Source organism: Pelodiscus sinensis, chromosome 13, assembly GCF_052426305.1.
Source record: "Pelodiscus sinensis isolate ZL-2025 chromosome 13, ASM5242630v1, whole genome shotgun sequence".
NCBI lineage: Eukaryota > Metazoa > Chordata > Testudines > Trionychidae > Pelodiscus > Pelodiscus sinensis.
In genome coordinates, this window is record NC_143064.1 from 47,017,266 (window position 1) to 47,125,733 (window position 108,468).

General features: G+C 56.5%; 1 protein-coding gene across 3 annotated transcripts; it reads left to right on the plus strand.

Annotated features, from left to right (window-relative positions):
• The first annotated feature begins 16,230 nt into the window (after positions 1–16,230).
• Positions 16,231–59,757, plus strand: LOC102454448 (Krueppel-like factor 5). 3 transcript variants are annotated; one of them, XM_075896664.2, is made up of 5 exons: positions 16,233–16,590; positions 40,276–40,320; positions 43,474–44,368; positions 47,352–47,411; positions 53,756–59,757. In XM_075896664.2, the coding sequence occupies exons 1-5, from the start codon at positions 16,423–16,425 to the stop codon at positions 53,932–53,934; spliced, it is 1,347 nt and encodes a 448-aa protein (XP_075752779.2). In that variant the 5' UTR covers positions 16,233–16,422; the 3' UTR covers positions 53,935–59,757. The 3 variants fall into 3 exon arrangements, with proteins under 3 accessions (XP_075752780.2, XP_075752779.2, XP_075752781.2); XM_075896665.2 differs by lacking the exon at positions 40,276–40,320 and having other exon boundaries at positions 16,231–16,590; XM_075896666.2 differs by lacking the exons at positions 16,233–16,590; positions 40,276–40,320 and adding an exon at positions 40,869–41,848.
• The last annotated feature ends 48,711 nt before the right edge of the window (positions 59,758–108,468 follow it).

Below are 108,468 nucleotides of genomic sequence, written 5' to 3' on the forward strand. Positions count from 1 at the left end.
CAGGATGGCTGGGCAGCCCCGGAGGCTCCTCCCTGCCACCGTCCCCGTCCCACGGCTCTGGGAGGGGTGGTCATCACGGGCGGGGGATGCAGCCGCACCCCCAGGTGGTACGTGGGGCTCCGCTCCTGGTTCCAAACCCGGGTCCTCGCTGGTAGCCTTGCTCCCAGAACTCGATAGCCCAGATTTGGCCCTCTTACCCCGTCTGTGTCCCCCTTCCCAGAGTCACAGCCCTGCTCCTGGCCCCAGCTCTGGGGGAGGGGAATGTGGACAGGGATCGGGGGGGCAGCTCCCCACTATAAAACGTTTCCAGCACCTCTGATTGCCATCGCTTTTACTCACTTACCCCTCCCTGAATTCCTCCCAAGCAAGATGCCCCGAGGAGTGAAATTTGGGTGGCTTGCGCTTTCTTACCGATGGGAGGCCAACAGTGGAACACGCTGCTGTATCTCTGCCAAGCAAACTTTGAACCTTCGACCACCAGGGCCCGGATTTCCTCTTGCACAGGAGCTGAGAGTCAAGCAGGTTCCAGCAGGAGACAGAGGTGCCTAGTGGTTAGAGTACAGGCCTGGGACACAGGATTGGGGGGGGGGGAATAATTCGGCAGAGCGCAGATTGTCTGACAAGTTTTTGGACTGCACCAAAGGCAACTTTGAAATCCCAAAGGTGGAGAAAGCGGCCAGGGGCGAGGCTGTTCTAGATTGGCTTTTGACAAGCCAGGAGGAGCTGGTTGAGAATTTGAAAGTGAAAGGCAGCGTAATGAGCGAGTGCCTGATTTCAAGGAATTGTAGGGGGGAGAACGTCAGAATACAGATAAAGGATTTCAGGAGGGCAGACTTTAGCAAACTCAGGGAGTTGTAGTTGCACTCTCCCAGGAAGCAAGTCCAAGGGGGAAAGTGGGTTGGGCGAGATGGCAGATTTGCAACGAGACATTTTGAAGGGCCCAAGAGCATAGGAAAGATAGGGATATTGGCAAGAGACCACCTGGCTTCACCAGGAGATATTCCACCAGCTGAAACTCAAAAAAGATCCTACAAAAAGCCATGGGCTTAAACTGCAGCAAGGGAGGTTCAGGTTACACATTAGGAAAAACTTCCTGCCTGGCAGGGTGGTTAAACCCTGGAATAAGTTGCCTGGGGAGGTTGTGGAATCTCCATCGCTGGAGATATTTCAGAGCAAGTTGGACACACACCTGTCAGGGATGGTCTACGGTGCTCGGTGCTGCCGTGTGGGCAGGGGACTGGACTCGATGGCCTCTTGAGGTCCCTGCCAGTTCTATGAAAAAGTGGAAGTTAGATCAGGTTATGATGGATGAATATAAAAACCAACCCAAGTATGTAGGGACAAAAGGAGAAGAGTCCAGGCACAAAACAAAAAGACGGCGCCATACAAGACAACAAGAAAACCTTCGGCAGCCGCACTAGAAGCAAGAGGAAGAGCAACATTGGCGCAGATCCATTAGTGTTGACTTCTGCTCCGTGCGTGCGTGCGTGCGTGCGTGCGTGCGTGTGTGTGTGTGTGTGTGTGAGAGAGATTTCACTACCCAGATTAGCAGCGATCAGGTGTGTGTGTGTGTGTGTGTGTGTGTGTGTGTGATTTCACTACCCAGATTAGCAGCGATCAGAGGTGTGAATGCCAGTGAACATGAGAGCAGATCCAAGGCTAAGATAAGGAAGGAGCAAGTTAAAAATTACTCAGACAGGCTGGATGTCTTCAAGGCCCCAAGCCTCTTTAAGCACATCCTAGAGCAGGCTCGTGAGCCGCATGCAGTTCTTCCCCCTTAAATTGCAGCTCGCGAAGCCTCCCCCAGGGCTCACGAAACCTCCCCTGCACCCCTAAAAAGTCCCTCTGGCCCCCGGTTCCCTGTATTCACCGTCCGGCGCGGTGAAGCAAAATGGCTCTGACAAGATGGCACTAGCCAACGGGAGTCTGATGTGGCCAAAAAGCCACCCAGAGTTTTAGTTAAAGGGGCAGCGTCTTTTTTTTTTCTATTTGCTCGACCAAACGCAGCTGGGGCTGTGGGGTTTTTTTTGCTCAACACCTTTTTTCCCTCGGTCCTTTGCGCTATATCCCCAACTATTTGGCTCTTTGCCTTTAACGGGTTGGCCACCCCTGTCCTAGAGCCTCAAGGAGCTGACTAAGGTGATTGGAGCCATCAACAGTTAACTTCCAAAAGTTACGGAAGAGAGTCCCAAGGACTAAAAGATGGCAAACACCATCCCAGCCTCCAAAACGGGGAGTAAGGAACAACACGGGGAATTACAGACCTTAATTTCAGTCCTCAGAAAGACAAGGGGACAAATACGTAATCACTTAAACACCTAGGGTGCGTCTAGACTGGCAAGATTTTGCGCAAAAGCAGGTGCTTTTGCACAAAAACTTGCCAGCTGTCTACACTGGCTGCTTGAATTTGTGCAAGAGCACTGACTGAGTAATGTACAAAATCAGTGCTTCTTGCGCAAATACTTTCACGCTTCCGCTCGGGGAAAAAGCCCTCTTGTGCAAGGGGGCCAGTGTAGACAGGGAAGAACTGTTTTGCGGAAAAAAGCCCCGATGGCTAACGTGGCGATCGGGGCTTTCTTGCACAAAATCGCATCTAGACTGGCCACGGATGCTTTTGCGCAAAAGCACGTTTTTGCGCAAAAGCATCCGTACCAATCTAGACGCACTTTTGCGGAAATACTTTTAACGGAAAAACTTTTCTGTTAAAGGTATTTCCGCAAAATCATGCCAGTCTGGATGCAGCCCTAGAAGATCAGAAGGTGAGAAGTAACAGCATGGACTTGCCAGGAGCAAATCGCGTCCAGCCAACCCAATGGCTGTCTTTGGCAGGGAACAAGCCAGAGGCTGTGTGCGGAGAGAACCCGTAACCGGCCGTGTTGAGGCTGGGGATTTCAGAGCTGCTTAAGGGAATTAGCTGCCCAGATACCACTGAAATATCAATGAGATTTAAGTGTCTAACTCCCTTGGGCCTGTTGTGAACCCTACAGGACACTTCCAGGCCTGGGGGTGGGATGCGGGCGCTGGGTCTCGTGGCTGCAGGGGGATGAGATGAGCAGGGGGGGGGGGGCTAAGGCAGCTCCCTGCTTGTCCTGTCCCTGCAGACTGTGCTGCGCCCCGGAAGCGGCCGGCAGCAGGATCGGCTCCTGGGGGAGAGGGCTCCGCGCCCTGCCTTGGACACTAGCTCCATGCTCCCACTGCCTGGGAACCTGCTTTGGGCGCAGCATGGAGAGGACCAGGAGAGACCAGGAGCATGCGGGGCCAGGAGAGACAGGAAGCTGCCTTAGCCCCCCGCCCCTGCACTGCTGACCGGGAGCCGCTCAAGGTAAGCCCCTCCTGCCCCAGCCCTGCCCCCCCCCAAAGCCGGAGCCCCCTCCTGCCCCAGCCCTGCCCCCCCCAAAGCCAGAGCCCCCTCCTGCCCCAGCCCTGCCCCCCAGACCCAGAGCCCCCTCCTGCCCCAGCCCTGCCCCCCCAAAGCCAGAGCCCCCTTCTGCCCCAGCCCTGCTCCACCAGAGCCAGACCCCCCTCCTGCTCTCAGCCCCACCCCGGAGCCCGTGCGCCAGTCACATTCTTTTGGGTCAAGGCAGCAACAATTTTCTTCAACTGGGTCCAGAGAGAAAAACGGTTTGAAAGCGGCCGGCCTGGGCCATCTGCTCTGGGCTCCGGCGTCTCTTCCCGACAGGCCTCCCGCCTGGGCTGACAGCTCCAGCAACGGAGAATCCCCACTTTCCTCGGCCGTCTGGTCCAGCCTTCCCGCTGGAGCCCTCCCTGGCCCTCCCCCGGGCGGCCCACCCGCTTCCGACAGGCGTCGATTGTACCCGCACGCCTCTGCCGTGGTCTTAATCCCTGTGCGGGGCCCACGCCCTCGCCCCTCCGTGACGGCTCATTCCTGGCAGCCTCCCGCTAGAGTCCAGGGGGGCAGGTTTGCTCCCCCGGGCCGGTGGGCCGATTGGCTGGAAGGTGGCCAGGGACAGTCGCGACCGAGGGGTCTCCTTTGTGACTGGTGCGAGGTACAGTCGTTTCCCGGGGTACAGAGACAGTTCCTGCCCACAGTTTGCCAAGGGGACGCTGACTCATGCAGCCTTGCGCAGGAACCAGGCTCAGTCAGTGTTCAGGGCCCGGAGAAGACTGATTGTGGGTGGGGAAAAGGTGAGCGTGGTGCTTACAAAAGCAAGTGACTAATAGCAATGGGAAAAGCCGGGTTTGTTGAATCCTTGCTCAGAAAGTTTCCCCGGGTGGTTCTGTCTGTGCACCCCAGTCCTGACATACAATCGGAATCTGTCCTGACTTGGTGCCACCCGCTCTACCTAGCCCAGGCCCCCGAATCGGCTCGCCCTAGCAGCCAGGGCATGTCCAGCCTGGCGGGCAGTAGAATTGTGTTCTGTCGGTCCTAGAACAGCCGCTGCCCGGAGGCTGTACCGCAGAACTGCTGCTTTTGTGGACAGAAATCCTCCAGTCTGAAATAAACGGAACCTAATTTACCTGCCACTGAATCAGGTTCCAGCCAAGGCCTTGTCCTCTTGTGACAGGTGGAATTTTGAGACGTTGAGAGAAACATGGCACCAACATTTCTACAAAGTTCCCAACCAACCAAGATCCCCTTCTGCTCCTTCCCGCCCCCCCCCCAATGGCTAAGATCTAATCTACATGGAATATGTCATGTGCCACCCACCTTCTGGTCTCATTAGAGTGGGTTAAATTCATGTCGTAGGTTAGATTTAAAAAAAGATGTGGAGAGGGTCCAGAGAAGAGCAACAAGAATGATGAAAGGTCGAGAGAACATGAGCTGTGAGGGACGGCTGAAAGAACTGGGCTTGTTTAGTTTGGAAAGGAGAAGACCGAGGGAGATACGAGAGCGGTTTTCAGGGATCTAAAAGGGTGTCACAAGGAGGAGGGAGACAAATTGTTCTCTGAGGACAGGCCAAGAAGTAATGGGCTTAAATTTGCAGATAAGTTTGCAGATGATACCAAACTGGGTGGGGTTGCAACTTCTTTGGAGGATAGGGACATAATTCAAAATGACCTTAGCAAGTTAGAGAAATGGTCAGAGGTAAACAGGATGAGGTTTAATAAAGAGAAATGCAAAGTGCTCCACTTAGGAAGGAACAATCAGTTCCATACATACAAGATGGGAAGCGACTGTCTAGGAAGGAGCATGGCGGAAAGGGATCTAGGGGTCATAGTGGACCACAAGTTGAATATGAGTCAACAGTGTGATGCTGTTGCAAAAAAAGCAAATATGATTCTAGGTTGTATCAACAGGTGTGTTGTAAGCAAAACTCGTGAAGTCATTCTGCCGCTCTACTCTGCACTAGTTAGGCCTCAGCTGGAGTACTGTGTCCAGTTCTGGGCGCCACATTTCAAGAAAGATGTGGAGAAATTGGAAAGGGTACAGAGAAGAGCGTCAAGAATGATTAAAGGTCTAGAGAACATGACCTATGAAGCCAGGCTTCATGAACTGGGCTTGTTTAGTTTGGAAAAAAGAAGATTAAGGGGGGACATGATAGCGGTTTTCAAATATCTAAAAGGGTGTCACAAGGAGGAAGGCGAAAATTTGTTCCTCTTGGTTTCTGAGGACAGGACAAGGAGTAATGGGCTTAAAGTGCAGCAGGGGAGGTTTAGATTGGACATTAGGGAAAAATTCCTAACTGTCAGGGTGGTCAAATATTGGAATAAATTGCCAAGGGAGGTGGTGGAATCTCCCTCTCTGGAGATATTTAAGAACAGGTTAGATAGACATCTGTCAGGGATGGTGTAGACGGAGCTTGGTCCTGCCTTGAGGGCGGGGGGCTGGACTCGATGACCTCTCGAGGTCCCTTCCAGTCCTATTATTCTATGATTCTATGATTCTAAATTGCAGCAAGGGGGGGTTAGGTTGGACGTTAGGAAAAACGATATGGTGAAACACTGGAATCAGTTGCCTAGGGAGGTTGTGGAATCTCCATCCCTGGAGATATTGAAGAGCAGGTTGGACAGACACCTGTCAGGGACGATTCTGTGATTCTAAAAACCCTTGCCCATGTAGTCCAGGTCTTGCGGCCTACTCTAAACATGGGCTTTGTACTGGTAGAACTAGTTCAGGTAAGGGTGGGAGTTGTTTTAAAATCAACTTGTCTGATGATAGTGGTGCTTGAGAGCCGAATCCCCAAGGTGGTTTTGGGTCACACAACAGCATCCCTAGCAGGGGGACGTGGTGGGATCCAATAGAGAAGCAGCCTAGGAGGTCTGGCTCGTCCATGCGTAGGGCTGGCTGCTGATGGTGAAGGGGGCGGCCCGGCCGGGGGGCCGTCAAGTGGCTGCTTTGCAAAGAATCGTTTCCATGAGAAACCCGCGGGGCGGGCACGCCGCTCGCAGGAGGCGATGGGCGAAAGAGCAACCAGCACATTCCAGCGGCATGAGGCAGGTTTGGGATTAACCGTTCGCCCGCCAGGGAGCCGGGTGGGGGCAATGCAGGGGCTTTGCAGGCGGCCGGCTCAGCCATTTCCCCTGCGCGGCTGCTGGTTTCTCCCCATCCATGCTTGCCTGAGCCTGTCCCTGTATTTTCCTGCCGGGCACAGACGCCCTGATACACTCGCTGCCTTTTGCTGTCTCGGGCTCTTCGTGAGATCCTCTGGCACTGACCCGAACGGGGGAGCCTGTGAGGTCAGAGGCAGCTGGTGGACAGATCCCTTCTGAGCTGGAGGTCGTAGCCTAGAGATCAGCTGTTTGTCAGCTCAGCGCGCTAGTCTGGACGCTCCTGCGCCGACCTGAAAGCCCTTTATCGACCTCCCCCTTATGCCTCGTAGGATGAGGTTTACCGGGGAGGTCGATAAAGGGCTTTCATGTCGGCCGGGGAGCGTCCAGACTGCCCCGATCTGCCGACAAACAGCTGATCGGCAGAGCGGGGCAGCCATTTAAATTTAAATGAAGCCGCGATTATTTAAATCGCGGCTTCATTTCCCTTTGCCGAACAAACAAATCTACATGGCTCCATCGACGGAGTCATGTAGTCTAGATGTACCCCGAGTGTCTCCCTCCTCCCCCCGGTTTTGAATTGCCGTGGGTCACCAAGTCTTCCTGAACTGTCAAAGTGGGTCCCAGTGTGGAAAAGGTCGGGAACCGCTGGTCTAGTGGTTAGAGCAGGGGGCCAGGGATCCAGACACCTGGGTGCTGTAGCCCTCACTGGCCCGCTGGGAGTCACGTCCCCTCTTCACACCTTCGCTTTCCTTCCCTGGACTGGGGGGTTGTAAATATTCACCTGGGAAGCTGCTTACATAGGGAGCAGGCAGGAGGGGGTCCCTGACTTTCACTGGTCCCGCAGCTCCTCCGCACCATGTCATCGTTGAAAACGGGACGAAGGGACTTAGGCGCAGTCCTCCCAGGGGATTTAGGTGCCTTGGATTTTTAGGTACTTAAGTACCGTGCAGGCTCAGGGCTGTAAGCACCTGGGACCTTTGACACTTTTGCCCCAAGTCCCAGGGGCTCTCCGGGGAGGGGGCTGTGTGGTTTGGGGGCAGTGTGGCAGACAAGGGGTTACCCAGGGAGCTGTGAGTTTGGTCCTCTCCTAAGCTGGAGGCGTTCGGTGTCTTGGGGAGCTAACGACTGTTGCGTCTCCTGGATCCCAGCCACTCGGCAGAGCCATTGCCAGCAGCGCCTGTTGCAACAAGGCCGGCAAGGCTCTCGGTGCTGGCCAGCCTGGGAGGTGGGGGTGCATCCAGCTAGCCAGCCACAACCCCCCACTGCGTCTGCACAGCCATGCGGGGCTTGTCTGTCCCATGTGAGAGTCCACGGCCACACGGCTTGTCTGTCCCATGTGTGATCCACCGCCTGACCCCACAGGGACTCGAGTGGCTGGGTTAGACAGGGGTGGGGAACCTCAGCCCCGGGGGCTGGATGTGGCCCCTGGCTTGTCTGGATCTGGCCCCGGAGGTTCAGGGGCCCCCCAGCAATGGGGAACCTGTGTTGGTGCTCCAGCCCCCCCCAACTGACCCACCACGGGGCTGGGGCACCCACAATCTATTAGGCTGGGCCCTAGGCTCCGGGCCACGAGGGGAATGTGGGGAGGGTCTGTCTCCGCTGTCGGGGACCACGTCAGTGACGTTTTTCCCCTTCTCTCTTGTGTGCGGCCCCCGGCTGATTTTCCTGTGGATTGGTGGCCCCCAACCCCCACAAAGGCTCCCCGCCCCGTGTCAGGCCAACAACCAGTGCTGAGCTAAAAGGGGTGCGTGCTGGAGAATCCACCAGTGCCCACGGGGAATTAGTCTCACGCTTACACCCCCCAAGTTACACCTCATTACCTCCCGTCTGCCATGACTCTGCGTTGCTGGGTCGCATTGCACTGGCAGCGTTTCAGGGAAGGGGCGGAGTCTCTTCGTGTGCTTGTGCAGCGCCTGGCGTAACCGCTTGCGGGCCAAGGCTCACGCTCAGAGTCCCTTGCTCAGGCTGTTGCATCCTGCTTCTGCACCTCTTCCAGCCCCCAGGATTTCACCCAAACTACAGGCGGGCCTTTGCCGCCGCAGGGACTTCGCGGGGGCTCAGGGTCTTCTGTGCCCGCCAAAGCCCAGCCAAGAGCTGATTGGCCTCCACTGGGGATCTGCACAGGAGCTTTTGCTTGCAGACCTCCCTCTCTGCTGTCTGCGGCCGGAGCTCCTGGCGGGTTCCTGGCTTTGCTTCCCTTCCACCCTGACCCCCTCCGTCCTGCGGCTCCCGATTGCACAAGGCAGCGCAGGTGTGCGGGTTTACATTCCCTCCTCTTTCAAAGCGAATCCGAGTGATCGGACTGGTTTGGTGACTGGAGGGAGCGGGGAGAAGCGTGTTCCTTTGGAGGGATCCAAAAAAGGATTTGGTGACTGCAAATTTCAGGGACGGGGGAAGAGCTGGCTTTGTATTGCTGTGGCAGAGGTGGTGCGGGGGTGGAGGTTGGCTCTGTTTTGTTTTGTAAGCGTTAGGAACCCTGGCACCCTAGTGGGGATGAAATACAAGCCCTAGGGTGAAATTCTCCCCCAGCAGAAGGCCGGAAAAGGGCTCTGAACTATGTTCCCTTGCATTTTTCGCATGTGTGCAGAATACATTTTGTTCTGTGCACCGAGGCATGTGCGGACGTGCACCACCAGGAGAAACTCACTCTGACGCCTCTGGATGCTCTGCTAATCAGCTGGGCTGCACGTGAATCACTCTTGGGTGGCCGCTTACATCTCACGGAAGCCCCAAATCAGTCGCAGAGGGACCAGAGGTTGTCATGTCCCCTGGTGTAAATCCAGGACCTCTCATCTGAGCACCATGGGAGCATGGCAGCTTCACACGATAGATGGTGGTGTTGCATGTGCCCATAGATGAGGGTTTGGGGGCGCAGGCTGGGTGCCCCTCTTGAACACAGCACCTCAAGGGTGGGTGCAGAACACACCCCTATGTGTATGCAGAGTTGTGACACCCTCGTCATCAGAGATGGGGCCCAAACCAGAACTGCAAGAGCCATGGGTGGCGGGTAAAGGTCCATTTGGGGAAGACAGCTACTCCCCTCTCCCCCCACCGTCTGCACAAAGCCACGCCCCTTCCGCCAAAAGCCACACCCCTTCTGCCCAAAGCCACACCCCTTCCCTGAGACCACGCCCCTTCACAACCTTCCGGACAACCCAACCCCCCAGCCAAGCCCCGCCCAAACCTAGCCGAAGGCCTTCCCAGGCAGCTGGGCAGCACAGGCCTTCCCTTGCCTACATGACTTGCCGCCCATGGCAAGAACTCCTTGAAAACTATGACGCACACGGGATATTCCAGCTGCACCCGAGCGAAGATGCTCAGGAAACCTGTATAGGTCAGAAGCAGATATCTGTGTGTCTCCCGGGAGAGTCCCCTCTGTTGCCTGTGGCGTGTGCGTGTGTATGTGTGTGTGTGTGTGTTTCCTTACTCAAACAACCGGGTTCACTAACTGTACACAACATACCAGACCCGGCCACACGCAGCCAGCTCCTCACACTGGTTTGGGGCTGCTCCTGGCACGCATGGGTTGCGCCCAGAAAGCTCATGCTGCCCTCTACATGTTTTGTTTGTCTCTAAGGTGCTGTGCGTTGTTTTTCTCTGACTCCAGTTTGCTGAATAAGTCCGTGTCCTAATATTAAGGAGACACTGACGGGCAGAGACAAAACATTGCCTAAACCCTGTTATTACCAGAAGTGTCTTCAGGACTCTTTTTATAGCTACAAAAACATTTAGAAGAACTGAAGGCGATGAAATGGTAAAGAAGGAGAAAGTGAGCATGGCTAATCTACTTCCCCCGTCCATGATACGTGACATGCACATGGATAAACCATCCTGGCTAAGACGTATCGATGGACCTAACCTCCACGAATGCGTTTAGTTCATATTTGAACATAGTTAAAATCCTGGTCTTCACCACATCCTCTGGCAAGGAGTTCCACAGGTTGACTGTGCGCTGCATGAAGAAAAACTTCCTTTTGTAGGTGTTAAACCTGCTACCTCTTCATTTAATTTGGTGACCCCCTAGTTTTGATGTGATGGGAACGAGAAAATAACTTTTCCTTATTCACTTTCCACGCCAGTCATGATTTTGTAGACCCCCATCATATCCCCCCTTGTCTCCTCTTTCTTAAACTGAAAAGTCCCAGTCTTTTTCATCTCTCTTCATATGGCACTCGTTCCAAACCCATAATCATTTTGTTGCCCTTTTCTGAGCCTCCACCGCATACACCCGTGATCTAAAATTCTGGAGCCTTTCTGTACCCGGTTTGCACTGAAGACGGGACTTTACCAGCACTGCACTATGCCTGGTGAAATACAGGAAAGGACTGTTAGTGATTGCTGAACACGGACATTGTCCTCGGAGCGGTGGGAGACACACAGATAAAGGGCTTACAGAACAACACCTCCAAGGATCTCCGTAATCTTGGCTTAAATCGATCAGGGCTTCCTCTGGAGAGGCCCAATCTGCCTGTGGCTGCAAAGGTGCAGTGTAAACTCAGCCGCACAGCTCGCTCCTAGAGCCAAGGCCACTTCCTTACAATGGACTTGATGCAGATAAGAACTGTGCAGATTGCTTTGTGGTGAGCTGAAATCAAAAGCTTCGTCTGCTGGGAAATCATTGACAAGGATCAGCCGGCCCTAGAGCAGGCCAGAGTCTGGCTGAGCGAGGGGTCTTGCGGAACCCCGAGTAGGGGCCCCCCCGGGAATGCAAGGGGCCTCAGCTGGAGTCTGGTGTCTGGGCACCACATTTCAGGAAAAATGGGGAGAAATTGACAAGGGTCCAGAGAAGAGCAACAAAAACGATTCAAGGTCTAGAAAACATGAGCCAGGAGGGAAGACGGAAAGAACTGGGCTTGTTTAGTTTGGAAAAGAGAAAGCTTAGAAGGGACATGAGAGCAGTTTTCAAGGACCTAAAAGGGGGTCACAAGGAGGAGGGAGAAAAATTGTTCCCTCTGGCCTCTGAGGATAGAACAAGAAGCAATGGGCTTAAACTGCAGCAGGGGAGGTTTAGGTTGGACATCAGGAAAAACTTCCTGCCTGTCGGGGTGGTTAAACACTGGAATCAGTTGCCTAGGGAGGTTGTGGAATCTCCATCGCTGGAGATATCGAAGAGCAGGTGAGGAGATATTTAGGAGACATGGAAGAGTAGGTTAGACAGACACCTGTCAGGGATGGTCTAGACCAGGGGTCTCCAACCTTTTTAAGCACGAGATCACTTTTTGAATTTAAGTGCAATCCAAAATCTACTTCAAACCTAAATCCCCTGGCCCCGCCTCCTTTGTGCCCCTTCTCTGAGGCCCCGCCCCTGCTCACTCCATCCTCCCTCCCCCATCCTCCCTCGCTCTCACCAGGCTGGGGCAGTGGGTTGAGGTGCAGGCTCTGCTCTTGGATTAGGGAACGTGGAGCGCGAGAGGGGCTCTGAGCTGAGCTTGGGCAGGCAGTTGGAATGCTGGAGGGGGTCTAGGTGCAGGCGCTGGGAGTGTTTTTGGATGTAGGGGGGCTGGGGCAGGGGCGTGGGGTGCAGGAGGGGGTTCAGGATGTGGGTTCTGACTGGGCCTGGCCTACCTCAGGTGGCTCCTGGGTGGTGATGCAGTGGGGCTAAGGCAGGCTCACCCCCGCCCTGGCCCTGCGCCACTCCCAAAAGCAGCCAGCAAAGTCCATCCCAAGCCCTATTGTGCCCCTCTCTGCTCTGTGGGGATAGGACACAGGGTGGGAGAAAGGGCACCTTGACATCAGCCCCCCTCCATTCCCGGGGCTGGGGGAGGCAGCTCCAAGGCAAAGGGCAGGAGATGCGCAGCAGCAAGGGGAGGGGCAGCTCAAATGCCGGCACTTGACAGCCTCTTGGCCAAACCAATCAGGATCCCCTGTCAGAGGCTCCAAGATCTACCGGTAGATCCCGATCGACTGGATGGTGACCGCTGATCTAGACGGTGCTTGGCCCCGCCATGGGGGCAGGGGACTGGACTCGACGACCTCTCGAGGTCCCTTCCTGTTCTAGGGTTCCAGGCTTCTATGACAGTCACCCCTTGTATTATTAGAAACAGCAGAGATTTGAAAGCTTTGAGCTGATTATGCTGTGGGTTTATCCGTGTGCATTTCAGGTATCATGGACAGGGGAAATAGACTAGCCACGCTCACGGTCTCCTTCTCGTCCATTTCATCGCCTTCGGTTCTTCTAAATGTTTTTGTAGCTATAAAAAGAGACCTGAAGACACTTCTGGTAATAACAGGGTTTAGGCAATGTTTTGTTTCTGCCCGCCAGCGTCTCCTTAATATTAGGACAGTGACTTATTCAGCAAACTGGAGTCAGAGAAAAACAACGCACAGTCCTGCAGCACTTTAGAGACGAACAAGACATGTAGAGGGCAGCATGAGCTTTCTGGGCGCATCCCTCTTCTTCAGATGACCAGAGTTTAAGGGGTCCAGTTTTCAAAGACATAGCACAGAGCGGGGATGGGGAGGGGGAGAAGAGGAAAAAGAAGAAAAGAAAAAGGGAGGAAAATTGTCAATTGGAGTGTCCCTGCTACATGAAGCTGATAAGAACACTTAGTACCCACTTTAAGTATCTGTTGTTTGGTTCGTTATGTCATTGGGATGTGGGATGTAGCGCACAGTTTTTCCAGTTATAGATGAAGACGGCTGCCCCTCGGAGACTTGTGGATTCAGAGACGTTCTTTGAGAGCGTACGTTACCCTGCTGAGTGTCCTGCAGTCCAAAGTCTTGCCTCTGCGCTCTGCTATTTGTTTTGCATGCATGTTAGGTGTTCTGACGAATGCCTGGGGCGCTAATAAGGACGGACAGGTGGCTTGCATGTTTTTGGAAACCTTTACTGTCTGTGTTTGCGTTAAAGGCCGGCTCTTGTGAGGCACTGGATGCTCTCCATCCCCACTGATGCTTTGGCTGGCCGCAGGGAAGTGATTCTAGTCTGGGATCAGCCGGATGCGAAGTAGCAAGAGTCGTTTTCTTCCCTCCCTAAGTCTGACTGCAGAAAACAGAGCTGTAGGGACTTGGCTCCCCTACTGAAATAGCTTGGCCAGATCCTTCACGGGTGTCACATGAGTATTTCCAATGAATTGTGTTGATTTATGCAGGTCAAAGTAGCCAGAATGGATTCAGGAGTCTGCTCCAGAAATTTTGAGGCCATTTGTAAGTTGCAAGCGCATTGCAACACTGTGCCCAGGGGGATATTTACCGGGAACTGGAGGCGTAATTTCCATCCTGGGCAGCTGTCCCCCTGCTAACGCAGAACCATGACAATTGCGATCGCTCCACACGTTCTGATGGTGAGGGATGACTGAGCCGCAAAGGTTTGGAGAGGCGGCCCCGAGGAATGCGCGTGAAAATCTTCCGTTGTGGGTCTGCAAAGCCAGGGACCTTCTGAGATCAGGACGTCCTCTTTCCTGTGCTTCCTGCTTCCAGAGAGCTGGAAACAGAGACCAGCCTTGGCCTGGTGGGTGGTTTGGCTGCTCCTGCTTCTGCAGGGAGATGCAGCAAAATAGGAAGGAGACAGGCAGAGGCCAGCAGTTTAATTCTCACTCTACCAGACCTGGTTGCCTTAGATCCGCCCTGGTTAGGGTTGCCTGGTGTCCGGTATTGACCCGGACAGTCCAGTATTTTCACCTCCTGGCCGGTAAAAAAATTCAGGAAATACCGGACACCTAAAATGTCCAGTACTTTCTGATTTTTTCCCGGGCAGGAGGCAAAAATCCTAGGCTGTCTGGCTCAATACAGAGGCAGCCTGGCAACCCTAGTGTGTACCAGGTTCTGCAGGGGAGCTGCCCGGCCTGGCACAGGGAGGCAAGATGCGAGGCGGCTGCCAGCAACCTGTTAGGGCCAAAAAGTTTCACTACGCGTTTCTTAAAGGGGCCACGCTGGTTTTTTTTTTTTTTTTTTGCTTAACAACTCTTGGAGTCCTTTTTTTTTGGAGGGAGGGGGATATTTTTTCTGAAACCATCTGGCAACCCTAGCCATGGTGTCTCTGTGAATAGAACAAGGCTGTGAGGCCCAGAACTGGTTGAACAGCTCAGGGGGAAAAGAACCATTTTAATTTGCAACTTTTCACTTTCTTGAAAAAAAGTTTTTTAAAAAAGTTTTTTAAAAATGAAATGTAGTGAAGCAACATAAAAAAAAACTTGTTTAAGAATCACTTTGTTTTGATTTGTTTCCTTTTGACTTTGAGTTTTCTCTCCTCTGTCTTTCTCACTCTTTTGCTCCATTTTCTAGTGGAAAGGTAAGACATTCCCCCACCTTCCTCCACTGGAAACAGTTTGAAAGTACAAGAAAGTGTCTCCCAGCCTCATGCTCACTTGTAAAACTTTCCCTCTTTTTTCCAGTAGAGAAAAGCAGGGAAGAGGAAACAAACCTGGAAGTCAGATTTTCCCCAGTAGTTAAAAAAAAAAATCAAATCTTTTTGTAGGCTTTCATAGAATTAAGGCCAGAAGGAGACATTGTGTTCATCTAGTCTGACCCCCCTGGACAATCTACAGAACCTCACTCACCCACTCCAGTAATAGATGCTCATTTTAAGAGCAAGTTAGATAGACATCAATCAAGGATGGTCTAGACGGTGCTGGATCCCACCATGAGGGCAGAGGACTGGACTCGATGACCGCTCGAGGTCCCTTCCAGTTCTAGTGTTCTAGGATTCTAGGATTAAAAGTGCTGTCATCTGGGTGGAAAGCGGGTAAATGTTGCATTTTATTAATATCACCAGAACGGACTTAAATGGGGCCTGCGTGTTCTATAGTCTTGCCTTAATCTTTGTATTCATGCCTGTCCGTGTGAAAGAAGCTATTTGCATATATATTTGCATATATAGTTGCATGCGTATGCAACCACACTTCAGTTGCGGCCCTCGACATGTGCTGTGAACAATTTCTCCCTCCTCCTTGTGATACCCTCTTAGATACTTGAAAACCGCTCTCGTGTCCCCTCTCCGTCTTCTCCTTTCCAAACTAAACAAGCCCAGTTCTTTCAGTCGCCCCTCCCAGGTTGTGTTTTCTCAACCTTTAATCATTTTTGTTGCTTTTCTCTGCGCCTTCGCTAATTTCTCTCCCATCTTTCCTGAAATGCGATGCCCAGAACTGGACACAATACTCCAACTGAGGCCTATTCAGCACAGAGCAGAGCGGAAGAATGACTTCTCGTGGCTTGCTCACCGCACTCCTGTTCATGAAGTTTGCTTTGTTTGGGTAAGAGTGTCCCAATGCCGCACTGACAGGAGGGGTGTCGAACTGGGGGGAGTGCCCAGACCCTGACAGGGGACAATGCAACACCCCTACACCCATGTCACGCAGGGCTTCTCTGCGGTACAAAGGGACTGCTGTGCTCCTGGTATCGCTACACTGGCAAACCCCGGGGAGATGCAGCTTGTGCTGGCAAAACGTTTTTTTGCTGGTGGAGTTCACGGCCGTTCCGTGGCTGAAAAAAAGGACGTTTTTGTGGCTCCTGCTGCATCCACCCAAAGGCTCTTTGCTGGTGTAAAACGGTTGTGAAAAGCCCCGACCGACAGGCACAAGTGTGCCGTGGAGTCTCGCGAAAGCACGTCTGTAAGTTTCTCCCCCCTTGTCTCTTGCTCCCTCGCTGGGTAGACCTGCTCCAGGTAACATGGCTGGTGCAAAGAGCTACAGGCAGGCAGACTGTCCTCCCTGTATCTTCTGTTGCCTTAAGGAGACGTCAGCCAGCTTATTGGCCAGAGCTGCGTTAGCTCCAGTCCCGATTGGCTCAGCCAGCCTGTCACTGAAGTTTGCCAGGTTAGTGTGCCTCCTACTTCAGGACAGGTAAGACTTTTCTGTAACAGATCAGACTTCTTAAGGCTACAGTGCACCTGGATGCCTGAGGATTAGCAAGGGGCTTGCTTCCGAGTTCCGGAATCCCTCCCAGCTTTGCCCAAACCCTGTTTTCTTTTCTTTTTTAGACTTTGGTTTATAACACACTAAGAAGTGGGGGGGCTAGGGGGCGGCAGGAGGGATGAGCAGCAGTGGGCTGGTCCTGAGCACCCCAAATCTTGAAGAAAGTACGGTGTTTGCACAATTAAAACCCGTCAAAATGTCCAGGGAGTCTGCAGAAGACGCCTCGGTCTTTGAAGACATCAAACCTGCTATAAGGATCTTGGAAAACCAGCAGGACCTGGCGCAGGTAAGCGAAACACTAAGCCGCTCTCCTCACACCTCCGTATCCTGATTGACGTGGAAGAATGAGCCGCTGGCTGGTCGGTTTTCATTATTTGGCGTGGGTTTTTTTTTTTAAACGGGTTTTATAAACGGTCAGAGAAAATGCAGCTCAAATACTTCCAAGAAAGACAGTCCGTCCCCAGAAATTGCAGCTTGCAAAACTAGCCTCTCAGGGGGAAACAAAAGGCCGGATCCTCCGTGGGTACAAATCGGCGTGGCTCTGTTGAAGTCCCTGGAACTGCCCTGATATTTACCAGAGGAGGATCTGGCCCTTCAGTGTATAATTCCGAAAATTCCCCTTCTGCGAATGCTAGGCTGGAAAGATTTTCAAGGCATGTCCTTTCGTGCGCAAGACTCCCTCGGTCGCGGGAGGAGAAAGACACGGAGCTGATTTTTAAAGGGGAGAAAATTGCTGTTGGATTTTGGTTTGTTTTTGCTGTTTAATTTAGAAAATGCCCCCCCCCCCCCCCCAGATTATTAACATTTGAAGGGCGGATTTTAGACTGGGAAACAAATGGCTTGTGGACAATCCCTGGAACGGCGTCCAGTCGTGTGCTGCGTGATAGGTAGAAGCCAGTGGGGAGACATTTCAGTTCAAAGGGAGTTGGTTGAAGTTTGATTTGATCATGGAGGGGCAGTAAGCGAGTCCTGTTTGTAAACCAGAAATGGGCCGGGCTCTTCCTGTCATCCGGCTCCTATGTTTCAAATCACGCTGGCGCAGACAAGAATGGAATTCTCTTTGAAATTCCCCAGCCCGACTGCTTCTCTCTGTGAACAGCAAAGCCAAAGATAAAGCAGTGGATAAGCTGCCTGGAAATCCACCCCCAGTTCTCCTCCCGAGCGCCACAAGCCAAGGGCCCAGACACAGAGAAAACTGGTGAAAAACTCTGTGCGCAGTGATCCCGTGCACGCTGATTGTGAGGCCGGTTGTGAAACACAATCACGGGCACGCCGGGGAACCATTTTACAACGGGTTGTGTTGCCGCCTGGCTCTTTCGGGATGAAATGAAGGGTTCCCGGGGGCAGTATTTTCTTCAGTTGTCTTTGAGGCAGGTTAGCGGCATGTTCTCTTCCCCCCACCCAACCCAAGTGAAATGAGCGAGAGTTTTGGAACGCGCCTTCCAGGAGTTCCGGGAAAGCGCTGAAACCCAGCGGGGCAAATCTCCCCTGGTGTAACCCCCCCCCACCCCCCGCGATGTCCTAAGGGTTCTGCTCAGGGTCATGTTGTCCCCGAAGAATGAGCCTCAGGAGAAGGTGAAGGGAACTCTGGGATCTGAAGGACTTTGGCTCATGGTTTTGAGGCGTGGACGGGTCACTTCTTGGTGCTGGGTCTCTAAGGGATTTGCCCCCGTTCCCTGCAGCAGCCTGCCTGGCTGCTCCCCGAAGTGGCGCAGAAAGCGGCGGGGTCGGCGTTGCTCTGCGTCGCGCTAAGCGGGCTAATGATTAACCCTGGAGCGCGCCCTCCCAGCGCCATCTTGTCGCGGGCGCTGGGAACGAGAACATGTCGATGTGCTGCAGCCGGGGCGGGAGGGGGGCCGGCGGGCTGGGACTGGATTCGGGGGGCGATTGGGGTTCTTTGAGGAGAGGGCGGGCTGCCTTGACTTTGCGTGGGCAGAGCGGGGAGACCTGCCCAATAAACTAACATGGGGACCAGTGAACCCCCAAGAGGTTTGGATTCTCCCCACGGGGTCGGGCCGGAGTTCTGGCTGGTACCTGCCAACCCAGGGTCCCTGGCGTCAGAAAAGAGCAGCACAGGAATTTACTTGGAGCGGATGCCCTCACAGCCACCGCCCACGTTGTGTGTTCCACTGCTGGCCCCTGCACTGTGCCTGGGACCCCTCTCCTGTCGGGGGGAGGGGCAGGCAGCCCCCCCATCCCTCGGGGGTGTGCCAAGCAGCCAGCAACCCAACCCCTCCTCCCCTCGTCTTTGTAACAGGGAGACAATTCAGTGGGCCCGGGGGGAAGCCCGGTGCCACCAGCGTGTGCCAATGAGCGGGGGACCAGACAGAAACGGGGGGTGTCGGTGGCGCCGTCTAGACCCAGCGCAGCTGGGAACACAGGATGGGAGGGCAGCCGGGGGGGCTGCTGATGCGAGTCCCTCTAAGGGCTGGGTTACGTAACAGCCGAGGACTCAGCAATGCCCAGGCCGGCCTGCGGTCCCCTCTGGCAGCAGGGTCGGGCTGGGGGGAGCTGCGCCGTGTCCCCTCCAGCAGTGGGGCCAGAGGGGACCCAGCCAGCTGCTCCGCTGTCCCACGCCGGCAATGGGACCGGTGGGCAAGGGCGACCTCCCTCCGCAACAGGACGAGCGGGGAGGTGGGGGGGGCTGGCTCCCCCTCTGGCCTAGCTCTGCCCAGGCGCGGCCCGGCCTCACGCACTGCTCTATGGCCCGGCTCAGGATCAGGATCAGGACCCGGGGCGGGGCAGGCCAAGGCCTGGTGCTCGGACGGCAGGGGGATGCCGGGACGGCCCGTCTCCTGCTCCAGGAGCAGAAGCAAAAGCCGGCGCCGGGCGCGTCCCTCCCCCGCACCTCTGCAGCAGGCGGGTCCCCGGGACCCGGGCCTGCCCCTGCGAGCAGACCCCTCGGGAGTCGCTCCGCCCGGGAAGCCTCTGGCGACCCCAGGCCCCGGCCGCCGGCCGGAGAGCGCGGCAGAGCCAACGCCCCGCTAGCTGCTCCCAACGGCGCAGGCCTGAGCGCACACGTGCACCTCCACCCCCGTGCACCATGGGAACGCCCCCCCACGCTCCCCAATACACCCCACCATGTGAACACACCCCCACAAACGCCCCCCCCCCCCCCCACACATGCGAACGCACCCACACCCTCCCAACACCCCCCGACAATGCGAACGCCCCCCCCCCCCAAAATCCCCCACAATGCGATGCACCCCCACGCCCCCCAAAATCCCCCACAATGCGAACGCACCCCACGCCCTCCCAACGCCCCCCAACGCCCCCACAATGCGAATGCACCCCACACCCTCCCAACGCCCCCAATGCGAACGCCCCCCACAATGCGAACGCACCCCACACCCTCCCAACGCCCCCAATGCGAACGCCCCCCACAATGCGAACGCACCCCACACCCTCCCAACGCCCCCAATGCAAACGCCCCCCACAACGTGAATGTACCCCACACCCTCCCAATGCCCCCCCCCCTCCCCACACGCCCCCCCACACCCGCACCCCACACCCTCCCAACGCCCCCAATGCGAACGCCCCCACAATGCGAATGTACCCCACACCCTCCAAACACCCCCCACAACGTGAATGTACCCCACACCCTCCCAACGCCCCCCCCACATTTCGAACGCTCCCCACACCCTCCCAACGTCCCCCCACAATGCGAACGCTCCCCACGCCCCCCTAAACTCCCCACAGTGCGAACACACCCCACACCCTCCCAACGCCCCCCAATGTGAACGCACCCCATGCCCTCCCAACCCCCGCACAATGCGAACGCACCCCACACCTTCCCAACGCGAACGCCCCCCCACAATGCGAACGCACCCCACACCCTCCAAACACCCCCACAATGTGAATGTACCCCACACCCTCCCAATGCCCCCACAATGTGAAAGCACCCCACACCTTCCTAACACCCCCCCACAATGCAAAAGCACCCCACACCCTCCCAACATCCCCCCACAAAGCGAACTCACCCCACACCCTCCCAACGCCCCCACAATGTGAACGCACCCCACACCTTCCCAATCCCCCCAATGCGAACGCACCCCACGCCCTCCCAACGCCCCCCCACAAAGCGAACTCACCCCACACCCTCCCAACGCCCCCACAATGTGAACGCACCCCACACCTTCCCAATCCCCCCAATGCGAACGCACCCCACACCCTCCCAACGCCCCCACAATGTGAACGCACCCCACGCCCTCCCAATCCCCCCAATGTGAACGCACCCCACACCCTCCCAATCCCCCAATGCGAACGCACCCCACGCCCTCCCAATCCCCCCAATGTGAACGCACCCCACACCCTCCCAATCCCCCAATGCGAACGCACCCCACGCCCTCCCAATCCCCCCAATGCGAACGCACCCCACGCCCTCCCAATCCCCCCAATGCGAACGCACCCCATGCCCTCCCAATCCCCCCAATGCGAACGCACCCCACGCCTTCCCAACGCCCCCCCAATGCGAACGCACCCCACACCCTCCCAATCCCCCCAATGCGAACGCACCCCACACCCTCCCAATCCCCCCAATGCGAACGCACCCCACACCCTCCCAATCCCCCAATGCGAACGCACCCCACGCCCTCCCAATCCCCCCAATGTGAACGCACCCCACACCCTCCCAATCCCCCAATGCGAACGCACCCCACACCCTCCCAATCCCCCAATGCGAACGCACCCCACGCCCTCCCAATCCCCCCAATGCGAACGCACCCCACGCCCTCCCAATCCCCCCAATGCGAACGCACCCCACGCCCTCCCAATCCCCCCAATGCGAACGCACCCCACACCCTCCCAATCCCTCCAATGTGAACGTACCCCACACCCTCCCAATCCCCCCAATGCGAACGCACCCCACACCCTCCCAATCCCCCCAATGCGAACGCACCCCACACCCTCCCAATCCCCCCAATGCGAACGCACCCCACGCCTTCCCAACGCCCCCCAATGCGAACGCACCCCACGCCCTCCCAATCCCCCCAATGCGAATGCACCCCACGCCCTCCCAATCCCCCCCAATGTGAACGCACCCCACACCCTCCCAATCCCCCCAATGCGAACGCACCCCACACCTTCCCAATCCCCCCAATGCGAACGCACCCCACACCCTCCCAATCCCCCCAATGCGAACGCACCCCACGCCCTCCCAATGCCCTCCCACAATGCGAACGCACCCCACGCCCTCCCAACGCCCCCCAATGCGAACGCACCCCACACCCTCCCAATCCCCCCCAATGCGAACACACCCCACGCCCTCCCAACGCCCCCCCACAATGCGAACGCACCCCACGCCCTCCCAACGCCCCCCCACAATGCGAACGCACCCCACGCCCTCCCAACGCCCCCCCAATGCGAACGCACCCCACGTCCTCCCAATCCCCCCAATGCGAATGCACCCCACGCCCTCCCAACGCCCCCCCAATGTGAACGCACCCCACACCTTCCCAATCCCCCCAATGCGAACGCACCCCACACCCTCCCAACGCCCCCACAATGCGAACGCACCCCACGCCCCCCCAAAACCCTCCCCCACAATGCGAACGCACCCCACGCCCTCCCAACGCCCCCCCAATGCGAACGCACCCCACACCCTCCCAACGCCCCCCCCCCCCCACAACGCGAACGCACCTGCCACACCCACCCGCTTCCATCCTGGCCTCTCTGGGCTGGCACGATACCTGCCCACAGAACAGCCAGTGGCCCTTTCCTAGTGAGGACTGGTGGCCTTCCTGCGATATTCATAGCACCCTCGGGCTGGCAGAGACCTCAGGGGCCATCCAGTCCAGCCCCTGCCCTACGCAGGGCCAACCCAACTCAACCGTCCCAGCCAGGGCTTTGTGAAGCCGGGCCTTAAAAACCTCTAGGGATGGAGATTCCACCCCTCCCTAGGGAACCCAGCCCAGCGCTTCCCCACCCGCCTCGGGAAATCGTTTTTCCTAATATTCATCCTCCCCCACTGCACCGTGAGCCCATTGCTCCTTGCTCTGCCGTCTGCCACCCCTGAGAACAGCCTCTCTCCAGCCTCTTTGGAACCCCCCTTCAGGAAGTTGCAGGCTGCTCTCAAATCCCCCCTCACTCTTCGCTTCTGCAGACTGAATAACCCCAAATCCCTCAGCCTCTCCTCATAGGTCATGTGCTCCAGCCCCCTACTAATGATTTTCATCACCCTCCGCTGGACCCTCTCCAATGCGCCCACATCCTTTCTGTAGGGCGGGGCCCAGAAGTGGACGCAATACTCCAGATGTGGCCTCACCAGAGCCGAATAAAGTGGAATAATCACTCATCTAGATCTGCTGACAATGCTCCTCCGAATGCCCCCTAACATGCCATTCGCCTTCTTGGCTACAAGGCGCCCTGTTGACTCATATCCAGCTTCTCATCCACGGTAATCCCCAGGTCCTTTTCTGCAGACCTGCTACTCAGCCTGTAACAATGCCTGGGATTCTTCCATCCCAAGTGCAGGTCCTTGTTGAACCTCATCAGATTTCTTTTGGCCCAATTTGTCTAGTTATTCATAGCATATATGAATTCCACAGTCAACCTGTGGAACTCCTCGCCAGAGGATGTGGTGAAGACCAGGACTTTAACAGGGTTCAAAAAGGAGCTAGATCCATGGAGGTTCGGTCCGTCGATGGCTATTAGCCAGGCTGGGTAGGAATGGTGTCCCTGGCCTCTGTTTCTCTGGAAATGGATGACAGGGAAGGGATCACGGGAGGATAACCTGTTGTTTTCTCCCTCTGGGGCACCCAGCATTGGCCACTGTGGGCAGACTGGACCCTGGGCTGGTGCGGCTCTTCACATTTTTTCCACTGCTGTTTCAGCTCTTTGTTAAATGGGTTTGGCCGCCCCTGTCCTAGAGCCAGGGGCTTTTCAGAACCCCAGGGGCCTTTGCAGGAGGTGGTAGGGTCGGCCAGAGGGGGGAAGGAATCCTGTGGGCTCTGGTGGCAGGTCCGGTCCAGCCAGGGGGTCCCTGCATTGCACAAAGGGGGGCTCCTCTCCAAGCCAGGCAGGAGCATCAGCTCTTGCTTCTTTTGCTTTTTGATCTCAGACAAGCCAGGGGTTTGCTCTTCGTGCAGGGCTCACTTCGGCGTTAAGGTGATCTGCCAGCTGGACTCAAGGTTACCGATCAAGGGAGCTACCCAGGAGCCACCAAGGCCAACAGAGCCGGCGGCGCTGGCTAGTTTTAAGTGGCCGGGTAGCAGCTCCAGCGGCGCCACACAGGGTGGCTGCCCCATCCCCTTTCGCCGCATCTCGCTCCTGGCTCTTTCTGTCCCTGGGGGCCTGCAGCCAGTCAAAGCTCCGAGGTGGAGCTGGGTGCCTGTTGTCAGTGCCGGCGCTCCGGGATGCCGCAGCACAGGGTGAATCTGGAGCTGTTTAGCCTGTAAGATTCCTGTCTCCGCCTCCTCAGGACTGTCCGATTTCCCACGCTGGGTCAGACCACGGGGCAAGCGAACCCAGCGGCTACATTGACCCTGGAAAAACCCAGAGTTCAGCGCCCGAGCTCCGCACTGCTAATGGTAGTGCCAAAGCCACAAGCCTGTAGATTCGGGCTCTGAGACTTTTTGCCACATACGGTTACCCCGTGTCTCCTCCCCAGGGATCCCGAGCTGACAGAGGCAGAAAGGGCAGTTCAGTGGATCAGGCATCATACAGGCATATAGAGGTCAGGTCCCTGCCGACATCATTGCAGCTCTCCCGTGCCTCAGTTTCCCCGTCTATACCATAGGGCTCACATGTCCCTTCCTCAAAGGGACGCTGTGCAGATGAAATCCATGAAGGGGTGTAAGTTGCTCCGACGCGACGGGCTTATGAGGACCAGGGAAGTACCTCGTTCTACAAATTCCTGGCTAACCGGGCGATACGGCGCATGCCGAGGGAAGGGCCATGAGCGTGAATTCTGAGCATCCCCGTCTCAGCCTGCTGATAAAATCTTCCAGGCGCCGTATCAGGCTCTGGAATCTCCCAGGCCAGGAGGGCCCAGGAGGCAGCCATCTATGTGGAGAAACATTTTATCTTCTGCCTTTATGATCTCCCTGGCGGTGGCCGGGTTTTTTTCTCTGCACAGTTTTGTCCAGGAAAAGCAGCTTTTCGCTCGCTAGGGAAGTTGACGCAAAAAAATGTTAGGATCAGTCTCTAAACGATCTCATTTCTCCTCCCCCATCCAAACAAAACCAAAGTCAGTTTGATTTGATCTGATTTGAACCAAATCATTTTTGATGTTCTTATTTTGTGTGTCTCCCCCCCCCCCCCCCCCCCCCCCCCCCCCCCCCAGTTTTTCATTTCAACCTGACTCCGATCGAACCTTTGTTTTAAAGCCCAAAAAAATCCACGTTGGTGGAAGATCAAAGGTGTCGGTGGAAAAGTTCAAGCCAAGGGGAAATTGTTTTGCTGGTTTCGCTGTGTTGGGGGGGCACTCGCTGTTTTCGGAGAAGCTCAGGTTGCCCAGCTGGCAACACGCCACGGGCCCTGGCCAGAGCACTGGATTGGCGCTCCTGGGAACTCGGTTCAGGATCTGGATCCCTATTCAGATTTCACGGCTGGAGCATGGGCGGTTGGTAATGGGCAAGGAAGGCAGAGCCTCCCCAAAATTGCTTATGTGCCCAGGGCGGCACATGGTGGCCCCAGCTTTCCAGGTGGCCAGGAAGGATCGGACTGGGGGTGGGCGGGGCTTGGCTCCAGGGGCGGAGCTTCAGGCAGATGGGGCGGAGCTGAGACTCGCCTTTCCGAGCTGGGACTTCACCCGCCACCCCAGTTTCTACTCACAGAGTCGGTGGGAAGACGAGTCAGGGAACCCCTTTCCCACCCCCAGGCAGCAACACCGCAGCCTTGCGATCTAGTGCGGAAGAGCCATTTCTTTCGCCCACGGTGCCGCCCCAGGCCGGTCTGCAGACACCGGGGCTTGGCCACACCCACCCCACCAGCCATGCCCTGCCCTCACCCACCGGCCATCCTGTGCTGGCAGGTTGGCTGCTTTGCTTTGCTCGAATTCTGGCCTTTGGGCTTGATCCAAAGGGTTGAGGGGCGTCCGTGGCCCGGGATAGGCCGTCAGACTGGATGCTCGGCAGGTCCCCTCTGAGATCTCCTGCCCCTTCCCACCCATGATGGCCGGGCCCTTGTGATGAACAGCAAGCACCCTGGGAATCCCCATGTGGGCAGGGCAGTCCTGTAGCCATCAGCTGGGGCTGGCCCTTGCTGCTGGTTACTTTGTCCATGGCTGCCAGTGTGGATCAGACACAACCCCAGATCCAGAGCGGGCAGGGGGCGACCCGCAACTCGGTGCCCCACCTCGGCTGTCTCTGGGGGTGCCTGTCCTGCGTCGGGACCCCCGGGTTAGCAGCCCTCGAGGAGCAGCCCCCGGGTGTGTTAGCCTAGGGCTTGAGGGGCGAGCCTCGCCTGTAACCAGGTTAGGGATTGTCGGATATTGGGGTCCAGCATCCTCCTGTATGATGGGACCTGAGTCCAAGCACCCCCGGGGATGTAAAATCCTGGTTAACCGGTTAACTGTTGATGGTTAACCAGTTACTGCTTAAATGGAGCAGATGGGGGGCTGTTCCAACCCCCACCAGTTAACTGTAACCCGGTAAGGGTAACGCTTACCAGTTAACTGCGTAACCGTTCACATCCCTAGCACCCCATCCCAAACCAGCTGCGCTAGCCCCTTGGTCCTGACGCCGGGTGGTACAAGGTCAGGGTTGGCCAACCCACGGCTCGTGAGCCGCATGTGGCTCCTCCCCCCTTAAACTGTGGCTCGCGAAGCCGCCCCTAAAAACGACCCCCGGCTCCCGTTTCCCAGTGCTCGCTGTCTGGTGCAGCAAAGCAAAATGGCACCGGCAAGCCCTCCGGAGTAGTGTTTAAAGGGCAGCGTCCACAACGTTTTCCCCCTGGCTCTTTGTGCTATCTCCCCAACTATTGTGGCTCTTTGCCTGTAACAAGGTGATTATCTAGAGGACAGAGAACGTCTACGTGGCAGGACAAGAGGGCTTGCACCCTGGCTCCTGCATGACTCCGCCCCTCCACCTCCGTGGGGCCGTGGTTCTGAGCCTCGGGGGGCTGATTTGGCAGAGCTGGGCGGAGGGCTGGGCCGGAGCGGGCAGCGCAGACAGGCCTTTGGAGTGAGGGGAGGGGAGCTCCCGTGGCCATGCTGCTGCGAGCACAGGACCTGCGGTGGCTTTGGTGACCTGGCTGGAGACCAAGCCACCAGAAACCAGCCTGAGCCCAGAGCCATGTGGGTCATTGACCCCTGGTGGAGGATCTCCACCGCGCTGGGCTGGGACCAGTGGCCAGTACGCAGCTCCATGTCTCCTACGGGGTGGGGAGTTCCTCTGGTTACACAAGAAGCCCCCCCTTGATTTCCTGGTGGCCTGATGGAATTCCTTGCTCTGTCCCGTGCCAGCTCGGCTGTGCCTGGGCCACTGCCAGGGGGTGAGCTCATGTGAAAAGGGCTCAGCTTTCCATGCTCAGACAAAGCTTCCAGGAGGAAGTGGGCACGTAGCCAGGGGAGGCCAGGGTGGCATTTAACCCCCTCCAGGCCAGAGAGCAGATCGGCCCGGCATTGCCGTGGCTCGGACCAGCCGGGGGGAGGCTCCGGGGAGGGCACGGAGGGGCTGATGACCCTGGGGTCAAAGGGCGTGGGTCTGGCCGCACCAGGCGCTTACCCATGGAGCGACGGAGGGAATTCAGTGGCTTGTTCTGGCCACGCAGCCGAAGAGCCACATTGCCCCCGGGGTCAGTCCAGGGTCACTCCCCTGGCCTCAGCGTGCAGGGGTGGGCAGTCATTTGTGCAGGGGGGCCACGTCACCAATTTTGGTAGTGGTCACAAGCCAGCCCTGGAAGGGGCGGAGCCTGAGGCAGCGGGGGCGGGGCCTTGGGCAGAAGGGGCGGTTCTCTCTAGGTACTGTGTGCAGGGGCGGGGAGGAGAGGTCGTGCCCTCCCCCGTGGGGCAGGGGAGCATGGGAGGTCTCTCCCCCCCCGCCCCACTCTGCCACGGGCAAGCCATGCACAGAGGGAACTGCCAGATGTGCTGAACAGCTGGCGGGTCCCTCTGGCGCACCCCTGGCAGGGGTGGAGACTTCGCGCGCTCCCCCATTCCCAGGTCTTGATTGGCCTCTGGGTGGGGCGCGACAAGGCGGGCCAGATCAAACAGCTCAGCAGGCCGGATTCGGCCCGTGGCTTGGATCTTGCCCACTCTGGATTTATAGCCGCCGGAGTGATAGCAAAGGCTCTGTGTCTACACAGCAGCTGGGAGGTGTAAATCCCAGCTCAGGCAGGCGGCCACACGCTCGCTGTGGTTGGGCAGTGCCTAAGTAGAGCAGCGTGGCCCCGGGGGGTCAGGTTCACCCCCCGAATACGTCCCGGGGGAGGGCGGGGTGGACAGGCCTGTGCTAAGGGGGATTGCTGGGGGGTAGCCCCACTCCGTCCTGATGGAATGAGCCCAAAGCTGGCAGCATGTGACCGATGGGCCCAGACGCACGGGCTACCCGCAGGGACGAGCTTCAGACGGGTTCTCCCCTGGCACGTCTGCACAACAGCCGAGAGCTCAGTCCCATGCAGGAGGGAGGACCGGCCCTCGTTCCGTGGGAGCCTGTGCCGCTACGCCCACACTCCTACTGGGAGGCAGTGGTAGGGAATGAGGGCTCTATGAGGCCCTCTCGGACACGCGGGGAGGCAGGGCTGAGCCGGCGATGGCTCTGGGGGGCGTGGAACGACGCAATCAGAAATCTGGTCCTCCTGGAAGAAAAAAAAAATCAGGCTGGTTTGTTTGAATTGAAAACAAAATTGTTTTGAAGCGAGTGAAACGTTGCAGGTCGCCCCGCGAGGGAATTCCGGTGAGCGTTTGGGACGCTGTATGGCACCTTTTTCTGTAGAAGTCACCGAGGGGGAGCTGTGTTAGTCTGTGACTTAAAACAAACACCCCACACGCAGGGAGTCCTGGAGCACCTCAGAGACTGACAAAAATCTATCTAGACCAGCGGGTCCCAAACTTTTTGGCATCACGCTCCCTTTTTGATTTTTGAGAAACCCTCACACCCCCATCCCCAAAATAGCAGCAAAACTTGTTGAGCAAAAAAAAAAAAAACGGAACTGACCGGGTCTGAAAAACAAAAGTAGCAGCAAAACGTACGGGGTGGGCAATTGACAGGGGGCGGAGGGGCCTGGGTTGCCTCGCACCCCCCTGGAATTTCGGCATGCCCCCCCAGTTTGGGAACCCATGACTAAACCATCGTGAACTTTCATGGGCAAAACCCACAAAAGCTCATGATGGTCTAGCTAGATTTTTGTCAGTCTCTGAAGTGCTACAGGACGACTTGTTCTTTTCCTGTGACGCGCGCCAATTATAAAACCGAAACAGCGCTGGGCATTGAAAAGTCAACGCAAACTGTGTGGACTCTTCTGTGATTTTCATTGCTGTGCAGATGGCATTTTGCCTGACTCCGGCAGCTAGTTTTGGACCCCAGAATATGCATTTTTGGCTTACAACCACAATTTTTTGGGGAAAAAAATTCAGCCCGCTCTAGTGGGGAAATGGCTCCACCAGGTGCACCAAGTCCCCCCCACTCCCCCATGTGGTCCCTATGGCTAATAGCTATTCCGCGTCTTTTGAGCGCGCCCGTTATTTCGAACTAGAACGGGCTTGCTATGCCGACGTCCCTGCGAACCTCGTTCAACGCGGAGTAAGGGCTGTTTCGGACGAGCGCTTTATTTTGAAATCAGCCCTGTGTGGACAGCGCCTCATTTCGAAATAAGCGTCGCTCGGAGAGCGTGGCTTATTCCGAGCACCAGGTGCAGTGTAGATGCACCCCGAGACCGCAGCGCCTGGCTTCCTTTGGCTCCCGCTGAAGCTGGTCTTGGCTCCTCGTGTCTGATCCTGCCCTGTCTCACCAGCTACCCCCGCTGCTCGGCGCTCGCGCCTTCCGCCCCACAACGTGGGGCAGAAAGCAGCAGCCACGGTCACTGGGAGGTGTTCAAGGAAGTGAAATGGCGCCGGAACGAGACGTTCTCGGGTCATCTCCTTGGCTGGCAGGCAGAGCCATTATTGGCTCTCCTGATCAAGGCACCTGATAACCGGCGTTCCCAGGCCCTTTTCACAAAAGCCGTGGGCAAGGTGTCGGGGAGCGGCCGATGAGTCAGCGCCCGGCGAGCCAGCAGGCCCTTCCCCACTCTACATAACCAGGCACGTTTGGCTCAAACACTCGCTCCTGGCCCAGCTTTCGCTAACCGTTTTGTAGGCTTCTTCTCCTGGGATCTGCATTCAGCGTCCCTTGTACCGCTGGCTTGTCAGCTGCCTCTGGTCTTGGGGGCCGGTTAACGGGACTGTGTTTTAGTGAGGACTAGACTGGAGGCTTTCTGGGCTCAGGGCCCTCTGGTTTTGGTCGTGTGTTTGTACAGCAGCTAGCACAGCGGGGATCTGGTATGGGATTAGGGCCCCTCGATGTGCTGGCAATGGAAAATATAATCATCATAAATGAATGTGCATTATACACAAAGCCGTGGGTGGCCGGTCATGTAGGCAAGGGAAGGCGCGGCCTTCCTAAAACTGCCAGCACACCCCAGCCGCCCGGGAAGGCAGGGACTGTGGCGTGACAGCCCGGCTCCCCAGCCACCAGGGGTTGGGGCCGAGGCCACAGCACGGCAGCCCCAGCCCGCCAGGTGGCCAGCAAGGATCGGGCTGGGGTGGGTGGGGCTTGGCTCCAGGGGCGGAGCCTCAGGCAGAAGGGGCAGGGTTGGGGCTCGCCTTCCCCAGCTGGGCCTTCACCCCCCACCCATATTCAACGTCACACTGCCACAGTCGCTGAAATTCACGAATGGGGCAGACGCGTTTTCAAGATGCTGTCTGGCTTGACGGCTAGTTGAAGAGTCACTGGTTTAGTTCAGAGGCCTCGATGCCTCAGAGTTGCATCAGCGTGGCATTGCCATGTCATGCCGTAACGGGGCTGCCTGCTGAGCCAACGGAAAATTCAATTTCTGCTCATGAGTTGATAAACGAGTGATTCATCGTGATTTGTCAGGGCCAAATGAGTTACTCCTACGTTCGCCTCTCCCGCTGCGTGATGGCAGCGGGCTTAGCCCCAGCCTGTTGGCATCCGTGTACATCGGGGCACAATTTGGTAGGTGAGAGTCATCTCTACCCGATCCGTTTCTCGGTGGTCGATTTGTAAGTGCCGTTTAATCTGCTCGTGCACGTGGCCCTGCGGCGTGAAATGCACGTGACGCTGTGTGTGCTCACTGGTGAGAAAGCAGGGCCGCGGGTCGTACAAGCGCAGGTGCCGTGCGTGGAAACGCATGCCTTCGCAGGAATGGGTACATTTCATGTGTGCTACTGGCGGCCTTTGTGGGTTGTTCCTGTATGTGCTGGGACAGAGCCAGGCTGGGACAGATCCGGGCTGGGAAGGGATGGGAGACCAGGCGGCCAGTTCTCTGCCAGTCCAAATTGGAAGATGTCAAAACGGCCCATCTGGACACCGTGGGAATGTTTTTTTCCCATATTTTTTCAGGTTGAAGCGATCGCCAATGCTGGCTCGTTCCTGCAAAATGGCTGTTTCCACAAAATTGGATTTCGTGTTTAAGTTTTTTTTAAAGGAAAAAAAGCCCTGTTTTGCTGGAAATTCCCAACAGCTGTAACCAGGAGTCAACCCTGTGAATGGGAGGGATTGAAATGCTAGGAGAATCAGGGCCGTGAGTTCAGATCTGAGCCAGTCATTATGAGAAGGGGTGTGATTTCCAAGGGCCCTTTAATTACTGCTGGAGCTCCTTGGCCCCACCCCCTCCACGCTCAGCCCCGCCCTTGGCTCCACCCCCTTCACCCTTTCTGCCTTCAGCCCTGCCCCTCCTCAGTGCTGCCTCTTCTGCCCTCGTCCCTGCCTCGTCCAGGAGCGCAGAGCTGTCCCCTCCCGCCTTGCCCAGGGGCCTGCGGAGCCCGTCGACTCCTCTGCCATGACGCTTACGTTGTTTTCCATAGATAGAGACTCTGTCAATGGCAACAGCCCAGGATCAGTCCAGCCCTGTGATAACAGAGCAAGAGCTTGATCCACCGGCGGCCTGTTGTGCTGCTAAGGGAGGTCTTGTCAAGCCGTTATGGATTCCCTGTTGTTTCTGCTCCCTTTCTCAAAGCCCAGCCAAATGTGCCCTCTTCTTTTCCCTTTGGCAGTCGCTGGAGCTTGGAGCTAGGGTTTGGACTGTGGGTTTTTTCTGTGCACCTGCCTCCTTGATGCTAACATGAGACTATAGGAATGGCCAGACTGGGTCAGATCAAAGGTCCATCCAGCCCGGTGTCCCTTCTGCCGACAGCGGCCAATGCCAGATGCCCCAAAGGGATGGATCACAACAAGTAATCCTCACCTGATCTCTCCCCCGTCCACCATCTCTAGGGAAACAGAGGCCAGGGACACTATTCCTACCCATGCTGGCTAATAGCCATTGATGGACCTAACCTCCATGAATCTATCTAGCTCTTTTTTGAACGCTGTTAAAGTTCTAGCCTTCATCACATCCTCTGGCAAGGAGTTCCACAGGTTAACAGTGCTTTGAGTGAAGAAAAACTTCCTTTTGTTTGTTTTAAACCTGCTGCCTATTCATTTCATTTGGGCTATGTATAGACTGCAAGCCTCTTTCGAAAGAGAGCGTCTAGACTGCACGGAGAAATTTCGAAAAAGCGGCTTGCTTTTTCGAAAGAAAGCATCCAGTGAGTCTGGATGCTCTCTTTCGAAGAAGCCCTATTTACACTGAAGAACGCCTTCTTTCGAAAGAGGAACTTTCGAAAGAAGGCGTTCTTCCTCGTAAATTGAGGTTTACCGCCATCGAAAGAAAAGCCGCGTTCTTTCGAATTAATTTCGAAAGAACACGGCTTGAGTCTGGACGCAGGGGAAGTTTTTTCGGGAAAAGGCCCCTGAGTCTGGACACAGCCTCGGTGACCCCTAGTTCTTATATTGTGGGAATAAGTAAATAACTTTTTCTTATTCACTGTTTCCACACCAGTCATGGTTTTATAGACCTCTATCATATCCCGCCTTAGTCTTCTCTTTTCTAAGCTGAAAAGTCCAAGTCTTTTTAAGCTCTCTTCAAAAGAGAGAATTAGCAGCAAATCTCTGGAAAATAGCATTTGCTAGGAAATTCCTTCGGCCTGCCTGTGAGGAAGCCCAAAGTCCTGGCTTTTGGCAAGGCCGTATGGGAGTGAAGGTGGGCCAGAAATCGGACCACAAAACCTGCTGGGAACATTGACCAAAGAGATCCAGAGAAACCTCTCGCTTCTCCAAGCAGGACAGCTGAATTCCTCAGCCTGACTTCAGACTTTTGAGAGGTTTTTTGGGCTCTCTGGGTTTGCATGCACAAGTTTTTTACCTTCGCCAAGTCACTTGGGGAGGGAATGCCTTTGCCAATGCTCCATGAAGTCTGTTGCAGGACATAAACCTGGGTGGTTTACTGGAAAACTCAGGCCTAGATCTTGAAAAGTAGGTAGGCTCCTAACTCCCAAACTTGGAATAAACTTTCAGGAGATGGCCATCTAGGGTGTACAGATTTGTTAATTACATCCCGTTAAGTGGCAATCCATTAACTTGACAAACCCACACGGGCCTTGTGTAGACTAAGGAACAATGTGATTTGTTTTATATCGATTAGCTACCCCACGGTAGAGAACCCCCCTTAGCACATAGTGTGGATGCTCTTTCCTGCCTGTAAAGTTGTACTAGCTGGCTTGGGTGGATGCTAACTGGAGGATGTAGTGAACAGACCCGGATTTCTATCAGAGGAGAATCTGACCCATTCGCTTCCATGGAACTGTAGCAATTGACACCAGTTCGGGATCGGGGTGCGTTGATTGTCTTGGAGCTAGAATGATCAACCCCAGATGAGAAGTTGTGCATGTGTGTGTGTGTGTGTGTGTGTGTGTGTTTTCTCCTGGGAGGATGGGCTTCCCATGCTATCACGAATTCCTATCCTCAGAGAGTTCTAGAACAAACGAGGCCACAAGCAGAAACTGCCTTCCGTTGAGGTCAATATCAAGACTGAATGATCGGAGATGCAAATATTTGTCCAGGTCAATATTTAACGAGAGGGACAATAAATGCTGATACTGAACCAAATCTGTATATAAACACGTTCTATTTATAACAGGCATTTTTAAAGGGCCAGTGCCAAGGACTTCTCATGGCCCTTAATGGATGGTTTTCCTTCCGATCGTTGGCCATTCCTTTTTTGGCGCTTGGAAACAGTTCCAAGCAGGAGCGTGTGTGAGAGAGGATGGATGTTGCACCTCCAGGGACAGATCCAGGCCTGCACATAACCGACATGGGTCCAGAGCCACGCAGGTGACGAGGCTTCTCATGGCTGTTAATTGTGCTGAACATTAGGAGCCAAAATCGCTGTGTGGAGCAGCCCTTCGACCGCCACCTCACACACACTTGAAGAGGTGGGACTAGAACCAGGGCCCTGCAACTTCAGAGCAACAAGTCTCGCCTATAGGAGCTCAACAGGAGCTTCTGTTGCTTGCCCTGGTCCTCGGTCTTGTATGTGGCCTAGCCACTAGGGGGCAGCCTTACTTATACACACAGGGCCCCCGGAACCTGCTCTAGCACGGGGGTGGGCAAACACTGGCCCGGGGGCTGGATCCGACCCACCAGGCTTAGCCCCGGCAGGCCCCCACGGTTCCATTTACCGTTGCCTTCGCAGGTACGGGCGCTCACAGCTCCCATTGGCTGCGGATTGCCATTCCCAGCCAATGGGAGCTGCGGAAAGAGGTGCCCGGTCCGTGCCACTTGCTGACACTCCCATTGGCTGGGAACAGTGCTCCATGGCCAATAGGAGCTGCGATCGCTGGTGCAGGTAAATACAGCCGCGGCGGCTTGCGAGGGGCTAACCCTGGAGAACCGTCGTGTTTTATTGCTCGCCTCTGCTCTTGCACACGGGTCGCTTTATTCGCACGAGCACTTCCCTCGGCTTCAGGGAGTAACGCTACTCTGCTAAGGGCCTTGTCTGCTATTTCCCATGATCCCCCTTGTCTATGGCGCCTGAAAGCTCTTGAGGCAGGGTCTATTGCTCTGTCTGTCAGCCCCCCGGAGCGGTCAGAAAGCACCCTTCTCACACAGGGCCCAGAACGAAGGCCGCTGACGACTTCCTGTTGACTGCCCAGGGCTCCGAACCGGGTCCCAGGGGCTAGCAGGAGCAGGTTCAAAGCTGGACTCACGGCCAGCCCCCCAGGGCAAAATGTGTTGGATTGGAGTGGACAAAAATGGAAAACAGGCCGGGACGCTGAGTGGTCCCCCCCGTGTAAGAATCCCTTTCCGGTTCGAGCAGACGCCGGGTCCCCCTGCCCTGCCCGGGTGCTGAAGACACCTGATGTTTGTTACTTAACAATGTCAGCGCATACAACTCCTAATCAGCTGGCACATCTTGCCTTGTGTAACCCACACACCTCCCGGGTGTGGAGCCCAGGCCCTTGCAGCCGCACTTAGACCATTTCCAGGGAAAGAGGGAGTTTGCTCCACAGCCGTAGCTGAGAGCCAGCTGGCTTTTGGCCCATGCACTAAGCCAGGGTGGGGAACCTAAGGCCAAGCCCTTGGGGCTCCTCCCCCAGCAGTGGGGAGCCTGCTCTAGTCTCCCTGCCATTACACTGTGGGGCCGAAGCACCCAACATCTACTAGCCTGGCCCCCCATGGCTCTGGGGTGCAAGAGAAATGGGGGCAGGGTCTTTCTGCTTCTCAGTTGGGGGCCACTCCAGTGAGGGGTTGGGGTTTTTTTTGCTTCTCACTTGTGTGCGGCCCCCCACTGATTTTGCTGTGGGTCAGCAGCTTCCAGCCCAAAAAAGGTGCCAGTCCCATGTTCGGTTCCTGAGAGACTAAACTGGGCAGACCTGACGGCCCAGGAGCAGGGGCGTGATCTTGTATGGAACGTTCCACCGGTAGGGCAGCACCAAGTTGTTCCTCTTTTGGGGGAGGAGGGCATAGTCTGTATGGATTCTGCTCCTGCCTCTGCAACTGACCTGCTGTATAGACTTGGGCAAGTCAATTCGCCGCTCCATGCCTCAGTTTCCCCTGGAAAAAGGGGTCCGATCCTCGCTCACTGGGAGCTGAGAAGTTGAACTCGTTGGTCCTGTGCAAAGCGTGGTGATCCCCTGATAGAAAGTATTCTGGGTCTAAGCATTTGTGAAGTGTCTCCCTAGGAGTATCTTGACCTTCCAAGTAGTGTTACTGCCCATAAACCCATCCCAAGCTAAACTCTTGCCAGAGAGCCAGGGAAAGTGTTAAAACATTTTGCTCTTTGTGTCAGGCAGAGAGGAAAGGATTGACGTTAAAGCCCCAGGTGGCTGACTTTTAGGAGAACCTAGCGAGTGATTAGATTAGCACAACCCTGCGTCCTTACCCGCTCTTTCCCCAGTCAGCCAAAAGGCCAGTGTAGCCATCATCCAAAAACAGCTTTTCCCTCCCCCCAAAAACTTCCAGAAGTTAAATTATTTTCACCCCAATTTGGGAAAGGCCAAATTTAGGATTTGTGCAAGCAAAATATAAAATTCTGGGGGAAAATTCCATTTGGGGTGAATCCAAACATTCTGAACCTCACGTCATTTTATTTAAAAACATAAGTAGGCGAAAGTCATTTTGCGCCGACGAACGGAAGCCTTTTGTTCCGGGAAATATCAAAAGGGGAAGCTCCAACCCTTTTTTAAAAAGGCTTTTCCCGGTTTTTATTTTTCACGCTGCGGTTCCGTTGCAGTCCGCGCGAGGCTGGGAACGACGGCGGTGTAACAGACACAGCGTTTTCCGATGGAAACGTGGTGCCGAGGGGTATTTTTCAGCCCTGGCTAAGAACAGCCTTTGGAATTAGCTGAAGAAATGGTTGACTTTCCGCAAGATCGACTTTCTGCATTGGGCTGGGGTGCCCTCAGTGTCAGAAGCTGGGAATGGGTGACAGGGGAGGGATCGCTTGATGAGTCCCTGTTGTGTTCATTCCCTCTGGGGCACCTGGCTTTGGCCACTGTGGGCAGACAGGTTGTTTGGCCCGACCCAGTCTGGCCGCTCTGATGTTCAAGGGGCAGCATTCTGAGTAAGCCAGCTGCTCCCACGCTTGGATTCTTCCCTGTGACATGGCAAGTTGTAGGGAAGGCTTGGAAAATGCCCAGTCCCCTTTGATCCCCGGCGCTCGGAAGGTTCTTTCTAGGCACATTCCGCCCTCAGGGGGCTTTTGTGACACCTCCCCATGCCAGGTCTGTGGGGATGCCCGCAGGTGAGCCGGAGAGGTATGTGCCAGCTGGGGTGGCCGCCCTGAGCCCTAGGTACGGAGTGGCATTCCAGCCCATCTGTCCTCCCACGCCGCCGTGGCGACCCCGCTCTCTTCTGCTCGCTAGCTTACTGACGCTCGCACGCTTGCGGCTCCCCGCGGAGGACGGGGCTCCACCGCCGCTGGAGTCAGTGCGGACAAGAGCAGCGTGGATGTGGTGTCTCTGGCGTAGCCACCTGCACGCACGTGTAACGGCCACCTGGCTTTGTTAGCGCGCTAGCTCAAGCCCTAGAGAGCAAGGACAGTTAAGTCACCGGCCAGAAGACGCCTTTCTGGGCAGCCTGCTACTGCAGCCAGGCTGCTGAGACCACCAACCCGGTGCACACATCCCGCAGGCCTTGGCTCCTGTGGAACTGAGCAGAACAGAGCTTCCCTGGAGGAGATCCTGGAAGTGTTCGGTGTTTCTGGGGCGGGAGGGGCTCCTGTTAGAAAAGAAGGAAGGGAGGAAGAGTCCTATGGTGAGAAACAAGCCGCCCCCTTCCGATGGGTCTGGCTCAGAAGAGGCCGCCGGTCCCCCCAGGAGAAGACCGAGGACATCAACGGCTCCACGTCAGACCCAGCATCGCAGCATGGAGCTGGTTCTGGAGCTGGCTTGGTGCAAGAAGCACGGAGCCGGTTCCGGAGCTGGCTTGGTGCAAGAAGCACGGAGCCGGTTCCGGAGTTGGCTTGGTGCAAGAAGCACGGAGCCGGTTCCGGAGCTGGCTTGGTGCAAGAAGCACGGAGCCGGTTCCGGAGTTGGCTTGGTGCAAGAAGTACGGAGCCGGTTCCGGAGCTGGCTTGGTGCAAGAAGCACGGAGCCGGTTCCGGAGCTGGCTTGGTGCAAGAAGCACGGAGCCGGTTCCGGAACTGGCTTGGTGCAAGAAGCACAGAGCCGGTTCCGGAGCTGGCTTGGTGCAAGAAGCACGGAGCCGGTTCCAGAGTTGGCTTGGTGCAAGAAGCACAGAGCCAGTACCGGAGCTGGCTTGGTGCACGAGGAGCAGATGGAGCCGGTTCCGGAGTTGGCTTGGTGCAAGAAGCACGGAGCCAGTACCGGAGCTGGCTTGGTGCACGAGGAGCAGATGGAGCCCATCACGGAGCCCTCAATCCTAGGAGTGCAGAGGTCTGGATCCCTGCGGGATCGGGCCCCACAGCACGTCTCCCACCTGGGCAGCACGCCCCACACAGAAGGCGATGAATGGACGAGGCTTTCAGAGTGCTCAGTTGTGCTGCCAGCACGAGCCACCGGGTGACGGGTTCAGACAGGCACTTGCTCTCGGAAAGGCTCATGCCACGTCTTCCCTTTGTCTTTCATGGAAGCTGCAAGCGGCGTCCCTCACGGACCCAGCAGTGGGGACGGTTTCTTGCCTTCCTTCCCCTCATCACCAAACCTGCCCGCATGGCTGCGGTGGGGGGTGGGGCGCGCTCAGCACGGAGTCTGTGGGAAAGGGGCAGGGGTTTGGGAACCATGATCACTGCATTCCCAGTGTTACTAAAGGGGGGGAGGGTCCCAGTGAGCCTGGGTGCACGGGAAGGGGATTCTAGGGTGTTCCTGGTACGAAAAGGAGTCCGCAGCAGGGAAGAGGAGCACGGATCTAGGGGAGTCCTGACCAGTCGCATTAGAACATCAGAGGGGCCAGACTGGGTCAGACCAAGGGTCCATCTGGCCCAGTGTCCTGTCTGCTGACAGCGACCAGTACCAAGCGACCCATGTGATCCCTCCCCTGTCACCCACCTCCAGACAAACAGAGGCCAGGGACACCATTCCTACCCATCCTGGCGAATAGCCATCGATGGACCTAACCTCCACCAATCTATCTAGCTCTTGAACCCTGTTAAAGTTCTAATCTTCATCACATCCTCTGGCAAGGAGTTCCACAGGTTGATTATGTGCTGGATGAAGAAAAAACTGGGAAAAATGCTCCCCGACCTTATTGTTTTATGTTGAATTTTTCACTCGATCTTGCGGAAAGTCAACCATTTCCTTAGGTAATTTGGCCACAGGAATACATGTAGGGACAGCTGTGATTTTATCACGAGGTAGGATTTTCTTGCTGAAATACCCCCCCTCAAATTCATAATTCCTTTGTGTAAAAAAAAAAAATGAAAATTGTTCTTCTCTAGAACAATTTCCATGTTGTGTGCGTGGAGATTGGCAAAGATTTGCAGCTCTGCGAGAAGCATTCGGGAAACCAAATGTAAACTGATTTGCAGTTTAGAGTGACGTTTCAAAGCGACAGTCCTCAAAGAATAGCTCATGCACATTGCAGGAGACACTTTCCCCTCTAATTAATTAGGGTCATTTTTGGAAGTGAGCGTTTTCTTGAGGCAATATCCAATGCTGATAAAGAAGCAGCGGAAAAACTTCCTGCCAAAGAAACCGCACGTGTCTTTTTCTCTCTTGCATCGTGATGCAAGCACGATCGTAAATGTAACAGACGTCACTGTAGAACCGTGAAGTGTGTGGGGGTAGGGGGAGAGAGAAATTGTGAGTGTGCACAAAGTGTATGTGATGTGTTTGTGTGGGAACCGATCAGCTTTCACGTTTGCCCTGGTCTCATCTTGTGAAAGGTGCACGTGTGAAAATCGGTGTCTGAAGCTCTGGGAATCCTAGGACCTCTGCAGTGTCTCTCTCGACCCCCAATGTGGATTGTAGAGAGAAGACGAGGGATAGCAAAACGGAGTCCGGTCCATGAACACCCCTCCTGGCCCCGGCGATAATACAAACAGTGCTTAGTAATGACTGTATTAACCCTGGCTCAGGGCACTTTTCAGCGATCCCTTGCTGCAGGGAGGTTTGAATGGATTGTCACCGCTGCAGTTTGAATGAGACACCTCCATGCGTGGTACTGTATTGGCAGGGGAAGCAAGTTTATCCCTGCTGGGGTGGGAAGTGAGGTTGCATCTGCGTATTTGGCAGCTGTTAGTTGGGTCATAGGGCAGGGGAGCCTAGTGGAATGAGCCAGGGATGGGATACAAGCAACTGTGGGCCCCATTCCCCACTCCACCCCTTGCTTGGCTTCTCCATGCCAAGGTTTCTTCCACTGCACAGTGAAGGTAATGACGCGACAGAATGAGACACATGTCCCCCACCCTCGTGGTTCTGTTGGGCTTGGCTGGCCCTTGGTGGGGGTAAGATGCCTGACCCGCCCTGTCAAACTTGCAGTTGCACTGTCTGTGCTGCTGGGGGCGCTGTGGCTACGGCTGCCCTCTCAGGGATGCAGGCAGAAAGAGTGGCTGGCCCTGTGTTGCCTAGCAATGGTCACTCAGCAACAGTGGGAAGTGGACCCCCATCGCTGGGGGCTGAAAGCAGCTGAGGGGCTTGGCTGCCAGGCTGGGGGGGACCCTGTGGACAGTGAGCATCCGGGGGGGTATTAAGCAGAGGCGGCGGCTCTTGTGCGTGTGTTGCGGGCTTCTGACGGTGCCAACGACACCAGGCGAGTCAGACATGGAGCGCAGCCCCGGGGCACGTGCCGAATGGCAGCCAGCGTGCCGAAAGCCCCGCCCGGTCCCTGCCCCCACCTAGCTCCGCAGGCCCCTCGCGCACAAGGGGGCTTCCAACAGCCCCGGCGGCCTCCGAGTCACTCACCCCCGGAGCGCCCAGGGTTTGGCATTAGTGGGGACGCGCACGTCCGCGGGGCCTGTCGGGGGCCACGTTCTCGTGTTTCCTGCGCACTGCATCATGCCTGCCCAGTAACGGGCTGTGTTTATTCCACAGCTCACCCCCCTGAGGATGGAGCAGCGCATGCCACTCACGATGGAGGTGACGGTTTTTATTCTCTCTGCATGCGTATTTCTGCCCCTCGCCAAGCCAGCGTGGGGGGGGGGGGCGCCTCCTGAAACACAGCTGGCTCCTCCTGAGCAGATCCCTCCCGGGGAGCTCTACGACCCCCCATTAAGGCACTGGAAAGAGAGCCTGCAGGATTCTCCGCCCCTCGGCCCTCTCCCCACCACCCTCGATGCCTCAGGAAAATGCGCAGCATGTGTTAGAGAGGAACTGTACTGCCAGCTGCAAGGAGACCAGGCTCCCTGCCCGTCTCTACCCCACTCCCAGTATGACCGCAGGCAACTCTCGGCACCTCTGTCTTCCAGCTGTAAAATGGGCTCCACCTCATTCCCTCGGGGTTTGCTAGATCGTAAGCTCTCTGGAGCAGGGAGTGTCTCTTGTGACGTGCTTGCGACATGCCCGGCCCCGCACGCTGTACAACAGGAAAGACCCTCTTAATGTCTAAGTGTGAGGCCAGGGCCAGGGGGTTCTCTTCCAGGTGATACCTAATGGGATGTCCTGGCAACTGCTCCTCTTGCTGGAGCGTGGCCAGCCCAGGCAGCCAGCCCCTGTCTCAGCTCAGGTCCTCCCCTTCTGCCGATCTCTAAACGCTGCTCCAACTGAGCCAGGGTACAGTCCTCTGCGCTCCCTGTCCCACCCCAGAGGTGGCTGCATTTCAGTAGTGGGGGGAGGTAAATTCCGTTTGTGTCTTCTCTAGGGGCGGTAGGCGCAGCCGGGCGTTATGAATTGTGAACCGGCGAAGGCTGCAGAGGCGAGCTGGGGGTCCGGGAGTCCCCGTGTGACAATGCACAGGATTAACTAGAACACCATGGGAGCTCTGCACAACGCCCCAGTGCACCAGCTCCTCGCAGCTATTTCAGTGCCTAACTCCTATGGATCTCAGTTCGGGCTAGGCGCCTAAATACCTTGGATGAGCTGGGGCATCCCTATGGCACTCCCCTAGAAAAACTCTCTGGTGAAGTGAAGGCAGGAAATCAAAATACCAGAGATAAGGGAACCTTAGAAGTAAAATCCGTCTGACGCCCTCACTTCCCTCCTCCGTCTCCGTGGCGAGTGGGTCACTTCATTGCTCAGGTATGTGCGGCATTCGGAGCCGGAGGGAGAGCCCCTGGTACTGCCTAGCAGTGATCTGATTCCTGACTCTAAAAATAACCGGCGGGGGCGGCCTGCCGTGCGGAGAAAATCAGGGGAAACTCCAAGGGCGCCCCGCGATCCTCGCCCAGAGACGAGCCCAAGTGGGAACCACGGAGCCGGACAGCGTGGAAATTGGGCTTGGGATCCGAACTGCAGCTGGGGCATGTCGGTAGAATGGGCCCTGCCCGGATCTGGGAGTGCCTGCGACTCTGAAACATCGGGACTGTTCCGAGTTGGATCCGATTCTAGGTCTAGATCCGCCACACCCCAGAGCCTTGTGGGGCGTAGCGTCGGTCCCAGATGACAGGAGCGGGCGCCCACAGCACCTGGAGGATAGATCAGGCATTGAACACGAGCTGCTCTTGTTGGGGTAACTAACTCCCCCCCCCACACCCCGCTAGTGACCAGCTGGGAGCTTTCCAGCACCGCTGGCTTGACAGATTGATTTGCTGCTAACACCTCGACTGAGCCCCCCGACGGTCCTCGGGCAGCGGCAGCCAGTTGGGAGCCCTCAAGGTCCCTGCCCAATTGCTGTGATCACGAAGGAGCATTGCATGCTGGGCCATGTAGTGTCAAGGGGCTGCCTCCGTTTTAAAGAGCGAGGCGGTGGCTCTGTTCGATGCACGCTTAGGCGTGGTCCTCGCTGCCTGGCGCATTGCCAGGGCGGCTCTCAAGGGGGCACATCTTTGCTAGCGGTCTAGGCGTAGCTTGTGCCCCATAACGTGTGGGGCGGATCCAACGCCGGCAGCCAAATCGGTCTTTGGTGACGGCAGACAGGTCGCCCCGGGGCGGACTTGGGCGCAGAGCGACGCCGTTCGGTGGGGCAAAGCCTTCCGGCCGAGCGCACAGCGGGTGGTAATGAGATTAGCCTGGCTTCTTACGGTAGGCTCTGCCTGCCCGTAGCTGCAGGGCCTGGACCGGTTTGCCGGCTCTGTGTCACATGAACGTGTCTATGAGGTCCGTATAATGAGACTGACACATGGGTAACCACATAATTAAAGGTTACAGTATTAGTGGTGGCTTCACTACCCACAAAGAGCAGAGCTTGAGCCAGGAGATGCCAGGGCAAGGGTTTCCTCGCCCCGTGCTGCCCATGGACTGTTGAATCGTTGGGAACACCCCCAGAAGATGCTTCGGAATCCCGAAGGAATCTGGAGTTTGAGGATATTCACGACCGGAACTTCAGTTATTCTGGACTATTGCACTTGCAAAAACATCCATCCAGAGTCACAGGCCCACACGGCTGCTGTGCTGTGTCAGAGATGGGGAAGTTTCCTGAGCAAAGTGAAAATCGACCGGTTTCCCTTTTGGTTCTAGCTAGTCTCAGATTGGGATCTCGTGTGTTGGTACGAGGCCGACATGTTCCCAGGGCCGCGGGCGACAGTTAAACTCCAACGTTATCCCCTTATTTCTAATGCTTGGCAACGGAACCAGGAACAGGTTGAGTTCTCATTGGGCTTCACACCATTTACATGAGAGTTGGGTCCCAACTCAAAGTCAGATCCAGACCTGGAGCCTAATTCCGCCGAGGTCTTAGGGCATGTGGGTCTGGGGCTCTGACTTAGGCACCTCAGCTTTAGTTTTAAGTTCTCCCCCTCTTATTATTTATCTAGAAACATCAAAATCCTGGCCCTTCTGTATTTGACCGCATGCCTTTCGCTGCCCCTGGGCTCTCTGCCCCACTACATGCGCATCTCTCATTGCTCTGGTCTCTGGGCTCCTCATAGCCGTGAATAGATTTGATCCTCACAGCAGGCAGGGAAGGATTATGCCCATTTCACAGATGTGGAAACTGAGGCCCCAAGTGATTTGCTGATTTGCCTAAGGTCACACAGGGTGCATAGGGTATCCGTGGCCGAGCTGTGCTCCTGCCTCCCAATCCATGGTCTTTTCCTGCCCGGTAGGCGCCCACCTCTCAGAGCTGTTTGTAGGGTGCCCATCACTTTAGCATCTGAACTTGTCACTCAAGAATTCTTCCTTTGTTCTTCCCCGTAGGCACGTTCTGAAATGGACAAGTACCTCTCTGGCCAGATGCTGCCAATTCCAATGATACCGGACAAGAAGTACCGCAGGGAGAGTGCCTCCGTGGTGGATGAGTTCTTCTCGACAGAGAAGCCGCCCTCCACGCCCTACAGCGTGAACATCAATCTGATCCTGCCAGACACCACGCACCTGCGCACCGGGCTCTACCGGCCGGCCAAGCCCCTCGCCCCCTTCCCACAGATCAAAACAGAGCCCGGCACCAGCTTTGCCCAGCCCTGCTCGTCCGCGGCGGGCGCGACGCAGACGCTGCCGGATTTCACCAGTGTCTTCAGCATGCCGCAGTCGGTGGCGGTGAACAACATCTTCATCAAGCAAGAGATGCCCTCAGAGATCCCCCTGTCGGGCGGCGCCTCGCAGGCTCAGCTCTACCAGATGCCCCTTGGCAACGGCGAGGCTGATGGCACCCCCATGGCGCCCTCTACGGGCAGCACCACGGCCATCAACACCATCGGCGGCAGCCCCATGCCTGCGGGCAGCGCCATGCTCCCCAGACCCATCCAGCCCGGTCCGCAAGTGAAGCACTTCCAAAGTGTCTCCCAAGCGCAGGGGAACTTCAACCTCACGGGGCAGTTCTACCCCGTCCCAGGACTCAACCTACCCCCTTCGCCCCCGAACTCCCAGCCTGGCAGCCCAGAGAACCAGCCGGAGCTCATCAACACCATCTCACCCCCGCCCTCCTATGAAGCCACCTTTGGACTGAAGCTGGTACAGTCGCCCCACATCTCCACCCTGCCAAACGGCCTCGGGGCCCTCTCCCATGGGCACATTATCATGCCAACCCCCAAATACAACAGGCGCAACAACCCAGAGCTGGAGAAAAGGCGGATCCATCACTGTGATTACCCAGGTACGGCCACGGCTGCTAGGCTGGTTTGACGATGTGCGTAGATCTAGCCTGTCTGAAACGGACCATGCATTTGTACCACGTGCCCCCTCTGCCAAAGTTGGGCAAGGTAGCTGTTTGACACGCTCCGCCCCAGAGGTGGAGGCATTGCAGTGGTGGGCAAAGCAGCGATAACTATGTGCACGCTATATGGAAGGGTCACGGTAATATCAATGGGTATGTCTACACTGCACAGTTATTTCGGGATAAGCTAGACCGGAATAGTTATTCCGAAAGAGCTTATTTCGAAATAGCACATCTACACTGCAGGGAAGGCTCAAAATGAGTCCGAGGCAGGCTCCCCGAATGTAAACGGGCTATCTCGATGTAGTGCTCCAGGAGGAAAAACTTAGAACTGCCCTGGTGAGGGGCTATTTCAAAATAGCAGCAGTGGAGCATCCACATACTCCTTATTTCGAAATAGAATGAAGTTTACAGAAGTCGGAATAAGCCGTCCGTTATTTCGAAATAACGGAATTGATGTGAATGTCAGGAAAGCTGAGGTCTGCCTACCAGACAGAGCATAAGAGAGCAGTGAGTTGGGAAAGCGAGTCGGGGCTGGAGGGAACCTCAAAGGTTTTGAAGTAAGGTTTCAGCTCTGTTGAACGCCAAGGCTACGTCTAGACGGGCATAATTTTCCGCAAATGCTTTTAACGGAAAACTTTTCCGTTAAAAGCATTTGCGGAAAAGAGCATCTAGATTGGCACGGACGCTTTTCTGCAAAAGCACTTTTTGCGGAAAAGCGTCCGTGCCAATCTAGACGCGCTTTTGCGCAAAAAAGCCCCGATCGCCATTTTCGCGATCAGGACTTTTTTGCACAAAACAAATCTGAGCTGTCTACACTGGTCCTTTTGCGCAAAAGGACTTTTGCCCGAACGGGAGCAGCATAGTATTTCTGCAAGAACACTGACAATCTTACATGAGATCATCAGTGTTCTTGTGGAAATTCAAGCGGCAAGTGTAGACAGCTGGCAAGTTTTTCCGCAAAAGCAGCTTCTTTTGCGGAAAAACTTGCCAGTCTAGACACAGCCCATGTGTCTCTGGAGGAGTCTGATGTTTAGCTGAACTAGCTGCATGGTGTGAATCAAGCCCATTGGAAAGTAGAATTTCCATCTTGGGAGATTCTGATATTTCAATGTGGCTGTGTCTACACTGGCATGAATTTCCGGAACTGCTTAAAACGGAATACTATTCTGTTTTCAGTTTTTCCGGAAAAGGAGCATCTACATTGGCAGGCTGCTTTTCCGGAAAAGCCCTTTTTCCGGAAAAGCATCTGTGGCCAATGTAGACGCGCTTTTCCGGAAAAGAGCCCCGATCGCCATTTTCGCGATCGGGGCTTTTTTCCGGAAAAGACTACTGGGCTGTCTACACTGGCCCTTTTCTGGAACAGTGTTCTGGAATAAGGACTTATGCCTGAGTGGGAGCAGAATAGTTTTTCCGGAATAGCGGCTAATTTTGTACAGTAGAGCGTCGTTGCTTTTCCGGAAATTCAAGGGCCAGTGTAGACAGCTCGCAGCTTATTCCGGAAAAGCGGCTGATTTTCCGGAATAAGTGGCCCAGTGTAGACACAGCCCATTTGTTTTCCTTCTGATTCGGAGAAGTTGAACTTGAAAAATGTTCATGGAATAGAAATTCCCTAAAGGTTTTGATACAGAAACACCAGTGTACAGGTGGAACCTCTCTAGTCCGGCTCTCTCTGCTCCAGCAACATCCATGGTCTGGCATGATGTTAGTTAGCCAGCTGGCCGCTTAGCATGGGTGTAGCAAAGTTTCCTGCACTCCCATAAAGTTTGTTTACAGCCATTTGTCCTGGATCTCAGTGTTCTGTGTTGTTATGTAGCTCTGATTTACCCCTACATGTTGTCTAAGCGCCTCGCAAGCAGTGGAAGGCTTGGTAATACTGCTACACAATATAGACCATACGCGGTCCAGCAAATTCACTGGTTCAGCATGGGTCAGGTCCCAAGGGTGAGAGCTAGAGAAGTTCAACCTGTATTTCCTTTCAATTATGCTGACTCATTCTGACTCAGTAAGTTAAAGATCAAAACATTAGAATACATTAGTTATACAATATGTAAATATAGTCCAATATTAAAATTAAACTTATATAAGTTGAAAAGAAAGTTTCCTTTTGATGTATTGTTTTATCTTATCGAAATGACATATTTTGTACTTGTAGGAAAGAAATGAGATGGTTGAAATGCTTTGACACTTTTCCTCAAAAATATCATTGAAATGCACACAATTCTGCAAATGATGGTTGGTTGTAGATGAACCTGCATTTTCTCCCTCAAAGCCAGTCCTTTGAAAATGGTTTAATTTGCTCTTGAATATTGAAAACGGGGCCAGCCCTTCACAAAGTTGTGAGAGCGTCCAGCTTTCTCATCCATCATCTTCAGCTGGAGCTAGGATTGTCACCTTTTGTGCTGGATTTTGGCAGGTTCTGAGTCTGTCTAGACTCCAGAAAGTCAATGGCAAAGCAAAGCTGTCAAATAGCAACGCAGAAGTGAAAGTTTTGAGGCTGCCTATGTAAAAGGTTCCATTGGCGCTTGGGATGAAAGCGTGGGTCTGATTTGACCTTGTTCAGACTGGTTCTCCCATCCCAGTTGAGACACGCACGTGTGAGGATGGTACTAAGGAAGGGATCCTGGTAGAAAGCTTGGATGCTCCTTTGCATGCCTAATTTGCCCTCGTGGTGTACTCCTGGCTGCAGCAAGCGCTCAGCTTGTGGGTGAAAAAAACGTGTCCTCCCCCACTGGCCCATGCAGGGAAGAAGGGTCCTAGCTTAGTTGCTGTAGAAACGAGCCTCACCCATATACGAAGTTGTAAACTATTACCCGCCGTTCTTGTCGATCCTTTTTTCTTCTGGCAATTCAGGTGTGTGCATTTTAAATCTGTAGTGGAATGACACACGTTTCCCACCGGGGTTTCTTTTCTGTTTTTACAGGCTGCACAAAGGTTTACACCAAGAGCTCCCACCTGAAGGCACATCAGAGAACGCACACAGGTAAGTGTATCCATGAGTAGTCTCAGGATCTCTCTAGCCATGGTATTTTTACACCATACTCATCAATGGGATGGTAGCGATGGATTTCTATAGTATGAAATGTGATAAGTAACACAGTGAATGCAAAAACACTGAGGATGTGCAAAAACACCCTAGGGTGTGTCTACACAGCACCCTAAACTCGAAATAAGATACGCAATTTGCCCTATGAAAATTGTGTATCTTATTTTGACTGAATTTTGAAATAGCATATTTCAAAATTTGGTGCGTCTACACAGAAATTTGGCATGTCTAACACAGCAGAATGAGGGTTACAGGGATGCCAAAATAGTGCGTCCACTATTTTGAGACGTTCAAGAGACGCGGGGTAGCTATTTCGGTATACTTCCGGTATCCCGAAATAGCCCTGCTGTGTAGAATGACCCTTAGAGACTATTATTTATGTAGATGGATAATAAATAATTACCGTCTGGGAATTGTACACTACACCCAGACGGTCGGCTTAAAGTACGCAATTCCATCTACATAAATCATGTAGCTGGAGTCGGCTTACTTTAAGCCAAGCTTGGTGCCATCTCCACAGTGGGAGGTTGACAGGCGCAAAGGCTACCATCAGCATCCCTTACTCCTTGCAACTGCGAGGAATACTGGTGCCAACCAGAGGCACCCTCAGCATTCAATTTAGTGAGTCTTAACTAGACTCATTAAATCAAACATCAGAAGTTTGATCTCTGGTGCATAAGTATAGACCGGTCTAACAGATTTATTAGGGCATAAGCTTTCGTGGTAAACCCCATTTCATCAGAATAATTGGAGTGGAGTTTGCAGAGACAGGGATATGTATCAGGACAACACCAGAAAGAGGGTACTTGTGTAAAGGAGGCTAATTGCGTCTGGCTAGAAGTGGCTTATTCACAATAGCTGATATGGAAATGCGGATAGCAAGAGAGGGAAAATTGCCTTTGTAGTGTGCTAATACGTTACGATCCATACTGAGTTGATAGTAATGAATTTGCAAATGAACTCCAGTTCAGCTGTCTCCCTTTGTACTCGGTTTTAGCAGTGAGATAAAGAGATCAGGCAGGGTTCAGGGAGGAAGCAAGCACAGAGATCAGGCAGGGTTCAGGGAGGAAGCAAGCACAGAGATCAGGCAGGGTTTGGGGAGAAACTAAGCACAGAGATTGGGCAGAGTTTGGGGAGGAGCCAAGCACAGAGATCAGGCAGGGTTTGGGGAGGAAGCAAGCACAGAGATCAGGCAGGGTTTGGGGAGGATCCAAGCACAGAGATCAGGCAGGGTTTGGGGAGGAGCCAAGGAGAGATCGGGCAGGGTTTGGGGAGGAGCCAAGGAGAGCTCAGGCAGGGTTTGGGGGAACAAAAGACATACCAGTCGCAACAGGAAATCGTAGCTCTATACTGCTGTGTGTTTGCTGATCCATGTGCATGTGACACCCATTAACTACTGCAAAGGATCTCACCAGGGGCTTGCCAGCCACGTGGCCACTTTGGGGGTGCACCGTAACGGATGTGTGCAGACCCGGCTGGTGCGGACTCACAGTTCCATCATGTTTCAAGGCACACTATTTGAAAGCACAGAAGGGGTATTTTAGTGCACACCCACAGGACTAATTAGTGTGCTTTAGAAATCACCCATGCACATCACCCCGCTGTGCAGACATGCCCTGAGCTACCTTTAGGGTACGTGTGCACAGCTGTGTTATTTCAGAGAAAGCGACGTGATTCCAAAATCCGCATCTACACTACAAGCAGTTCTAATGTCGCGCTGGAGGGCGTCCGACTCTGACTCCTGTTACCCTCATTGTCCGAGGAGTAAGGGAAGTTGGAGGCAGAGGGCTGTAACTCGGACTTCCTGCTGTGCGGACAGCGCCAAAAGCCGAGCTGAGCTATTTCGACTTCAGCTCCGCAATTGCCATAGCTCAAATTGTGTCGCTTAATTCAGCGTTAGCCCTGCTGTGTAGACGCGCCCTTAGAGACCACATGCTCCTAGCTCCGGCCTTGGTTCTTCCCCAGAGAGGAGTTCCCCCCATTTCCCCCAGTGCCCTCTGCCTTTTCTCTGGGGCTCTCCCATCCAGGGCTGGCCCACGACATTTTGGCACCCAAGGCAGGGAGCTCGAATGACGCTGTCCTGCCCCCTCGCTTGGGCCAAAACTTTGAAAGGTCTCAGTTCTCTGGGACCTAGTGGTGCCCTCCCATAGTCTGGCACCTGAGGCAGCCACCTCAGTTCACTTCATAGTACGGTGCGCCCATTCACGTGCTACCCCGGCCTGGCAGGGCTTAGCCAAAGGGCTTGTGGCCTGGAGTGATTTGGCTACAAGTGTGCAGCGTCTGGGGAGAAAACAGCCGGGGAAGAGCCACCCCCCGTGTGAATTATTTCCCCTTTGACCCGAGGGGGAGAGCCCCCGGATTCGATGCTCTGCGCCCTGAACAAAAGTGAGATGAACTTAGCTAAAGCAGAAATTGTCCAACAGTGGCCTGGCGTTCCCTGCAGAAAACCAGCCCCCCCGGCCCTCCTCTGAGGAGAGCCGGAGCCCTTATCAGATCTGTGGCCAGGCCCAGCCCCCAGAGCGCCCCTCATAAATCTCGTTTATAGAAGCGCTGATCTTTACTGGGTGCAATTAAGCTGTCCCCGGGGTCACTTTTCTTTTTTTATGAGCAACGAACAAATCACAAAGCAAGTCCCACGCCTGGGAATCGTTTCTCCCACCTGGCGCCGCTCCGGTTTCCTCTTATCGGGCCCCGGGAGGGGGGACGCGATGCGGCCTTTTCCAACACCTCCGAAGGTGGGAGGAAGGGAGGCCGGGGATGAGACCAACGTGGAGAGACGGTGGGAAGGGCTCCATCACACGGGTACGGAGTCCTCAGGGAAGGAGCTTCAGGGTGGCAAAATGGTCACCACCCTCCCTTCCTGACAGACAAGGAGCTCTTCTCCTGACGCCAGCCACGGCCCGGCCCTAGGCCTTGCCAGGAGAGATGTGTAGCCCTCGAGCCATTGTGTGGCGACTCGATGAGGCAACCCCCAGTCCCGCTGTCGAGCCATTTTGTTGGTCCTGCTGGGCCTGAGTTGGACACGAGTCCACCTCCTTCCGCCGCCTGCCTCAAGAGGCCGTTTCATGAGGCAGAGGAACCCAAGAGATGCTGCCAACCGGCAGGGCTATTGGCGGAAGTCGCTCGGGGGAAATCCAGAAGGGTGGAGGCCGGGAAGCCATTCCTGAGCCTCCTGGGGTTGGTGGTTGTAGGCCCCGCTGGGGGTCGGGTGGTCTGGCCAGGCGGGGAGGTGGAGGAAGGGGAGGTTATGTAGCAGGCAAATGTTCCCAGTGCACGTTTAAGGCTAGAGCCCTGCGCAGATACACGTCTGCCCGCGGCTGTGGATTTCCGTGCCCGCTATGGTTGCCAGGTGTCCAGTATTGACCTGGACAGGCCGGCATTGCCAGTAAAAAAATTCAGGAAATACCGGACACCTAAAATGTCTGGTACTTTCTGATTTTTTTCCCGGCCAGGAGGCAAAAATCCCAGGCTGTCCGGCTCAATATGGAGGCAGCCTGGCAACCCTCGGGCTTACCGGGGAGCTGTCCGGCCCGCACAGGGAGGCAGGATGGTGGGCGGACACCGGCAGCCTGTTAGGGCCAAAAAGCCTCACCATGCAGGTTTTAAAGAGGCCACGGTGGTTTGTTTGGTTTTTTTTTGCTTAACAAACTTTTTCCTGGCATGTTGTTGATGTTGAGTATTTTTCCGGAAACCATCTGGCAACCCTATGAGCTGCAGGGCTGTCCTCCCTGGAGGCGCTGCGGCCAAAGGAGACACATGTGGTACCGCCGCTCCAGGGAGCCAGTGCCCCACGCCAGGAGCTCCTCCCAGCCGTGCGGCTGTATCTCCCCCAGACAGGAGATGCAGCTAGTGGTGGGGCTGGGGGTGGTACAGCCGCACAGCCAGGAGGAGCGCCTGGCACAGGGACACCGGCTCCCAAGGCCACTGTAATCTCGGCCTAAGGAGCACCCAGAAACCTAGAGGGGAAAGGCCGGAGCGTTCAGCCGCAGGGTCCCCTCGCGTCCTGCGAGCACCTGTGCCCTGGCGCTGACGTGGCTGGAAGCGTTACAACCCGTCGGGATACCCCGCCAGAGGGGTGTAGCCTGGGAAGCGTGTCAGGCCCAGTCGCTAACACCTTCCCCGGCGGTTTGCCCGTCGCTATGGCCTGGGCCGTATCAGTCTCCAGGGGACACCATTCATCGCCCCGGCGCCATTGTGAGATTAAATATATAACCACGGGCCGCGCCCCCACCCCCAGGGGGATCGGAATGCCGGTGGGGCCCATTGTTCCAGCCCGCCCTGCCGTGCTGTCCCGGGGGACGGAGCCAGCTTGCAGGACAATGGCGAGCATTTTCTTTCCACCCTGGAGCTCAACCTGGCATTGTTTGAAAGTAAAAGGCCTTGGTGGGGCTGACCCAGCCAGGTCACCCGGCTGGGAGAACGGCTGAGTCTGAGCAGGGCAAACCTGGCCTTTGTCTTGCGGCGTAGAAAGCAAACAGGCGCCCACAACCCCACGTGCTCCTGTGAGCACCCTAAACCCCCCGTGGGCCGCTTGTTAATGCAGCCTGCCCGCGTATCGCCCGGCGCCATAGGCCGCGGGGGTCGCACCGCATTCGGGGGCATGCTTCCGGGGGTGCACGTGTGTGCCCTGCGCGCCTGCAGACGGGCGCGTTCAGGGCACATCCACTGGCACGTGTGTGTGCCCAGAGATGCAGGGTTCTGTGTTGGCATCCTGTGAGCGCCTCGTGTGCACGAGCGCGTGCGTGGGGGGTGTGCACAGACCGGGGTGTGCGCACAGAGCCATGCCAGTGTCTACGGGTGCATGCAAAGTGCACCCGTCCCGGGGCATGCACATGCGTGCGGCGTGTGTACGTGCGCTTGAGCTGCTGTTAAGCCCTCCCTAATTGGCCGATGCAATGGTAAATATTTGCGGTTGGGAAAAGGCAGCACATTCCATGAGCGCTGCCTGCGTGCCCGGGCTGCTGAAGAGCGAGAGCTAATATTTGAGGGGCCACACCCTGCCCGAGGGCGGGCCGCGGCACTCGGGCCAGAGTTCAGCTCAGCTCCCCTGGCTGCAGCCACTGCAGGGCATGGCCAGCCTGTCCAGGCGGGCTCGGCCGATCGGCAGTGTAAACGGGGGACGGGGAAGTGAGGCACCAAACCGCACTGAGCAGCATGTGTGCATCCCCGTGTCAGGGCCCGTGGAGGGCGGGGAGGACAGGGGGGGGGAGCAGGGCAGAGTTCCAGGGAACATTTCACTTCATCAAAATGGTCAGTTCCCCGCCTCCCAGGAACGTGCGGGGTTAGGAATCAGCCTGTGCGGGACTGCACCTGTCTAGGCACGTTCTCCTCTGACCCCGCAAGGATGAGCTGTCCAGGGATGGGATGAGTAGCTAGAGGGGGAAGGACGGATAGATAGGGCAGTGCGGGGATGGAGATGGGGAAGATAGAGATGGGGGGAGATGGGTAGACAGGACAGTGGGGGGATGGGTAGATAGAGGGGGAGGATGGATAGATAGGGCAGTGCGGGTATGGGCAGATAGAGATGGGGGGATGGGTAGACAGGGCAGTGGGGGGATGGGCAGATAGAGATGGGGGGGATGGGATGGGTAGCCAGAGTGGGAAGGATGGTTAGATAGGGCAGTGGGGGGATGGGTAGATAGAGGGGGAAGGAGGGTAGATAGGGCAGTGGGGGGATGGGTAGACGGGGCAGTGGGGGGATTGGTAGACAGGGCAGTGGGGGATGGGTAGACGGGGCAGTGGGGGGATTGGTAGACAGGGCAGTGGGGGATGGGTAGATAGAGGGGGAAGGATGGGTAGACAGGGCAGTGGGGGATGGGTAGATAGAGGGGGAAGGATGGGTAGACAGGGCAGTGGGGGGTGGGTAGACAGGGCAGTAGGGGATGGGTAGACAGGGCAGTCGGGGATGGGTAGACAGGGCACTGGGGGGGATGGGTAGACAAGGCAGTGGGGGATGGGTAGATAGAGGGGGAAGGATGGGTAGACAGGGCAGTGGGGGATGGGTAGATAGAGGGGGAAGGATGGGTAGACAGGGCAGTGGGGGTGGGTAGACAGGGCAGTGGGGGGGATTGGTAGACAGGGCAGTGGGGGATGGGTAGATAGAGAGGGAAGGATGGGTAGACGGGGCAGCGGGGGGTGGGTAGACGGGGCAGTGGGGGATGGGTAGACAGGGCAGTGGGGGGATGGGGAGCCGGAGGGGAAGGATGGAGGCGGAGCCCTAGACAGATAAGTACGGACCCTGCTCGGGTGCAGGCTGTAACCTCTGGCCGTTGCCCCCGCAGGGGAGAAGCCGTACAAGTGCACCTGGGAAGGCTGCGACTGGCGCTTTGCCCGCTCGGACGAGCTCACCCGGCACTACCGCAAGCACACGGGCGCCAAGCCCTTCAAGTGCCTGGCCTGCGGGCGCTGCTTCTCCCGCTCCGACCACCTGGCCCTGCACATGAAGAGACACCAGAACTAGCAGCGGAGCCCTGCCCCGCCCTCGTCTCCCCTCCAGGAGCAGATGGACTCCTTCCCCTGGGATGGGCGACTCGTCTTGTACATAGGAACCGCACCGGGCTGCGATCAAACGGCAGCCGGCAGGCTCCGCTGGCGCCCGCCTGGTGCCCTGCCAGCCGGCTACTCTTCGGCAAAGGCTGATTAAAGTGCGATCTGTCCCCGGCCAGGACCCCGCTCCTGGACCAGGAGATGGTCCTTGGACCCTAGACCGCTCCCTTCCCAGTCTAGGGTCCCTTCCCTATTTATTTTTCACGCTGAAGCAATTTTCCCTTTTGTCTCGACCTCTGGAGCTTTTCCTTCCCTTTCCTCCTGCAGCTGGGATGAGCCGAAATACGTCAGACGGGGGGCCCACGGCTCGCCCGCTGCTGGGAGAGCGTCTATCGATTCTTTGCAGTGACGCCTCGGACCGAGCTATTCCGTGACCAAGTTGCCACTGGCAGGGAGGCCCGCAGGATAGGCCATGCGAGCCGAGCAGGGAGAGCTCAGGCTTGTTCGGAAAGGCCCCTCTGTGGGCGTGGCCCCCGTGGCTGCGGCAGGAACGCCGATCCCCACAAAGTGCTGCCACGGCTGGAACAGATCCAAAGCCGACGACAAAGTCGTTCGCGCGCTGCTGAGGCCACGTGCTGTATCCTGCAGAGGCAGCTTTGAGAGCTGAATCGCGATGTTCTTTGGCCAGCCACGTCCACCCTTGGGCCCTTCGCCTTTCTGCTCGGAGGATGGTTTTGGCTTCTCTCTTCCTAAGAACCAGGTTGGCTTTTAGAAGTGGGAAGTGGCCAGTCCCCAGACCAAGCAAATGGACTCGCTGGTTTCCCAGAATGCATTGTGCCTTTGATTTCCCAGGATGCATTGAGTGGGCCCTGCCTCAGGCCTCAAACACAAAGGACTGGTCATTACAAGCCCTTTTGTCCTGGTGCCGCTGGTGCATTTTCCCACGTTCAGGAAAGCCGCTTTGAAAACAAACTCGGCTAAATCCCGCTGTGCGAACTGTCCCCCCGTCACCTACCTCACAGGTTCATGGCCCCGCGCTCTCCAAGGGGCCTTCACGTGTCTTCCGAGCACGCCTCGATGCGCCACATCCGGGGGAGACCCCGGGAGCGCACGGACGGCGAAAAGTAGGCAGAACAAGACGAGGCTGTGCCCATTGCCACGGCAGCCACGTAGGAGATAAGAAACAAACCAGGGCTGCAATTGGCCTCGCGTGTCCCGCAGGGCCTTGTTCTCCTGGAGAACAAACGTCAGCGACGCACAGACAGTGACGTGGGATAGATCAGCCACAAGGCAAAACCACGGAGCTTGGGCGCTTCATTCCCCACGTAGCCTAGTCATCCAGGGAGATCCCAGGGAGAGCGGAGGGCAGGGCTTGTGAGATTCCTGGCAAGCGGCCCACAAAGCCCCGTGCCGGCTCAGTGTTTGGGCTGAGCAGCTTGTCTGGCCAGGCCAGGGGGACACAGGTTAGGCCACGTCAGTGACCCAGCTGCAGTGACTCACCGGGATGAAACGTCAGCGACCTCCGGCCGAGTGGGCGGAGCCGGGAGTGGAGCTGTCTGCAGAGCTTGGCTCGGGATCTGGGAACAGGGACGCAGCTCGTGTCTTGGCTTGTTGCGCTGCAGTCCCTGGGCTCACGGGCGCTGACTCGATCCTGCTCTTCAGACCCGCCAGCTGGCCTTGCCAAATGGGTTCTCCAGCAAGTTCCACGCCCGCCTGCTCCACCTTCCCTCTGGTTTGACCCTGACAAAGGTCATGCCCGGCCAGGGCCCTCAGCAGAACTGGAGCCAAAAGAAACCAGGAAGGGAACCCAAGGGCGTGCACCCTGAACACTGCACCCTCCCCTCCTAGGGGATTTGGAGGCTCCGGGACGCACCGCCAAGAGGGGCGGCACGTCGTGACTAAAAGGCCCTTGTTATAACCCAAGGATCCCTGGGGAATTGATATGTGCCATATGTTTATTGCAGTAATGGATGTATTATTGGATTGTGTACCTTGTCAAATAGATGTGTACGCACGCGTATGTGTGTGTGTTTGTGTGTGTGTGTGTCTGTGCGTGTGTGTGTGGCAGCTTCAGATTCTGGTATGCACAGGAACATGGCAATGAGGTCCTAACTCTCTGGTGCCCGCATTCACAAGAGGGCGTTTGGTGGCCCGCAATAGACATGAAGTCGGATTCGATGCTTTAGGCCTTCTGGGCGTCCACTCCATGACGCTGCGGTTCGCCGTGTCCGTGGCTTGTTCCCTTTGAGTTGATGACTCGCTTTCAAGCGAAGCTTCGCAGGAAGCATTTAAACCCCAGAACTGAGCTCCACCCTGCGCCACGCCCGCAAGCAGCGTGTCACACCAGAGCCAGTGCCGGGCCTGCCGTTTTACGGGCAGGATGTGCCATTGGCAGTGCCTCTTTCTGAATCCGGGCCTTGTCCGCGATGCCCCCAAGGATCCGTTTGTAGAGACGGGTCTGCGGTGTGGACCCCGCTGTGGGACTGCAGGATGGGGAAGTTCTCTGCACCCTCAGAAAGGTTTGGCTGTTGAGAACAGTCGGGCCATTAGTACAGCATGCACAGGCCGACCCGCACAGTCTCTGTCCTTTGGCATGATCTCAAGTGGAAAGCATGTCATTGTAAGACAACAACACATGTTAAACCAGTCGCATCTCCTGGCTCCTGGGAGTGAGGGCTGGGTGGAAACCCAGACCAGCCATGTTGGAGCATGTCAAACCCAACCCAAGGTTGGCTTGGATTCAGCTGCCATAGCACTGTGATATATTGCAAATGCAAGGCCTCTCCCACCAATCCTGTTGCTCATGTAGCTTCCCCACCCACATGCACACACCCCAAAATATCTGCCACGCAGGATCCCAGCGATGAGCAGCCGGGTCACAACCGTTCCTTAGAACAGGGCAGGTGGAGAAGGCAACATTAGCAAACCAGAGACACGACACTGGTTGTACTAAGTGCGCACACATTCCATCATCTAGCCGCGTGGACAACCCTCAAGGCAATGCCAGCTTCCGTCTGTAGATTTGTGGGCATATGGAGCCCACTGTGAAGGCTGGTGGTAGCTCCCCGATATAGCCTCACCTCAGCCGTGCTATGCTGGAGACAGAAGTCTTTACCTATGAAGGGCTTGGCTGGAGCAGGTGTAACATTGGATGTTGCATGGTGTCCAATGTGCTTTTGTTGTTGTTTTTTTTACAAATGCTAAATTTCAACAGAATCAAAGGAAAATTTCCATGCAAAAGAGATGACAGGCAGATGAAAATGTGAAATACTTTAGGCCTGGGACGTTGAGGCTTAGAGCCAAAGAAGAACCGATCTCACCCTCTTCCTCGTTTTTTAAATCTCTCATGCCAACGCAAAGCCATGCGGACAGTGGAAAACGAATGGGCATTACGAGTTGGTGGTCCAAAAGCGACCGTTTGATTTGTTTGGTGGCAAACGTCAATGTTTTTGACATTTCTCGACCGGCCTTTTTGGGGCCAAAAAAGTGTGTGCTTTTGAAAAGCGGTTTTCTGTAAAATTGTTGGTTAAAAAAAAAACAACCCTTAAAAATGAGTTTTTAAAAAATCACTGGTGTTCTCTCAGAACTGCAGACGTTTTAAATGGAAAACTTGAGTATTTTTTATTTGAACTATTTCACTGGGAAAAAAATCTGGATTTTATTTATTTTTGGGAAAGAAAATAGAAAATAGTTATTATTTGTAAAACGTTGGTCAAAGAGCCTTTTTTTTTTTTCATCAAAACAACGTTCTGCTCTTCAGCTTGGCCTGATCGCAAGAGGGACGGGATGGTGCTTGACAGTGTCTGAGGAATCCTTATACTGCAGAATGGTTTTTGGTCAGTGCCTCCTTGCTAAGTGCAGCATCCCTCTAGAAGGTCTTTGGCTCTCACAGACAACTGGTGTGTCTATGTATAATTCCCAAAAGAAATGTAATATGCCCAGACCAACATATGGGGCGCCAGGATGAATGGACTATCAGAAAGTTAGGGGAGGCATTGGGGACTATTTCTATGGGCATGTTTTCATTCGCCGTGCCCTAGATCGATGTTCTGGCATTTGATTTAGCGGGTCTAGACCAGACCTGTAAATCGAACACTGAGAGCAGCTCCGGCCAGCATCTGTACTCCTCGCAGTCACGAGGAGTAAGGGAAGCCAACAGGAGTGTGTGCTCCCATTGGCCTCCTGAGTTGGGGTCGGGGCCAAGCTCGGCATAAGGTACATATTCTGCGTAGCTGCAGTTGCATATCTTAAGCCGACCTTCCAGATCTAGTGGAGACCTGGCCTATTCTAAAGGATATAGGATATAGGACCTACTCACTGGATTTCTCAAGCTTCCTTCAGAACAAAATTGGGGGGGAGGGTTAAATGTCCTTTTACATTGTCATTTATGCCTCTGAGCACGTACGACAGTGGAGCGATTTCTGTAAATAGTAGGGGACGCTGTACAGATTTTTGTATATGGATTAGAAGCGATTGTTTACTGTATCATATGAACCCACATCAAATCGGGACCTGGAAACTTGTGGTGGAAGGTTTATTTCCTGGATATTTTTGTTTGTTCTTTTTTAAAAATATTAATTCGCCTGCTATTTTGTAATACAATTACCCTGCAGGGCAGAATGTTCATTCTTCTGTCCCCCCATCCTCCGAACGCCATCCTAGCACCCATCTCCTGCTTCTCGCGACCTGCCTGACAACGCCGTTCACACGCGCTAGCCCACGTCTCCCTGTGGACAGGTCCCTGCTATCCAGAGATGGCAGGTTTAAGACTTGTCATAGCTGTGTGGCTCTGCAGGGGCTCGGGGTGGGCTGTTCCACTCACCGTGGTGACAAATAGCCGGGGAGGAAGCACAGAGAGAATCCATGCTTGTGGCTGATGCTTTAGAGCAGAGGGAACGGCTTTCCCCCTCCATCGCGCACAACTGCCTGCAGCATTGTGTAGGAGAAAGCGAGGGAACAAATTCCCCCCAGCCCTTGACAGCAGATCGTCCTCGATCCTCGATCGCCCTTTTCGTTTGTGTCACTATGGGCGTTGTTAGGGTCTGAGAGAACGAGCAGCACAGAAAGGCAGCTAAAGGGTTAATTAGCATTTTATTCTCCCCCCAGACTTGGGCCCCCTTGTGCCCCCAAACGAGCATATGCACTGTGATGCTGCCAGTCCCGGTGGGTACAGCTACACTGAGGCGCTTGTTTGGGGTACTTCCGGTATCCCGCAATGGCGCATCCCGCCTCTTGACAGCACGCCCGTTATTTCGAAATAGTTTTCGAAATCACGTGCTCGTGATTCCGACGTCCCTGTCAACCTTGTTCCACGAGGATTAAGGGACGTTTCGGACTAGCGGGTTATTTCGAAATGTGGCGCTTTGCAGACAAGTGCCAAACGACGAAATAAGCCATTTCGAAAGACACTCGAAAGAAGCGACGCCATTTGCATAGTGCCAACGGCGTCGCTTATTTCAAGCTACCAGTGCAGTGTAGACGCACCGTAAAAAACCTGTCACCTGGCCAACATTGCCCTCCAAGGCATACAGATCTCCTGGGCTCCTGGACTCCCCTAGGTGACTTTGCAGGCGCAGTCTCCCAAGTAGCTCTCTTTATTGGGGGATTTTGAGAGGGAGGAGGGCAGAGGGCATAAAACCCCTCCCTTGCGCAGGAAAAAAAGTGCACTCCGGCATGAGTTGCTGGGTGTATGGCGGAATGGGTGTCCTGGATGTTAAACTCCATTTGTACATTGTTGTTATTTTTATTGTTGTTTTTTTTACCAAAAGCAATGAAATAAACAGATCTTTCTAAACCATGCCCCTGTGAGCGCCGCCTTCCTTCTCCTGCTGGTTCTTTGACGTGGCTTTGTCCAGCTGAAACACACTGAGGGCATCTCGGGCCTCGTCAGTTTCCCACAGGCGTGGTGCTCCACGCCGTGGGCACAGGGTCCAGGCCGAGACAACAGAAATGCTCTGGTTGTGGTTGCTGCTTGTAGACAGTTGTGTGCAGCACAGCCCGTGGGTCTGTTGGTATTGAATCACAGGGGCCAGCCCGTACTGACGGCAGAGGAAGTGTGGCCGGAAGAACGCCGGCGGAGAGGAAGGATGCTCTAAGGTGAAGCTCCCAGACTGGGACGTGTGACTAGCTCTGGTGAAGCCGTCCAGCGTGACCGTGAGCAAGACATTGAAACCAAATCTTTCCAACGGGAGCCAGTGAAGTTCGGGGGAGGGTCTTGGTTTTGGGTGCCCAGCTGGCGGCCCCGGGGCCTGATTTTCGGAGAGCTCTGGTACCCACCACACAATTTGAAGATAGTGGGAGTGGTGGGGGGTGGGGACCTCGGGTACACAGATAGAGACGCTGGGAAACAGTGATTTTTAAAAGGTGTGTGTTAATTGCTCTGTGCCTCAGTTTCCCCATCGGGTACAATGGGACCAGGCCCTCTCACGGTGGCATTAGGAGGCACAATCCATTCCTGTTTCTGACATGCTCAGCTCCGAGAGCGATGGGGCCCCAGAAACATTGCCCGGTGCCCACTGTTTGCTCTCCCTGTCTCCGAGCGCTGTCAGCCTATGGGAGGAGAGCTGCTCTTTGCACACTGAACCCCCTCGGCCCCATCCGAGGACGCTGGTCCCTTGGCTGAGTATCCGTGCCAGGCGGCAAAGCCGAGTTCTATCGGGAGTCGTAAGGCGGCGTTTCTGAGCAGCAGGAGAAACACAGACCAGTTCAAAGCCCAGGCCGGCTTGCTCCCTCCTGCTGGCGACTGCGTTTGGCTTCGCTGAGCGGCCAGTGGGGAGAACCGAGCTGCACGCACAGGGCCCTGGACGGTTCTTCTAGCTCTGGGGCACGGTGCTGAGGTTCCCGCTGCCCTCTCCCCCCCAGCCAGCCGAATGAATGAGCGGGGGTGAACGGCTTTTACGACCCAGCCCCCTTCCCGCTGTGGTTTCCGGGTCGTGTTCTGACCAAGGCGGTGTGGGCCTTCCACGGAGCCCGGAACGGCGGCGCTCGTCAACTTCGAACCCGGCTGAAAGCCCGGCTGCATGTAACACAAGCGGTCTCCTGCCTCTGCAGAGGGCGCCCGGCATTCAGAGGCTGGGTGTCTGTTGGGTCTGCTGAGAACCTGGACCACGTGGGAAGGTTTCTGGGTCAGCCAAATCATTGGGCGCTCTCGAAAACCCTGCTGCTGCCCTCTCTGTGCTGGCACCGATTTACACGGTGCCTAGGGCCGTGGTGACAGCGGCTTAGCTACACGGACAGCGATAGATGCACAATGCGGGCGGATCGGCCAAGACATGCGCTGCTGGGGGGCGAAGGCGCGGGGCTGACGGGCTGGAGAGGAACAGTCTGTTGCTCTGCACCTGGGAGGTTTCAAGGCTGCTTCTCCAGCGCGGAGTTCTCCTGGTGGGCGAGAGGAATCCTGGGGGCTCCCAGACTTCAGCCCCGCTTGCGGTTACCTGGCTGCACGGGGCCAGCGGCGCGCCCGTCTCTGCTTTCGCTGGGCTGGAAGAACCAGAGCTCTTCTGCAAAGTGGAGAAGGGAGAAACCTGGGAGGCCCCTCCGGAGGCAAGGTCCTGGCCTGGGAATCTGCCCTGTCGGAATCTGAGTCCTCTCTTCCGAAGGCCTCGCGTATCTAGCAAGAGGAGCAGCGTGCAAGTGGAGGCCAGCGGCTGCACTAGCGAAGTTAAACGTCTTCGCGCATTCCCGCCCCCCGCCTGGGAACAACGGGCGGAACACAGGCTCCTTCAGAAGGCAGCAGGGCACAGAACGTTGCCCGCCCTGCCACATGTAGGGGCTGCGGGTGCTGGCCCGTTAGCCGTGCCAGCTGCAACGAGGCCTTTTAGGGCAACGGCGTTTTCAAAGGGCCCCTCTCCTCAAGGCTGCGCCGCTTGATGGTTCCCTGGCCCAGGCTGTAAAGTTCTCCATTGACGAGGGAAAAGTCATAGCCCAGGTTCTACAGCTGGCGAGAGGTTCTACAGCTGAGGTTGTCCCCTGGCTAAACAACGAGGGCCGTTGGGTGATTTAATAACACACTGAGACAATGAGCATCGGTGCCACGGTGCCACGTGGACAGGAATTGCGGCAGGAAGCTAATGCCAGACTAATCCACCAGGGGTGCGCACACGTGCATGGGAGACTCCGCCCCGCCACCCACTCGCCTAACACAAGATTGTGACTGCTTCTGTATCGCCCACCTCAGGGAGGCTCTCCGCTTAAGGCTGGCAGGACCAGGGCCTTCATGGTGAAACCGGCCCCGAGCAAAGGCCTGGCTCAGAATGCCTTTACCTTTGTGCAGGTGCACGCGTATGTGCATGTATTTGTATGTGTGCACGCATGTGTGTATGTGCATGCATGTGTGTGTGCACACACATATATATGTGCAGGTGTATGCACACGTATGTATGTGTACGTGTGTGTGTGCATGCATGTGCACAAACGTGTATTCATGTATATGTGTGTGTGTGTGTGTGTGTGCACGCATGTGTGTATGTGCATGCATGTGTGTGCACGTATATATATGTGCAGGTGTGCATATGTATGCACACGTGTGTATGTGCATGTATGTGTACGCGTGTGTGTGCATGCATGTGCACACACGTGTGCAGCACAGCGGGCTTGAAAAGGAACACCCAGTGTTGTGGCTCAGGACCCTTTCATTCCATCAGTGTCAGACCCGGGTTAGCCACCACTGGGCGATGGGGGCAGGGCGACGCAAGCGTGTGGCCGTCTGTTCCGCGCCTGCCCCAACGGGGTGCTGGGCTGGCAGGACGCCCCGGGGAGCATCCGCAGCAGCAGAAGCTTTGCACGGAAAACGAAGCATTTAGCCCATTGTCTTTGCAGAGGCTTATAAATCCAGCAGCCTCCCAGCTGGCGCCAACCCATGCAGCCCCTGCAGGGGCCGGGCAGTTAAAGTTAACCATTACCCAGTCACTTTTTATTTGGGGCAATAAAGCCCCCGGGAAAGCGAGGGAACGAAGGGAGGCGCGTTTGTTTCAAGAGCCCAACAGCCGGGCAGCACGGTGCCGGCTCAGCCGCCAGTGCCTAAGTGGTGCTTAAACAAGATTAATGTTTAAGTAATAGCCAGTAAACAGTGTATTGCCTCTAGCGCGGCTTGGGGAGGCCGGGCCGGGGCCTAGCAGAGTCCGGACAACTCCCCAGCCAGATGCCACCGCGACTGGAATTTGTGGGGCAGGCCCTGGTAGCGTTAATCTGTGTCAGCCCTGAGTTCACGCACACGCCATGGAGTGCCCTGCTTACTTGTCACCGTCCCATCATACAAGCAGCCTCATTTTACAGATGGGGAAACTGAGGCCAAGACCCTCAAAGCAGGACCACGGAAATGCATAGGCCTTACCTTTCAAGATCTGAGCCTCACCCCCCCTGCCCAAGGCTAACAGTGAGCCAGGGTCATCTCCTGCCAGAGCTGGCTCCCTAACCCTCGACCCGTTCTGCCTCTTCTTCACGCCTGCTCTCTTGCCCGCTGGCTGGCTAGCTGCGCATGCTTGCTGCCGGGGTGCATATAAACATCTTGCTGCATAGCCCACCTGTATAGCCCACCTCTGGGAGGCAGGTCGCTTAGGGCTGCCAGGCTGCAGGCCCAGGGCCTTCAAGGTGAGATCGGCCCAGAGAAAAGGCCTGGCTCAGCACGCCTTTACCTTTGTGCATGTGCAGGTGTGTATGTGCATGTATGTGTGCACGCATGTGCGTATGTGTGCACATGCACATGTGCACACGTGACTGCACGTGTGTGTGCATGCACATGTGAGTGTGCGTAATGGATCCAATTGAGTGCAGACATCTCATTTCTGGGATGAGAGGCAGAAAGGCAAAGCCTCAGGAAACACGTCCCAGGAGTGGGCAGCTTTAGCCACTAGGCTCTTCTGCCCAGAGGGTGCTGGTGGAAGCCCCATCTTTCAGGAGAGAGCCCCAGGAAGTAGGGGGCAATCTGGCCAGGCCTCTGGGGCCCCCTGATATGCCCACCAGGGTGCTGTGATTCTGTGCACCTGCTTGGGAGAGCCCCCGCCCCCAAACTCCGGGGCACACAAAGATGGCGCAGCCCTCGTCACACAGCGCCCAAAGGCTCCGTCCCCGCCGCCACTCGCACAATAGCCAACCTGACCCCGCTAATCCCCGGTAAGATGTTGCCAAGGAGACCCAGGCAGCTGCATTACCTAGTGCCACAGCAAGAGAGGGGCCCAGGAGCAGGCAAACCGGTTTCCGTCCCCCGCGCCGGCTCCACCCCCTTGTCGGAGCAGCCGGCCAGCCTGGCGCGGCGTCCCTCAGCGCGCCTCCGGCCACCCCCGTGCAGGGAGACATTGGTGTGCAGGCAGGGCGAGCCGCGGTGGACCTGTGTCTGGGCCGGTAGCTTTGTGCAGCTGCCCAAGCGGGGAAAGGCCGAGAAATAGAGTCAGTCTCAATCCTGCCAATACCTTTGAAAGCCACTTCGCGTTTCCAGAGCCATTCCTTCTGGCTTGGGTTGGATGGTGTTTCAATGTCCCACCTCCCCCACAGCTGCCCTCTCCATGGGTGGGCACAGTGCCAGCCTCATCGCCAGCAGGGGCACGTAGAGACGCCCGCCTGGACTTTGCAAGACAACAAAAAGAAATTTTCTTTCTTTCTTTCTTTCTTTCTTTCTTTCTTTCTTTCTTTCTTTCTTTCTTAAGTTCCAGCCTTAAAAAGCGCCTGATCTGAAAGCCCCCGCTGCACCGCTTGGTTCTCAGCCTGCGGTGGGCTGTTCACACCCAAACTTGTGCAGGTTTGTGCCCGTTGGCACACCCTTACTGACGCAAGCTGGGTCGCTATACAGCGCCTCCAAAGCAGGTGAAGAGAAGCCACCCAGCAGTGTGGATTTGGGGAATGAAAACCGTGCGACTACACCAGCGCAGCCTGCGTAGACGAAGCGTAAGCTGATTTCCCTGGCCGGATGTATCTTGTGGAGGACAGGAGGGCACGGACTGGGTACCCGACAGGCCACAGCAGAACTGCCGGCGGGTTGGATAAGCGCAGGGGCATGCTCCGGATGCTGGCTGATGGGTTGAGGGCACAGGAGCAGCTGCTAGAGAACAGGACGGTGCCTAGGATAGCAATGCTGGGAGTTTCACAATTACTTGGCCACGGCTCAGAGCGCAGGGGCGGGAAGTTTGCAGACACTGTGGAGGTGCCTGGAATACCCAGCGCCCCAACCCCGAGCCCTTCCCCCCCACCGGCCTCAGGCTCAGGGTAGAAGAGGGAGACAGGCTCAGCTGCTCAGGGCGGGAGTTTGCTGAACTTTGCCAGCGCCAGGGCTGTTGCTGGTGCCCGGGTACCACAGCCCGTATCTCACCGCCCGTGGCAGAGCGGCATGCAGCCCAGATGGGACCAGCAGGGCTTGGTGCGGGTGCTACTGTCATGCAGGATGTACGGTGGCAGACATAGGCGGTGGATGAACCTAGAGCTGGAGACGGCAACCCTCCCAGTCCCGCCTCTTCCACCTGAGCCCCGCCCCCTAGCTGCCTCCCCTGCAAGCCACCCCCCACTGCAGGGACAGGTCTCCAGCCCCCCCAAGCTCCGGAGCGCAGGGAGAGTGAGCGGCAGGCGGCCCCAGCCTCAGTGTGGCCAAAGGGAGCTGTGCCGACGCAGGGGGCGGAGTGTGGGCGAGGCCCCGCCCAGTTTGCGAAGGCAATGCCTCCCCCTGCCTCTGACACCCGCCGCCCTTGCCGGCAGAGCTGTGGTGAGACGCTCACGCTCCCCCTGTACACACAAGGTTACAGGATGGTGTAACAAGCTGCGACTGGAGGACTGGCCGGGGTTAGCCGGGACGGGGCGCGGCCGTCACACAAATCACTGTGCTGCGGCGGGAGCGCTGGCAGAGACGCAATTCGCGCCCTGCGCCCAGGACTCGAGCGATGGACGCTGCTGGGAAATGAAACTGATTTTCCCTCGGCCCGCCACCTTGTCCTCGCCGTGTTGGGAGCCTCTGCAGCGTCTCAGGCCGATGGGGGCCTCGACCGGGCGGGGGCATTTCCCAGCATGCACGCCACCTGGGCAGGAAGATGCGGCCAGGGTCCAACATCCAAGCCGACGTAGGCAAGAAAACAAGGTTGTAAACTAGCATCGGCTGAGGGAGGAGCCCGCCCTCTGCCTTCCTCATCCCCGGGGCCCAGCGAGAGACCGAGGCAGGGAGCAAAGCAGTGGCTTCTCGTCGCCACTCTGTCACTGATTTACTGTGGGCCCCACGGGGAGTTGTGCCTCAGTTTCCCCATTTGATGATGATGATGATGAGGGGCCATTTGGCGTTGCTGCTGCTCCTGAGGCAGCACAGCTCTCTGCTTCCCCTTCCATGGGGGGCTGCAAGGGGTCAAGCTAGCCCTCCACCATGAGATCATTCTGTGTTGGAGGGCCCAGGTTCAAACTAGGGATGTTCATGTTCAACTGGTGAACCCGTAAACCTCATCCTTAATGGGGGAGGCTTCCCGGTCAAGGTTAACCAGTGGAGATAGGAGCCGTTCCCTGCCTGCTATAGGCAAGGGACTGCTCCTGCACTTTGGGGGGCCCACTGCGGACAGGGGCCCCCCACTGGGATGCCAGAGCAGCCCCTACCTGCAGGGTGTCCCAGCCTGACACAGGAAGGGACTGGTCCATCCCTGCCTATGGTGGGGGGGGGGGCAAAGTCCTGACTCCCACCCAGCCCCCTTTAACAGGTTAACAATAGATGTTACTGGTTAACCAACAAAACAGGATTTCTCATCCCTCGTTCACACCCTGCTCATAGACCCCAGGTGGTGGCATTTGCTCTGCGGCAGCGACCGAAAGCCGGAGCAGCCAGACCGCTGCTTTCCCCTCGTAAAGAGGGTGTTGCCCCATCGAGCAGAGAGGGAAGAAGCTATAAAATCGCTCGTATAAGATCCGGCTGTTTGCTTTATTGCCACCAAAGCAGAAGGGCCGAGCTCTCCGCCGGGACCAGCTCTGATGTGCAGCGCTGCAGCCATTCTGCCTTGGCCGCAGAACACGAGGGTTGTTTTCTTGGGAGGGGACGGGAGCATGAGCTCAAACTGCAGGGACAGCGCAGGGAGGCAGAAGGGGGCAATGACAGGAAACTGAGCAGGCCCACGGGCAGGTTCTGTGAAAACGGAGCTGGGATCTTCATTGAGCAGGGTCGCGATGTGTCATCTCAGCCAAGCGACGGGAGGGACACACCTAGGCTGGGGGGGCCCGTCTCAATCGGGGCCAGTGGCTGGAACAATGCTGTACACAGGCAGGTCGGTATCATTCTCCCCACACCACAGGGAGGTAAACTGAGGCAGAGCGATTATGTTCCTCGCTTGACGTCATCCAGGAAACCAGAGGCCAATTCACAAATCCTGGTTTTTTTGAATTCCCCCCCAAGATCAAGTCATTCGAACAGAGCCGCCCTGTTTCCCCTCGCCAGGTATTGCCCATGCAGTCTCCTCTGAGCTGGATTTTATTGCTAAGCGCCTGCTGCTGGTTTCCTGCTTCACTAGGACGCCCAAGGAGCACCACAGAAGTGTCCTTCGCAGCCGGCTGCGCCACCTACTGTCACGCTGCAGCTCCTGAGCATCCCCACTGAGGGGTGTGGGACACACACAGGGCTCTTACCCCCTGCAGACTGGCCGGGGCTTTCCGTTGGGCCTGTAGTTTTAGGAGATGATCTTAGGGCCGAGGGGCGTAGTCGTAGAACGGTCCCTCGTGGTGTTTATCCTCTCGGTGCCTTGGCTCCCCCCCCCCCCCGTTGTTTGCTCTTTCCTTGGTTATTTCAAAACCGAAGGGTCACTAGAGCAGGCGCTTGAGGTGAGAGAAGCCAGAGAGCTTAAGGGCGCTCCAGCCAGGACAAGTCCTCAGTCTCCCCTCAGTCTCCTGCGATCAGAAAACCTTCTCGTGTCCTCCTCACGCAGGCAGAGCCAGGGCCGGATTAACGCTTCGGGGGCTCAGGGCTAGGAGATTTTGTGGGGCCCCCTAGGCGCTGAGGTGGGGCCAAACATGGGGGGTTCAGAGCGTGGGAGGGGGCTGCTGGTTGAGGAAGGGTGAGTTGGGGGGGGTGAGAACTCCAATGGGAGTGCGGGCTCTAGGGTGGGGCTGAGGCGTTTGGAGTATGAGAGGGGGCTCGGGGAAGGAGTGTGGGGTGGGAGGTGGAGTCTAGGTGGGAGTTAGGGTGGGGGGGGGGGCTCAGGGATGGGGAGGGGGTTGGGGTGCAGGGTCTGGGTGGGAGTTAGCGAGTGGGAGGGGCTCAGGGCTGGGGAGGGGGTTGGGTGGGGGTGCAGGGTCTGGGTGGGAGTTAGCGAGTGGGAGGGGCTCAGGGATGGGGAGGGGGTTGGGGTGCAGGGTCTGGGTGGGAGTTAGCGAGTGGGAGGGGCTCAGGGCTGAGGAGGGGGTTGGGTGGGAGTTAGGGAGCGGGAGGGGCTCAGGGATGGGGAGGGGGTTGGGGTGCAGGGTCTGGGTGGGAGTTAGCGAGCGGGAGGGGCTCAGGGATGGGGAGGGGCTTGGGGTGCAGGGTCTGGGTGGGAGTTAGGGAGCGGGAGGGGCTCAGGGATGGGGAGGGGCTTGGGGTGCAGGGTCTGGGTGGGAGTTAGGGAGCGGGAGGGGCTCAGGGATGGGGAGGGGCTTGGGGTGCAGGGTCTGGGTGGGAGTTAGCGAGCGGGAGGGGCTCAGGGATGGGGAGGGGCTTGGGGTGCAGGGTCTGGGTGGGAGTTAGGGAGCGGGAGGGGCTCAGGGATGGGGAGGGGCTTGGGGTGCAGGGTCTGGGTGGGAGTTAGGGAGCGGGAGGGGCTCAGGGATGGGGAGGGGCTTGGGGTGCAGGGTCTGGGTGGGAGTTAGCGAGCGGGAGGGGCTCAGGGATGGGGAGGGGGTTGGGGTGCAGGGTCTGGGTGGGAGTTAGCGAGCGGGAGGGGCTCAGGGATGGGGAGGGGCTTGGGGTGCAGGGTCTGGGTGGGAGTTAGCGAGCGGGAGGGGCTCAGGGATGGGGAGGGGCTTGGGGTGCTGGGTCTGGGTGGGAGTTAGGGAGCGGGAGGGGCTCAGGGATGGGGAGGGGGTTGGGGTGCAGGGTCTGGGTGGGAGTTAGCGAGCGGGAGGGGCTCAGGGATGGGGAGGGGCTTGGGGTGTAGGGTCTGGGTGGGAGTTAGGGAGCGGGAGGGGCTCAGGGATGGGGAGGGGGTTGGGTGGGGGTGCAGGGTCTGGGTGGGAGTTAGCGAGTGGGAGGGGCTCAGGGCTGGGGAGGGGGTTGGGTGGGAGTTAGGGAGCGGGAGGGGCTCAGGGATGGGGAGGGGTTTGGGGTGCAGGGTCTGGGTGGGAGTTAGCGAGTGGGAGGGGCTCAGGGATGGGGAGGGGGTTGGGGTGCAGGGTCTGGGTGGGAGTTAGCGAGTGGGAGGGGCTCAGGGATGGGGAGGGGGTTGGGGTGCAGGGTCTGGGTGGGAGTTAGCGAGCGGGAGGGGCTCAGGGATGGGGAGGGGGTTGGGGTGCAGGGTCTGGGTGGGAGTTAGGGAGCGGGAGGGGCTCAGGGATGGGGAGGGGCTTGGGGTGCAGGGTCTGGGTGGGAGTTAGCGAGCGGGAGGGGCTCAGGGATGGGGAGGGGGTTGGGGTGCAGGGTCTGGGTGGGAGTTAGCGAGCGGGAGGGGCTCAGGGATGGGGAGGGGGTTGGGGTGCAGGGTCTGGGTGGGAGTTAGCGAGCGGGAGGGGCTCAGGGATGGGGAGGGGTTTGGGGTGCAGGGTCTGGGTGGGAGTTAGCGAGCGGGAGGGGCTCAGGGATGGGGAGGGGCTTGGGGTGCAGGGTCTGGGTGGGAGTTAGGGAGCGGGAGGGGCTCAGGGATGGGGAGGGGGTTGGGGTGCAGGGTCTGGGTGGGAGTTAGCGAGCGGGAGGGGCTCAGGGATGGGGAGGGGCTTGGGGTGCAGGGTCTGGGTGGGAGTTAGGGAGCGGGAGGGGCTCAGGGATGGGGAGGGGCTTGGGGTGCAGGGTCTGGGTGGGAGTTAGGGAGCGGGAGGGGCTCAGGGATGGGGAGGGGTTTGGGGTGCAGGGTCTGGGTGGGAGTTAGCGAGCGGGAGGGGCTCAGGGATGGGGAGGGGCTTGGGGTGCAGGGTCTGGGTGGGAGTTAGCGAGCGGGAGGGGCTCAGGGATGGGGAGGGGGTTGGGGTGCAGGGTCTGGGTGGGAGTTAGCGAGCGGGAGGGGCTCAGGGATGGGGAGGGGCTTGGGGTGCAGGGTCTGGGTGGGAGTTAGGGAGCGGGAGGGGCTCAGGGATGGGGAGGGGGTTGGGGTACAGGGTCTGGGTGGGAGTTAGGGAGCGGGAGGGGCTCAGGGATGGGGAGGGGGTTGGGGTGCAGGGTCTGGGTGGGAGTTAGCGAGCGGGAGGGGCTCAGGGATGGGGAGGGGGTTGGGGTACAGGGTCTGGGTGGGAGTTAGCGAGCGGGAGGGGCTCAGGGATGGGGAGGGGGTTGGGGTGCAGGGTCTGGGTGGGAGTTAGGGAGCGGGAGGGGCTCAGGGATGGGGAGGGGGTTGGGGTGCAGGGTCTGGGTGGGAGTTAGCGAGCGGGAGGGGCTCAGGGATGGGGAGGGGGTTGGGGTGCAGGGTCTGGGTGGGAGTTAGGGAGCGGGAGGGGCTCAGGGATGGGGAGGGGCTTGGGGTGCAGGTCTCTTACCTGGGGCAGCTCCTGTTTGGTGGGGGAACAGGCGGCTCCCCACAGGCCACACTGCCCCACGCTCACCTGCGGATCCCCGTCCCCCGCAGCTCCCGCTGCCCATGATTTGTGGCCAATGGGAGCTGCAGGGGCGGAGCCTCCCGGCCAGGGCAGCAATGGGACGGAGCTTCCCAGCACTCACGGTTCTAGCTGGGGGGGAGGAACAGCGGCACAGAGCCACCCCCCGCCACAGGGAGGACTGGCCCTGAACACGGGGGCTTTAGGGGTTGCAGCCATGGGGACCCCCCTTCCCCAGGGCCCTGGGCAGGGTCTTCAAGCCCCTTTCTTAATCCGGCCCTGCTGAGAGCGAACAGGTGATCCCGGTTCATCGAAGCGTCTTCCTAGCCGCCATGGGAACGGCGGGGGGGGGTCGCAGGGCACGGCTGCTACTGCCCCTCATTCCTCCTTTCGCCCCTCACTGGCCGGGGGCCGGCTCCAGGAAGACAACGACTGACCAACCCCACTCAAGGCAGCAGTGAGGGTGGGGCGTGGCGGCGGGGAAGAACCGCTCAATGGGTGACTCTCGGCGACTAGTCTGGGCCCACCCCCGAGCGCTCCGGCTGATGGATCGGCACAGGGCCTCCGACACGGTCGCTGCCCCGGCTGGGCCCTGAGGGGGCTGTGGGAATGGCCCGGGCGTGGGGGCGGGCAGCCAGAGCGGAAGGCGCTGCACGAGGAGGCGGAGGGGAGAGGAAGAGGTGTCCTGCTGACGTAGGGTGGCCGCCAGACGTGGCTCTTGAGGTGTCACCCTCCCGCTCTCTCCCTGTTCCTGGACAGACGGTTTCCCCACGAGTTTCTCACGGCTGACTCGGTTCTCACGCTGGTTTCCTGGTCCCGCTCCGGCTGGAGGGGCTCAGAACGGGACAAGTCCTGTGCTGCTGGCAATGCCCCGGACTCTGACCTCAGGGACACAGCAGCAACGTCCAAGGTGCCCGCTGGGACCCCGCCAGGCCTCCAGCCCCAGCTAGTTACACCTCCTGTAACCCAACATAGTACCCGCGGCAGGGAGAACACAGCCCACTTCGACTGATGGCCAAACCAACCAACCACACCCCTTATGGAAGGCCCGGGAGGAAAAGGACACTGTTCTGTAAGAAAAGAACAGGCTGACCAACAGGCGGATGGGGTGATAAGCCACCGTTATTGCTGAGCTTCCTTCCAGCTCAGATCACGTCTACCTGGGATGCAAGTGAGCAACGAATTAACCCCAGTTCCTGCTTCTCATCTGACTACGTAAATACACGAGAAGCAAAAGTCAGGACAATGTAGCACTTTAAAGACTAACAGGATGGTTTATTAGATGATGAGCTTTCCTGGGCCAGACCCACGTCCTCAGATCAAATAGTGGAAGATCTGAGGAAGTGGGTCTGGCCCACGAAAGCTCATCACCTAATAAACCATCTTGTTAGTCTTTAAAGTGCTACCTAGTCCTGTATTTTGCTTCAGCTACCCCAGACTAACACGGCTACATTTCTGTAAATACACTTAGCAGAGACATCACTCTGCAGGCCCTAATTTAGTAACGTGAACACCTCTATAACGCATAATCCTAAGCAGGTGGGAAATACAATTATCCCCATCCCTGCTCACAGCTTTGTAGCTGACGGCAGCAGTTCTCAGTCACAAAACTGGCATCGGCAACTTACAAGGGGTCCCGGCGATGTGACCCCGACTGCGTATTTCAGAGCGGGTCAGGGAGTATGGAAGAGAACACGGCTAAACCCCCAGGGCGTTCGTGACAAAGTTACATCTTGGGTACCGCTGCGGGCGCCTCTGTCCTGAGCACACAGGGAAGGAAGGATCAAAACCCGTCTGTAAATGAACAGAGGCAGCGTCTGCCTGGGCCGTGCCCCGTGCCCATGGGCGCAGCTACCAACACCCCTTATTTATCCCTTACACCCCCCAACAAATTCTTCCATCAATGGCATTGCTTGCTTAGCCAGTAATCTCCCCTTGTTCTCGCAGGGTGGTCTGTAGGTGCCACTGCAGTACGAAATAATCAGCAGCGTTTCATTGCTCCTTTTTCAGCACCCTGGCTTCGACGGCCCCATTGGCCACTTGGTGCTGTAGCTTCGGCCCAGCTGCAGGTCCCCGTTCCCCCCCGGCTTGTTCGTTTGTTGGAAGCGGTGTGCTAGCGAGCTGGGGAGGTTGCAGCGATTAGTGAAGGATGGGGCTGTCCTTCCTAGGCCGGTCAGTTGCTCCCGTTAGAGGGGCTTTAATGAATCCCATTAATCACCCGCTGGGTGGGGCCCTGTCGGGAGGCGTGATCAGGCTGTGCTTTGGGGGGGCGTTGCTTGCTTCCCCTTTTGAAAAATAGGCCCGTCCCTAGCAATCTGCAATGTTTTAATTGGAAATTAAGTGCGATGGATCGGCCTTTCAGCGCTGATTGATCTCGGGGAGTCTCCCCCAGCCGGCTGGAAAACGCGAAGAAACATTTTGTTTCGAAAACAACTTCTCTCCCTCTCTCTTCCCACTGATCTGACTGAAATTGCTCCTGGAGACTATGCCGCCGAGCCAGACTGGATCTTCTAGCACAGCCCCACGGCCCTGATGGAGATCTGTGGGGCCTGAGATGGAGGAGCTGCGTACAGGTTTGTGGCCTGAATACGAGGGGTTCGGCTGAAGCCCTGAGTACACAGCTCCGGAGCGTTATGATTTGGAACAAAACAGACTCACGCCCTCCCTGTGAAAGCAGAGGAGCCCATGTGGCGTCAACACCCAGCCCCGTGCCTCAGTTTCTCTATCAGTAAAGCGGGGATACGTGTATTTCTCTCGTCCGGCTCTGTAGCTCGGCTTTGTTGCAGGGCACGACGAAGGCTGGCAAGGCACAGATCCCATGCGTTAGTAACAGATCCACAATCATTACTTCAAATTGTTTAAGAGGGACGGAGAGCTGTCTTGGGGAAAACAGCAGCCGAAGAATGGTCGCTTTGTGGCTACATCCATGAACAGGGCTGGCCTGAGGCATTCTGGCACCCTGGGCACGGGCGTGCAGCACCGCCCCCGGGCGCACGGCGCATGCGCAGGCCCACCCGTGGGGAGCGGGCCCACCCCCCTTGAGGGCACAGGCCCGCCCCCGAGGTGCACGGGGCATGCATGGCCCAGTCCGGCCTGGCCGTTGCTGCTGGTGCGCGCACCGGGCCGTGTAGGGCCCTGCAGCCGTGGGGGAAAGGGCGTTGCTGGCCGGTGCCGCAGGGATGCAGGCGGGGCCGGTGCTGCAGGAGCCGGGCGTGCGGCGCCTGATGGCAGCTGTAAGAGATGCTGCGTGCCCCTTACAGCTGCCATCAGGCACCCCCCATCGGTTGGCGCCCTGGGCAGCTGCCCGGCTCGCCCATGCCTCAGTCCGGCCCGGTCCATGAATCACAATTAGCCCTCATATGCTTGCTCCTATTTATACAAATCTGCACCAGGAAGGTAGAACTAGATCCAACCGTATGCATTATTTAACACGCTAGGAAGTGGTAGCTGCCAGCTCTGTTGATTCCGTACCAATTCCCTTCAGCGGTCTGTGGTTTGGCAGGCTCTGCCGCCTGCCTGCCCCCGAAACATTACAGCAATTAGAAGGGCTCCAGCGTGCAAGGAGTAGGCGGCACCCGTTAGGAAAAGCGTTCTCTCGTTGGAATGCAGTTGATTAGCACAGTTGGCCAAACCACATACCCAGCAATGCGGAGGGATACTAGGAAGTGATTAAAACATCCTATGTCTGAGCACCCCGATACCCACATCCTCCTGGGCAGAAATACTCAGTTAGCCGTCCTCCTCTTCCCCCGCACCATCACCTGTGGTCCTCAGCCGGGCATCTCTCCCAAGGCACACAGGTGTGGTCATAGCTCCAATAATGTAGCCACTGACCCCGGCTGCAGCTAACGTAGGATTTCAGCCCCTTTTCCTTACCTGTATTTCCTTCCCCTACTAATGCCGGGGGACCCTTTGCCCAAACATTACAAGGCCTTTAAGCTCATGAGCACATGTCAATTAGTTACCGGGACATCTGCTGTTGTTCCTAACTCCAAATGGCCAGCGTTGGTCCCAGCCGGCCCCGTGCGGTTAGCAGCCAGCAAGTCCGCCAGACTTGTTTCACGGCAGCGTTTTACCGCCTGAGCTCTTACGCGCTAGGGAGGCTCCTGGATAACTGTTTATATCAAGGCCCTTTGGGTCTTAGGCCTTGATTAGCTTAGTGACGGTGTTGTCTAACGTTGTGGCCTCACGGCGGTACTGCCTGATCTAGCAAACACGTATCCCTACAGGCTACAGCAGCGACGGACACGATTATAACAGGGTCCCAAAAGAGCTAGATGGATTCATGGAGGTTAGGTCCCTCGACGGCTGTGAGCCAGGCTGGGCAGGGAGGGCGTCGCTGTCCTCTGTTTGCCGGAGGCTGGGAATGGGGTCACTGGATGGTTCCCTGTTCTGTTCCGTCCCTCTGGGCACCTGGCCTTGGCCGCTGTTGGCCGACAGTACAGGCCAGCTGGATCGTTGGTCTGACCCAGTCTGGCCGCTGTGCTGGCCTCACATCCAGTGCGCACTAGGCCTGGGCTTGTTGACCCGTTTCCGTGCCACACTGCAATGGAAACCTGGCCTCTCCACGACCGCCCTGCCGTTCGGGATCTTGGCTCCTGGGCTGCGAATGTCCCTGAACCACCACGTGCGACCTGGGACCAGCCGGCCTTGCTCCCGCTCGCTCGCCCAGCTGTGCGCGTGGGCGATGTCAACAGCTGCCACGCTGACGGGGGCCACGCCTGCCACTGGGGGGCTCAAGGAACGCCCCCGTTCTCCTTCATGGCCCGAAGCAGCGGGTGGGGCACCTTTCCCGCCCCAGGCCCAGACGGGGGAGCCGGCCACAGAACAGAGACCTGAGCCGTGGATTTGGTTAGTGCACTAGTGTCAGTGTCCACCAGGGGTCCCCCCTAGCCTGCATCATGGGGGACAGTGCAAAAGCTACAACTATGGAGAGAACAATCAACCGTCTTCCCCCAGCAGGGCTGGGGTCCCATAGGAGTCCGTGCAGGGGGCGTGAAGGAGCCGGGGGCAAGGAAAGGGAGCAGCCTTGGAAAGGGTTCAGAAAAGGGCAACTAAAATGATTAGGGGTTTGGAACGGGTCCCCTATGAGAGCGGCTAAAGAGACTGGGACTTTTCAGTTTAGAAAAGAGGAGACTGAGGGGGGATATGATAGAGGTCTATAAAATCATGAGTGGTGTGGAGAGGGCGGATAAAGAAAAGTTATTTATTAGTTCCCTAAATAGAAGAACTCGAGGACACCAAATGAAATTAATGGGGAGCAGGTTTAAAACTAATAAAAGAAAGTTCTTCACACAGCGTGTTGTCAACCTGTGGAACTCCTTGCCAGAGGAGGCTGTGAAGGCTAGGACTATAATAGAGTTTAAAGAGAAGCTAGATAATTTCATGGAGGTTAGGTCCATAAAAGGCTATTAGCCAGGGGATAAAATGGTGTCCTTGGCCTCTGTCTGTCAGAGGCTGGAGAAGGATGGCAGGAGACAAATCGCTTGATCATTGTCTTCGATCCACCCTCTCTGGGGCACCTGGTGCTGGCCACTGCCGGCAGACAGGATACTGGGCTAGATGGACCTTTGGTCTGACCCGGTACGGCCGTTCTTATGTTCTTATGTCGTGGAAAGGAGGTGGGGAAATAGACAGGAAATACCACGCAGGAAAAGAGGCTCCAAACTGTCCCATCACTAGCCGGGACAAGGGGGCCCTGGGGCCCAGGGATTCAAGAGGGCTGGGGGGTTCCAGCCGCTGTCACCGCACTGTGGCAGCCGGAGCCTCCGTCCCTTTCACCTGTTGCCAGAGCGCCACGCGGCACAGTCCGGGCTGGCCCCTTCCTGGGTCCTTCCGGGAGCACGGAGCTGGCGGAGCTGAGGTTGCTCTCCCCCTCCGTAGCACCGCACCAGCGGGAGCGCTGGGGTCTCCCCGAGCCTGCAGGGCCCCCTTGCGGCATCGCTCTCCTCTTCCCGCCAGCCAGGGTGCAACCAAGCGCAGAGCGAGCCAGGCCCTGATCCCTGCCTGGGCATTGGTAACCCGCCCCCAGGTGCCTGCCACCCCCTGCTCTCTGAGATGGGACCAGCCCATCTCCTCCCCCACCCTGCCCCAGGATCTGCCCTCTCTCCCCCATAGCCCTTCCATTTCCGGCACCGGTACCCTCCCCACCCGGTGGAGAATCCCGTGGCCACACTGGGCGGCGGAACGGGCCAGCTCGGCGCCTGGGATTAGCACAGCGCAGGGGTGAGGAAGCTTTTTAGTGTCACAGGCCTTAGAGCCACAGGAAAAAGCAACCGCAGGTCACAGCGGCCAGGGGACCAAAGCTCGGAGCATCTCCCCACAGCAGGGGAGCCGTGGTTGCCGCTTCGTCCCCGTGAGCCGGAGGAACTCGAGTAACAGGCCAGGTCCACGCCGTGGGCTGACGGTCACCGGAACACTCTCACTCACACGCCGCGAACGCGCGGGCGCCGGGGACGGCAGCAGCGCTGGCGGGGCTAATGGGAAGGCGCGGAGCGCTGTCTCAAGGCGGCCGTTTGCTGCCGCCCGAGATATGTCACAGCAAGGTTAAAGCTTTTGTGGAAAATAAATATCACGGTGAAGGTTGGGCTGCTTCTTAGCCGAGCCAGACTCATGAATCCGATCTAGGGAAGCTCCGTATTCCTGGAATAGCTCAGCGGCTCACAAACATTTCTGCATTTATCCTCCCACCCCCTGTGGGGCAGGGCAGTTCTAACATCCTCACCGAAGGGGAAACCGAGGCACGGAGCCACTCTAGACGTAGCTACATGGCAATGAGAAACCTGTGGCAGCGTCTAGAGATTTGGGCTCATGGTATCGTACTAAAAACATATGTACAAGCTGGAACGCCGTGGGCATCCGATGCCAGTGTGGATATGCCCACAGATGGGAAACAGATGCTTGTTTTTTGCACTGGCCGATAAAGAAAAATATCCCCAAGTCCAACCCGCAGAGGCAACAGGCTGCCAGAGAGAAGTGAGACTCTAGCAGACAGCCTCTGCACTGAGTGGGGTCCGAGTGGGCATTTCTCATCAAAATGCTGCAAAAATAACATTTTGATCACCTTTAATTTTGAAAAAAAATGACTCTTCCCAGCAAGAATCTTTTTAAAAATATATAATTCCTTTAGGCTACGTCTACACTGGCACCCTTTTCCGGAAATGCTTAAAACGGAACAGTTTTCCGTTATAAGTGTTTCCGGGAAAAGCGCGTCTACATTGGCAGGATGCTTTTCTGGAAAAGCACTTTTTCCGGAAAAGCGTCCGTGCCAATCTAGACACGCTTTTCCGGAAAAAAGCCCCGATCGTCATTTTCGCGATCGGGGCTTTTTTGCAGAAAACACTACTGTGCTGTCTACACTGGCCGTTTTCCGGAACAGTTTTCCGGAAAAGGACTTTTGCCCGAACGGGAGCAGCATAGTTTTTCCGGAAAAGCACTGATGATTTTACAGTAGATCAGTGCTTTTCCGGAAATTCAAGGGGCCAGTGTAGACAGGTGGCAAGTTATTCCGGAAAAGCGGCTGATTTTCCGGAATAAGTGGCCAGTGTAGACACAGCCCTCGAGAGAAAAAAGCTCATCTGCCAAACAATATATTTTCATTTTCTCAAACGGAAACAATTGGCGTGATCCTCCAAAATGAATTTTTTTAAAACCCCGTGTGTTTGGCAAGGAAACGTCACATTTGCTGTTGCGCCTTCCGTTTCAGAATGGAAAAAAAGTCACAATGTCTGGTTATTGCCGATGCAATGAAACGTTGGGTCCCCACCCAGCTGTGGCTCTGAAACCCAAAGCACCGTTGAAGTGATGATGAAACGGTACAAGAGCCTCAAGCTTGGACAGGTCCCTCCTTTCTGGTACTTCCGGCGTGGCTACAGCTGCCCGGTTTGGAGCAGGTCTCCGCCACGGTTGGGATACAGTTAGATCCGGTGCTGCACCTCGCGGCCTTTCTGAGTTCGGACTGCTTCATTTCTAGAGCTTGTTAAAAAAACCCACATCAAACCAGACGTTTTGTTCCAACCTTCCACCGGGAATTGGGGTTTTTTGATTAAAAACGGGAACTAAGCAAAAAATGTTTTTGTTCGGGTTTCAACCTGAAACACGGCAGCTTAGAAGGGCTGGTCTTGATTGTTCACAGCAAAAATTTCAGCAGATTTGAAGTTTGGTTTTGGTTTTTTGCAAAAGGCTTTAATAATTAAATTCTTCTGGGGCAAAAAGACATTTCGGCAGAAGCACTGTGATCGGCTCGCTCCTTATTTTGTTCTGTGAGCGTCTGCGAGGGATGCAATCAACGCTGGAAAAGCCAACGTGGGCCAGACCTTGAGGTTTCCACCTCCGCTGGTGGGACCCATCTGCTGCTCGGCCCACACAACAGTGCCCTGAAAATGCTCCCTTCTCCCTGCTGGGTGCCTGTGTAGAGAGCACCGTGCCAGCGCTGACCTGCATTCGCCCCAGCACAGAGCCATGCCCGGGACCCACTGCCCCAGAGCACCAAAAGCCGGGAAGACGACACAGGATGCGAAGTTGGGTAGAGGTTCTATAAATAGCAAACGCTGCCGATCCGGCCCATTCACTTTGGCTGAGACGTTTCTAAGAATACTCACAGAGGCGCCTCCTTCTCTCCTTTCATAGGCCGCGTCTTTGGGTTTATTGATTGGGGATATGAATAGCAAATTGCTGCGTTTCACCTGGCTCTCTGCCTTAAAACCCCCCAAACGTGGCCTTGCGCTTTTAAAACCAAGGACCTCAAGCAGCCCCATGGCCCCGTGTGTGACTTCTGCCTTGTGGGCTGCCAGCTACACCCCCTCTGAATAGCACCCCCCCGGCTAATAACCTGCTGCAACACTGAAAACGCAGGGAAAGTTGTGCCGTTAAGAAATCCAAAAGCCATGTCTACACCCAAACTTGCATCGGTGTAGTTAAACCAGAGCTGATCCCTGTGCGGACACTCTCCTGTACCAGTTTAAGAAGGATTTCGTTTAGCTTAAATCGGATCCATAGCTACGCTGGCAAAACGTGGTAGCGTAGGCGTGGCCTGTGTCAGGTAGAGACGAGGATGGGGAGACCACCACACAACCACGAATACGAAATAAACCACGATGCAATTCCAGGCCGGACGCCGCACTCTTGAAATCAACCGATGAGTTGCCGTGGACATCAGCAGAAGCAGCCGGATCAAGACCTGTGGAGATGGGGCTGTTCCCTCGTTAAAGCCAGGCCGCTCCGCGTGGGCGTTCCCAGCTGGTGCACGAATGGTGCACTTGGTTGTCATTCAACCTTACCCCAGTCAGCTTAAGCTTTGCGGGGAAAAGCCACTTCTAAAAGCAAAGAGGATGTAGCCTAGGCAGAGCACCCTGTCCGGATGGTTCGGGGTGGCCGCCCCAGGCCTTGCATTTTAAGGGGCCCCGCGGCAGCCACCTCAACCGTCTTATGGATGGGGCCCAGGATTTTTGGGGGGCAGGGTCTGACACTGAGCGGCCGCGGGAGTCGCCCCTCCCTTACTCATTGCGCCCCCACCTGCTGCTCTCTCCGACCCTGCTGCGTTCTGCTTCACTGCAGCCGCAGGAGGCAGGGCCCTGGGCCAAGTCTGCCCCAGTCCCGGCTGCCACGGTGAAGCAGCCCGCAGCAGGCTCGGAGGGGGCGGCAAGGTGGTGCAATGCAGGCTACCAGGCCGTGGTGAATGCGAGAGGGGGCTGACCCCTCCTGCTGTCCCGCACCAGCCCCCCCCCTTAATACCCCAGCTTGCATTGCTCAAGGGAGGGGGCTTCAGGCATGAGGATGGAGCAGGGGTGGGAACGGTCAGGCTGGGGGCAGAGCAGGGGCAGGGCTTGGGGGAAGGGGTGGAGCAGCGGCAGGGCGGGGGCAGGGCCTGCAGCGGGGGCGGGGGGGGGTTGCCTTAGGGACAGCCCCGTGTCTAGGCGCAGCGGGCAGGCCTGGCCACACCGCAGTCCGTAGCTCGACAGCTATTCCCACCTCCTCTGCGCGAGGGCCAAGCCCACACCGAAAAGCGGCACCCCGGGGAGAGGGGCTCACCCTCTGAATCGCCGGGGCCACCGCCCCCCTGAGCCCCGTCAGCGGGCCTGCAGGAGGGGGGCCCTGGTACAAACTAGGCAAAGGGCTACTGTGGCTAGGAGACACGGCCATTCCGCCCGAGGCCATTCCTGCCCGCGTCGCCCAGCCCTGCACTGGCCCGGCTCACGTCACCGTCCTCGCAGCTCTCGGAATCGGCTGCAGGCCCCCGCAGCAGGAGAACGTCAAGGTCACATTTCTATGTATTAGATCCATCGCAGCAGCTCCCAAGGAGCCCCTCCCCGACACAGGACAAGGGCAAAGGCAGCGGCCGGGTCCATAGAACGATCCGGGCGTTAGTCGAGACAGAAGGCGCTCGATCAATCTGAGAGTCAGCCGGCGGGGGTGCTGCCTGGCAGAGAACAGAGGCGCTCGGCTCCCCCAGGCACCAAGCCAGGCCGCTGCCTTGCAGGCACGGAGCAAAGCCCCTGCAGTCACCCGCTGGGTCGGATCTGCTGGGGACAGAGAGCAGACAAAGGACCCGCTCTTCGCCTTGGCTCCACGTGAGCAGAAGTCACTAGGCCTACAAACCCCACGGAGAGGAAAGCAACAGCCCCTGGCCAGCTTTGATCACCAGGCAAGTCAAGGGTGATCGCCACAGACAATTCACCCTTTAATTGCCAATTAGCTTGAGACCGGTGGCATTAGGTACCGCTGAGGTCGCCGCCCCATTGTGCTGGGCCCTGCACCCGCCAATGCCAACGCCAGGAGGGTAGCGTCCATGAATTTTCTTATGTGCACCAGTGTGGCGGTGACGTGTGACGTGTGACACGGAGCGGGCGTGCGGCACGGCACCCTCCTACGGGTGCACAGAACAAAATTCCTGTGGCCAAGGAGGCCGGAGTGTGGGAAGGGCCTGGAGCAGCAGGTGGGGGTGCAGGGGTGTGAGGACTCTAGGGAGGGGTTGAGGAGCTCAGGACTGGGGCACAGGCTGGGGTGCCAGGACCCGTCTCGGGGTGCAGGCTCTGGGGTGGGGCTGGAGACGAGGGCTTAGGGCTGCAGGAGTGGGACTCCAGGTTTGGGGAGGGCTTGGGGTTGGGATGCCATAGGGGATACAGGCTCTGGGCTGGGGGCAGGAGCATGCAGGAGGCAGCTCAGGGTTGGGGGGCTCGGGGTTGCCTGGGCAGCTCCCTACTGGGGATGGTGAGGCGGGGCCCTTTTTCCCCCGGCCATGGTGGCTTGACGCTGGCATGTCATGGGGAGCTGCATGGCTGCACTGCTTGGGCGGAATTTAGGAGGGTGTGTGGGACATTTTCAAAGGGGACTTAGAGCTCCATCCTCAAAAGGTATCTAACGAATGGGAGGTGGGGGCCCACAGCTCAAAGGCTAGGCCCTCGGACTGAAGTCCGATAGGAGCCCCTGTCGCGTTTGGACAACTATGAAACTCAGGCCTTGTGACGCTGAGCAGTGAATCGCCCGATGGCCTTTAAACGTCTGGACCTGGGCCTGGGAGACTCCTTTGGCTCGGGTTGCCAGATGGCTTAACAAAAAATACCGAACACTCTTCCCCCTCAGAAAAAATCCACCGGGAAAAAAATTCTGTTGAGAAAAAAAAAAGGGGGAGACCAGGAGACCAAAGTTGTCGAGCCAAAAAAAAAAAGGGCGCTGCGTCTTTAAATGGCCCCATGCTCCTCACTCCCCTGCTCCTGCCATATGTGGCAAGGGAAAATTGTCCCCAGCGGCCTTCCATCCAAGAGAAACAGGAAGTACCGGACATGTGGGTTTTTTACCAGCCCGGCGACCCGAATAACAGACAGTCCGGGTGAAACCAGGCCGTCAGCGCCTCCGTCTCTCGGTGCTTCTGAAACCACCCCCAGGGGATTGGCTGCAAGAGAGCAGGGACAGAGCCCGCATCTCCTCACCCACGGGCGACCATCTCAGCCCCCCGCCATCTTTCCTCCTGGCAAAGGAAGCCTTGACGAGCGCATGATTAATGGCCGCAATTAACCTAAGAAATACACGAAATCTACATGGTGCAAAGGAGTCATCGTCTAGACGCAGAGCCCAGAGGCACCAGTAGCGCGTCTCTGTGACGCCGCGCCACACACGCGCGGACGTTAGAAGAGCATTGCAAGGTGCAGCCTGCCGAGTGATGTTCCCGGCGTCACTCAGAGACGCGAGATAACAAACATCCACGCTACTTTCAGTCCTCAGATCCAGACGGAGAACACCCCGGAAGCAAAGCCGGGAGGCAAAAAGCAAGCTGCACTCGCAGGCAGCGAGGCACAAACCTTCCCCCCCTCCACTTCATGCAGGCTGTTTGCAGATGGATTGCAAATCCATACTTTTTCACAGGGCCCCCTACCCTGCAAGCGGAAGCCTCCCCTGCCTCCGTCTTGCAGCGATAGCTTGCAATCCCAAGCCCGTTCTCCTCCCTGCAATAGGAAGCGTGCTCCTTTGCAGGGGTCATTCGGCAGAGCGCAAAGCGCTCGACCAAACATGGCAGCCACCCTCTCCAAAGACAGGGAAACATCAGCATCTTTGGTGCAGCAATAGGGAAACTGAGGCATGAGATGACAACGTGGCACCCACGAGGATCACCCAGGAATTCTGAAGCTGCCCCGGATCTCAGTTACAGACCAGATCTGCTGCATTCTGTGAAAGATCAGGACACGCAGGGGCTCAGGCAAAGCCCCTCTAGGGCATTTAGGCTGCCGAGGGTCTGAGCCTTCGTTCCCAGTAGCCTGGATACTGCCTGTCTCGCTGACGCACATCGAGTGTGCCGGCTACGGGCTCTCTGGCGCAGGACTGCAAACGCCCCATCCCTCTCCAGCAAGCTGCACACTGAACCCTCACGCTGCTTTCCCCCTCGGCCGGGCCAGCTGCCACAGGGCCTCCCATGCTGGCAGCTTCAGCAGCGCGCGAGAAGCCAGCGCAAGCGAGGAGACGAAGGCGAGCGGCTCCATTTGCGGCCCTTGGCCCTTCTGAAGGTTCCAAGCCAAGGCCGTGCTTGCGGCTACAGCTGGGATCACAGCCCCGGAGAGCGGAGACTCCTCTTTGCACAGACCAGATCCCACCTGGGCACAGGAACCCGGATCCCTGGGTGGCCCCCAAGTCTCCTCTGGAGCGACTCCATTTCAGGGGGGAGAGGCATCGAGTCTCCTCTCAGCCGAGGTGGACCGTCCACGCCAAGCTCCAGGACCTGTTCATGCCGGAGACCTGCCTCCTGAAACGACACGGCGCTCCTGTTCCAGAGGGGCCAACGTCCGTCATGCTGGGGCATCTGCCAGTCCCGGCCAGCCAAACCTTGATCCACGGGGAACCTGGAGGCGAAAGACTCCGTGCTCCTCTCTGCCGGCAGCAAGACGGAGAGGGAGAGGGGGCCACATGCCCCCTCCAGTTTGCTGCAGCATCTGAGAGCAACCAGAGGATGTTCGCCAGAGGAGCTGGTGAAGCCCAGGACTCCAACAGGGTTCAAAAAAAGAGCTAGATCAGTTCATGGAGGACAGGTCCAGCGATACTTATTAGCCAGGCTGGCTAGGGAGGGTGGCCCGGGCCTCTGTTGGCCTGGAAATGGACGACAGGGGAGGGATCAGGTGACGATTCCCTGTTGTGTTCCCTCCCTCTGGGGCACCTGGCAGGTTTGGCAGACGGGACACTGGCCAGATGGACCCTTGGTCTGACCCAGGGTGGCCGCTCTGACCACGAGGAGTCTGGGCTGCTCCATTTGGGGGTTCAGGCAAAAGAAGAGGTGCAGAAAGAAACTGCTCCGCCGATGGTCCCCCCGCCCGCTCGCCCGGCATCGTGCGTTGTGTTAACGTCCCCGCAGAGGGACCCGCCAGAGAGTCAACGTCCTGCTTCTCCCTGCGCTGGAAGCCACTGACACCGGGCAGACACGCTGCCCTCGCTGATCCAAGCCCCCCGGCAGACAGAAGCGCAGTTGGCTCAGCCTGCCTGGCCCCTGGCCCCGCTCCACCTGGGAAGGCTGCAGGGAAGGGGCTGGTAGCCGGGACGCACCACATCTGGCCAGGCACTGGAAGGCAGGCCCTGCCCGAGTCTGCGGAGGAGTCGTTTGGAGCAAGGGATGGGGAGAGAGCAGCCACAAGCCATCCCCTGCAATGCACCCGCCAGCCCCAGCCCCTGGGGGGCTAACGTTAAAAGAAATCTTCGCCCGGCTGCCAATGATTCCCCGCCGCTCAGACGAGCGCTTAGCGTCAAAGGGGGTGGGGAGAGGGGACATGCTGCAGCATTTCTCGTGCCCGGAGGAATCGATGGGACCCCGGGCCGGGATTCGGGGGTGCCTCTCCTGGGGTCGCCGCGCAGACCATGCAGCCCCGGAAGGGGGAGGTGTCTTTCGTGCTGTTGCGATGTTGGGCGCTGCCAGGGGCCAGTGCAACGCGGCCCAGAACACAACACCCAGGGGCTGGCCTGCCCCACGCCCGTCTCCAGGGGGCGGTGGGTTCTGACAGCGGCTGCAGGCTTCCAGAGGCTGCCAGACCCCGCTCCTATAGCCAGTTCGTCCCCGCTGAAAGGGAGGCCTCTTGCCCATCTCGCCTGACCCTGGCAAAGCACAGACCAGAGGGCTCCACCGCCAGCCTCCCTGTCACCCGGCCTTGATGGCCCCCCACGTCCCAGACGAGAGGCTCCGAAGGTTAATTGCCCTCCCTCTGAAACGCCCGGGGCTCACTGCTAGCCTGCAGTCGCGTGGCTTCATCCCCGGCGAGCGCCGAAGGCCTTCTTCCTGTCACACGGCCAGCCCCTCCGCCCCCGGAAATCTCCTCTCGGTGCAGAGACGGCCAGACGGGGTTCGCGTCGCCCCTTGAAATCCTCCCGGAAAAACGGAGCAGGTTTGAGTTCCTTACGCCTCCCCGGAGAAGGCCGGTTTCCCAGCCTGCCGAACAATCTCAGCATCCTTGTTGAAGTGCGGACACGTGACCCGAAGAGCCGTCCTTGTCCCAATCTCTCTGATCTCAGACCCCCTCCTGACTCCCACAAGCCTTGGCCACGCCCCAGCCCCCAAGCTTCGGGAACCTTCAGATCTTCCTCTTAACTTCGATGTACAGCAGTGCTCACCAGCCAGTCGATCGGGATCTACTGGTAGATCTTGGTGCCTCTGACAGCTGATCCTGACTGGTTTGGCTACGTGGCTATCAAGTGCCGGCACTTCAGCCGCTCCTCCTCCCACTGGGAAGGGGTTCCAGACCCAGCAGGCCGGGAGCCCGGCAGCAGCAGGGGCCAATAACCTTTGCGTCCCAGATGAAGGGAACCAGGAAGCAAATGCCAGCAGCGCCAGGTGGTTTCGTAGCCGAGCCTCTGCTGGTTTCGGGGAGGCCCTGTTCTCACGCTGGGAGCTTTCAAAAGGTGGTCAGCAAAAATACCGCCCCGCCCAGACTCCAAGGACCGGCCAGCAGCCTCCTTTGCCCTCGGCTCGCTGAAAGAGTGGGTTATTCAACCCTCCGCCACTTGGCGCTGTCCGGTCTATGGGGGTCTTCGCGCTGATGGCCCCACACAGAGCGGGGCCTCTTCTTCGGGTAAGGACCTGCACCCAGCTCGAGCTCCAGCTTTGCTTGCTCCATTGAAACCAGTGAGGTGAGGCCCATTTACACCAGCCCAGGGACTGGCCCAGGCCTCCAGCCCGCAGGGGCCCAGAGAGGGTCAGTCTAGGCCGAACGCGAGGAAACGTTTCCAGGCTGCATGCGCTGTATTTTCCGGGGGCCTGGTCTCTCCAGAGGCATGCTGGGAACCTGTCTGCCAGGCCTAACCCATGTGGAGCCAATGTGCCAGCGACCACATTTACTGCCTGCGAGCCACACATCTTCCTGCCGTGTCCCCCGTCCGGGGTGAGGGCGGCCGAGGACGCAGAGAGCTGCCCTGCTTCCCGACGTCGTGCAGCTGCACCAGGGAAAAACGGGGCTAGCGGGAGCCGGCCACCTTCCATAGAGGCTGATCTTCGCAGCACTGCTAGCACCAGCTGAGCCCCCTGCTCCGCGGAAGGAACGTGGAGGGAGGGGATGCCCTCCCGCTGGGCCGGTCCCATAGCCTCTGATCGGTTTTCTGCATGAAACCACGGAGAAACCACGGAGCTCCATCCCCTGCAGCCAGCTCTCCTCAAAGCCCATGGAGCGCAGAGCTTCCACGTGGTCCCAAGGGTGCAGGGTGCCTGAGACGACAGAGCCACGCCTCTCCCTAAAGAGGAGATGAAGGGGGGATAGGATCGAGGTCTATAAATTCATGACCGGGTGTGGGAAAAGTGAATAAGGAAAAGTTATTTACTTGTTCCCATAACCTAAGAACTAGGGGTCACCAAATGAAACTAATAGGAGGTGGCAGGTTTAAAACAAACAAAAGGCAGTTTTTCTTCACTCAGGGCACAACCTGTGGAACTCCTTGCCAGAGGATATTGTGAAGACCAGGACTTTAACAGGGTTCAAAAAAAGAGCTAGATAAGTGCATGAAGGATAGGTCCATCAATCGCTATTAGCCAGGATGGCGTCCCTAGCCTCTGTGTGTCAGAGGCTGGGAATGGATGACAGCAAAGGGATCCGCTGATGATTCTGTTCCCTCCATCTGGGCATCTGGCGTTGGGGACACCGGGCTGGCTGGACCTTGGGCCTGACCCAGTCTGGCTGCTCTCATGTTCTTCCCCAAGCCCCTGAACGAGATCGCCGACTCTGAGCCCCTGTGCTCATGGAAGCCAGAGAGCCCCGCCCAAAGTTCTGAGGCTCCTGAGTGTGTCTCCTCCAAACTGGCCCAACTTGAATCTTTTCCACGTCTTTCCCAAGCGAGGGCAGGAGAGGCCAGCCTACGGGGCCCAGCAGCCCCCTCGCCGCACGCTCCGCTCAGCGACGCCGGGGCAGAAAGGCCGTTGAAGGCTCCTGCGGGCACTGTCGGAGGTGCACCCGCTGCGAGAAAGCCGCTCGCTTGTATCTGCACGCACCCGGCTCGCCTTCGCCCTCCAGAGCCAAAGGAAGCGATTCCCCGGAGCGTCCCCGTTGCCCCGTTGACAGTGCCCTGCCTTGGCTTGCCCGGGAGCGCCCCCGGCTGCCAGGGTTACTGGGGCAGTGTTGGGGCGGGTGCTGGGGGTGCTCATGCAGGGCTTTGGCTGAGGCTGGACATGGAGCGTGCAGAGCCCAGTTTTGCGCAGTGCTCGGGAGCTGCAGATGCAATAACTCACAGAGCCCGTTCTGTCCTCGCTCTCAATGCGCCACAAGGCAAAGCACCGGCCCCGGGGAAGGAGCAGCCCGGCCGGGGTGCTCAGAGGCTGTTCCGGAGAGGAAAGGACACACGGGCCATTGGGCGTGCCGCAAGGGGGCTTTTTAACCCCAGCTGAGTTTGCCAAAAGGCAGCTGAGTCCACCCCAGCATGACAGGCCTGGCGATGGGGGGAGAGGGGGGCAAATGCCTTGGGGCCGGGTGATACCAAAGGGCCCAGAGATCCTACTGAGATGCTACGGAGTCAGAGCCCTGGGCCCTTTTAATCGCTGCCGGAGCCCTGCCTGGCATGCTCCGGGCGGCATTGAGGGCTGCCTAGCTCTGGCCCCGCCCCTTCTGCCCGAGGCCCCGCCCGTCTGGGGCATGGAGCAGGGCCCCCTCCCCCATCCAGGTCCCAGCTAGGCTGTCGGCCCCGCTGATGGCAGCTGATGTTTTCTTACAAGACAACGGGAAAGCCGCTACCTCGGGCTGGACTGCGACTCGGGCAACCCGCCCACGTGGGCTCTGAGCCAGGCTCCTGAGGTGGACCAGAGAGCTCCAGCCCTGAGCGTCAAGCTCCTTAGTGTAGCCATGGCCGCAGGGCCCCTGGAGGGAGGTGGCCGGTGGGAAAGCCCACGCTGCCGTTCTGCTTACGCCTTCCAGAGCAGAGGGGCAGGAAGTGGGTGGCGAGGGACAGAGCGTTGGCGCCATAGTGCCACCAAAGGCCTGCGTATCCGAACCAGCACGGGGGGCGGGTGGTAACACGGAGAACCTGCCAGACGTGGGCGCTGGGTGCCCCATGGCTTGGGGAGGCACGCGCCCCCTCAGCCCCGCCCACCAGAGCCCAGGCCTCCCCCCCCACACACTGGCTGGTGGCCTTTCCCCCTCCTGCCCCAGGGTAGTGCCCCAACCTCCAGAGAGCCAGGGGCAGGGCAGCCACAGCCTCCCCCAGCCCTGGAAAACCGGCGGGCACTGCGGCTACAGCCTCCCCTGGCCCTGGAGAGCCGGTGGGTGGCACAGCCGCAGCTCGGAAGGGCTGGCGAGCCAGCCAGGGCACAGGGCTGAGGCAGAGCCACGCACAGCCCTGACCAGCAAGGCCCTCCCGTCTGCCCCAGCACTGGGCAGCCAGAGCGGCCCCAGCCCTGGGAGGGCAGGCGGCACCGTCCCCCACTTGCCTGCCTCAGCCTCTGGCATCTCAACAGCAGGCGGGGGCAGTGGGTCTGGGGCACGCGGGTGCGGGCAGGTGAGGCACTGCCTTCCCCTACGTAGGCTGCCCACTGCCACGCGGCCAGTGCTCGGGGGGGGGCGGGGCAGGGAGGCCCGTGCCGCAGGGAGGTGCTTCGCTCTGCCCTGGGTCCATGCCAAGCCACAGCCTCCCGATAACCATCCCCACAGCGGCTGTGAGCCAAGTGACTTTGGAAGACTCCGCTTTTCCTCAGGTTTTGCGCCCTCGTGGTGCCGCAGTCGCACCCAGCCCCGGAGCCCGTCGATTGGCATTTCCGCCTCTGACTGGGCTTGCCTGGCTCCTCAGCGTAACCTTCTTTGGGAAGAGGGCTTGGAACGCTCCTTCAGCGCAGGATGGAAAATCCTATTGAAAATGTTAAACTACATGCTTAACCAGTTAACCCGCCCGCCATGGTGTGGCACAGTGGGCTCGGCCTGGCTGGGTAGCGGTTAACTGGTTACCCTGGTAAGCATGCTGGTGAGGCAATGTAACTGTTAACCCTTTCCATCTCTGCCTCAAACCAAGCATGACAACATCCCAGTGAGGTGTTTCACCTTTTCCCTGCGTTCTCTCAGCCAAAATTCGGTCTTACCGTAAGGGGCTTTGGCTGTATGCGTTTGGGTGTAACGAAGCCCAGAGAGACTGCCCCTGTGAGATTTCGAGCCAGCTGCAGATGCGCAACGCCAGCCGCCAGGTGGCTTTATTTTAGCTTTTCAGGGAACCTTAATTTTTTAGATTGGAGACCAATATTGTATGAAAGGAGCAGAGGGCAACACAGGACCTGAGTTCCAACGTCTTGCACAATGAGGCTTCCCGTATGCTTCCCCACCACAGGACCTCGCCGTACGCTGAGGCAGGACCCGGGAGGCTCCCTAGCCCCGATGTCCAAATTAGAACCTTTAACGAGCAGCGATTATGGGGCCACGTTATCCACCGCTGACAACTCGTGTGGAATCTCAAACGTGTTACAACCAACACAGCTCAGACGTGCAAAGTAGCTGCAGGAGGTGGGTGGGGAAGGGTCTGAGCTACGTCTGCGGTCACAACAGTCTAGATTTACCTGGGCTGTGGACCTCACCTACATCATCACAACAATCGGATGAAATTATGCTTAATTACAAGCACGTTTTCTTCCAATTAGCCTCTTGACAGGACCACAATTCATCTGAATGATATGGAAAGTTTGCAGAGCCTCTTAATTACATCACTGTGGGTAAATAAAAGCCTGGCACCAATGCTAAATTCCTTAACGAGCCCATTTTTAAATGAATTTTAACCTGGATACTAATGAAGAGAGTAGCCTGTAAATCCCCATAAGAAAATCATTTCAGAAAGTAATCAGAGACTTTTCATTGCTGTCATTCCGGAGAGGATACACTGTATTTTTCATGCATAACAAAGAAACCGAATCCCTCCTTGGAGTGCAAAAAAGAACCTCTTCCCTGTGTTGCTGTTGCTAAAAATCAGTGCATCGTGCACCTGTCACGCTATAGGGTTTTCGCCTGGGTGCTGCAAACTTTCCTCCCTGGAGACTGCTATGTCCCTGCGGCCTGCTAGCCACTCATTCTGGGACACCCAAAAGCAGCAGCCTGAGCCGTCTTGTTGTTTATCACAGGCTCTTCAACTTACTACAGGCTGCAGAGAAAGCCACCTGCAAGCCTAGAGGAGAGAGAGGGCACGATTCTCCGGACCAATCCACACAGAGATCTCCTATCTGCACTGCAGATCTCTGTTGCATAGCTTGTCACGCTTCTCGGGGGATGCAGACTCAGCAGAAAAAATGTGGCACAGATCCACACCGGAAGGGAGCCAGGAGAGATTTGTTTAGTGATAACACTCCCCTCGTCCTTTAGACTGGAATCTCCTGGAGGCAGGGACTTTGCAGACAAATATAAATGGGAAGGGCCACACACAGCTATGGTGCGGCCTACAGAACACCCAGGCAAGCAGACTCTCCATAGTATAGAGATTAAAGAGCTTATTAACTCGCAGCAAAATGCATCTCCTGTAGCACCCCAGCCTACTAAAATACAACGGTCGGGCTGGAAGTCAATTGTAATCGGCTCAGAGCAGGAGTGAGGCCCGTATGTTTTACTCAGACATTCTGGGCCGCTAATAATTGAATACATCTACGATATAATTTCGAACCTTTGTCTGTCTGTCTGAGAGTCTGGCCATCTGTCTATTTGTTCAAGAACTCCTCCTAAAGGGTGAGAGCTAGGGCCGCCAAATGTGGTATGCAGCTTCCTTTTATCATAACTTAAAGCGAGGTAAGGGATTGTGCCAGGACAATGGGATATGCCTGGAATTTGATTGTTTCTCCAACAATGGAAAGGGAGGGGCCTGCTAGCAGGGGCAGTTATACTGTAGCATGACCACAAGGGGGCAGCAAGGGGCCAGAGATGGGGACTGGGCCAGCAGGGAGCAGGGGTGGAAAAAGGGACAGCGTTCTACTATTTCAGAGAGTTTGTCTGTTTCTGTGTCGGTCTGTCTGTCCTCCAGCTGGGGGACATGCACCCCTCCCTTGGCTGTGCCCACTGCAGCGGCCATGGCGAGGCGCTTGTCACTTGGCCCCAAGATGCTGCGGCGAGAGAGGGTTGGAGTGGTCCTCTCTGCCCAGGGCAGCCTGCCTATTGAACCGCTCCTCCCCAGCCCCACCCCAGAGCGATGAGTTAAATGAAAAAAACTAAACTTATGGGAGTTAAGGACCCAAGAAACATCGGGTCCATCTTCTAGTTCGTAAATAAACAACAGCACTACTACCCCTAAGGGCGTGTCTTTGTCGGACACTAGGGATGCCGACACGCTCCAAACACGGTGAGAGATGCCCTCGGAGAGCTAGTCTACAGGCAGTGACTAGCCCTGTAACATTCCCGGTGTGGGACCAGCCATGCTTCACCCCACGCCGCACGGCCTCCTCCATCTGTCCCTGCATGTCTGCAGCATCTCTCCCTGGTGGCTGGGATTCCCACAGGCCTCCAGCGCGCCCTCGGGTTGGTCGCTAGCACGGAGCCTGCTGCTCAGGTTCTGCTGCTCCAGGTTCCGGAGGGGCCGGGACAGCTGGGATTGTACTGTCCTGCCGCTCACCAGGGCTGTCCTCACCCATACACAGAACCCGCATCTGCGTAGGGCGCCCAAAAATGTGGGGCACCGCTGGGTCTTAATGCCCACCCTTGTGGCTCTTCCCGGCCCTGTTCCGTGGCTGCTTCAGCCCGGGAAGTCTAACTCCAGAGAGAAGCTAGTTACCCTGCAAGTGACAAAGCCGGACAGCTCTATCAGCAGAACACGGAGCTTGTGAAAGAGCCATTCCCGTGGCATGGGAGCCATTTAACAGGCATTTGCCAACCCCCGGGCCATACTGCCAGTTTCTGAATTGACACTGTTAGTCGACAGGACCTCAGGATACAATCGGCTTTAAAACTATTGCGTTAGTGTGTGGCTGAAAATGATTAAATCACAGCTCTAAAAATTGGAAGGAGAGGGATTGACTTGCTGGGGATACGCTGCATTAGACTCATTTAGTTTGGTGGCCTGTGTCTCTAACGACCATGCCCAAGATGTGACCACCAAGCCCTTGCTACCAAGCCGGGAACGCACAGTGTTCAAAGCCGGTAGGCCACGCGAAATCCCCCAGCACCAGAGATGGGGCCACAGGAAGGCTGACTGGGAACAGATGCTGGCCCAGCTGCTGTGGCTGGGGATGTCCTGAGCTGGGAGGTGTTGGTCCAATTTGAAAGCCAGCTCTCTCGCTGCTTGCAAGCCTCTGTCTACAGAGCACATGAGCGAGCGGGCGAGAGAAAGCAGGAGGCCTGAGTCATTAGGATCCAGGTTTGATCAATGGCCCTGCAAGGGAGTCGATTTTTTTTTTTTACTTTCCACCCACTTTGCCAGATTAACTTTTAAGAGCAGAACAAAGCAGCACAGCACAACGGCAGCAGCAGCGCTTCTGATCAGCTGCTCTAGGAACCTCTCGCCCATGCATCAGAGCACAGGAGAGCTTCCCCTGCACGTTGGCCAGCGAATGCTCTGATCTGCGCTCTCTGGTGCATGGCTGGTGGGCGTGCTAATGACATGAGGGTTTCCAGGCACCTCACGAGGCAGCAATTGGAGCAACTGGCCCAAATCAGACGCGTCACAGTTCAAGGAGCTGCCTGCAGGCATCTCGGCCGGTCTGCCTCACTCCTGACCCATAGCTCCCCCGCCCCTCACTGCTGGGAGGCTGCACTGCACTCCCAGGCTGCAGCGTGGGCCTGCTATTCCCCCCAGCACTGCTCGGCCAGTTCGCCTCCCTCCTGATGCGCAGCGTCCCCGCTCAGCCAACCCTTGCCTCTCGTCACGCCAATGCACCGGCCTCCCCTACCATGGCCCCACCTACTCTTCCAGCCCGGAGCCCTGCAGGAGGACCACAAAGCGCTCTTCCGCTCACCTCGCTCTGGGCCGAATGGAACACGGCCATCCGACCACACGTGGGCTTTTCCCTGAGCCACTCACGAATCACACAGAGAAAGGCACCCGCCACTTCCCCCCGACGCCCCACCCCAGGCTCTCGGAGCTGTACCATCTCGCCCTGCTCAGAAGCCTGGCCAGTGTACGCCCGTTCCCCCGCCTCTCCCTCCCTCCACGTGGGGAAGGCACGTGCAAGCCGTGATAAGCTGACACTAAGTATGACCAGACGACACGGCTGGTCACCAATCACACAAGAACGTCTAATAACTAAAATGTAACTTTAGCAAGTTATAGTCTTGGCCTAAGCAGTTCTCTGACTTCCATCGAGTTAGCAGCATCCCTTGCCTGCTAGAGACGGAGATCCACCTTTCACAGGCGCTGAGGGTTCTCCAGGCAACGCAGAACTCAAATGACTCGCACAAGACTAGAAGGGTGGCCAGAGTGGGTTGCACCGATGGTCCATCTAGCCCAGTTGTATGCCAGATGGCTTAGAGGGAATGAACAAAACAGGGTCATTATCAAGTGATCCATCGCCCGTCGTCCATGGACATAGCTAGAGGTTTAATGAAAACCAGAACATGGTGCTGCATCCCTTGCCATCGTGGCTAATAGCCATTGACACACCCATCCTCACAAGAACAGCCATACCGGGTCAGACCAAAGCTCTCTCTAGCTGTCTTCTGACAGTGGCCAATGCCGGATGCCACAGAGGGAGTAAACAGAACAGGGAATCATCAAGTGATCCCTCTTCTGTCCCCCATTCCCGGCCTCTGACAAACAGAGGCTAGGGACACTGTCCCTGCCCATCCTGGCTAATAGCCATCGATGGACCCAACCTCCTTGAATCTATCTAGCTATTTTTTGAACTCCCGGACTTCACAACCGCCTCAAGGAGTTCCACAGGTTAACTGTGCGCTGCATGAAGGAAAACTTCCTTTTGTTTGTTTTACACCTGCAACCTCTTCATTTCATGTGGTGACCCCTCATTCTTATGAAGTCCTCCATGGGCGTCTCATTCTTCTTTGAACCCAGTTATATTTTTGGCCTTCCCAACATCTCAAGGCAAGAAGGTTCCTGTGTTGTGTGAAGAAGTACTTCCTGATGTTTGTTGTAAACCTGCGGCCTAAATACATCAGGTGACCCATAGTTCTTGTGTCATGTGAGGGCAAAAATAACAACACTTCCCCTATCTCCACACCAGTCATCATTTTTTAGACCTCCATCCTCCTCCTTTGTCTCTTTTCCTAGCTGAACAGACCCGCCCCTTTTAATTTCTCCTATGGAAACCGGTGCATACCTTTAATCATTTAGTTTTGCCCTTCTCCGCACCTTTTCCAAATCTAATCTATCTTTTAAGAGATGCGGCTGTCAGAACTGCACGCAGCGTTCAAGGTGTGGGCACAGCAGAGAATTATGCAGAGGCATTCTGACGTTTTCGGTTTTAATATCGATCCCTTTCCTACCGGCTCCCAACACGGCTAGCTTTCCTTACTGCCGCGGCTCATGGGGTGGGTGTTTCCAGAGCACGACCCACCATGGTTCCATGACCCACCACGGCTCCACGACCCACCCACGGCTCCACGAGCTGTTTCTTGAGTGGTAACAGCTCATTTAGAGCCCAACATTTTGCATGTACAGTTGGGATGAGGTTTTCCAGTTAGAACATAAGAATGGCCAGACTGGCTCAGACCAAAGCTCTATCCAGCCCAGTACTCTGTCTGCTGACAGTGGCCAATGTCAGGTGTCCCAGAGGGCGTGAATCGAACAGGGAATGATCAAGCGATCTCTCTCCTGCCATCCATCCCCACCCTCTGACAGACAGAAATTGGGTGCTTACAAGCTCTCTTCTCCTCTTATATTACTCCCAGGCCCCTGCTTTTAAGCAGGTGCCCCATTCTGCCTCCTTTAATTTCTTCTGATCAGCTGCCAACAGCCCCCACTCTGCACACAGCTCCTCTAACTGCTTCCTGGTGGCCTTGGCATCTGCTCCTTTGCTCCTCCTGCCTTTTCTCCATCTCCGTACTTCCCTTTGTTCTATTTCCTCTCCCCAAAAGCAACAAACAGAAAACAACCCGCTGTCCACAGCCTCCTCCCTTTGGGTCACTGATAGATCTCATTTACCAGTGCTTACCGCGTGGATCTCAGGCAGCCAGCAAGCTGGGTGTAAATCCTGCAAACAGATACACCCCTGGGCCGTCTTGCGTGGGTCCCCAGAATTGTGAGGGTCCCATGTTACTCCCCTCAGCCTCACCAAGCAAGAACCATGGCAGCTCCGCCTTGCCAGCCAGCTCTTCAGCACTCCGCCTGCTAGGGTTGCCAGATGGTTTAACCAAAAATACCAAATACACACACACACACACACAAAACACCGGGGGAAAAATTCTGTTGAGGAAAAAAAAAGGGGGGAGACCAAAGTTGTTGAGTTTAAAAAAAAAAAAGGACCCTGATTTAAAAAAAACAACAACCCAGCATAGCCCCTTTAAGAAATGTTTTCGAGGCTTTTTTGGCCCTAACAGGCTGTCGGCAACTGCCCACCATCTTGTCTCCTTGCTCCAGGCCAGACAGCTCCCCTGTGGAACCAGGTAAGCACCAGGAATTTTCACCTCCTGGCCTGGAAAAATCAGAAAATACCAGACATTTTAGGTGTCCAGTATTTTCTGAATTTTTTTACTGGACAGGAGGTGAAAATACCGGACACCTGGCAACCCTACCGCCTGCCCAAACCTTGCCTGGCCGGTCACAATCCGTGACCTCCGATTCCCGACTTCCCCTGAGACGTCTCCCAGGATCCCTCAGTTTCCCTCCCTGGACACTCGGGGGAATTAAGTTCCCTACCTCCAAAGTGAGAGAGCACACGCCAGTTTGTCTGGCTAGTGCTGGAGACTCACCCTCCACTCTACCATGCAGCACTGAGACGGCTTGTCGACTATAGATCTGAGTGTCTGTGTCTCTCTGTCTGTCCGCCCAGCCGTCTGTTTGTTTGTTCAAGACCGCTTCTGAAACGGTGAGAGCTAGGACCACCGATGTTGGTGTGCAGCCTCCGCCTAGCCTAACGTCCAGCAAGGATCTGGTTGTGTCTCTCCAAGGTGCTGCAGGACTGGTGGCTGTTTTTGAAGTTTTAACAGGGACGTGTGAGCCGATAGGACCCTAGTTGAACATTTGCTTTAAAACTATTTCATGAGTGTGTCGCTGAAGATTAAAAAAAAATCATAGCCCTAAAACCTCACCCACCCCCCATCAGGCACAGGGACGCCAGTTTAAAAGTACCGTGCAGGGCCCTGTCAGTCCTAAGGATGGCCCTGAACAGCTGTCTGCTACAGTGGCTGATCAGCTGTTGGGCCCCGCAGCCCAACTGCTGTGGCTGATGGTTTCAGAGCACCCGCTACTTTTCCCGTGGGCGTTCCAGCCACAGAGCAGCCACGGAGTCTGCAAGTGTGGCCCCCAGTCAGTGTGTGGGAACGAGGCCCATCCCAGCCCGGGGAGGGCTTGCTGCCATGCCATTCACCCCCCTAGTGTTAAGGACTCCACCTTGGGGCTCTCCACGTGCCGCCCAATCGCCGTGGAAACGGAGTATCGATTTTTCGCTCAGCACTTTTGCTCCCTAGCTCATTGGGATGCCAGAACAAGCCCCCAAACACACAAAAGCCTCTCCCCTGCCACAATGATGAATTGGGTCGGGGTCAGGGACGGAAGCAGGACGCGGGAGGCTCTTGGCGCGATGTGCTACTGCTGCAGCCCTGCGATCTATCTGTGTGCTCCACCCCGCCCAGCTGCCGCGGAGGGACTGGGAAGCACATCTGTAGTGTCACGAGGGGGAGGTGCTGTGGATGATACAGCCCCCCCCCCACACTCACCTCCCCTGCCAGGCGCGAAGCCTGCAAACACGTAGCCCCCATGGAAATCAAGCAAGGGACTCAAGGGTAAGCCAGTCCGCGAGTGCTGTGCTGGATCGGGGCCAGCGCCGTGGAGAAGCAAACTGATCCTCCTCGGGACACTGAGACCTTCTCATCTTGAGACGCGAGCGGGAGGGGCACAAGCCTCCACACGGCGCCCCTGGGTCCGGCCTCGCCCGGACTGGGCTCTGGGCAGAACGTGGGGTGGAGTCTTAGGGGACGGACCTCTCCTCGGGCCCGGGTCGAAAGGGAGGCGGGGATACACCCACAACATTCCCTCAGCTCCTCTCCAGCTCCCTCAGGACTCAGGCCTCCCTGGGGTACTTCCATAGCTCCCTGGTGCTGTCTCATTGGCTGGAGGGGTCACGCATGGCCACGGCCAGCCTCCCTCAGAGTGCAGGGTCTGACAGGACAAAAGGGGGACAGAGGAGCAGGGTTCCCTCCCTTTGAACACATGGCTGAGCAGCACCAGCTGGGTGAGGAGAGAGACTGCACCAGAGACGGACGGTAGCTGAAGACGGGAAGGGTGACAGAGAGAGATGGATGCACCTCGCAGGGGCCGAGAGGGGCAGTTCATTGGCGCCGAGCGGGAATTGCCACAGAAGCCGGGAGGCAGAAGCTGCGAGCATGGGAGTCTTGGGACAGATGGAAAGCCTGAGGTCAGGGGCAGAACCCCCTGTTGCCCCACAGAGCAGCACTCCGAGCCCCCAAGGAGAGGGGGAAGTGGCGGCTCTAAGCCATGTTGGGCCTTGCTGAGCCTGGGACGTTTCAGGGGTAGAAGCAGCTCCTGAGGTAACCTGCAGAACCCTGGGGGCCTGTCTAAACCTGCCTGCCTGGAGCCTCCACTTTGCTGTGCCCTGGCCCCAGCCCAGAGCCCCCCGACATGCGAAAAAGCCCCAACTACAGAGTCTTCCTAATCAGAGGTGCCAGAGAAGTGGGCTGAGTTGAGTCCCTGCATTTCTAGACACACATTCACCTGATACACCCCAGGGCCTGTGACGGCTGGCGCAGCCTCTACTGACCACCAGTCTCCCGCCTGCCTCTCCTTGCGCTTGCTCTCACGCCCTCACTGTTGGGTTCCAGTGAGGTCACGGTCATGGCTTCGGTTATGCTCCAAACCGCCCGTCACGCGTGTTTAAGTCGGGCCAGCAGGGGGGGTAAGACCATGCCCTGACCGCGTACAGGGGCGCTGGAGGGGTGGCCCCGCACAGCCGTGACCCAGGGCTTTCGCAGTGGACTCATGTTTGCCGTAGATAAGCAGCGGCTGTAGCCGTTGAGCTGGCAAGGAGGGAGCAGGCTCATCCGCGTTTGCAGCCCGAGCCGCTAACACTCCAGCACTGTCCAACCAAGCAAATGATTAAATCTGCAGCATCAATCATTTAGTGTCATTAGTTCAGAAGCCCTGTCGCGGGATGAGCGTTTCCCGCTTGGAAAATCCGCCTTTCGGCCTTGTCTCTGTGCTGCCGGCGCATCAGCGGGAGACGCATTATCCCGTGACAACAGCCTATATTCAGTCTCTTGGGAAGACCAGATGCACAAGAAAGCTCCTTGCTGCCCACACACGCTTGGGAAATGCCCCAATTAGAAGCAAACAGCTGTTCCTCTGACTGACGGCAGCTATATCAATATACGGGAGCAATGCTGAGCCTGTAACAACCGGGGACCCCAGGGCACCCCCTGCCAGAGGGAAAAGGGAGCCCTGTGCTAGACCTCAGCGGCTCTGAGCAGCTCAATACCCATTACACACTGTTGTCACGATAGTTATGTGAAAGGGGCCTTTGACATTTATTTGCAAATCACCTTGGCCACTAACACCACAGCAAAAAGTAGGTAAATGATGGCTACTTCCTTATATTGTGGTTTGGAGTCTGCAAACAGACAAAGGAGCAAAACAAGCCTTTTTTCCCCCTCTTTTCGTTCTTTTTCCAGGAGCACTTCTTCGGCCACATTCAAGCCCCGCCCCTCCCCACCCTCCAGGGACAGCCAGAGATTGATCTCCTGGTGTTTGATTTAGCAAGTCTAGTAAAGACCCGCTAAATCGATCACTGAGGTCACCCCCATCAGCGCCGGTAGTCCTTGTTGTTGCAAGAAATAAAGGAAGTCAACGGGAGCATTTCTCCTGTCGACCTCCTGCTGTGGAGACAGTGCCAAGCTTGGTTTAAGGTACATGGACTCCAGATACATTATTTACTTAGTTGAAATTGCATAACTTAAACTGACCTCCCTCCCGCAGTGTAGGCATGATCTCAGGTGCAAATCAAGCCAGGTGTGGCCAGATACTGGGACAGTGACCTATTCATTCACATTGAGACTTCATGAAGCTCGTTTGCATTGCGAACCAGGAGGCCAACACCTCGACATTAACCTGGTGAGTGAATACAGAAAGCTGAGCCCTCAGGAGGGCTTCCTAACTTGGAAGCTGAAAATCAATTTGGGGGAAGGGGGTACAAAGAAGCCAACAAGGTACTATTGTTCCTTTGCACACTTGCTTGGAATCATGTAGAGCGATGTTCTTTGTTGTTCAATGTCTTCTTAGCTCTCCTACGAACCATCTCTCTGCAGTAACAGAGAGGGGAAGATAATCCGAGCCGAGCTAACGAGCTGCTGTCTGCACTGGCTCTCTGGAGACAACGACCATGGGGGTTACTTCTGTAAGGGTCCCGTACCAGGCACTGGACATGGTGTTCAGGAGATGCGGGTCCGGAAGGGGTGTTGGGGTTACCCTACCGGGAGGACCCAAGCTGGTGGAAGCCAGATCAGGCCATTGTTTTGTGAATTGGCGGCTGGTGTCGGGGCTCTGAGTCAAAGCTGCTCAGCACAGCATACCCACAGTGGTAGGGCAGGTGGTGGGGCAGGCTGGGTGAACCCCCAAAGTGTCCCACAGTCAAGGTTATTATCCATTGCAGTTGTGCCCAGGGACCACTGTTCTAACACTTCCTGCCCCCGAGAGCTTGCAGGCTAAGTCAGCAAGGTGGAGAACGGCTGGGAGGGGGACCAGAAGCCCAAATGAGTGAAGTTACATGCCCAGCCCACACAGCAGCTCAGTGGATACAAGTCCTATCTTCAGAGCCCCAGTCCAGTTCCCGCCCCACTGGACCATGGCAGGGGGCCAGTTTGCCACCCGAGACCCTAAACACATCACTGCCACCCAGAGAATTGATGCAACATCACAGCCTGGCAACACAACATCTCCATCCCCATTTGCCATTCTCCTCTGGCTGCTTGGGTCTAGGGAAGGGTTACATCTTCTCCCCGAAGGCCTCAAGATCATCTCATCTGAAGAAGTGGGTTGTGCCCACAAAAGCTCACGATACTACCTAGGCGTTTTCGTTAGTTTCTAAGGTGCCGCAGGGCTACTTGTTGTTTTTCCAGGAAGTCTAAAGTCTCTGGAAGCTGCTTCCGTTAAACAGTAACTCCCGGGTGCCCTGGGATAAGCACAGATTTGCAGTCCCATGCCAGAGCTCTGAGCTGCTGTGAAACCTTGGCACTTTATTAGCCCCTGTAATGGACAGCACCCAGTGACTAAGGGGTTAAGTTCAGGTAGCTAGCAAAGGTTTTGGTTGGGGGCCGGGAGAGCCAATCGAGATAGAGGGTTGAAATTTGAATTGGATCTAGGTTCCCTGCCTGCTTTCTTTGTGTGGGAGAGAGAAACGAGGAGTTGAGAGACTCAGAATGATTTAAACCCAGGCAGGACGACCATGTCCCCATGGTATTCAGAGCATGGGGGTGGGCTGAACAAAGAGAAAATCACAAGTAACAGGGAAATGTGAATCCAGTGGCGGTCAGGGTCATTTCTCTTTATTTTGTGGTTTGGTTTGAACTGCTCTATGTGATTCTATGCCTCCCCTCCCCCTTTACCATTTAAGCATCATGCCAGAGTTTTTTTCCTCTTTTTAATTTGTTTTCCGTAGTTGCTCTGTAACATCTGCAGCCAAGTATGTTTATTCTTTATCACGTTTCTCTTTTGTTTTGGAATAAAAATCACTTGACGGTGATGATCGGAGTCGTGTGCCCTGGGAGGTCTGTCTGTATCTGCAGGCCTCTGATGGAGGGCTCAGCTACCAGACTGCACCTTGTTTCTCTCTTTTCTTTTTTGCAAGCTCTTTGTCAGCAAAAGAGTGTGCGGTACCACGGGGGTGATTTCAAGTGTTCACCCCAGGTTTAGGGATAAAAGCACTTGATGGTGGCAGCAAATCCCCCCAAATCCGTGTATTGTGATTCTGGAGGGAAGTTTGATGACCAGTGTCTCTTGAGGCAAGGTTTCGAGCTCTATACAGGCCCCCATCTTCTGCATTCTGAGTACCAGAGTGGGGAACAGCCCTGACAGCTCAGTCACTACCACTCATATCGCACTTCCAAGGAGTCTCCACCAGAAGATAATACATCCCCACCGCTTTCTCTTCCAAGGTGTCCCACCTGCTTGGGTACCACCACGTCCCTTTGCTGAACGCTCTTGGCTCTGCTGGATACGCATGCACCAGGGAGTTGGGAGAATGCGACGTCCACAGCGAACACACAGACAAACCAGATCAAGGTAGAAATACTCTTGCGGGAAGACCACAACGGCACACAAGGACCCACAACACAGTGAGAAAACAGGCTGCGCCCTAGAGCCACACAGCACAACTCTCCCCGGCTTGCTTTACGCTGGGTCTGTCTAGCATGACACTGATTTCATGCCCCTTCTCCAAAGACACACTTAACGGGGTAGCTTGCCAGCCCAACACAGTCCTTGATACTTCACAGAGAGTCGCGACCGTGCTCCTGGGATCAGGCAGAGGGGGTGACGTGCTTATGAGATGCACCCCCCTTGTAAGGGTCTCTGATGCAGCTGGGGTTCGGTTGCCTGAGGAGTGTGGCTCATTCCACTTAAAGGAACGGCTCAAATAACTTGGGTTGATGGGCAGATTGAATCCAGCAGTTGAGGCCCGGTGTAAATAATAAGTAGCAGTGAACAGACTGAGTTTGCATAGCGCCTGCCCCCGCCTGCCGGTGTTGTTAGTCCTGCTTTCACAACTAGGTAACTCATCTCCAGTTTTAAAAAAGCCCACACGCATTTAGACCTCCAGTAACCACTAGTCCAGTCCCAAAGAGAAACTTTTCTAATTACACCGGTAGCCGAGGAAGGTCATGAATTATTCACGGCCCTGAAATATACAAGTCCGCAGCCAGCTGGGCAGATCTCATCCATCCAGAAAGGCATGGCCAAGCCAGCCTGGGAGACGATCCAAAGGGCTGCTTCTCCCCTCGGAAAGCTCATTTCCATATGGAAACTGCACCCTGTGCAATATATTTCCAGGCGCGTTTATGAATGTCGGCGCGATCGGGGAATGGGACCAAAGGGAGCGGAGGGTATTGATCTGGCCTGAAGGATCTATTAATCTGGGAGTGCTAATCATTGAGGGGAATGCAAAGTCATTTCTCACCACCTCCCCCGGGGGAAAGTCCTTGGATGGTGGATATGCTCGAAGGGTCTGGCAGGATGTGCAGCCTCAGGCTGGATTCAGACAACTTTGAAATTTCTCTGCTCAATCAACAGCAACATTAATTGTCCCTTGGTGTCTAACAACCTCCTGTTTTGGGGGGGAAGGGCAGTGGGGAGGTTGCAGTGGGGTTTTCTAAAGGCATCTTGATGTTGTGGTCCAGTAGGGACTGGTCAATAGACTCCACTGGGGATGGATGCAGATAAAGCACCGATCACAAGTTCCTCCACCAGTAAAGCCTCCGCTACCACAAAGCACAAGAGCGATGGGCCAGGGTAGCTCTGCAGAGGCGGAAGGGAAAGAATAACTCCTAGCCGACCCGTTTACGGTTCTTGCTTTCACAGAGCTAGATGCGGAGCTTTGCACCTGTGGTTTGGGTTGCGTTCCTTTTCCCTGCAGCAAAAGGCTCCTGTTCTAGATTCCAAAACATAGCATGTGTGGAGAAGACCTTTTGGCACACGGTGCTGATGGGGGGTTATTGCATCTCCTCAGTGCCGAAATAAGAGTTAATTTGGCTGTGCGCTCGAGTCTGTGATCGTTTCAAAGGGCTCCTAAATATTTTTATCCACCCATTGTTGCTGCCATTAACAGCTAACAGAAGGGTTCCATATCTAGCTACCCATCCATCCTCCCCCTGCCCCCATGACATCTGTTTTATATACCAGTTGGTTCTGGAGTCTTGCATCCAGTTCTGGGCCCCCCATTACAGAAAGGATGTGGACGCATTGGAGAAAGACCAGCAGAGAGCAACAAGAATGATGAAGGGGCTGGAGCGTATGACTTATGAGACGAAGCTGAGGGATTTTGGCTTATTTAGTCTGCAGAAGAGAAGAGTGAGGGGGGATTTGATAGCAGCCTGCTAACGACTGAATAATTATTTGTTTAGAATGCAGCAAGGCTCCATTCATTGTCTCACTAATTAGGCACCCTGGAACTAATAAAGGAGCCAAAAGTCTGCAATCTATTAAAAGCGAAGTCTGTTTCCCAGCTACACAGGGCCCCCTTGCAATGAACCACCACACGCTCTGCAGAGGGAGAAAAGAGGATCATGATTTTAGGGTTCCCTGTGTGGAGAGCAGGCTTTGCAAGACAGATTCCTATCACAGCCCATGTGCTGGGAAGAGCAAACTTGCCGGCCAGGGAGAGGATGCGGTAGCTTGGTGCTAAATCTTATTATTTACAGGATCTCCAGCAGGGGGCGTGCGCATGATGGCACAATGTCGATATCGATAGGTTAGCAGGTGAAAGGTAAAGGCTAAAAAAGGAGATGTCTGGTGGCTGCTGAACGCTCCCCCTGTGCGTAGACTTATTCGGAGCACAAGCCAATTCTTTATCTATATGAATGGATCTAAGGAAGCCATAAACGCGGATGTTTGGGGAGAAAAACAGAGAGCAGAAGGTGACCAGAATGAGATCCGGAGGAGTAAGTGGGTGAAACTAAGGATGCGTCTACACTGCACCGTAGGTCAAAATAAATACACAATTTGAACTACCAACTTGCATATCTTATTTTGAAATTTGGCGCTGTCTACACAACACTTATTTCGAAATAAAGCACTATTCCAAAATGTCCTTTACTTCTCATGGAATGAGGTTTACAGGGACTTCAGAATAGCGAGCCCGGAATATTTCAAAATAACGGGCGTGCTCAAAAGATGCAGAATAGCTATTTTGAGATACTGGCAGTATCCCAAAATAGTGCTGCAGTGTAGGTGTGGCCTTAATGACCAGTGACATACAGATCAGACGAGACGATCTAACTGTCCCTTCTAGCCCTAAACTCTATGAACTTAGAAGGGTGCAAGAAACCACCTTGTGGTCAGAGATGGAACAACCTGCCCATGGAGGAAACTTCTTGTCCCCATCAGTTAGAGATACCTAGAGATCAGGGAAAGTGTGATTTTTTTTTGACATTATCCTATTGACTCCAAGGATAGGGGCCAGCTGAAAATACCACCGGCTGTAACTCTCAAGGAGATGACCACACAGGAAGAGAGCTCTCTTTGCTCATCTATGCCTCCCTGAGTTGAGCAGAAACTGCCACGGGATAGCCGGAGGGAATTTTAAGAACAACCTCTTTCGGCGAAGCTCACTGTGACGACGCGTTGGGGTCCCCCATCTCCTGTACCCCTGAAATGGCACGAACAGACTCCACCAGCCAGTAGAACAGAGGGAGTTTATTGCTTCTCCAGCATACAGCACAGCACAGATGTCATCAGGTTACAGAGCAGGCCTAGGATGCCTCAGCCCCCTTTGATATGCGGGGGGGGGGGGGGTCTCGGCTTCTAAACCCCCCAGCCTGTTGCTGAGGCTCCTTCCTCCATGCTCCCAGACCAAAACTGACTAACTCTCCTCCAGCCCTGCCCCCCAGCCAGGGCAGCATCCACCTTCCTTTGTCCCTCTCCATGGAGGGTGACTGGTCAGACAGGTTGAGACCTTCTTTGCATAATGACTCATGGCCTGTCCTTCCACGGCAGCCAGTGGGAGTTACCACAGACCCATAGAAACCAGCAAGTTCCCCCCCACTACGTCACACTCGCCATGCCAGCTACTCTGCTGTTTGGGGAGCGGCTTTCCCACGATCCAGAGATTCAGCAGGCAGGCGACGAGCTTCTTAGCTGGAGTAGGCTAGAATCAAAAATGTGCATTTCAAAAAGTAGATAAATAAATAAAGAAGGCAGATTCCAATTTCCCAGGCTTGGCTGGTAGCTGCCTTTAATGCTCCTGATTTGCAAATAGATGGAAACAATCTGAAATCAGGGACCTCTTGCCCTGCGTGCCAGGAAGATGGAGCACTGCAGACGAGGAATTGCTTTCGCCATCTCCCAAGAGAAAGTTCTTTTGCTGGCTCTTCCATGGATCTTCTGGCTGGGATCTGCATTGGCCCCATTGGTTTCCCCAAAAGCGGGGGGCGGAGAACCTTTTTTGGGTTGGGGGCCACTGCCCCACAGAAAAATCAGTTGGGGGCCTCCCACAACTGGGGCGCTAGGAGGGGCTGGAGCACCAGCACGAGCTCCCCAATGCTGGGGGGGGGCCTAAGTCTTGGGGGCCAGATCCACGGAAGACCCCACTTATATGGCACTTGACAGCTGCCCCTTCCCCCTTGTTCACCTGTTAGTTATGTTGTTGCTTCCCTGGTTAGTTGGGGTCCTGGTTTACTTTACGGTTTAATTCTTATTAATCAGAGGCGGATTTGCAATGAAACACATGGTGCCCTGGTGCAGCCCGCCCCCCCCCCATAACCTCCAGAGCTGGGCAGTTCAGCACCTCCTCCTGCACAGGGGCAGCCACTCTGGGGAGGTGGGGTGGTCCCTCTGTAGAGAAGGCTGGAGGGAGGCAGGAGAGCAGGGGGGCTCACCCACAGCTGCAGCCTCAGGAGAGCCGGGAGGAGGTGGTGAGCACAGGCTGGAAGGCTTCAGAGGAGCACAGGGCAGCCGCACAGCCAGAGAAAAGCGGCGCTTTGAAGCCGGAAAGCCCCGCTGGCTGCCTCCTGGGGAAGGGCAGCTGCCCACAGGCAAGGGGGAGAGCAGCCAGGGGATGGAGAGTCCGGGGCGCTCAGGCGGCCAGTGGAACTGGGTGGGTCTCTGCCTAAACTTCGGGCCAGCCGGCGCAGGGCCACTGTGGCGCCTGACGCTGTCCTCCGCAGCCACAGAGACGCTGGGTCTTCCAAAGCATCCGTACCCAAAGCGCGTTACGATAGCTAGCGAATGGCACAACCAATACTCGGAAAGATCATTCCGTGGCCCACCGAGACCCTCCGCGATTTTCACGTGGTCTGTGGGAAAAAACAGTGAGACTCCAAATCCAATCAGGGCCCCGCCCTTTATTTCATTGACTTTTTATTACTTATCATCGAGGAGGAGAAAGAAACAAGAACGAAACGTGGGAGAGGCAGGAAGAGAACGTTTCTTGGCTGGGGCCCCCCAAAAGGAAGCTGAGCACAGGGCCCCACTAGCCCTAAATCCGCCACTGCCTCTAATCTGTCCCGTTCATTTGCATTTTCGCGAAGGTACAAACACCCAAAGACAGATGAGTGATGGAAATGGAGCCGTGTTAGTCTGGTGGAGCTGAAACAAACAACAGGACTGTGCAGCACTTTAAAGACTAACAAGATGGTTTAGTAGGTGAGGAGCTTTCGTGGGCCAGACCCGCTTCCTCAGATCAAAAGCTCATCACCTAATAAACCATCTTTAAAGTGCTACATAATCCTGGTTTTTGTTCCAAAGACAGATGTGGGTCGGGGGGCCTGGACAGTGGTTGGAGCCGGGACCACGGTGTCTGTGCAAACGCTGGTGCAGGGGACTCGGAAGAAGGCAATGGCTTTCTGTTTTATTGGGGACATAAATCTGTCCCCCTCGTCTCAGCCATCCTTCCAGCCTGCTCACAAGTGCGCTGCAAGAATTTCAATGTAAATCAGGCTCGTCTCTGGTAGCAATAACTCCATGGCCAGGAAATGGAACAGGCTGATTTACAGGGAGGTCTGAATGGAAGTCGTCTTCTGAAAAACTGCCCCCGGCGCACTGGGAGAACGACAGCCCTGGAGAAATCCGCCCGGGGGAATGTTTCCACCCAAGACGTTTTTCATTACGGAGCTCCTCTCTTTGCAAGCACAGCTTCTCCCCGGGCCGAGTGTGGAGCAATCCCAGTCGTGAATGACGCTGGGAGCTAAGCTGATCAAGTTCTAAGCTGCAGGCGATTTGTATTGATCGGCACAGACTCGGAAGGGAGACGCTGAGCTGCGGGAATGTCACAGGATGTTTGACATTTCCCCACAGGGAAGCAACACCGGGGAAGTGAGGAGAAGGCTGGTTCCCAACTGGGACGTAGCGGGGGGCTGTCTGCTCTGTAACCCGGGGTTCCCCCACACTGCGCTGTGTGATTCCTACTGACTCACCCACATGCGGATTGGCCCAGACACCCAGTCCCAGCCTGGGCAGGTAACAAGGCTCTTCCCAGGGAGAGGGACAAAGGGAGGGAGGAGGAGACGGCCACCTGGCTGGGGGGCAGGGTCTGGGAGCTGGGCCGTTTTTGGCTGGGAAACCATGAAGAGAACAGACTAAGCAGAGTGCTGGGAGTCGAGGGACCTAGGCACCCTTCCCCCAAGGGGTCTAGGGCTGCCAGCCCCTGACTCCTTATGTCCACATCGCGTCTGTGCTGGGCTGTATCCTGGGGAAGCGATAAACCCCCCTGTTCCACTGGCTGGCGGAGGCTCATCTTGCTGCTACGGGGGTGCAGGATCGGGGGGATCCCCGACGCGCCATCACACCAACTTCAGCCAGGTCGGAAGCCGCAGCGAAAAGTGGTTTTGTGGCCAGAGAGCTGACAGCCCAGGTGGGCCGAGAACAGGTGGAGAGGCAGGCGTTCATCCATGGCTCACCACTGCCACGCCAGCGCCTCGCCGCGCCCCAAGAGGCGGGCGTGTCTATGCTCGGTGATCACGGAGCCTGGAGTGCCCAGGGGCGGAAGTCCCGGCATGACACCGCACTGCCCACTTCGGGCCTCTGTGCACCCCAAGATCGGCACCAGGACGAAGCCCCAGGGGAGAGGCTTGTCCCCACCTCCCTCAGAAATGCCGTGGCCTGTGCCGTGGGGCTGATTCTCCCCCGTGCT

What these genes read in the sequence shown, in the direction of transcription:
- LOC102454448 (XM_075896664.2), top strand. Translation starts at nt 16,423, where the DNA reads ATGAGCAGCAGTGGGCTGGTCCTGAGCACCCCAAATCTTGAAGAAAGT. An exon ending in CCATCACTGTGATTACCCAG is followed by an intron (nt 44,369 to 47,351) that starts GTACGGCCACGG and finishes CTGTTTTTACAG; the next exon opens with GCTGCACAAAGGTTTACACC. An exon ending in ACATCAGAGAACGCACACAG is followed by an intron (nt 47,412 to 53,755) that starts GTAAGTGTATCC and finishes TTGCCCCCGCAG; the next exon opens with GGGAGAAGCCGTACAAGTGC.